Source organism: Amyelois transitella, chromosome 12 (genome assembly GCF_032362555.1).
Source record: "Amyelois transitella isolate CPQ chromosome 12, ilAmyTran1.1, whole genome shotgun sequence".
NCBI classification, from domain to species: Eukaryota; Metazoa; Arthropoda; class Insecta; order Lepidoptera; family Pyralidae; genus Amyelois; species Amyelois transitella.
The window spans coordinates 4,013,502-4,157,680 of NC_083515.1; the positions used below are offsets into that span (position 1 = coordinate 4,013,502).

The 144,179-nt window shown below is 34.4% G+C and overlaps 15 protein-coding genes across 17 annotated transcripts; 9 read left to right on the top strand and 6 right to left on the bottom strand.

Moving 5' to 3' along the window:
- Positions 1 to 18,308: 18,308 nt before the first annotated feature.
- On the top strand, positions 18,309 to 20,385 carry LOC106134944 (uncharacterized). 2 transcript variants are annotated; one of them, XM_060946987.1, is made up of 5 exons: positions 18,309 to 18,848; positions 19,023 to 19,218; positions 19,317 to 19,502; positions 19,580 to 20,019; positions 20,271 to 20,385. In XM_060946987.1, the coding sequence occupies exons 1-5, from the start codon at positions 18,676 to 18,678 to the stop codon at positions 20,305 to 20,307; spliced, it is 1,032 nt and encodes a 343-aa protein (XP_060802970.1). In that variant the 5' UTR covers positions 18,309 to 18,675; the 3' UTR covers positions 20,308 to 20,385. The 2 variants fall into 2 exon arrangements, with proteins under 2 accessions (XP_060802970.1, XP_060802971.1); XM_060946988.1 differs by having other exon boundaries at positions 18,309 to 18,629.
- LOC132902343 (putative nuclease HARBI1) lies at positions 19,880 to 21,889 on the bottom strand. Its single transcript, XM_060946986.1, has 5 exons — positions 21,635 to 21,889; positions 21,331 to 21,527; positions 21,091 to 21,223; positions 20,840 to 20,978; positions 19,880 to 20,700 (listed from the first exon to the last, which is right to left on the bottom strand). The coding sequence occupies exons 1-5, from the start codon at positions 21,887 to 21,889 to the stop codon at positions 20,279 to 20,281; spliced, it is 1,146 nt and encodes a 381-aa protein (XP_060802969.1). The 3' UTR covers positions 19,880 to 20,278.
- Positions 21,890 to 23,133: 1,244 nt separating this feature from the next.
- Positions 23,134 to 59,987, top strand: LOC106142706 (uncharacterized). 2 transcript variants are annotated; one of them, XM_060946989.1, is made up of 5 exons: positions 23,134 to 23,353; positions 49,227 to 49,298; positions 55,620 to 56,030; positions 56,439 to 56,627; positions 56,756 to 59,987. In XM_060946989.1, exons 3-5 carry the CDS (start codon positions 55,629 to 55,631, stop codon positions 57,854 to 57,856), a joined length of 1,692 nt encoding a protein of 563 aa, XP_060802972.1. In that variant the 5' UTR covers positions 23,134 to 23,353; positions 49,227 to 49,298; positions 55,620 to 55,628; the 3' UTR covers positions 57,857 to 59,987. The 2 variants fall into 2 exon arrangements, with proteins under 2 accessions (XP_060802972.1, XP_013200030.2); XM_013344576.2 differs by having other exon boundaries at positions 23,134 to 23,349.
- A 96-nt stretch (positions 59,988 to 60,083) lies between these two features.
- LOC106142405 (glucose-induced degradation protein 4 homolog) lies at positions 60,084 to 63,134 on the bottom strand. The gene is made up of 4 exons (XM_013344153.2): positions 62,859 to 63,134; positions 62,512 to 62,679; positions 61,611 to 61,843; positions 60,084 to 60,788 (listed from the first exon to the last, which is right to left on the bottom strand). Exons 1-4 carry the CDS (start codon positions 63,003 to 63,005, stop codon positions 60,725 to 60,727), a joined length of 612 nt encoding a protein of 203 aa, XP_013199607.1. The 5' UTR covers positions 63,006 to 63,134; the 3' UTR covers positions 60,084 to 60,724.
- A 146-nt stretch (positions 63,135 to 63,280) lies between these two features.
- Positions 63,281 to 68,380, top strand: LOC106142627 (serine/threonine-protein kinase N). The gene is made up of 2 exons (XM_013344460.2): positions 63,281 to 64,858; positions 65,896 to 68,380. The coding sequence occupies exons 1-2, from the start codon at positions 63,552 to 63,554 to the stop codon at positions 67,709 to 67,711; spliced, it is 3,123 nt and encodes a 1,040-aa protein (XP_013199914.1). The 5' UTR covers positions 63,281 to 63,551; the 3' UTR covers positions 67,712 to 68,380.
- Positions 68,381 to 69,559: 1,179 nt separating this feature from the next.
- On the bottom strand, positions 69,560 to 72,527 carry LOC106142050 (BTB/POZ domain-containing protein KCTD5). Its single transcript, XM_013343683.2, has 2 exons — positions 72,270 to 72,527; positions 69,560 to 72,178 (listed from the first exon to the last, which is right to left on the bottom strand). Exons 1-2 carry the CDS (start codon positions 72,468 to 72,470, stop codon positions 71,726 to 71,728), a joined length of 654 nt encoding a protein of 217 aa, XP_013199137.1. The 5' UTR covers positions 72,471 to 72,527; the 3' UTR covers positions 69,560 to 71,725.
- Positions 72,528 to 72,534: 7 nt separating this feature from the next.
- On the top strand, positions 72,535 to 78,851 carry LOC106142154 (translation initiation factor IF-2). Its single transcript, XM_013343809.2, has 12 exons — positions 72,535 to 73,079; positions 73,499 to 73,841; positions 74,040 to 74,201; positions 74,606 to 74,788; positions 75,131 to 75,252; positions 75,533 to 75,653; positions 76,058 to 76,169; positions 76,648 to 76,863; positions 77,175 to 77,254; positions 77,486 to 77,673; positions 77,930 to 78,052; positions 78,508 to 78,851. Exons 1-12 carry the CDS (start codon positions 72,846 to 72,848, stop codon positions 78,658 to 78,660), a joined length of 2,037 nt encoding a protein of 678 aa, XP_013199263.2. The 5' UTR covers positions 72,535 to 72,845; the 3' UTR covers positions 78,661 to 78,851.
- Positions 78,852 to 79,395: 544 nt separating this feature from the next.
- LOC106142403 (small ribosomal subunit protein mS23) lies at positions 79,396 to 82,550 on the top strand. The gene is made up of 3 exons (XM_013344149.2): positions 79,396 to 79,593; positions 81,543 to 81,707; positions 82,201 to 82,550. Exons 1-3 carry the CDS (start codon positions 79,550 to 79,552, stop codon positions 82,475 to 82,477), a joined length of 486 nt encoding a protein of 161 aa, XP_013199603.2. The 5' UTR covers positions 79,396 to 79,549; the 3' UTR covers positions 82,478 to 82,550.
- Positions 79,612 to 81,533, top strand: LOC106142402 (synaptonemal complex protein 3). Its single transcript, XM_013344148.2, has 3 exons — positions 79,612 to 80,182; positions 80,291 to 80,491; positions 80,722 to 81,533. The coding sequence occupies exons 1-3, from the start codon at positions 79,899 to 79,901 to the stop codon at positions 80,885 to 80,887; spliced, it is 651 nt and encodes a 216-aa protein (XP_013199602.2). The 5' UTR covers positions 79,612 to 79,898; the 3' UTR covers positions 80,888 to 81,533.
- A 550-nt stretch (positions 82,551 to 83,100) lies between the features above and the next one.
- Positions 83,101 to 84,524, top strand: LOC106142630 (uncharacterized). Its single transcript, XM_013344466.2, has 3 exons — positions 83,101 to 83,262; positions 83,841 to 83,924; positions 84,096 to 84,524. Exons 1-3 carry the CDS (start codon positions 83,217 to 83,219, stop codon positions 84,254 to 84,256), a joined length of 291 nt encoding a protein of 96 aa, XP_013199920.1. The 5' UTR covers positions 83,101 to 83,216; the 3' UTR covers positions 84,257 to 84,524.
- On the bottom strand, positions 84,517 to 88,813 carry LOC106142629 (splicing factor U2AF 50 kDa subunit). Its single transcript, XM_013344465.2, has 8 exons — positions 88,669 to 88,813; positions 88,007 to 88,579; positions 87,688 to 87,770; positions 86,289 to 86,411; positions 85,929 to 86,016; positions 85,337 to 85,490; positions 84,917 to 85,001; positions 84,517 to 84,783 (listed from the first exon to the last, which is right to left on the bottom strand). Exons 1-8 carry the CDS (start codon positions 88,682 to 88,684, stop codon positions 84,652 to 84,654), a joined length of 1,254 nt encoding a protein of 417 aa, XP_013199919.1. The 5' UTR covers positions 88,685 to 88,813; the 3' UTR covers positions 84,517 to 84,651.
- A 775-nt stretch (positions 88,814 to 89,588) lies between these two features.
- Positions 89,589 to 94,751, top strand: LOC106142377 (major facilitator superfamily domain-containing protein 10). Its single transcript, XM_013344117.2, has 8 exons — positions 89,589 to 89,903; positions 89,981 to 90,409; positions 91,013 to 91,171; positions 92,066 to 92,245; positions 92,419 to 92,665; positions 92,863 to 93,054; positions 93,660 to 93,797; positions 94,189 to 94,751. Exons 1-8 carry the CDS (start codon positions 89,901 to 89,903, stop codon positions 94,278 to 94,280), a joined length of 1,440 nt encoding a protein of 479 aa, XP_013199571.2. The 5' UTR covers positions 89,589 to 89,900; the 3' UTR covers positions 94,281 to 94,751.
- A 312-nt stretch (positions 94,752 to 95,063) lies between these two features.
- On the top strand, positions 95,064 to 105,274 carry LOC106142499 (serine/threonine-protein kinase/endoribonuclease IRE1). Its single transcript, XM_060946860.1, has 14 exons — positions 95,064 to 95,312; positions 95,417 to 95,534; positions 96,267 to 96,518; positions 96,680 to 96,874; positions 98,379 to 98,619; positions 98,811 to 99,378; positions 100,974 to 101,155; positions 102,256 to 102,405; positions 102,521 to 102,660; positions 102,905 to 103,095; positions 103,574 to 103,707; positions 103,932 to 104,079; positions 104,243 to 104,428; positions 104,585 to 105,274. Exons 1-14 carry the CDS (start codon positions 95,229 to 95,231, stop codon positions 105,071 to 105,073), a joined length of 3,078 nt encoding a protein of 1,025 aa, XP_060802843.1. The 5' UTR covers positions 95,064 to 95,228; the 3' UTR covers positions 105,074 to 105,274.
- A 1,659-nt stretch (positions 105,275 to 106,933) lies between these two features.
- Positions 106,934 to 110,523, bottom strand: LOC106142500 (ankyrin repeat domain-containing protein 27). Its single transcript, XM_013344281.2, has 2 exons — positions 110,369 to 110,523; positions 106,934 to 110,286 (listed from the first exon to the last, which is right to left on the bottom strand). Exon 2 carries the CDS (start codon positions 110,282 to 110,284, stop codon positions 107,540 to 107,542), a length of 2,745 nt encoding a protein of 914 aa, XP_013199735.2. The 5' UTR covers positions 110,285 to 110,286; positions 110,369 to 110,523; the 3' UTR covers positions 106,934 to 107,539.
- A 280-nt stretch (positions 110,524 to 110,803) lies between these two features.
- Positions 110,804 to 112,478, bottom strand: LOC106142502 (uncharacterized). The gene is made up of 3 exons (XM_013344282.2): positions 112,378 to 112,478; positions 111,720 to 111,946; positions 110,804 to 111,014 (listed from the first exon to the last, which is right to left on the bottom strand). Exons 2-3 carry the CDS (start codon positions 111,793 to 111,795, stop codon positions 110,812 to 110,814), a joined length of 279 nt encoding a protein of 92 aa, XP_013199736.2. The 5' UTR covers positions 111,796 to 111,946; positions 112,378 to 112,478; the 3' UTR covers positions 110,804 to 110,811.
- Between the last annotated feature and the right edge of the window lie 31,701 nt (positions 112,479 to 144,179).

Sequence of the window (144,179 nt, forward strand, 5' to 3'; positions counted from 1 at the left end):
TGATCCAATGAAGGGTTGTCGTGTCAGCAACAGATTTGATCGTCTGTCTACTCGTATAGTTGAAATCGGTTCATTCGAGAGTAAACATACTGTACTATGTCTATAGATTTAATTATAACAACCCTCAACCTTTTGCATGGATTTAGTGAATATGCTACGCATCCTGCATATCTATTTTCAGTTATTCGTTATGCCTTAGTTAAGTTCTTATTACTTAGACAAGAATAGTTATTTATTAGGTACTTATAACGTTAACCTTGTTCTTATAATTTCAATAACGTACGGTATCTAAGAAATAGGTACGTAAATGTACATCCAACAACAGAAATAAATTTTCCGTTGGGTTTTCCGCGTACTTTCTCTCCGTTTCCATGACGCCAGTCACAATAGTGCGCCCTAAGCTTTACCTGACGAATAAACTTCCAGTCAAACAACTCTAATGAATTCAAATTGTTGTGTTACCCACTCCATTTAGGGTCATTGATTAAATAAATTGATAATAACGTATTGACCCAAATGCATAAACACCTCAATTTTATGGATTTATTGTTTGATAAAACTAAATTTATTTTCGAATTAACTTATTAAATTTCGAAACAATGTCAAAATAAACAAACTTAAATGGACTATTTTAATACATTCACTTTATTATATTCGACTTTTTACCTCAAGGTTAACTACAATTCCTTATTGTATAGCTCATACTCCTATCCTGAAGTAGCCAGTATAACAACATGCGATCCAGAACAGTGAAATGAAACAAAAATTCGGTACATATTCCCAAATGTAACTAAACTAGAAGCGTTCAAAGGCAAAAACCATTAAAGGCAGATATTCGTTGGCAATATAACATCTATATTTATTTGTGCCAAGTAAATATTTTTTTTAACTTTTTAATATACTGACTTAAGTCATTAGTTATCCCCTTACCACCTTGGCTAACATAAGCTACCTCGATTTGATTAAAGAGCAATCAGTTCGTTATAAAGGTACATTACTTGCGGGTCTAATAGGCTATGTTTACCACGTGCGAAGCCGTGTCAGGCCGCTCTGATAGAGTATGTTTTTGGTGTCTCTTTATTGCTCTTATTTATGTGTAAACAGTATTACTTGAAGTATCAATTTGAAGCTATGTCTGGCATTGATGCTCCATATTGGAAACGGATGCCACAAGAAAACAAGGCAATCTCGGTGAGACGCTGTAAACCCAATAAATTACCGAGTTCACTTTGCGAGCGATGGAGCAAATGCAGTGCCGAATGCAATATGCACTTCACTATAGAGACGGCTTCTATTGAATTGTATGAGTGGAAGAGATCATATTATATTTGAGATGTTTATTTATGATGATGTTTCTTACATGTTTATATACATACTAGAGGCCGCCCGCGACTTCGTCCGCATGGAAACCCTATCAATCCCGCGGGAACTCTGGGATAAAAAGTAGCCTATGTGTTATTCTGGGTCTTCAGCTACCTACATACCAAATTTCATGGTAATCGGTTCAGTAATTTTTGCGTGAAAGAGTAACAAATATCCATACATCCATACAAACTTTCGCCTTTATAATAGTAGTACATATATGTATAGAAACATGTAACAAAACCTGCTAAAATAAGTATAATATTTGCACGAGAATAAAAAGAGATATGATTCCTTTTAAGTTTTAATACTTCATCGTTTTATTACTTCTTCTTATTTTAAATTACAATTTATTGTTCATAGAGAGACGGACAAAGGATTTAATAACAGTATTTACTAATATTATGAAGGGATAGAGTTAGTTTATTTGTTTGTACGAGCTAATCTTCAGAAATACTGACATTAAAATGCCTACAGCGTTAAAAAAGTTTGTTATCTGCAGTGATAAAGGCTATACGTATGTAATGTCCCACGGGCGAAGCCGCTAGTAGGTATCTTATACGAATATTTCATGTGATAATTGTAAGTACAACAATAATTTTGGTCTTGCTTAGATCATGTTACATGTGGAAGGATTATCATCACAATGTTTTAAACAAAACTTCTATTACGATTTCCGTGGTACAAATCATAGAAATCTTTATACTCAGATTTTGAAACATGTAACTAAACTAATTACCTACGCTCATTAAAATATGGACTTAATTCAAATCATCACAATGTTTTAAACAAAACTTCTATTACGATTTCCGTGGTACAAATCATAGAAATCTTTATACTCAGATTTTGAAACATGTAACTAAACTAATTACCTACGCTCATTAAAATATGGACTTAATTCAAATAAAATCCGACTCATATCTTTCGGGTATAACAGTAATATTTTCATCAAAATATTTCTCTTTAATTATATGAACTCTATTCCTAGAAATATAAAGTAAGGTTTTTATCTTTTGTTACCGAGATAGCGCGCGGTTGTATTTTCAAAGGCCGAAATATTTATATCAATAATACTCCGGGCTTAAACCTTAAACCATGATATACCGAAACTCTTCATGAAATATTTACAATTTTTATTTGTCAGTACTACAATGTTCATCACCACATATTTTCTCTGTCTGTATGTATGCACTTATCTCAGAAAGTTGTGGATTTTGTTCCTAAAAATGTTGGAAACAGGGTTTTCTAGCGAATGTTTAATTCTTTTAATTCGGGACAGGTCGCTAATACATACATACATGACAGCCGACACATTCCTACAAATGGACCATTTAAGGAGTTTGTCATTAGGCCCACGCCTGAGAACGGAAGCACATGAAGAACAATCAACTATCTAGCTAATGAACTACACGTGACTCACCTTTATTTTACACAATAACAGTCGATATGGTATGATATGAGGTATCATTATGTCTTTGGTGGCACAAAAGCTATGCAAGTGAAAAATTAGGAAGTGATATTAATTACCTACCGTAAATCAGAACGCTACAAGAGGAAGTTCTTGATAAACGTACTTTAGTTAAATTAAAGGCCTTTGGTCTAGAATACCTATTCTAACAGTCTCTGTTTACCTCTCCGGCAGAGAGGCATGGTCATATATTAATTAATACAAACTGAAAACCATTGCAGTATATTCCTATGTCGAAATGAGACGACTAAAGGACGAAAGGCTTCGATGTTCGTAGTGTGCTAAACACTCGTATGCTTCATATATGTCTCGAATGGCTTCCCATTCACCTCGTCGAATACAGCTCTTCGCTCGTCAAATACAAATTATCATTTTGGGGACGTTTATTTATCCCGATTGTGTCCTCTGCAGGAAGACACAGAAAGTCCAATACCACGACACAGAATTTAAAAAAAATTGGATTAGGAACAGCGTGATTAGAAAATGTTGTGATGTGAAAAAGATATAGCGAAAGGACTAAAAAATATTATAGTTAGATGGTTTGGTCATGTAAAGAAGTTGAATTGAGCAGTTGACTAAGCAAATATTTAAGGAGAGTGTGATCAAAAATGTTGGAGTAGCGCAAGCTTGCATAAAGAGAGTTATGAATGTGTATGAAGCGAAATAAGTATGCTGGGATCGTGGTAAGTGGAAAGAAGTAATCTCTGTCTACTCCTCGGTAAAGAAACGTTATTAATGTATGTTTGATTAGAAAAGAGATTAAAATATTTGTCTTCGAAAATAACATAAGAACAATAACCATTGTGATCACAACCGAAACCACTTGCATAATTTTACTGAGAAACAATTAAGCTTCATCATTCATACTTTCTAAATCGTGGTCTCCCCTGGAACAAAAGCCATAATATTTTACGAAATTTTACTTGTCTTCGATACAGCTCTCATAGAGCCACCGATTTTATGAATAATTGTTTATTTCATATTCCTTTTACAGAATCAGTACAGAATCCTTTTGCACCTACAGAAAGCTATTGTCTTTTCTAAAGCCAACGTCAGCTAAATGGCGTCCGGATTTAATTATGATTATAAGGAACGCATACGAGTAGCCCGCCCATGATCTTACGAGCCAAAATCAGGTCAGTCACGGATGACTCCTGGCGCCGAAACTCATGTTGATTGATGGGGTAAAATCCCCTAGGTTTACTAGCTAAAAGTGCTTATTTCCTTAGTCTCCTCCCACTTTTATATTTTAAAATTCATGAGAAAAATATATGTATAGGGGCCTATTATAAAGTCAAACCAAACGTCACAACAAAAAAAAATAACGTAATAGTACATTCTATACAAATCATGAGAAGAATAATATGAGTCAGGGGTATAAAATTAAAAAAGGATTAAATCTTTTCGGTATTAAACAAGTTTACTGCCACACTGCGGTTAGATCGATAGCCATCAGTGACTCAGAATAAAAGAGATCGACTTAAGAAAATGTTAAGAGAAAAAGAGACAGGTAATAAAAAAAGATGAAAAATTCGAATGACATCTGCGTGAGTCAACTTATCTGGAAGTTAACGCATTGGTTGCCATTTAAAAATACATTACCTACTAGCCCTAATAGGCCGTGAGATAGGTGCTTGTGTTCTAACGTCTTATCAAACTAGTGGCGCCAACAGTAGGTGAGTAGACTTTGACCAGTCTTCCAATTAACAGCTCATTACCTGCATGTCACAATAAATGCATGTGATGTACTGACAATGGTTGGTCTTGCAAGCTTTATTTTGACTTGACCTGAGCTTCAAGATAAAACAATTTCGTTCGGGTGAAATGATTTATTAAAATGAAGTAATAAAATCTCGGTTCTATCATTAAGCCAAATAGCTGAACGTGGCCATTCAGTCTTTTCAAGACTGTTGGCTCTGTCTACCCCGCAAGGGATATAGACGTGATCATATGTATGTATGTATGTATGTATGTAGTAATAAATAGGAGAAACATAAAAATCGGTTGAATTCAAGTGTATAAACACTACAACTTTCGCATTATCGAAATAAAGGCACATTGTTCATTTATGAAATACCTAGTTCAATAGTCTGTAATAATTAATTATTAAACATTTTAGCGTAGCATTAGTGCCACTTATTATATTAATGGATATCTGTAGTTAATGTTGGTGTAAACCTGGTTTGTAAGTAAAAGGATGTCATGGCCCTAGAATCTCTGGCCTAATAATTACTGACTAATATCCGTCAGGAGATGACTCTCGCGAAGAACTGCCCAGTAAAACAATGCTGGTGTATTTTTACACACAAACGTATACTGACAATAGGTTAGTAAAATTGGAAGATGCAAAAACATAAAATTATACCGTTCAATAAACTTTCCCGAAAGTGACGTTTGACCATTATTTATATATGGGATGGGATGAGTTGCATACAAAGGGATTTTTTCTACTATTCTTCACTACCTTACGATTTATTACCCACCGGCCAAAGGGATTCTTTTATGGAGTTAATTCCGTATTATTAAATTGCAAAGCTCTGCAAAAAAAAACATTACCATGGAGATTTTGACCTAAGTCACAACTTTTCAAAATAGCCAATAATAATATTGTTTCTCTTATCTATATAATAATACGAAACAATTATATTGACAATTATTACGTAGACCAAAGGAGTCCATAAACTTGACTTTGCTAATACAGATAAAGCATGTTTTACAGAAGCACTTGTAGATACAATAATGCTCTCTGATTGGCGGGCGGTTGTAAACAAAACTCTTGTGAAGATCTGTTTGAATGCTATTGCTCACCCGGTCGGCCCCGCACCGTCTGACAAGACTGAAATCTAAAAATGAATTGGCCCTGATATATTTCACATGTCCGTAGTGATACTTAAAAAAAAAAGAAATAAAGGTAAGACAAAATTAGAGATAAAATAAGGAAATTAACTGGTTAAAATGACGAAAAAAACAAAAATTACGAGATAAAGTTTTCCTATTTATTTCTTCCTTTTTAGACTTCGTATTTATTGAGTGAGCTAGAAGAGACTCAAAGGAAAGAGAAAATGAAAGGTCAAAAAGCTGACATGCTGTCCTTAGACATATGCTCTATATAATAGAAGCTTCTTCATCTTCGCTTAAGTAATTTCCATTGGATATTATATGGCCTTTCAGACCAAAACCAATATTTTAGTTTGAGATTTGAAATCCCTCAAATCAAATGCTCATATTAGCTTTGATGTTACGGACCCAACCACAGACAACCGCAACCACATCCCTCATTGTATAACACTATAAGTTAATCCTTTCGTAACTACGAGTATACCTACTGAAATTGTAGGTACTACACGCCAGAAATTTTGCCAAACAATAAAAACAGTTAGTTAGAAAAGTAATAGAATAATTTTAATAATTGCGAACGCAAATGTTTTATATATGCGATATCAAAATGGATTCCTAATATAAAATACAAAATGAACGTAAATTCAACTCAATCGATCCTGTTAATCAGTCTGACAGACGCACGATTAATACTGTAATGAAACGTTTCTCATTTTAAACATGGAACCCTAAAAATGGATTCTGATCTTAAAGTTATAAGATACCTTGAAGTTGTAGGTGGGTGTTTAAGAATACGTTTATCAAATTCCTGTGAATAAATGTAAGTAATTGTTTTGTCAGCTCTGATCAATTAGACTAAAAGAAGATCACCTTTCTGCGCCACATCGACAAGGACCTTCAGCTATTACGTAGGCGGGAAACCAGACACGTCATTTAATCATTACATTATCTGTGACAAGATTAGAAAGGTTCGTGTAGTCGGTAATCTTTTTCTAAACTGATTAACTATACAGGAAAAAACCAAACCTGCATAATCACATGACTTAGATAAAGAATAAATAAAGACAAATAGCTATGCTCTATGACAGATTACTAAAGATCAAATAATGAAGAATGAAAAAGCTAACTTAGTAAAATGTGACTGACAATACTAGACTAGATTTGTACACCAATAACAAGGGAATTATTGATGAACCTACTTTGTGATTTACAGTGGATTTAATGGTATCATTTCTGCCCACATAAGAAGGGATGAAGTGTCCATATTCTAAATTTCAAAATATTAATAACGTAGGTATGTATTTTGCATTTATTAATAGCATTATATTTGCACTCAATCTTATAACCAAGAGAATGTTTGTTGACTCATACAATTTTCAACATCTCCGGAGACTCATTTAGGAGGATCCCCGGCGAGTATGAATCACAGTATAAGTAGTGTGTTTCGTACCTCTACGCGCACTTTCATTTTCAATCCTCGAAAACACGCGAACACTTCTCATTTCATTTAATGATTTAAAACTTTATGATAACAATACGTTATTCGGGTGTGTCGCTCAAAGAAATTACCAGGAATGAAAGTGCAGTGGTAGCCTTTTTTTACTCCTGAAAGTCATTTTTTTTTTTGAGATATTTCGTCAAAAACCGCTAATATATTCTTTAGTTTATTCATTTAAAAATTCAAAGGTAGAAATGACCTTCCGTCCATGATCATAATCTTATACTCTTGTAAAAAATTGGTCAAAAAGCTAAGATTTTGTTACTGCGTAGCAAAGAAATGAGTCACTCAATATCGGAATTCATAATCCCCTTATCTTCAACAGGTAGCAACCCTGACCCACATCTCCACCTGTTGATTTATTGCCACATTACCTTATTAGTCGCTAATCCAATTACAATGTTGGGTCTGACACCCTCATCTTATTATATTGTAACATTTGACACTTTTCTTACCTATACCTAAGTCACGAGAAAATGTTTACTATTTATGATATATCATCACGTTTAGTTTATGTGCAATAAAATAAAACAATTATAGAAGATTGAGCCGTTTTTATCTTCATTTATTTTAAAAGAAAGCAAGTTTAAGAAGAACAAGAAGGGAAGTTTATAAATTTCTCTTGTCATGTTGTCTTGTCTTGTTCATGGAAATTTATAAATATGTTTAAATACAAAATATTATTTAATTCATTGGAAGAAATATTTTACTCATTGAAAATAAGTTCATAATATTAAATGGTCAACAACAGAAGTATATCTACAAGAGGCAACTGGTATTATTAATCTGCTTTGTAAAGTTCAGGATAACTAATGAATACTCAAAATACCAAGTTCTCATGGAGTAGGGTTGTGTACTATGAACAATGAACCTTCAATTTTTTATGTTTAATTTAGTTTTTAATATCTAATTTCTTCAAAAATAAATATACTTTTCATATCAAGATTTAATTTTCATTATATTAATGCTTTTACAAACCTGTCAATGTCTGAATAATTATAATTTTACAGTTGGTAGAGAACATCATGATGTAGATAATCAAAAACAAATTTGATTATATGATATTAACGGATCGTATTGAATGCAATAGGGATGCTGCTCTATAAGTCAGAGAGATTAGACCAAACAGAGAGAAAAAATGTATGTGCGTAATTTATTTTCCTGATGGATCTAAAAGGTCCGGCTTGTTGCCTAAGTAATAAGATAGATTGATTTCTACCTTTACTGCACGTCTAAGTTCTTAGCCAATAAATGGCAGGCGGAGCATAATGAACCACGTGTTTATAAGTAATCGATAGCAAGGGATTACTATGCAACGAGAGGCTGCATCTGAAAGTGACACGTGACCAATCACGTGGCGGGTACCAGGGAACTAACTGTCCTTAGCATTTAGGCTGCTTGCTATTTTTAGACGTGCTTCCAGACCAATGAGGAGAAAATGCAACATAAAATACCTTGGTTTTTATGTGGAACTTGTTGCAATGTTAATGTTTATTGCAATGTTAATATTTGTTACATTTGAACAAAGGACAGACATAGACACCCAACGAAATTAGTTAATAATGTCACATAACATATAACTCTGGAAGCTTTAGTAACTTCATCTGAAAAGCTATACACAATAGTATAAGAAGCAGCAAAAGTCTCCGTAAACGTCAATAAAACTACTATTAATGACATATTTTTTATTATCACTGCCTTCAAATTGCCCTCCTATATCACGCATATAAATTATCAATTCCATTTCTTCAAGTATATTCTCTCGCTTTAACCACTTAATCGATAAATATAAACACAGTAGGGAAGGTCGCATATATATAAATAAATTCTACATGTAATTGAAAAGACCAGCGCTCCAGGCTCGAAGAAACTTAAGTACTCGTAGCATACTTCAGATTTTTTTTAATGAATTTGGTGGGTTAACACTATTGAATAATATATATATTTATTTATTTATATTATAGCATTTTTCTTGGGAAAGTAGGGTTACTAATAAAAGAGCATTACGACTACGCTAGCGGAGCTCCGGGCTCGATCTAGTAACTTAATAAAAACTCAATTCAAACAACACGATCTGAACCATAACATTTACTACAACCGCACTATTGTTTCACACTGAAAAGAAAACTTATTGATTGAGCTAAAGTAAAACGAAGATGGAAATAGTAAACTTACTACTATACAGTAGAATAAAATAATGTTTTTATATTATTTATAAAAAAAAATTATAGTCGCGTTAATCGAAAGCAGGAAAACCCGCATGATTGTCCTGGCTTTTTTTTGGTAACACGTATTAACTAAAATTATGTACCATTTACGACTCGAAAAAAAAAATCTAATCGATCTCTATTTTCCAACTGCACAAACTGCTTTTTTCGAGTAAACAAAAATAGTAGAACCTGAAATAAACATAGTTTTTTTCGCAGAATGTGTACTATTCAACAAGGTATTCCACACACGGTTGTAAACTCGTAGTACTAGGGAAAACGTGCAAATTAGTTGTCAGAAACACTACATAAAGCCGTAATGTTATGACGAGCCGTAAATAGCTTTCAAACATGTTTACAATTTTAACAGCGCGACTAATAGAGCAATCAGACTAAGGAAAACAGGGAAGGCGATAAAATTCTTAGTTTTACGGCTTTAGGAAAAACTAGCGTAAAAATAGAGAATCGTGTCGTCCCAGTCACGCTCTCGTCACGTTCGCGCACGCCGCTGTTTAGCAAACATTGGTCACGTGATCTTTGAGGCTTCCACCCGATTACTCGGATTCCGTACTCATTAGTGTACCTAAGCGTGTAGCAACATCAAATACATTCATATCGATTACTACGAGTATATATCATTTAATGATTGGAAACGGCGAAATATATTTTTTGAAGAATCGTCGTCAACAAGTAAAATAATACGTCATACCGTTCCAATATTCATCTCTCCACTAATGGGTCTATTCAAACTGATTTATATATACACCTTTGTACTACAATTACTGTATTAAATGGGTCCCGTGTATAATTTTGTGTACATAAATAAATAATACCTACGACATTAGAACTTTCTTAGGTCTTCGAGTAGAATTAAGATTCAGAGATAGCGAAAGCTCGTTTAACGCCTCAAAGTGGAATTCGCTTGATTGAATTTTACATTCAGCACGTGAAAAGAAGCAGCTAGTAGCTTACCATATTTTTACTTATACTGTAACTTAAAAACTGTACTTGTAACTAATATTAATTTGGAAAAATTGATCGATTTGCATATCAGATACTCTGTAACGTAGCGATAAAGCATATTGTGTCAGTGCGCATGTTAGTGCAGCGCGCGGTGGCACGTGACACGCACTTACTCAATGGAGGTTTTTAGGGTTCCGTAGACAACAACAAACCATCTATAGTCTGTGAGCACTTTTCATCAATCTTCATCTAATACATATTATAATCAAATCTATACCCTTGTAGGGAAGACAGAACTAAAAGTCCTGAAAAGACTGAAACGTTCACGAATCAGCTGAGCTGACCACGTTCAGCTCAGCTGATTCGTAGATTAACTTCATTATATCAAACAACTTTAAAGTGTATAGTCACGTCTATATCCTTTGCGGGGTAGACAGAAAGACGAAAATCAGCTGTAGATATGGCTTCATGATGGAATTGAGATTCAAATAGTGATAGCAGTTTGCTAGCCCATCGCCTACAAGAGAATCCCAAGTTTAGCCTTTCCTTAAGTCGCCTTGTGCGACATCCATGGGGAGATATGGAGTGGTCCCATTCTAAAGTGCCGGGAACGGTTCTATTATTTCAAAGTTCTTCTTATTTCTATTATTAGAATACAAATTCACTAATATGGGAAATGATACTTTTATTTTCCTGTGGATTTCGTTTATCTGGAATATGTTTTAATATAATTCGTTTTCATAACTTTCCCAATATTCTAGGCAAACTTTTGCAATAAATAAAATAATGCAAATACACTCGAGAGTTGCATAAGGATGCATCGCACAGCAGACAAGTGGCGCATCCGGAACGGACCATTAAAAGTTTTAACTCGCATCGATTGATAACGGAGATGCTTAAAATATTTCATTCAATATGAGCTGGCCGTGGGATAATATTAACAGAAGTAATAAATGTGCGTAAGAACACGACACTCGCACAAAGTAAACTAATCAGAAAGTAAGTTACACCTCTCGTAGTATTTTAGGCAACGTTACAAGAATTACATTTGTACGACAACTTGACCTGACTAGGAAAAAAACCCGATACTTGTAATTAGATACAATCATAAATAGGATCTCAAAATGATTCAGATTCAATTAAAAATTTTATAAAATGTATTTTTCGAACTAACAGCGGTATATGTAGTTGTTATATGCTTACTACTTAAACGGCGTACGTAGAGAAGCAATTTAAACAATAAAAAAAGAGCAATAAAATGTTTATAACGAATAAAACGAACATACGCGATGATAATGTTAATATGGCTTGTTTTCTTTGAAAATAGTTTCTACAGTTACATAAACATGATATATTTTTATGTACATCTTGAACACCAATGCAGCTACCGACAAATTACACACTACAGACGTGCCGATACAAATAAATTCGTACAAATAAAAGAAAAGGTGCCTGACTTAACAATCATTGCATAGACAAAACCACTGTATTTACGGAATCAGCAAATAGATAGTTTTATTGACTATGAGATGCACTGAGGAAGGATTTTGGGAAATTCTCACGGGAAGGTCCAGCAAAAGCTATTCGCATAATTTTTTTACGGTCATTGTAAGCGAAATTAATTTTGTTAGACCTGGTCGCATTTTGGTTGAAACAAAGAACATGCAGGGGTATGGGAATGTGATGTGGCTAATGAGGGAAGTATAGGCTAAATTAGGACTTCTTCTTAGATAAATTTCTATGCGAGTAAATAATGTCAAGATACAGAAAAAAAAATCAAAGCTTCTTAATCCACATAAATTTCATATACCTAACACGTTCTAGATTCTAACATGTCGTATGTGAATCACCAGTATAAAGATCTCATATGGGTGACAAACCAATTTTACAATTGAGGAAGTCCCAATAACACTTGTGCTTAGTTTCGTATCGGCCGATAATGCTCGCAACTCGTATTGTTTTCAATATAATGAAGTGCCGTTATTTGATAACTGAAACTCTCTAGTTAGTGGAAATGACTCGACAAGTTATGTAGGTTGATAAATAAGTAGGATCATGTTAGCCATCTTTAAAATATGTATACTTCCAATGGATATACAAAAGATTCATAATTTGTTCAAAATTTTCTTGTTAACAAATTGTAGCAGAAAAGTGTTTAAAAGTATATTTTAAGTTTGCGTTCATTAACACAATATTACATTTATTTTGTAAACATGAAATCATATACATATATACTATATTCACAATCTCGAGCACTCGCCATAATTTTTACTTACTCTGAATATAATAGTATTATTATTAAAATATATCAAAAATAGTGGATGTGCATGAAAATACAGTCTTAATTAAAACTAGAAAACCTCAAAACACTATGTGTGGAGTTAAATAACCAAAACTAGAACGAAGCTAACGTGGAGATGATTAAAAGTTGCGATTTTCGCTTAACATAATATTTTGCTTCTGTTTTAGTTTAGTACTGTGGATAAAATGATTACTTACTATCAAAAAATATCCAAACATTTACAGTATTGTGGTCGGTCAGTGTCAAAGATGGTCGATACATCCCGATACCATACCGAAACCGGTACAAGCAAAAGAGAAAAAAAAACAATGTTGCCATTGTACAAAAAACAATATTTTTATTTTACTTCTTAAATATTTTTTGTTCGTGCAAATTATAATATTATACTTTAAAATAAAAGTTGTGCAATTGAAAGGTATACTTTCGTAATCGCTGGTATTGTTATTATCAATATGTTTGATCTATAGATCTTGCCTTTGACATGGAGTAGGTAAAGTACAAAATAGGCAATGTGGTGATACTACAAATCACGTTATATAACGTAAAATACAATAACTATAGATACGCGTAGCTAGTTGAAAATTAAACAATGATAACCTATGTGCTATGAAATAAAAAAGCGGTACATGTATATTTATCTAAACGCACCATCCATCAAACATAAGTAGCAACTGTATATCCCTATCAAGTCATGTAAAATGTTCTTGACATTGTGTCATAAAACCTCCACTCTATAAGCTTTTTATCATAAGGCCTATATATACCATGGATCTGTGTAGAGCGATTTAGGCATCGAGTATAGGAAAGTTTATTTTTACTACCCTATAGGTATTAGTTATTCGTTTCCTCTCTCAATCGCAATCTTCCGAGTCCTAGATCAATTACCTGTATATAACATTGATAACAAGCGAAATACAATATTGTTTGCCTATATGTATTGTATTTATACATGTAGAAAATACAATACATATAGGCAAATTTTATCAATAAAATGAAACGACAATTTACTTATATCTAAGTCTAAACTCACGGGAGATACCACTGAATATAATTCGCTGATATTTGGCCTACATTACAGTATGTGACTTTAAAATTGGCCCGTGAAGGATTTTTTTTTAATTTTCTATGGAAGCGAAGTCTATGTCAAACAATTATGCTACTTAAGCAAATTGACGGACGTTATCATACTCCAAAACATGCATAAACAATATGAACGCGATATGGTAAAGCCTTAATTCCCGTTCATCAAATAGATAAGATTTCTAGAGTGGTTTTGCGAAAAATGATACCGTATCAAAAGCACACTATGAAAACCTCATTTTATCGCTATTCCAGGAGCACACATTTACAAAATCATCATTAATTTTATCTTTTATACTGCAGTACGTGCCTTAACATTGCAACATAACAATTTCAAGGTACTTAAACAGAATTGCATAATATTTTCGCTATTACCAGTACCCAGTTTGTTTACATGTAAAAGAAATGCAAATTAGTTGCAAGTATAACAATCATAAGAGTTATCATAAAAAATAGCGCAGGAAATGTTTTATAATGTATCTAAATTTTGAGAAAATGCAGTAAAACACTTTGAATAGTAAATTCAAAAATGAATATAGGTAAAGTTTAAAATTTCGTTACGTAACCTTTTTCTTCCAAAGAAATTAGTAGCATTTTAAAGTAAAAATGTACCTCCTGGAATAAAATGATCCTGAAAACCGTATTAAAGTACTTTAAAAAGTTTGAATATATCAAAAGAAAGACAGAAAAGATTCAAAGGCATAATAATTGAAGCAATTCGATAAATGTTTCAGAATATGCTCATGCCACTGTCTATCTAAATCGATTTTTGACAACCCCCAAACCGATTGTTCATACGCTTTCATACATCTAGTTGCCTTACGAATACCTGAATATTATGCGTGATGGAAGAAAGTGGAATCGTGACATCTGTCTCCACTCTCGTCGGATTACCGGAGAAACGCTGCTTTCTACAGAACCAAATTATTGTATCAGGCGTAATGCGGTTGTTACGTTATTGAAATTGTAATGCATATTTTTAGCGATCTCTTTTTAGTGTACAGTCGGAGACGTTAGTGTAAACCAGTCAAGATATACTATTCGCTAATACTCTTTCTGATAATGTTAGTATATTGGCTAAAAAGTATCGTGTAGCGGGGATTCCGGCAGAATAGGTCTTTGTAATCATAATAAGGATGAGAGTTGAGTTACTCAACTGCTGCATCTAAAATGCCCAAAGGGTGTTGGGGCACCGTAAATGCTATAATTCAAGTCATTTATTACTTTACCTAATCGCTGTCATTAGTAACAACAGGGTATTCGTAACAATTGGCACACCATGTTTCATATAAAAAATCCACTTAATCTATGTTAATTTATGAATGCGACCTAACAGTCCTATTAGTTCGTACTACTCGTATCGTCGTAACTCGATGTGGCGATTCTACTAACTTCTGCCATCGATACAGTGCAATAAAAATGTGTTACTTTAATGTGTATTGTCAAAGATTTTCCGATTTTTTTTATTCTTTCGTTTCGTTTTGGATTTGTCCATATTACTGTTTTGTAATTGCTTTATTACTAAATTGTTAACGAGTTTTTAATTCTTCTTTAATATGTACTACATCCAAAGGCGGGGAGCACTAGAATACTGTAACCCAAGCCCTGCCTTCATCAGTCTCCAGTCTCTTTCAAACGGTGTTTGTAGCAACAATTTATTATGGGCCTATGCATTTTTCATATACGATTGTTAGAGAAAATGAAAGATTTTTTATTTAACTTTATAAAATTATGAGTCAACTATAGAAAAGCAGCCTAAGCAAAGTTAATAATGATAGAAGAGGCCGATAAGAAAAACCAATGACACATTTTAAGAGAACTCCATCAAGTTTACATTTAAAAAGTTTCTATGTAAATCTTTTTATTAATCAAAAACAACGACAAGGGGAAAAACTACCTGAAGCAATTCTATCTAAACGGCACCAAATACGAGTAATATGCAAGTTAATAGACAGATTTTGATTTGAACAAAGTGGAAAGACAAATGTTGGAAAGTGGACCTCAGGCAAGTAAATAGATTTAAGGATAATTAGGTTAAATGACCTCATTTCAATAAATCCTAGTTCAACTCCCACCATGCAACGATTAAAGGTTGTATAATGGTCTAAATCAAGGTGAACTCGGATAATCCAGCTCGTTACGACTTGCCAGCTGATGCCAATTAAAACATGACCCTAACGACTCTTAGGTACTGATGGAGATTACCGTTTTTGTGTTTCAATGCGTAAGTAAACATTTATTTAAATTAAATTATAATTTAAGAAAGGTTAATTTAAGATCGAGTAAGAGATGAATCGATACTGTTTATAAATACTTTAAACGCGCACGTGACATAAACGTCAAATTACTCTACATTAAAAAACATGAATGAATGAATGTTTACATTAAAAATCATTACTAACTTATTACTAACTTATTATATAAAACAGAACGTAGGTTCATAAAATAAATTTAAATTATTACATTCATAGTTAATGCTTATAGATATTTACGAGTACATTCATGTAAAATTAATTGTAATGTTCAAGTAATTCCATACATTTTCAAAGATACAATATTTTGCGGTTTCGTTGTCTATTATATATTTGTACAACAACATAAATGTAATAAAGCGTAAGTATTTTATGGCGTTTGTCAACAGTCGCACAGACATGGCATGAGAGAAATTTTTTGTCACACTCGACTTTTTTGACAAACGGTATACTTACTGCAAGTCAAATAAAAGGTCTTAGGACAAAAAGCGATCTCTCTCACAGGTAGGAATCGCTCTGCCTTATAATACAACGCTTACAATGTTGGTCAACTGTGTGATGCACCCACCTACTTTAAATCATCAAGATTTGAAAAAAAGTTAAAAACTCTATTCCTCTGGCGCCGTTTTAAATGCATAATGCGAATAAACTTGTGAGAAGCTCGATTTAAAAACAATGAAGAAATAGGACCACTCCGTTTATTTCCTATGGAAGTCGTAAAAAGCGACTAAGGAAATAAATAGGTGAGTAAATTCGACTTAATACAAATATAACCAAGATCCAATGTGGTTATTAAATTCCTCATCAAAGTGTACGGTCATCAGACGAGACTCGCTTCGTGTAGAAATTATTGGAACATGGGTGTGGGGCTTGAACCCAATAAAACCACACGGCCAGAACATAGACGCAGCTTCGAAATAGATCTTGCGTTATCCGCTTAGGGTCCTCGTCGTCATCTATTCTGAGGCCTCCGCAGGGAAGCGAGGTTTTGGTGAGGAGTGTCCGCCCATACTGAAGCAAGCGTTATCGATCTTTGCCCCAATTTCCAAACAATATTTTCATATATTTACTTCTTGACCAATTAATTGGAAGTTTGGAAGTGATCACCAACCAACCTTAATTATTAATACCAAATTCCCAGCGTTTACCATTCTTGCCCGAATTTCCAAATATTTATATTTTCTACTATTTACATTCCCGAATGCCGCTAAGGGACGCGTCACCACCTTGACATGGAACTGATTTCAGGAATATAGTTTCAAATCCTCAAGAGATTTTCCACACGCTCGGGTTATCTTAATTCTGAACCTTGACGGCGCACAGCTGATGCATAGTATGGTGATTGTATGTACGAGTGAGTGTTTATACCATTACTCTGTTATCGCACCGAATAACGTAAACATGGCATGTTATATTTCCCCGGCTTTAACAATATTTTCATTGTGCTAAAATACGAATTCCATACATGTGATTTTAATGATATTATCGTTTAATAGACCGAGAGGTCACAGTGCATTTGCACTCAATTAGTTTATCATATACTAAGTTATAATGTGACAGGCATCAATGAATTCACATGTCACAATTGAGATTAGAGTAACAATTTTCACATCTGAATTAGAAAAAGAGAAAATAAATAAGAATAAACGGATAAAAAAAAGACCAAACAATCAATTACAATTAGGTACACCATATTTTAATTTTTTCAGTTTCTTCAGATATTCGATGTATATAATATGTATGTATGTAACATACCTATTGCTAATAATCACGAGATATACGTAGGTCAATAAGTATTGAGATAAGAAAAAATTATACAAGATATACTTAATGCTAATTAAATTTGCTTTTTAAAATATTTTAATTTACGAGCATCTCAAAACTTATTGAGTTATCTACGTATTAAACTGTCCTAAACCGACGAGCTTTGCATGAAGAGAATGATGAATTTGGATGACGCGAGAGAAGTATGCAGGCAGGGATCACGGCAAGTAGAAAAGTTAAGTCTCTGCCTACATAGCGTAAATATCTCCTGGAAGATGGTGTGATTTAAAGTATAAATTTCATTGAATCACCTAAATTAATTTACTAAATATATTAATGTAAGTATAAACAAAAATAAAGTAGGTATAAAAAAAGAACCAAGTGGATCAAGTATGTAAATAAACGTTGTTTGGCTAATTTATTAGAAAAATCGATACGCTCCCTTGATCCTGTTTACTGTATCGAAGGTCCTATGGTGTCCCATTTAAATGTAGGCCTGAAGTTTGTCGGCCTCGAGTCGAAGGCAACGTAACGTGCCCCATGGGGCCAAACACGTACTTATTTGAGATCTGGGGGCTTACCATAAACTTTAAGAAAACCATGATAGTTTTCGCCCGTTTTGTTTCAAGCTTAAAATAATGTTGTTCCAAATCATACCATGAACTTTTAAAACAAGATTGTTTTATTCCTGCTTAGTGTTGTGAAAGAACGAAGGATTTATCTATTCCCTGGCGATTGTGAAAGCGAGACACAAGATGTGTTTCGTATAGCTGCGTCACTTTTACGCAGTGTTCCAATTGACTCTCATGGAGCTCTCATGACGACAATACGAAATTTTAATTTCATAATCTCATTTATAAAATATGTGTTTTAAAAGTTAATAAGTGTATAAAAGGTGAATAAAGTATTAAAGTATTAAATCTTAATCATTAAAACAAAATATGGCTTTTGAATTACGTTTCCAAGTGAAATTGTGTACCATACTACAGGCATCATTCGGAACATTTTTTGACGTCACAACAAAACAGTCGGCGCGGCCACTCAAAAAGTCTCTGTGCTTATTCGAAGTAAAGAAAATAATTTGTATTTTTATTAAAACTATGTCTAATTCCAAGTAAGTTTACTCAATTATTGGTGTGTATAATACGGACATAACGTGTGTTGTGAAACTGTTTTATTTCTTGCAAATTCATATCATATAAGTATTTTGTTTCGTTAAAAATTTCTCGTAGTAATAACAAGTCAGCTATGTTAAGTGGTATAAGTTTGAAGTGGGTTTTTTTTGCAGCGTTAGGAATCGTCGCGTTTCTATGAGGCAGCTTGAACTTTTGTGGGAATTCTTAAATTCTAATAAAGACATTGCGACTGGTTTTAACCGCTCCTTACAGGCGAAAGAATATTCGGCTAGGAAATGGCAAGAAATCGCCGAAATTCTAAACGCACAAGGAGATGGTGCACTCAAAGATGGAAAAATGTGGTCAAAGGTAACTAAATAAAAATATATAAGTATATCTAAACATATGTGTCAGTCAATGCATTACTTGGAGACTACTTATCATAACTTATTACATATTTCTTCTAGTACTGGGTGGATTACAAGGCAAAATTAAAAAAAAGGAATGCCGCTCTACATTCATCCAGACGGCGAACCGGAGGAGGATCAGCTAATGAGCCACCTTTGTCCCAAATAGAGGATAAATTTTTATCCATACTAGGAGTAGATTTTGGTCAAGGTATGGCTGGAATCAGAGTGGATCCATTAACAGAGGTAAATAATTGAAGTCATGTCAAAAATGAATGTGTATATATAATTTTTATAATTGTTACTATTTTGTGTACTTTTAGGCACATACTGCAGTAACATCTGAACCTACATCACAGTCCATTTTGACAAGGGAAGGTATGGAAGAACCTTCACTTGTACAACTCGAGGTGTTTGATGATGGTGCAGGACCTTCGCATGAAGTGGATAGGCATATGGACACTGAGCAAGCCATATTGGAGGATCCCTTTCCTGCGGTAGTTGAGGGGGAGAGAGCAGAGAGAGAAGAGCCAGAATTATTGGCACCATCTCCCCAGCCTAGTGGACGCCGCAGCCGCAGCCGCAGCCGCAGCCGCCATGTTTTATCTCGGGAGGACGCTAGGCGTCTTCTCGAGCAGTCGGCCCAAGAAAAAACAGAGGCCAGTGTGCGTAGCAGTAATGCCATGGAGGGTGTGCACCGAAGCCTGGCACTTATTGCCAATAGTCTAAAAACGATACAAGATGATATACGGGATATAAAAAGGTAATGACAACATACTTTTCATCAAAAAATACTTTATTTTAAAGGACTAATATACATATTATAAAATTAATATTAGCTATTAGTGTTATTCTGAAATGAAATCTAAATAAAATAAAAATTATAACTTAATTTCCGTAAACTTGATTTTAGTAAGTAAAAATCCAAATACCTATGTATTACTGAGAAAATAAATAAAATAATAAGCACTAAAATTTTGTATGTGATTAAAAGTACTACATTATTATTTTCAGCATAATGTCTAGCGCCTTTCCCAGAGTCGCTGAATGAGAGCGTTCCTCACGGCCACACCCTGCTGGAGTGCTACGTTACCACGCCCTCCTTCCGTCACTGGAATACTACTATGTGCAGAATAAATTGCCACTAATCGCGATTCTTCTTGTCTTTCTTCTGTAGTTAACTCTTGCGAAGGTAGCTTGGCTCCATTGCACATATTATGTAATATAACACATGAATTTACAATAGAACCAGCTACCTCTGGTTGATAGTGCAATCTTCTATGTAGTAGTAAACAACGGAATCGTGCTTTTAAAAGACCAATTGTGCGTTCAATTATATTTCTAGTATGCACATGCAAATTTGTATAATGTGCCTCTGGTGTATTTGGTGCTGCATTTAAAACAGGCGTCATCATGTACCGTCTTAATGGATATCCAGAGTCACCTGTAACACAATTAAATTTTAACTTTTTTTATAATGAAGCTTTTTTTACAAGTTGATGATACTAGCACATCCACCATTATGCCTGCATTATGGCGACAGTTTCATTTATATACTACTTATGAAAATGCAAAATACTTACCAAGAAACCATACATTTTCATTATTACTTAGTTCTTCCATGTAGTCCTTTAAAGGATGACTAGACCAAATGAAAGAGTCATGAGTTGCACCTCCATGACTGGCATCAACACTTATAATTTGCATGTCAGCATCACAAACCTAGAAACAATGTAAATATTTAGTTTTTATATTTATTTACAACCAAATTACTTAGTTATTTAAGATATTCATTTTTGGGCAAAATTATGCCAATTATTAAAAGTTTACTTACCAATTGTACGTTTAGAGAATGGTAATCCTTTCTGCAAAAATATCTGTCTTCATGCTGGTTAGGACGCACAATAGCAACATGAGTGCCATCAATGCATCCTAATACTCCCGGAATATTAAACTTGTTATGAAATCTAAAACAAGGAATATATTATTTTTATTACCATAAGAAAATGCACGGGATACAATAAAACATTAGTATTTATATTATATTTGTCTTGTATTAAGTTATTTTATATACCTTGTTTTTATTTTGTTTTGTTCATCACTATTATTAGGAAAGTGAATATATTTTTCTCTAAAATATGTATTATTTAGGCACTTTGAAATTTCATTTATGACAGTAGACACAGTTTGCTGAGCTACAAAATGCCCTTGAATCTTTCCTGTAGGTCTTTGATAAGACCCTGTGGCAAAAAATGACAAAGCAGTCAAAACCTGAAAAAAGCAAATACGTAAGTGAAGATAACACAAAGAATCCCCCATATAGATGCACTTTATTCTCATTATGATACATATTCTAAATAAAAGTTTTCTAGGTTTACCTTTGTCTCCACCGACAAGTCAGTAGCTTTTTGTGGTGTTTTAAGGAAAGGTCGAATCTCTTCACATAAATCGCGAGCTAGTGTTTTGGTCAATCGGTACTCCTTAACAAATTGAGCATCCGTGTATATTTCAAACGGATCACATTGATCCCGTAATCGTCTATGCCGCTCCTTTGCTGCCTGCTTCCTCCTTACACTATCTTCATGGTCGTCTTCTTCTTCCAAGTATTCAAAGATCTCGTATTCATTAGCCATTACAAACGTTGTTTTATATATATCACGTAAACAAACACCTTCAAACACTAACGTAACGTAACTAACACAGTGAACACTTTATGCTTACTTATTTCAACACTCAAATGTCTCATAAGGTTTTCAAGTGGTTTGTAAGCATTGAAGGAATCACACTCAATATGAAAAAAGTTTTGTTTCCATGGCATCCGACCAACTTTTTTAAGATCGCAAAAATTGACGTAAAAACAATATTACTAGTTGTCAAATAACGGCTTATAGTACGAAATTGAATGAACGTTTCGTTGTGACGTCATCAAAACTGCTAAGAAATGTAAGCTTAAAGTAATATTGTTTTCTAAGTGTCATGGTACAAATTTCAAAAGTAATATTGAAACAATACTGCTACAAGACATTATGGTAAGCCCCCTGAAGAAGCTTACTTTTGTGATTTAAGTTCAGTGCTTATTAAAAAAAATGCCACATAATATTTAGCCTCTGCTGCGCAATTGTCATTATGCTGGCGTTGCTACAAAGTCCCTAGTGCAATTCCTGATCCAGTAAAAATTACCTTCTTCTGATTGGGATGGGTATTCGATATTATTTATTATCGTATCCATCTTGATCGATCTTTTCATCTATTACGCTTACACAATTAAGCTGCTGGACCGTTATTGATGAAATTTCGTATGAAAATTAGTTATCTTGTATTGTTACTAACACTTTTAACAACTTAGCAAGATCCGCTTAGATCTAAAATTTAAGAAATCAATTACTTTAGTTATGCGTTTAATTTGCGTCACCTCTTATGTAACTCAGGTATTCTTCAAATATCTTTAACAAAACCGATGCAAGTGAGTACTTGTTTTATAAGTATAAAAGGGGTGTTTACTGTTGAAAATTGACAAATTATTGATTACAAAGTAAATTGAAAGTGAATCATATTCGATTAAAATAAATAAAGAAAGAATACATACATACTTTTCATATCGTAACTTAATAAAAATTCACGACTCCCTAAACAGGATATGATAACTTAAGCCGTCAGAATTTACAATACTGTCGAAGATTCGTTTCCCCACCGGATACGAGATGATCACTCATATTATATGCATATTAGCTAAACACTGTCAATTTTCCTTTGACTACCATGCCATCAGCCCGGCATCAAACCATACACTTGGGCCCAACTCCCGTCTACACACTTCTCGATACTCGAAGCTCGCCCGACTCCAATTCGAAATTCAAATCATTCCGAGTCGAACTCCCGCGCGGAAAGCACGTCGCCCGAGGAACGCTCTCACTACGAAACTTTACTCGCTCATATCAACGAACTGTGAATGAAGTGGTGTTTTGAACGATTCGTTTTTATTTGAATACTTTCATTTATTGACAGTTTCGATTTGTGTTGTTTATTTTATTATTTTGATTTTGTGCCTGCACATTGGAGGTGTTCCATTTATTTTCACCGAAGGCAGATCGCGGTGAGTACGTGTTGAATTATAATTTATTTACATCGAAGTTTGCAGCTGATTTATGCGGAGAGGAGATCGCGCCATGAACTGCATTTTGCGTACGATCCGAAGGTCGCTCGTGCGTTTTGTTGCAATCCGTTCGTTTTCTATGTCATTTGTCTGTATAGGGTCAGAGGTTTACTTATCAAGTGTCACTGCGCTGGTGCATCGCTAATTGCTACCGGTTAATTGATTTTCTGGTTAATACATTATGATCGATAACAGGCATTGCTGCAGCTATCATTAAATTATTATTTTTTCGTATACCGGTAAATTGTTTTTTAATTAGTTTTGCAACAATAGGACCATCACCAAAAAACAAGGATAGTTAAATATTTTAATACATATTTTTGTTAAGTATACATATAGCATATTATATTTGTTAAGTACATACAAAGTCGTTTTTAAACATAATAGTCCATTAAAGATACTTACCTATAGTTTCTTTGTGAATGAAGTTAAAATTCATTCTTTCATTATTCATTTCTTCATTAATGATTTTCCGCAAAAAGGTACTCCTTTATTTTTATTTAAAAAATATACTAAAATAGATAGATCTATAAAATAATGTCTTTAAAATAATAGGTATAAGGTTAATAAACTTATTCAATTTGACATTATTTCTGATTAACACGTGCGTTGATGTCTTTTATTAGTAACGCTCTAAAAGAAATGTAATTAAATAAATAAAACAAATATTATATTAAAATTCAAATAAATGTTTTTTAAATTACGCTATTCATTGAAAATGACCAAATTTCCTTTATGTGCAATATCATTTTGTTAATTCAAAATAAACAATAATAAACAAACAAGTCATAGGTTTGTCGTTCTGTCACACAATGCGTCGTAATATAAACATGTTGATGTTGAATAATCATAACACACGCTTGATTCAAACAACTACACACGATGTAGATCTTAAGATAAGTGACAACTTCTTTAAATTCATCAATTGATATTTATACGATAAAAAGGTTTGGCAAGAGGCACATAACGTATTTTCTTATCAATCCATTTTCCTAGTCAAAGCCTTTAAAAAAACCAGTTGTTGAATACTATAAAATATGAAAATATGCCACATTAATATTTTATTAAGAATGGCGACTCCTCCGGTTTAACGTAACCTTAGGTAGGTACATATTGCCCAATAGGCTTAATAGCTCGTACTAAAGTTTCATCAGATTCAGAATTTCCGAAGATTAGCCTCAAATTTTTCTATCTTATTTTCCATATACTGGCACACATTTCCTATTCTTTTATTATATGTATCGTATTAGATACTATTCATGTATTATGAACTATAGATAAATTTATCTAAACAAACTACCGGCAAGTGAACAAGTGGTAATAAACTACATCGGCAAATAGCAACGGCATTAAACAAATATTTGTGGCCTCAATATTTCTATACTGCTTCAATTTGTTTATTTGGTGTAACACGTTAACAGATTAATTACATACTAATTATAGCTAAAATAGTTAATATACAGAAATATTATGTTAAATACAGTATGTTAATAAAATATCATCATTTTGTTAAATGTTAAAACTTTTTCGTTAAAATATTTTTTAAGAACCCTTTTTTACAATTGTTTTATATAAACTTATCGCTCCTCTAGTAAACTTTCAAGATAATTGATATTGGAAAAATGAAAATTCTTAACCATTAATACAGTAAACAAACTATAATGAAATCTTTTATACTAGGGAGCAGGTGCATTCAACTCTTAAAACACTTGTGAGAAAATTTTGAATGTATTGTATTTACTTTTTAAATGATAGGTACGTACGATACCATTAGTAAGATAAGATATACTATAATTACTGTATATTATGTAAAAATGATCATTGTTCTCACTTTAATGCAAATTTTCATAAAATCTTGATGGCCTATCTATATCTATGTAGTAATTACTATCATTGTATGTAATTGTTTATTCAAATTCAGCATACATCAATGTAGATTGTAGGTATTGTTTATTACAGCTTGGAATATCTTTATTATGAATCATATATTTAATAATACTTACTACAAAAAAGAAACTGAGCTCCAAAACTTAGCTTCTAAGAATGTACATTCTCACTATACTTTACAGATGAGAGAGAATATCACTATTATTCTAATAATAACGAAAGTTTACTAGCTCCATATAACAAAAATATATTTAAATGAACATGCTATACAATTTGTATGTACTTGAATCTGGTCAAATATTCCCTGCGTGTTTATTTTGAGAATTAACAGCTGTAGAATCTGGCTTATTAATTATCTTCTCGATAAAGTAAAAGCATGACAGAATCATTAGCACTTCGTCGAAAGCTTCACGTAATGCAACGCAGCCCACGAAACAGATTTCCAACGATTACCAATTTCTTTTAAAACTGACAAATAATATGTTTTGATAGCTGCATAATACTGCAATGGAGCGTGGTTGCGTGATATTCCAATGTGATTATATTTTATTTTTGTCCTAGATATTTATATTGTTTTTTGGCCGTTCATAATAGTTTCATGTAAATAAAGTTTCACTGACACCAAATATAAAATTGAACTTGTTCTTTGATCTCTTGGGCAAATCAAAGGGATTTTCGTATCAATTATAAAACTTACATACATACATAAATCACGGCTCTTTCCCTGAGGGGTAGAAAGATACTACATCTTTCCAGTTGCCACGATCCCTGCATAAAACTACAATACTTCATCGTACCGTACTTATCAACTATCAAACTACAATACTTATAACAGTCGTAGAACGTTCGGTATCCACCAACATTGTTTAGCACGATCCCGACACAATGCGAACGGTAATGTAAACTAACGCGCACCGCACGCAGGTATTGGGTTACAAACAGACAGACGAACGGGGTGGATCCGTGCAATGTGACCGTCACATGATCGGTCGCGGTTTTTACTTCTCAACTAGGACAAAACGTTGCACAATTAAAACGGTTTCGATGCGTGTAAATAAAATCTAATTTTACGGTTGTTATCAGTGATCAAATTGTGATTATATTTTTTTGTCCTTTGTATTATGAAATTTTATGTTACTTAAATTAGATTTTAGAAAAAGGTACCTACTTCATGTTAAAACTAAAAAAACAGAATATATATTTGATTGAATCAAAGTCAACGATTTCACCTTTATGCGCTTCGCATTAGCATTTTAAAAAATAAATCAAATGATTGGGATATCTTTACTCAACACGTATTAAATTCTACAAATTCTATCAGCAAATTTATATTATCGAATACATACTGTCCATACCTAACACGCCTTAATTCTTCTTATTATCAGCAATTCATATAATCGAATATCATAAAATCTGGTCGCGCATAAACGTTTTCGGGTAAAAGTGGCACCGCATGGCAACAGATGTATTGACATTGGCACGAGAGCCGCAGGCGGCGGAACTCGTAGCGAAACCTCGCCGCACCTGCCGGCCGAGAAACCTTAACTATGACCACTGGTTCGCACCGCTCCAGTCTTAAGCCGAGTTAGCTGTGTTACTGTGAAGGGAACGTGTACAAAATACAATTTGAGATTTTCTCTATTGGGGAAACAAACGATACACATTTTTTATACGTAACTTGTTATATTGCTAGTGGCATAGTAATATTTTTTTCGATACTTTGTTCAAATAAAAAGAGGAACTGGAAATAATATTGTTTAATGCGTTATGTTACCAAAAAACTTAACTGTTTGTAAATAAATACCTTGACCTCGGACCTCGGTTATAGATATAAAGAACTACAATGAAACTATATTTAAGGCAATGGTTGCTCGATTTGAAAAATAATATAATGAATAAAATGAAAGTAACGCATAAGTATCAGAAATAGCATTTGCCAGTGCAATTTCGTCAAAAATATCCATTGCAGCTTAGTAACATTTGCTAACGGTAAAATTAAATAATAACAAAATGGCCATATTAGACATCGTTAGCCTCTTAAAAATAACACAACACATATACAACCAAAACTTGCTCGGCTACCACAAAAATGAAATTAACGAATGCTTTTTAATAACTTAATTTAAAAGCCCTTGGCGAAGTGGGTTAGCAAATGATTAATATCGTGTTACGTGGTTAAACTAATGAATAGTTTTGTTTCGAACATTTGTTTGTGGCCTTTTAATTAAGTAAAAGTTAAGAATACGTGTTTTATTTAACATCAATTTACATGTTACTTTCACCTTCTGAAGTGGCCGTCCTGTCCTGGATGTTGGTTTTACTCAACAAGCTTTGTCAAGCACTTTGATCGACATATTGTGAAAATTCGACACTGATGTTACTTGAACAGTGCAAAATTATTGTACTCATTTATATACCATACATACGAAAATTTTCTCATTATTCTTGTTTAATCTTCATTATGTAATCGTTGATAGGTATAAAAACATCCAAATTTCCGGTATTTATAATTGGAGCACTTTCGAGAATTGCATGAGCTCTATAAAACTCTGCCGATGATTTTGGATCTTCTCCAATGCAATTAATTATTTCTTCATTCCCAACAATTATTAACGTCGGAAAACCTCGTAAACCGATATAACTTCAAAGCGTTCCCTCGGTAGTCAGCCCCACGTTCGGATTGCTTCGATCCACACATTTCCTTTAATTAATTCCACTGCAATCGGCTTCCAATAGCAATTAAAACAACGAATTAGCACATTGAACGATGCTATAAAACTAACTTAAAATATGAAGTGAACATAAGATTTTAGTTTAGTTAGCAACAACAGTGTCCAAGTAAAAGTTTTATTGGTTCTAATTCCACAAAGTTGATGGCGATAGTGCTGAAACATTCCCCTTAAACATGTGTCGTTTTTCCGAGCCAGTATTCGATGTGAACAAGCACGAAGCGAGATTGTTCCCCGTGGGTCGCTCCCACGGATGGGAGCCTTCCGTCTTTACCTCATGGACATACAATAGCTGCATTACTGATTATTTTTTCTCAATCTTTGTTGTTTATATTAATGGTTCATCAAGAATTCCTGGAAGAGAAACTTGTTTTTTTCTTGATGGTTTATAGAATCAAGACTGCTTCCGCGTACCATTTTTTTGCCGATAATGCCATCGATACCAGTCCTTTGGAACAGGCGCCGACCTGATCCAATTGAGATCTGGGACAATTTGTTAATTTAATGTTACTATGAGTTAAATCGTGCGCTCAAATTGAATATTTCAACGTTTAAATTTTTCCATATAAAAAGCCAATAATTTCTGCAATGCCGACGACGCCATAGCATCCATATAGATAATCGCTTAAACTTTGTTTAAGTATACAAGCCAAACTGTTTTCACTGGGAACTGTGCCATCTGAGTGCACTAAAGGTGACAACCGACCGACTTCGAATTATTTATTAGCCTTTTTAATGCGGCCCTACACGACATCGTTCATGGTACTACTGCATACTAGCATGTAAAACTGCAGCTTTTTTCTTAATGACTACCGGTTTCGGTTTTAAGGTGTCGTTCAATGTAAGTGAGATATAATAACTAAAATGGCTATTTTTTGTAAATATTAACCGCTTTAAAGTACTTATGTTAAATTTTTATAAATGCTTGCTCATTAAAGATTGTATCTGCTGCATGCCGTTTTGTTTGATTTTAATTACAAGCTTATCAGTATTCTCATCTTGAGAATTCGTTAGTGGTATACTGAAGACAGGGTTTCGACCTTACGCCGACAAAGATTACCGTTGGTTGCTGTCATTTTTTCTTTATTTAATTCCGCGAAGTGCCGTAACGGTGTCGCGGCGTCCATTTGTTTTGGTTCGCCACCGGCCGCCGCGAAGGTTGTTGCATCGCACAAATTCGAGTGCGTACGAGCAGATTATATAACTTCGTTACGAGATATTCTTTTGTAATTTAAATACTGAAAATGTTAACGCTTTGTCTTAACGTACTCGTATACATATGCGTCTTCTCATAGGCGTTATAGGGTCATTTAAATACTACACAATAATAACCATTGATTGTTTTAAAAAAGTAGTTATTACTAGTTAGTATAGTATCCTTAGCCGACGAGCTTGCATTAAAACAGTAATGAATGTTGATAAAGCGTAAGAAGTTACAAGGAACATGACAAATGGGAAGATGTAGTCTCTGTCTTCTCCTTCGGAAAAGCGGCGTGATTTTATTTATGAAGGTATGATAAACAATTATGCATGCGGATATAATTATTTAATTTTAGCAAGTACCTTATGTTTGGAATGCGTTTGAGAACCGACTTCTATGCATTAGACCGATGCGTGAGGAATCCGCTGATGCAGGTGACATATGACACGACGATATCACGACGCCAGTCTCCAAGCATCGAAATTATAATCCTTCCGATCGTATGTTGCAATATCATTTCAAATTAAAGAATTACACAAGCTTTACATGTATGTGAATAAAATCGAATAAGTTTAGTCGCCTAACAAGATTAGACTGTCTTCTGCCTCCATCAATCTTGTCAACCCAGCTATCGCAACGCGTTTCGTTTGCCATTTAAACGCATATAATATTTATAACCATTTCGATTTAAATGGCTTGTAAAATATGGTCATATATTTTTACATGTCCTTTTTTTCTTTTGATGTTCATGTAGAATTGAAATTACATGCGAATCAAAGTACGGCCGCAAGGGCAACCTTTCCGAACAAGTGAATTAATGAACGAGTCATGTCAAGTTCAATATTTATCCAAATAATTATAAAGTTATCTATGCTCCTCCCGCTGATTACCGTATTATTCAAGGAATTTGATTGCATTTTAATAAATATGTACATTATGATTTCATTACACAGGATAAGTATTTAAATGTATGCCAAACGGAACTATGAAATTGTTACCAGAGTGCGAAATATATCTTTTAAGGTAGATTTTCAATATTTGTCAGTCCCGTTCGCCTTGTGTTCTACGCTCAAGTAGTTCATGGTAACCAACGGTTGTTTTTCGATGTTTTTAAGATATTTTACAGAAGGTAAACCATTATTTCTTAAACCATAGTAAACATTTAGTTCCTTGACAGCTGTTGTTTTACATTCGGAGTGTTTTTGCTTTTATAAATAAATTATCAGTCAAGATAAATGGCGACCAGTGATACCGTCCGGACGTCGATGCAATTAATCAAAACCTGTTCAATCGCAAAAAGTTTAAATAAATCGCCGAATCATACATGATTACACGAGTAATTCATGTTTTAGAGACAGGACGGGGCGAAGCGAGCAATGAAAGTGACAACCGCGGACGAAAGTGACTTTAGATTTATTTACACTAGTTCGAAATGTTTGAAATAGACACGAACGCTTCTAAAACTGGTGTCCACTTCACATCGGCCGGGCTAACCCGCTATTTATATCGCTGCAGGCGGAGATCAGGTGCCTTGTATGGCAACTAGAATCAGCTCCTACAACCATAGCAATTAACTGCGTGTTTTGAGCATTGAGACATTTTTATTCGCATTCTTTGTTCGAAATGAATTACTTACCACCACTTGTTCCTACATCTTTTTTTTAACCTGAGACACATTGTTGTTGCTCAGCTTCATAGAGTTCGTTGAACTACGCCCCTTTAATAGCCCTTTGTTTGTAAACAATGTGAGATTTGACACTTTAAGTGGTTGTCGAGGAAAAGTCTTGTCCTGTCCTGCATCCTTATCTTTTTCTTCTTGCTAAATGTACACTTATTACAAAGTTCTATTCTCAAATAGGTACTGGCTGTTTGTGAATATCATTTGATTTTACTCATTTCAATACACTTGACCACAAAAGCTTGAACAAATGACAATCCCAATTGCAATAAGGATGCGATAAAAAAATCTTATATCCATTAGCGAAATTACCTATCTTATTGAAGAGCACGCACCGACAACAATAATAGGGCAGGAAATCGTATTTTGCAGTCGAGCGATGTCAGAGTCAACTCAATGAAGGATGTTTGACATTAGGTCAGCCTCAAAACACTATCCTCGTAAATAGGGCAGTTTGTAAACAGTCCAATGATCGTTATGGGCCAAGCCCAATTGAATAATACCGATAATAAAATTTGATATCATGTCACACTTAACAGGCTTATGCTCGGACGGACGAAAGAAATCCATTTGTGCCATGCAGGAACTGTGTGCGAATGTACCGCAATATGAGCTTTGGTACATAATGCTTGCAAATTATGTATGTTTTACAGTTAGTTTCTTCTTGTATCAATTAACTTCCAAACCAGTTGCGAAAAATATATTTAATTACATCATTATGTTTATTTCTTAATGTATTTTTAATTAATAGAATTCATAAATCACGGGTCTAGTTGCATTTGTCTTATTGTAATCGATTTTAACTATTAATGGTTATTGCGATATTACAAACAAGAAACTATTAAAGTGATTATTTTGAGGTAAAACAAAAAACATTTTGTAACCACAAGAACAAATAAAAAGATTACTTATCTGTCTCTTTTCAATAAATCCAGTAACATAGATAACTTCGTTCATAAAAGAATGTGAGCCATGAATGCAACTAACTTGTTAATGAATACAGGAATTTCATCTAACATTTCTAAGAAAAATTTAAAGAATTTCGATTTCAACATTTACCCTACACATTCCTACATCACGTACTCAATAAAAGTAAAAACAAGTGGGGCCAATTATCAAAACTACCGAGAGAGAAATGGAATGCCCCATGTAGTGAGATAATTTCGATTTCCTTTTATAGAAAGTAAGATTATATCGATAGGTGGACAGTGCTTGTCCAGCAAATGCCGCTGCGTTACTCGGGAACCAGTTTGTTAAGTATAGGTAATATGTGTAATCCTGATTCGTGTTCAGTCGCCTCGTTTTTTGACAAAAAATAATGAATTCAAAATGACATGCACATCCAAAATTTTAATTACTTATTGTATGTATAAGTAACTAAGCTTAAACTTTCAGATTAAGTCACTAATAATGAACAAAACTATCGGATCGGAAAAGAAGATAACAGTTTGACAGAACTATAGCACCTGTGATTTTAAATCGTTCTTATTTCAAAAATATAACAAAAGCGTTCAACACTTTGTGTGGGACCTAATAATGATAGATTGAAGTTAATTTCCTTTAATTACACGTGGAACATATAGGTATTCAATACATTTCACAAACAAATAATGAACGAACTTATTTGTTTGTGAAATGTTATGAACATACACATTTAGTTCAGGTAAATAAGAATATGTCAATTCAAAATACTTCACAACTTATACGGATATAGCTACATATATGCAATAAAATAGCACTGATATTTATGACGAGTCACAGTATTAATGCTCGTTCAATACAGAATACTCAACAAAAACCATTGTAATTACAAGTGCATCTTATTTATTTTATTTTCAGACGATATTCTATTTTTATATTCCGTTGTACGGTCAACAAATTGTAAAAATTATTGCCAGTCCGATAGGTTCAGTTCAGCACAAACACGTAAAAGCTATAAAAGTAAATAATTTGACACGTTTCCCGAACCTCTTACCGAGTAGTCATAAACTCCTTTGTCATACATATGTAAATGTCAACCGAAAAACCGCGTTGCAATAAACTTTTTATGAACGTTCGAATTTTAAAAATTCATTCGGGTATACAACCTCATAGTGTATTTTTATCGTGGGGGACGCCAGCTTGCATCGTTTCCCTCTAGCCAGCCAGACAGTTGTAAAATAGGTATGTGTATAGATATACTTTTTCTAGGGTGGTTTGTACACAAACACTTACGTGCAAGTAACGATTTTATGGGAATTTGAACTCTAATAAAAATCTTTAATAGTGTTAGTAAAGAGGAACATTTCTATTTGCTAGTTTGTAAAAGTTACTCTAAAAATAATTTGAACTTGAAATCTTGATTCCTAAAAAAATCCACTAAATAATTATTATAGAAATAGAGTATCTAACCGATTACAGAGTAGTTTTAAAAATGTATGATTTCAATCGTGCTTACGATTAAAATCATACATTTCGAGTCTCACATACATAGTTAACGTTTCATGGAACTATTAAAGTATTTATTTTCAGCCTTCCTTTCCCTGAAATAGTTTGACATCCGTAGGATTTCCTATTTTATGCAAAGCTTTTATTCCAAAAGTTAATTGATAGAATTTACTTTATCAAAATGTTAAGTTTAAACATTAAGTACTCTAGTTACTTATGAATTAGTTAGGAAAATCATGGAAAGTTACGTGTAAGTTCCCATAACAATTTAAGGTCACCTTTAAAAAATCCAATAGGAACAAATAACATGTATTTTTTTTTATTTACATTAATTAATAAGCTATGCACAAGTTTTGATCAATAATTTTTCTTCATTCCTAGCAAATGATTAAGGTTTTTCAAATTTTCGTAGCTATTGCTACGATGTGCTTAACTTATTACAACCTTAAAAAGAACCAATTTCCAATTCATTTTTAATGTCAATGTTGTGACAGAATTTTAATACAAAATTCTACTTGCTGAATTATTTATTTTGAATACTTATTGCCTAAACAAACGCACTTTCTTTCCCAATTTAATATACTCGTAAGTAACTAATTCATTGCTTACAACTAAATTTATCTCATGTGCCAAAGATTTATTGTTATTCGTTCACACCAGCCTTAGCTGTCTCTTTCGATAACTTTGAGTGAGAGCAAAACAGCAGACGGGAGGTACATTTCATAAGGTTTGGGCAAAAGAGGGTGCGTTCTAATAAGATATGTGTTTCCGTGTGCAGTCTCCCTAGGGCGCAACTTTGCAGTTTTCCCCTATTTGTTTTGTTTTACCTTTCCTGTGGTTAATGAGCGAGGCAGACGGAAAACATCTGGTAAGTTGGCGAGGTGAATAAACCGTAATTACCGTTTGAAACGCGAAGAGTAACCCGCCTGTGTCATACGTAGCAATTAACACTGGTTGTAACGTTAATCTGGGTAGGATTGTGTATTGCGAGGGTCAGAATTAATAAATTCAGATTGTGAGTAATACCTTTACTGACTTACTTAAATTCACACCTTTCTTCGGAAGAGTAGACAGAAACTACATCTTTCCACTTGCCACGATCCCTGCATACTTCTTTTGCTTATACCATATTCATAACTCTCTTCGTACAAATGCGTCTGTTAGGGGTACTGTTGACCTGACCTCTTGCCAAAACGTCTGATTGAGACGTTCTTCGTCTGTAAAGGAATATGATCCCCTATCCATATATACCGAAATCATAGGAGGATAAAGTTTATCTGCGGACAACTGTACAATGACTTAGCTGAGTCACATGGTAAGTATTATAGACGTCGCATTTTAATTTACCGCAATAAATAAATATGGTAATTTTACATTGCGTTAAATAACTGTTGCATTGTGTTACTTCATGAATACATAAATACATTGGCAAGTAACAAAAGAAAATCATAATTATTCTACTTAACGAAATCGTAATGCAATCAAGCCTTTGAATCATTTTATGCATACTGATAAATTTCAGCGTGAACTAATATAAATTGGTGAAATTAGATATGCATTGAATTTTCACACGAAAAGCAAATGGACGTTGGTAAACTGATAATCCAATCGAATATTCAGAATAACGAATACCGTTTGTACATAGGGTATCACAATTTTACGTGAATGGTATTCGTTCATTTCGGTACTGGAATCCAATACCTGGCAGTTGGAATGACCTCATTCCATAGCGATACAATGTATGAAACTCTGCCTGACATTCAATTTGAAACAGATTTTAATAATAGTGGAGATTCTTTAACTGAAAAATTCATTCAGTAAATACAATTCAAAAATTATTTATTGATTAGTGGCGTCAAAATGCCATCTTATCATTATTAAGTAAAGTTTCAATAGCTCACTCACATACCATAATGTTACGGTGAATGTATACCAGCTATCTATTAAACAATGGATTGAATTCACACAATATGCGTACCACAGAATAAGAAATCCGTGTACTTACCGAGAAACTGTTAGTACTTACTCGTAGCACTAATAGTTACTCATTACTATTTTTAAAATAAAAAATATTAGTATTTAATGTATATAATAATCGTTTATATGGTCTAGTGTGATGTCATGAGATTGTAATAATTATATCAATTATAAAGACTAAATAAAAATCTAAACATTATTCAGATATCTTTTCTGATACTTCTTTCTCAAAGGAAGCGATCATTCAAACAAAAAAGTAGACGCAACATGTTCAAATCAAAATCAGAATTCAATCACCGATACAAAGCAGGAACCCTTGTCAGTCACGTCGCCGTATGAATATTCTACTCGCTTTTCACACCACCTAATATTACAATGGCCGAGCTGATAGACCAGTACAAAAGAGTAAGTTAACATCATGATAAAGCAATGTTAAGATGTCTATCTTTATTAGACGAATTACACAAATTAAAATATTATTTATATTTTAGTTTCACATTCATTTAATATAACTTATTAAGTTGTTAGTATTAAAGTTTTATTCAACAGAAACTAGTCAAAAACGCACAAAAAAAAATATAATCGAATATAGGTATCTGTGCCAAAGACGTAGCCAAAACATTACAAAAGCTAATACGAACATCAGCTTCATCAATCACCAAGTTTTCAAGAAATATATCACGTGATATAATATTTCTTTCCGCACTATAACGTAGTAAAAACAGCTTTTTCCATAGCTTAAATCATGCTTGCCACTTAACTCGCACGTTCAGTTCGGTAAATGTGAATATCGACGTGTCGGATTTGCCAATTGTCAATGATTGTCAATAAGTATGGGTGCCAGGCCGTCGCCTTGAAAGTCCTTTGTGCTCAGTGTGCGATTCACAAAATGTCGCAGTTTCAAACACGCACGTGAGTGCATTACCTAAAACTGGAGACGGATCATTTCCATATCTAATTAGCTTCATAATAAGTCAATGACAAATCAAAAGTCAATCCGATTCGTTAACATTTTGTTGAACCATATTTCTTATAAGTAGGTACTATATTTTCTTTATGAACTAAATTTCTTGTGCGAAATGAGTTCCACTCCCGTAAATATTTCTGGGAGGAAAAATTTCCTTTTTCTTAACGACAAACTAATACCTACGTGTTCAAAAGATGAAACTACTTAATTATCAACCTTATCTAAATCGTCAACAGACAAATCTTCCATACAATCGGTATTAATCAACCTTTAACCTTTTTGAGCTAATACATTGTTATTAGTCACCAAAGATTAGTGACCTTCGGGTCAATAAGAAGTAATGGTCATCTCTGCGCGTCGACCTAAACCTTTGTTAGAGGGTTAAGTACAATCCTACGTATTTCCATTTATATTAATTTGTGCAGTAATTAAAGTTTTAACGTCTACCTTTATTTAGAGCTACAAACTTTCTTCGTAATAAAGAGTTCATTATGACATGGAAAGCTGTAATTTTATTAAAAGATAGGGGATGTAGGCTGTAATAAGAGAAGATTTCCCACAATATCTTTAGAAATGGAGAAAACGTAAAGAGGTCTAGTGCGTATTACATATAAAATTAAATATTGGGAATTGGAAATAAATATCATTTTTAATAATTAAATATACCTATACGGGAAAAATTACACAGATTGAGTTAACCTCGAAGTAAGTTAGAGACTTGTGTTACGAGATACTAACTCAACGATACTATATTTTATAATAATTAGATACCTACTTATAGATAAACATCCAAATAACATATTTTGTTATAAATAAAATTTTAATCAACGGTTTCTTAACACCAAATGCAACCCTTGATATCACTTCAGTATCTGACTTACAAGGATTCACCTATGTTACATGTTCAAAAGTTCTCGCTTCCACTTTTATCTATCTACCTACGGGTTATCTAAGAAAATGAGGAACAAAACAAATAAAAGCACGGAACAGTAAATATTGCGCTGCGTTATCCAATATCTCGTGACATGCTTCTTACTAATTGTCCATCGAAAAGTGCGAATCCAAACAATCGCGACCATTGTCCAATTGAACAGGCCGCAGATAATAAAGGCGTGCTTCACGCAGTAAGAGCACAGACAAACAATGGAATTGTGCCTATTCGAGTCTGCTTTCCCTTTTTACTGAAACCCAAAGTATTAGACGATCTCTTTGACAATCAGAGGACAACGGATGACATCGCTCTTATTGAGTGTTTATTAACCTTATACATTTTGATCAATAACTAATTTATGGGATTTGAAGTTGGTGCCTGTCACATCGTATTTATAGAAATGATTTTTATCTCAATCAAAGAGTATACTACAGTTAAACAGCAAAAAAATTTAAAATTGATTTGCCTGGATGAACTTATCAAAAAATATTGTTGCCTGAATTATATCTAAAACTGGTTTATAGATAACATTAATTCTGTTCATAAAATACTGCCAAATCTTATCAGGGCATGAAACACTCCATGTTGTCGAAGTCAAAGTTAAGAGATGAGCTTGTCAATGACACTGATTGTTTCCTTTAAAAAGATGTTGTGGTAAAAACCTTTAAAAGTTTTGAGGCTATTGTAATATCTATTAAATAGATTAAACACCACATAACGTCCAAAGCAATTAGGATGTGTGTTTATCACACTGACACGTCGTTAGGAGAAATTGTTTCTTGGAATGCCAAACAACATTACCTGTGATAGGAACAGAGTTACTTGACACTTTAGATTTTAAAGCAGTCTTTTAGTTTATCAGTGTGGTATTGTAGTGTGTACAAACAAACATACTATTTATTGCCCTTCAAAATATAGTAATGAAATGGTCCTATAATATTGGAACATCTTTTGAGAGTACTTTAGTCAAATATATTCTTAAGGCATAGGCACAATAAATACAATATTCATCACAACTACTCAATATGATAATATTTTTATATACGTTCTTTTCCACTATATCCTAGGAAAAGTTGACCAGATTCATAAATATTAAACATTCCTCAAAGTATTATTTCATCTTTCTCCTACAGTATAAAAATTTAATGTTGTAGGACTGGTGAAGACTTTAAATTATACCAAAAAATAGCATCTCTGAATGCGTGTGTATATGTATGATTACCTTTTGTCCTGGTTTTGTTTGTGTAGGAATAAATAACATCTGGTTATTATTCCGTTACAACAGCTTTTTCGGAAATCTTTTTGAGAATTTTATTTTACCAATAGTACCTTTTTTTGGGGAAAAATAATAGAGATTACATTTAGATTTCATCTTCAATATTACATACCGTACTTGTATACTCAGAAGTTTCTTCATGCATAGTTTTACATTTCACCGCTTCGGTAATACGCGTTCCAAGTTTCCAAGATTGTGTCATAGTTACTCAGTTCTTTTGTATTTATTATATTACTTACGGAAGAGAGCCATGACCTCTGCCCAACAACTTTAAAAAGACGATGTACAGACGTGGCGTTTATAAATAAATTTGCAATTATCTCCCCATTCAGTTAATTACATTCGTCAAAAATAAGCAATTCTTTTAATCAGTAATTATATACAAAAAGTACACGTTTATTGGTTACGTGCTTACCGTATGGAATGAACTGATCTGTGTAGGGTTATGAAAAGTAAGCATTATTTGAATAAACGTATGAATCCTGTTTTTAATTCAAATATGATTTGATTCTTCTTTATTTCTATGAAAATGATTTAAGGTGAAGCAAAGTTTTAACATTGCATTCAGTATTTCCAGAATTAGTCCATTTACAAACCATTTCCTCTTTTCATTGTTAGTGTAGATTACTTAGTGTAAACAAGTTGGTAAAGATTCGGTCTAGTAGCTTTGTATCTAGATGTAAATACTAAAGTTCCGGTCTAACTTGTCCGAGGCCTACATTTCCAAAGCAATTTGTCGCTGGATTTGTCGCAAGGTGTTTAATTGCGGACGATAAAAATCTGTTAACTTGTGTTTTTTGTGTTTGTATGTCAGTAATATCTACATTTATTTCATTTGGTTGTTAATTTTTACAGTTAGATGCAAAATTTAAACTGCTTATACTGTTATTTGCCTTTAAATGTCTCTTTTTAAGTAGTTTTAAGTATGCATTTTCGACTAAGATGTTCGAGTAACCAATATTTTTTCTTGATAACCGTTTAAGAAACATTTGAAATACTTTGTTAGAATGATTTACTATACTTATTTAACAAAAATTAAATAACATTAATCAAATCAGTGAAAGCACACAAACAGGACTCTTCGCCTACATTCAATTGAGAACTATAATTTAAAATTCAAATGAGCAAATAGTTAATGTCGGTCATTACCACAAAGAATAAAAAGAAAAAGCGTAGTTCACATTATCGCAACCACCAAGGGACACAGCCGGCCGGTGCGCGGGCGCAGCCGGTAATGCGGAAGCTGTGACGTGACGTCCTGCCGCGGGCGGAATTTATAATCACCTCATTTCTCATTGCTGAGGAAAGTGAAAACTACTACTAAATTCATGGACAATATTAAAATGAACTAGATGCCTAATATTTATTAAAATACCTATTTATTATTTAACTGTATTACTTATGTCATACATTATAAAATTTTAGTTTATAGTTACGCCGATATAAAGATTTTGTTGAGCTTATTTTTACAAAACGAACGCATCAAAATACATAAAATTTTGTTTTCTATTTTAGGTATGTACGTAACGTAGTATTTTTATTTAATGTATTTTAATGGTATTTGTAAAATGTTCCATTTTCGAAAAACAATTAAATTGATATTAATTTAACATAACAAATACATATCTATTAGGAAAGCCGTTTAGCTCAAGGTGAACCATATTACATACCTTCCCTTAACCCCTCAATAAGAATTTCACGATTCGCTACACCTACACTACGCCCCTTTGCCGATATTGCAGGCAATATGAGGTCATATAATAGGATTTAATTATATCATAATGGTATTATTGTGTCGCAATATAGCTCAAGTAAAAGTGAAGCGCCTTATGATGTAACCACGCCTATTGAGGAAGGTGTCATGGAGAATGGCAACGTGATTCAATTCCTGATGCTAATCTGATATATATAACTGTCAATTGATTGAAGGAGTAAATTATTCTTCCTTATAAAAGAAAGTAGATTGCATTGACGTTTATTGCATTTAAACATGTAGATGCTACCGTCTTAATAATTACCGAAATAACTTATATTAATGGTATACATTATCCTAACATTTTTATTGCACAATATTCGATCCGCATAAACATTAATTAAACCACAATGACAAACCATGATCATGCCAAAAAACGTAACGCAAATTTTAAATTATGCCATCAAAATTTATGAGATCCAATGTGGAGTGTGGACCCTCTTAACAACCCACGTAAGTGATGACCCGTTTGATTAGCGCGAATAAAATGCTTAAATTTTGGTTAGATAACATTTATATTGATCTATGTCGATTTATTAAACATTTAAAAAGCCAGACCTATTTCCCAAAACTCATAAATACTTATAATTCCTAATATACCTAAGGTATAATATATTTGACCTTCGTCTCTTGTTTACGTATAACAAAATAGTGTTTATTTCACGAGGATTATTTCTAGCTATCATTATACATCTTTCAGTCAAAGAGAAAGGTTGAGGAGCCGTTTACCTTCACACTTCAGTACATTCGAGTTCCTACAATGCCGCTTACAATACAACTATTTTCATATTCAAACAACTCGTAAGCATAATACCGAAGGCACTCCGTTTACTTTGACACGCTTTATAAATCCGTATTTTGTATTCTTGCCTGGAATATGATGTCATTATCTGCAAGTAGAATGTCAATGCGATGACTTCGATGTTGGTTTGAGACTCAGAAACAAAGCCTCTCATCGTTCTAAATATCGAAAATGCTGGGTCATTCAACTTTACGTTCTGTAACTGTTACATGAAGTTGCATAAACGTCGTTTCCAAAAGAATAATGTGCAATTTCTAAGATAAACCGTAGAATTTTGTGTAAACGCACAGTTGGACTAAATAACAACGAGCAGATGCTGTCACATTGATGCACAAGCCACAGAATCTTAATAATTATATGTAATTAAGATTTTTGTATTGTCAGTTTTTTTTAAATAATAGAGTATTATTATAATTAAGGATCTGTAAGCATACCAATTTCAGTAAATTCCGTGCATGGCCATTGATATTCATGTACCTAAATGTAATATATTCCCTCTTATATAAGTATACTAAATACAGTAGAGACAATACATGGCATACCTGACGGTATGCCATGTATTGTTTTAAGTACAGTTTGTTTTTGTACGTACATTTTAATTCGGAATGTGCAGGTTCTGAGGTAGATTAGGACCACCCCTTTCTTTCTGTGGACTGGCAATGAAAATGAAAATGCAAAAAAGAAACAAAAAATGCTTAATAAGAGATATAAACTAAAGTAATATAACTATTATAGACTAACTTTAGTTACTAATCTGACGATGTTTGCACAATTTTATTGTAAAATAATTGACACATAAGTATAAAAAACAAATAACACATTCAACCGTAGGTGAAACAAATGAACTTCCTGATAATTATGTATTATTGCGGTGTTTGCATGCAGATGTTATCTGGAATAATCAACAAAGACAAGCGTGCACAGAACGGTTATTTTTATTGTATATATCGGTTGCACATCGTGATTTTATACGGATTCTTTTCCATTTCGCGCTCGCAAGTGTAATAACCAACTCGTTTCTATTATTTTTTACATTGTACTGAATATTAAAATATACTAAACACGACCTACTTTGTAAACAGCATATAGATGGTTGGTCTTCTTTATTTTCCTGACTTTTGTCCCAATTGCGTCGTGAAGAGAAGCCTTGCCACTTATGACCACGAGCCAGGAGAGGGATATTTCGCTGTGACCGTTATTACAGGGAACCTAACTTTTTGCCTGCATGTGTAGATCACGATGTTTTCCATTACCATAACATACTCGTAAGAGCATGGTTTTATACAATATGTTTTGTATTTTTGCATAGTTTTTGTTAATACTGGTAATTCTGGTAGTATTATGCCACGGCCAGTAAACTTTCACGGCCGCGTCAGCGTCGGTCAACCGGTCAATTGGTTGTCTATAACATGTTAACACCATTATTGTTCTTATCTATCTTTACAAATATTTTACACACACGTACCTATCACGTCTTTTAACTTTACGGGGTAGACCAAGCCAACAGTTTTGAAAGGAATAAGAATCTCTAGTCTTGTTAATCCTTTACTTTTACTATCTTCACGTTAAGAATAGTACTTACCTGTCACACATTTTTTTTCTTCCCTACTAGACCAGCATTGTAGGTACGATAAGGTTCAACGCAAATTAAATGGCTGAACTAAAGACAATTTCTTGAAGTTGGTTGTACGGTATTTGTTTAAATCTCTTTTAACACAAATTTTCCTTATAGCTTATGTACCTAGACATTAAATTTCTGACGTAACTTCTCGGATTAAACAACTAAAGGACTTTATGTAATACAAATTATGTATATCACGTGTAGCACAAAATCCCCAGAGTACAGAAAGTCACAATCTTAAAATATCGCGAGGACAAATATTTGTTTATAAAATAAGTATCTCTGTAATAAAATAACTATCTGCCGTGTGGTTCCCGGCACCATTGAAAAAAAAAATAGGACCACTCCATCTCTTTCCCATGAATGTCGTAAAAGGCGACTGAGGGATAGGCTTACAGGCTTGGGATTCTTCTTTTAGGCGATGGGCTAGCAACCTGTCACTATTTGAATCTCAATTCTATCATAAGCCAAATAGCTGAACGTGGAAATTCAGTCTTTTCAAGACTGTGGGATCTGTCTACCCCGCAAGGCATAAAGACGTGACCATATTTATGTATGTATAAAATAAGTAGCCACGTGCTACTTATTTTATTTTAAACATATTATGCGATCTTTTGAATATATATTTTTTAGATATTATTTATTACACGTCCTTTTCCCGGCCAGGACCTTAATTGTTGAGGATCCTCAACAATAACGAAAAATGCAAGAAGTGATTCGAAGTGTTATATCTGTTCTCAGTACTTTAGTCTAAGTACATAGGTACTTACCGCGAACGCATGGCGCCGGCTGACATTCTTGCGGCGCGGCGCAGGAGCAACTTTCATGAATAGCCAACTGACTTGTTCTGGTAAGTACTAGGCGAGCTTGCAAAGTAAACACTAAGTTCGATCAACTGTTCAGATTAGCTCGTTTGAAACGAAGTTTATCGCAGCGGAACAATATATATTGAGTAGCTACGCAATATTTCAGTAGATAGATAAAGATTTAAAAATTAATTTGATCGAACCTTCACAAAATTCACATTAAATCAGATAATTGTAACGGTTGTATCTAAGATAAATTACGCAGTGATGCTCTTTACAAAAGATATATAATAGTAATTTGCGGATCCCACGAAAACTTTTAGAAAGCTTCAAAGTCTCTTATTCCTCCTCCGGCGTATTCCTCATTGCTGGCAAGGGTCGTGATCAGTTCATGGTATGAGCTTCTCTTTTAAGGTATTCCGCCATAATCTCGTGGCTTTAACCATCATATTCTTAGAAATAAATGACTTTATTCATCTGTTCCTATTTTCGGCGTCATGTAGTGTTCCGTGCAGTTGAATGTTCAGTGTGGATCGAAATATCAAATTTTCTGATCGAATACGCCGTCGTCCATACTATCTTGTACGGATAAGCTGCTTTTATACCTGTATGTGTTCGCTGAATCGTTCCCAAGAAATCTAAACTATCTCATGAGAAACAATGCAGCTCATGTATATGTTGGAACTAGGCCAAGCGCACGGTATCATGAATGCGTTAGATTTGATAAGAATTTCATACATTTTCTAACCTCTTAAGGGGAAAGAAGGACTTATATCACGTTTACTTTGTCCGATTCGTATTTTTTTGCTTTTATTCTGGCATATAACTGTAACTAGTTAGCAAGTTAGTTCTAGGTCCGAAAAGAAATGACGCAATAACCTAATCATAATAAATTAATATTCTTCAGAACAGAACATATGAATAAAAATGTTTGTGAATAAATACATAAATACAATACACAGTGCATTACACCTAGGCAATAGCTGTAAAGTTCGTCTTGTCCTTAAAATCTCAGTATAACAAGTACATAGTACTTACGAGTATTCTATTTAGAGGATGTGCATTGAGACGATGCAACAACTCGCTTCCTTTTAGGAAAGGACCGGTCCTTAGCTCAGTTGATACACGCAAATAGAGTAAGCACCCAATAAAAACTAACATTCTCTAACAACCTATGACAACTACCGTTTTACTTAATAAAAGGCAGTGACTATGATATATTACTATAATAGGTAAGTTTAAAGTGTTTATCCGATTCAGCAACCTTATACGCATAAACCATTCACAGCCTTATTAAACTGAACATGTCACATCAAACTCAGGAAATGATGGAAGATATTTTTGAAACTTTATGTAAATTACATTATGTCCCGCCTAAACCAAACTTGAGAAGGTCGTACATAGATTAAAAAAATGTGAACTTGTTGGGAAAGCTAACTGTAGTTGTCCGAAAGACGGTGGCTGCTAAACATTTACACTAATAAAGTAAACGAAGTCATTAGAGCAATAAGCACGAGCACCCACACTCCTTTGTAAACAACCTGCGGCCCACAGAATGTACAGGTGCCTTTTAGGAAAGGAGCCTGTCGGCCTACGTTTGCCGCGGCTATTAGAATCTATTGGCCTTCTTCAAGTAACCAGTTCTATACCTATAGATCTATCAATTCATATTTTCTTGATAAGCCAAACGAATGATTGAATCAAACATTTTTTAACGACAATTTATTTAACTGTATGTTTGACGTATATAATAGTTGTTCTGTTAAAATTTTGTCCTGCAAACTGTCCTGCAGCGATCAATTTTTGTCGACTTACTTATATGAGTATTATGCCTGAAAAATCGATTAAAATTTCTGCATTCTCAAAAACCCGGCCAAGCAGATATGTTGTTGATATGAGAAAAAGCGGACTGTTGATTATCAACTTAGCAGCTTGTGCATCAAGATGCACTCGCAAAGGTAAAAGAGAAATAACGATTAAAAGTATATGAAAAATTAAATCTCAAGATAGCTTTAGAAAGACTTTAATAGGTAACAATCATTTCAAAAATGTCAGTTTCCCCTTTACCATACAGATGCATACCGGAGGTCGGGCTACTGACCAAATTATTGTGGTCGTCAATAACTCACCTCAACGTCGTAGGATGAGACAGTAATACCACGTGAAAAATTTTACGAGGCTCCATATCTCAAGTAAAGTGGCAGGCAGCGGGACACCCTCATCTTTTTTAAACAATAACATAAAACTTCATGAAACATTTTTTACGGTTTATCTCATAAAAGCTACTAGGTACATATTATGGAAAACAACTTTCTACATGGATAATTAATGTAATGGGCGAGTTAAAGCGAGTATAATACCTTTGGTTATTTATTAATTGTTAACTTTATTACGACGAACATTAAATGTGTAATGGTATGGAAAATTTCTATTGTCATTATGAATAAAATATTTGGTAACAATATCATGCAAAACAACAATAAGACGCGGGTCAGTGGAAATGTTAGGTCAGTGTGATAAAATTTTGTGCGAAGAAGCCGTACACAATTGGGAGTATCTTTAATTATTAATAAAGACGCTTCATTTTACGTTTCAATTGTATTTGGGCGCATTGCCATTAAACAATAGGTACATTCAATAGTTATTGGGGACGAAGTTATTATAAGTTTATACTTAAGCAGAGAACTCTGTAGATAATGGTCATAGCTCATTAGAGCTTACCAACGCGGCACCTGACCATCAATTCGTCGGTCAGCGTACTGAAACTAGCGTGTACACTAGTCTCCAGGTTGACACTACTTTAGTAAATGGGTTTTGATATGATTTTACATTGACACCAAGTTTTAAAAAATGTTACCACATTGCGTACCACACTGCGTCATCTTCTCACAAACGAGGCACTCAAAACACATGATGGTGAGAGAATCCGTCCATAGTAGGTACTTTATGCAAAGAATACTAACCGATGTGTCGCGGTGGGTCTAATGAGCAATGACCTTAAAATTACAAACCTTGTGTTTTGTTTTGATTTCCACGTAGAATCCAGTGTTATGTTTTTATCGATCACTCTAATTAATGACATCTGTTGCGTTATCGAGTGACCTTTTTGTCGGGCTGGTTATCATTTAATTAATTATCTTCATAACAATGATTACAATATACCATCCACCCATTCCGGACCTCGTGACGTTGCTTTACGTCGTCAAAGTAATGACGTAAATAAGGCCACAATAAGTCCATGGTCATTTGATCGTATTGGGATAATATTTTTAATTGTAAAAAGGATAAGCATTAGCAAACTTATCTAAAAAAGGCTGCACAAACACTAATATCACGGAATAATTACATTTATCAATAGAAATTTGCATACAATATCGTTAGAAACAATCGTCCCGCTTGTTTTACTTTCACGGTCGACGATTGAAAATTACCAGTTCTACTTGTACAAACCTTAATAAATCATTACTTTTAAATCGACATTCGATTTTTTAAAATAATCATTCACAATTTTGTAGTTTCACATCAGGAATTATTAAACGTGTATTCATTCATAACACACATTTCCAAAGCACATTTGTTTTTATTGATCTATTTTTGAGGAAAAATATACGTTTGTATACGAACAAATTTTCATATTTCCTTATAATGACAAACCTTTCCAAATTCTTAATATCTGTAACTAAAAGCTCAGTATAAACCGTACTGAAAAAAATTATATATCGCATTCTTAATGTCATATCATACCTACTCTTGGCGCCACCACAGATCTTTTATCCTACTGCAGTAGCTATCGGTACGTTATTAACATTCATCGAACATTGAACAACCTATCAGTGTCATAGCACATCCCACAGAACTCCTTCGGGTATTTGCATTGTTAACTCTATTGCAAACAAGCAGCAAACCTGATTTGCAGGTTATATAGGCAAGGCATGTAGCATTTAGTCCGCTTTTATCCAAATCTTACCAAATAGTGTTGCCGGCTCTTGTCTATGTCAATATAACCACCTAGTTATATTTAGTTCCATGGGATCAGAAGGAAAAAGCTACCTCCCAACATCCTATTTCTTAAACACATACTAGCATATAAAGTTTTATTTATATTTTCATTTGCAACCATGTAGTTAGTACTTTTCGCAACTGAGGTATGTGAACCAGATGAAATATAAGTATGCAAAGTATGCATTGTAACTTGTAAAGCTGATAGAGCCAGCATCTCTTGGAACGTTAAAAAGAGTCTTTGTTCCTGAAACAATCGAGAGCCTACAGCGGTGTAGAATTGAATATAGCCATATTCCGGGAGTCGGCTCAGCCGTCAATGTTTACCGCCATACAAACCAATATTGACAATCGCTTTGTATACTGATGGCTAATCTCTTTGTAAGAGATCTTCCTTTCTTTTGTAATGTTTGCGCATTCTCGGATTTCTAAGATTTTAATAATATTAAACTTATTACTTTTTTGGCTTGAATGAACGACGGATTTACATGAAGAGAGTTATAAGTAAATGTTGATAAGCAAAAGAGTATGCAAAGATCGTGGTAAGATAATGATAGGCTCTGGCTTTTACTTTGACAGCTAACTTTTACGCGAAGTAAAGAATGTAGCTATTTTGTAAAAGTTTGAATTAAAATGTAGAATAAATGGGTATCTCTTAGATAGGCATGTTACATCTTCGTCTTTATCGTCACTCACCATCAGGTGAGATGGAAGACAAATACCTCATCTATTCTATATATCAATATTGAAAAGAAAATATTTAAAAGGAATATCAATGAAGCTAAATCGTCGCACCAATTCAATGTAAGCTTTCACGTCATCTCAGCGGCTTGAGGTTCGATTTATGACACACTGTCCGAGTTGGTCCACTTAAATACGTTTACTGTACCAGTTTTTATACACATTTTAACTTAAATCACATTTTTAATTAAGGTAGGTAGCTTAAATAATAGGATCTTCATAGAATGCAGTAACCGTAACCTTTGGAATTCACATTATCTATGCATTTTGTATATTTAGTTGCTACAAATAATTGTAACAGCTATAATTAATGTAGGTGCTGTAGTGTTAACATTTCAAGCAATTCATTTTGTTGTCTATACGTTGGCGAATATATAATGCGAGATTGTCATCGACTATAATTTAGTTTAAGCGTGTGAATCTAGTATTGCGGTGCAGTATTGCAACAAATGAGTAGTTATAATAGAACAATAAATTTCGTAATGGGTGTCAACACCAGAACTTGGTCTTGTTCTACTCGATTGTGTTCGGATCCGGCCTGCTGAAGGTCACTATTCACTCCACAACACGCGCTGCCACTTAAATTTCCATGTTTCTGCCTAATTGAGTCTTCTTTTTTATTTTAATTGTAAATTCTAGCATGCAAATACAACTTAGATATAGACCGTATATCGCTTACGTGTTACAAGTACCATTACGACCAAGGTGAGGAAAGACATAGTGGGAAAACCAACACAGGCAACCGGATGTATAACTATTTCGAAGAATAGGGTAGATTCACTGCAAGGTGATGCGATGATCAAACGGGAGTCGCTTTGTATTAAAAAAAACCTGGCTTACCTTCTCTAAGGTTGTAATTTATAAGCGAACCGCGGGCTTTTCAAAGAGACGAAGAGGCAACTGTGACTAACGCCCGGAGGATGATGACTTTTTTGTAACTAGATTTATTATTTACCGCTACGTGTCTTGATAAAAAAGGTACTTATTTTTAAAAATATTAATAATTTTTTTTCTTATTGCAGGGTTAAAACTGGGCAAAAACTCACGCTCGTTATAATGTGACCGGCGCAAGATCCCGCGCGTCTTTCCTCAAGGTAAGCAATTTCTGGATATCTTTTCATCTAATATTTAGACCTAGATAGCGATGGTCTGAATGCTAAACTACCTCAGTGTGAAGGTTTTCTCGGGAGGTATTCTTGGATTCAATGGTATGTAGGTAATCACGATCCAAATTTTCATCTTTAAGGACAATGACAAAATTTAAAATCTGTTCCTCAACATGTAACTTTCTCTGGGTCCTGACTGCTGTTTACTTTCCAAATATACCTACCTTAACAATTTAACCGTACCTTTTAAAATCTTGTAATCCAATCAAATAAGCACTTTAAATATCTACTTTAACTAAATACCACGGCCTACATTAGTTCATTGCTCCTTTATTACAAGGCTATCAATGTACTGCATAGCAAAACAGAAAAAGTCTCAAGGATATAAAGGTGAGTAACATTTTAGCACGTTTAAAAAGAGCCCTAAAAGTAACGTGGGCACGTATACTGTACGACAGTATCCTGAAGCAGGTAACCTTTAAAAGCCGCAAAGGCCGCTCGCATACTCATTGTGCACGGCGCTCCCGTCTCGCCAGACCGACCGTGAAAACGAGCGTGATATATTGCTATCCACAGGCGAAATCTGTCGCCGGCCGCTTCCGTCAAAGTCTGTTTCCCTTCCAAAAATATAAAGACGATACGCGCATCCGTTGCGGAACGATGCATACGATTTCGTATTCGCACGCTTATTTCTAACGTCCGCCCGTTGAGAAACGTATTATAATTATTGGAGCGAGAAATCGTACTCTTGATATCCTGGGCATCGTTTCCTGTTTGACTTTTCACCGCCGCAATCTTATTGAGATAAAATCTATAAATGACGATTAGAACAAGGAAACTGCCTGAACTAGGTACTATTTCACAACAAATAGATGATTCAATTCGTAACCAAACAGATTTTAATTCAAGGCTCAATAATATGATCAATTTGTGATTCATTGAAATTGGAGATCAATATTACTACTTACCTATTAAGAATCTCAGTTCTTAATTGGCTATACAAAATAACATTCTGGAAATATGTTTCGTAATTTAATTGCAATTAGACATTTTAGTTACAAATGATTGATACTAACGCGTGTTTTGAACACTGATTGTTAATGCGCAGTTAAATTGAGTGCTGGAAATTAAAGGAAGATGAATGGGCTCTTTTTATAAATAAACTTTGATCGCCGGGTGTTCCATGCGTGGAGGCCGCAGTCCGTCCGTTCCTTACTACGCAGAGCGACCTGACTGCGTCTGCTTCTTAATTGTTTTTAGACATTGATGTGCCCCATTTGTTACGTCTTCGGAAATGGGACTGACAAAAGATAAACATAGACATTAATTGTCTTAGATATTCAACTCCTACACATGATCGGGATTAAGGACATTTTGTCCTGTCCTGTTTATAAGCATAAATGGAAATTAGGTACAATTATAGAAACTCAACAAAACATAGGTACTTAAATCGATTTGCCGGATGGATAAATGGACAAGATTTCTCAGAATAAAAACCAAATAATAACCGGTTCAATAGGATGAAGGACTATAGCCGAGACAGGATAATCCTAAAGCGACTTAACGGCATAAAATTCGATTATACGGTTAAGTTTTTTCGAAAATTAAAATCTTTCTGAATTTACAAAATTTCAAAGCGAATCCATCGAATAGACTGGTTAGTCAGATCCTAATGCAATATTTGGACGTAAACCAAGAGTTTACCTACCTCAGAACAATTTTTTGAAACATGCTTTTGGGATAAAATTGAGAATATAATACATTAAAAATCTACTTAGAGTAAATAATTTAAGAGGCAACCAAATAGTAATATTAACCAAATAATATATAAAGTAGAAGTATTTTACTTGCATAAGTTAGTTAAGTACATACTGCGTTGACCCAACGATTCAAAGAGGGTTTTACACTACAATCAAGAAGATTTAAAAAAAGGAAGAGAGGCAATTTTTAAATGCCGTCTGGATTTTCTTCTTGACACTTTAAAATAGATTTTAGACAAAAAACTATTTTACAGACCGCATGTTACAAATATGAGTCATATGGTGCGGCGTCTGAATCAGATTAGATGGAGTACAAATGATAGTGAAATGTCGTCGGGGTACATTCTCAGTCAGTAGGTGAACTGACGACCCAACATTCATGTTCTCATAACAAAATGAGCTGCAAAAACTGTAATATTGAACATAGAGGTCACTAGCGACAGCCATGTCACCCACTTGGAACCGCTTGAAGAAGTTAAATGTTTTAAAAAGCGCCTACTTTAAAATGACACCATACTAAAATGGGATGCCCTTCTTCATAACATGGGTTTTATGAGCCAATTAGGCACAACGCTACCGAAGAGAAGTTCTACAGGAGTTACTAAGAATAAAAAGTTTGGTATAACTATAGAGCTTAGTTGAGGTGATAAAAAAAATCAATAGAATAATATTTTAACAGTCAAGTGTTTAACTGAAAACACTACATAACCTTCATATAATTTAAGTTGTCAGTACTTAGTAAGTAATCATTCTCAAAAGATTCTCTACAAATTACTACAAACACAATAAGTAAGAAATTATATCGTTAATTTAATGTGTATTTCTAGTAGGAAATTGCGGTCCGGTAATGCTGCATTGCAACCGACTCTCCACATTGTAAATATGCTGCAGTTACCTAATATGGAAATTTGACCGAAATCGTGTCAGCTCAGTTAGCAGCGAATACGTTCTCGGAAACTCATCGCCATATGATATTGACAAACAAGCACTGCACCTAATAACTATAGTGCTTATACCTACAGATTACCTAAAAAACTTAAGCGTCAAGTAGTTAAAGCTTACTGGTATTTGTAATATCTATAATTTTTGTATAACATCATACATGTTACTGGAAAAAAATCATAAACAATGGGACATAAACTTCATTATTAAAGTGTAGCTGCAAGTGACACAGCACGGATTTCCTTATGATTGTAGTTCGTGAAAATAGACATTTAACTATTTATTTTTATTGTTTTGTAAAAATTTACTCCAATTTTATTGTGTTTGTCTTACTTTTTGTATAGTGTATTTAATCGAGCACCTGCGTCCTTAGGGAGGAAGTGCACTGATGTAGCCAAGCGTGACTGTAGAAAGTTTGGAGCCCCAACATTTGTTCAATGTTTTGTTGATTCACGCATGCGTTAATTAAAGGAGCTTCTGATGTTTTAAAGAGGGCAACACGAGTTCGTGACGATTAGGACTGTAAATATAGGGGTAAGTAGACCGTGGCAAGGAACCGATGTGGCCTATGTTAATGCGCACATTTGTTCACAATGTTCAATAGTAGCGCGACTTTACTTAGTAGGTTAACGTCGACTTAGCCTCAGTAAAGGATATTAATGACTACAGATGTACTATGTCCTTTGTCATCATATGAAACTTACAAACCCTTTTTATGGAAAAAATCGGCATGGGGTATCTTAGCAGCTTAATTAAATCAGTCAACTAATAAGAAGATATTCTTGAAAATGCAAATTATTAAATACTAAGAATTCTCGACCGTCTTGAAAATATACATAAGTACCTACACCAGGTAATTAACGGTGCATTATCTCTAGTGATTCCGAAGTTAGGCTCATACCACCGCGTCTTCTGAGAAGCACTTGACGCAGTCTATTTGCGTACAGCACAGCCCTGCCTGCAGTTCGCGCTGCACCTCGGTTCCGCAACCAATCGGCTCTCTCCCACATACATGTCAAGGTAGGGTTCAACATTCGAGGAGTCGGTACGCACGCACCGATAATAATACAGACGGAACACCCGAACAGCGTCTGTTTTATGTAAACAAAGTGATCTCATTAGGTCAGACGAAGTAACGCAGTCTCCCGACGTGCATTTTAATTTTCTTTTGTTAATTCCCTAAGTGTAAATTCCGATTGAGTTACGACATAGCTTAATCCCACTTTCTAATCCTTTTCACAGTGTGGTTTATATGAAGTAAGCCCCAATCAAGCATCTATTGAAACACGGTCAATTCCCGCGCGATGCTTCCGCGTGCGCGTGCGCTGATGGCGGCGCGGCGCCTGATGCGAGATCATTGCCAGATGCCGGCGATAGATCGCGACGGGGTCAACAGCCACTGCCCTTGTTTTGCGCACTAATTTATTGTACCATACGCATCATAAATACCATACCATTGTTATTATAGTACTTACAACCTGGGGAAGCGCCGCTACTAAAAGAAACCCTGAAAAGATTGAGATCAACGAAGCAGCTATTAAAGTAGATGCAACATTGTCACTACACATGCGCCATTCATATAGGTCATTAGACGCTTACACGTGTGATGTAATTTATTATGCAAATGCGTATACTTACTTTCTTTAATAAAATATACATTTTATTCCACTTTCTAACACGAGTAACTATACCTATGAAATTCTAGAAAGTTCAAAGTTCCTAGCGCAACTCATAATACCTACGCAAACATGAAAGCATGTTTGAATGCTTTGCTTTTGTATTATGAAGGTATTGCATCATATCATAAATATCCTTAATGTACAAACGAATACAAATCTCAAAAATTTATATCCCCTAACGCAGGTACCTACCTACTGGCCATATTACCTATAGCTACCAAAACAATTAATTTAAGTTTATAGATTGTATGGTATATATCAAAGCACTCACCTTTGTGGATCTGCAGTAGGTATACTGAAAAAGGTAGGTTTTAGGAAGTTATCAAAAATCTAAATCTGTGCTTTTTATATATCAAAAAATTTAATGTAATTATTGTGTAGTGCTATATAACAGACAAAATAACACTTCACAGCCCACGATAATTTGTTCCAATTATATATGTTTTTGTTTATTCGACTAATGGATTCACCAGGAACCCTGAACCAAATAATTTATAATAGAATAGCAAAACAGTAGGAAATGTCAACATCCAATAACAGAAGGAAATGATACGAACAAAAGAGGAGAAAATAACTATCGAAAACTTAATAACAAGATAATATCTACGCAAATATTATAAGTATTCAAATCAAAAGTACCTACATTACATAGCATTTTATACACCGCACGTACTTATTAAGCAATTTAAAATACTATTATTTATCAATGTTTTAAAGGGCATCGAAAAATTTACCGTATATATTTAAAATGAACTTGAACTACCTACAACCAATATAGATAGTTTCTTAGAAATTGTCAGTTCCATCAAATGCTTACTACCTATTCGTTTTTAAAAAAAGAGCACTGCACAGATATTTTTCTACATATCTCAGCGCTCTAAGCTTAACGCTGACACTTATAATTTCATCTTTCGCTTTCTCGTATTTACTTAGCGAGACGACATTCCAAATGCCAAACATTTAATAGGGATTTATTAAAATTCCAAGACTGCCACTTTTAGGTCTACTCCGAGTGCCTCGTTTCATCGCATCAGATTCAAAAGAGAAACAAAAATGCTGTCATTTACAACATTCATAATTTGACATCCATTACGGACGAACAACTCAATGATGTGATCGGAATATGTACTTAAGTTTAATTTAAAACACTTTAAAAGTGAAGGCAGAATTTGACTAGGTAGCACTCCATTATTACCAGACTTTCGCTTTCCAAATGATAAAGGGCCTCAAGGTCGAATGTTTCTGGTATTTGGATCAAGTCCATTAATTAACTAAAAGTTGATTTAGCTTTTATTGGCTGAACGAAATGCGCTTAAATCATAGAAGCTGTCGACGCTCTCATAAAGTAACATAATTATCTTGATTATGTAACCATCATCTAAGTATTATTTGTAAATTCGGGATTGATTTCTCATAGTCCAATCTTACTTGTAAAGGTTGGCATAATAGGTAACTATAGGAAGGCATAATGTCCTTACAGAAATTGAATGCCACCAGTCTGATCGGATGGGCAGCGTCTATTGAAGTGGCTTCTCATTGAAACGCGTTCGTGTTCGAGCTATTGAACTAATGTATAAGGCCAGGCCTTGATCCAGTTGACATCACACCAGTTCTGGAAACGTGCACATTCTCCAATCATAGAATATTAATTTCTTTTTCGTTTTAATATGTATACAATTGTTTTGTCGTTAAATATAAACAGTGGAATTCTCAAAAGAATTGTATAGTTATTTGTTTGTTGTTGAGTCGATTTGTAAGATAATATACTGATTTCACTCCAGCTCGATTACATATTGGATCGAGTTAATAAACATCTATATGTTATGAATCATCGATATTTCTTCGGAAAGCTGTCCTATCCAATTTAACAACACCATTAGATAATTATGTAGGAGACTGTAATTAGCTAATGTGCTGTTTGTCTACAGGTGTTTGCGATGTGGTACACGTGGACAACGTTATTGCTGGTGTCGTGTGCACTGGTGACGGCTGACGAGGGGGCTGGAGCGGAGGCATTGCTGTGGACAACTACCACTAGCGCTCCGCCTCAGGCCCACCAGCCTCAAGAAGGACTACTAACTACACCCGCTTCTTTTGGAACTCCGACTACGTTTGGAGACCACACAGAATCGAAGTTGCAACCCGTGCAGGCCACCTCCCGGGCCCCAAGTCTCACTCTTGATCGGAAAGCGAGCGAGCTTGCTTGGAGGTCCTGGCTTCAGAGTCCAGAAAGTGGAAACCAGAATGCACCGCCACGAAGGATCATAACCAAATCTTTGTTCATCACACCACTCGTGTGTCCTAAAGGGCAGCGACTGGATCGGAATGGTTGTGTGCAGGTAAATCACTTAATCTGTTTTATATTGGAAAGGGAGCTTTGATAAGATCGAATACTTGCATGCCAGAGAAACCGGGAATATGAGCTGTAATTTTTGTGCCAGATATAAAAAGATTTATATCCAAAAAGACATGGTATCGGACAATTAGCAGAGTATGAAAGCTTTGACAAATTAAGTCTGTCTTTGTCTTTATTGTTACCTGCATGTACATTTTGGCGTAGGTGCTTTGGGACAGGATTCGATACTTATATCCCGTTATACATAGCCTTATCATTGGTATAGAAACGAATGGTGAGAACACAATCGAAATCACCCACAAAAATGAAGTTATCTATCAATTAAGATAAAGTTATAATGAGAAAGAAAATTATCATTCGTTATTTACAAAATATTGTTATTGATTTTCAGGTGGTGACAGTGAACAAAGATGAACACGAACGCATACTATTGGAGCAACTAAATGCATTATTCCCGACTGCGTCCAGTGGCGGAGACTATGATTACGGAGATGACGAACCAGGACCTCTTCAGCTGTCGCTACCCATTGGCTTGGATCCTCAAGCGGCGCCGTTGCAAGGTCAAGAGCCATCTGCGCAGGTAACTAAGACGTTTTTGACGTTTATTATTTTGAGTTTGTACATAAAGAATGAATATTGTGAAGGTTAATCAGTGCCAGCTTTAGTGATCTATTTATGAATAATATATTTCTTTTTTATAATTTTCAGGCTCAAGGACAACAACAAACGTTCGTTGACAAAAAAGGTAACAAGTTTCCAAGTGACGCCAGCATAGAAGCCGAACTAGAACTATTAAAACTGCAACAAACCCACAACCATACTGAAAACTCTGGCGTATTAAACCACAATGTCATGAATAGTTTGCTACCCGCTGTTGATAAGCCGAAACGCGACAGTCCTATTGACAATTCAGCAAGTACAGAAACACAAAACACAGCAGTAGAAGAAGGGCAAAAAGAATTGGTTTATGGACATGTAAATGTTGATCCTGTAGTGTATGGATCCCAAAACGATAGCCAAGAACAAACAGCTATGAACATAAATTTTGAAACGCAAATGAAAACGGCTAACGAAAATCCAATAAAAAATGTACCAACTATTATAAACAATACAGCAACAAACTTGACAACCAACGTTTCGTCTTCACATCTAAAAAAAGATTCAGATAAGACTAAGCTGAACCCGGAGAACGACTATTCCGATATTGGTGAAGCTATAAAGTTGATAAGTCGGTACGCCGAAGTTACTACCGATGATGATTATGCAAAAAATCAGAAGAAGTTTGCGATAAAAGAAGATAGCACATTAGGCACACGCACAAAACTTCAGTATCGACGAAACAAGCCAAAACCGGAAATGCTGAGGGAACCATTAGAAACAAGCTTGTCAGCTGATTTAACCGATAAAGATAAAATGCCTCTGCGATCTGTGTATCCTAAAAATGAAGCATATTACCGATATCCATGGCAAAGTCAACACTCGCCCACACCGCCTCCCAATTATCCTTTCCGACATCTGCAAGATTACTGGCCTGGTCGCACCCAATTCGGAGGTGTCTATAACACGCATGAGAATCCTAGGCGGCATCATCATTCATACCCACATTACTTCAGACCTCGTGCATACAACGTTGGTAACTCGGAGACCTACACTGAACAGGAACACTTTTCGGATCAGAACCAGATGTACGGTCACAGGGTTGCACAACGTCATGCAAGTCCGTCTCGCTTCCATGCCAAAAACCAGGAGTTATACAACCTGCTCGGGTTAAGGCATTGGTTCAGCAGTGAAGGCACATCAAAAAGATAGCTTGCTTGTTCCTTCTTAGAAAATTCGATGTTACCCGACGACGTATAACGAAAGCTATGGAAAATATACACGAGGGCAAAAGCATGACTAGTTAAGAATTTTATAAATATAATGGTACCTTCTTGAAAAAAATAACATCTATCTAGTTCGATGCGTAATAAGAACTCTTTAACACTTTCCAACGTCATTTCTATCCATAGCTTTCATTATATTAGCCTATTTATTTCAAAGCCAAATATTAGAGTCATAATTAAACTTTATTTTAGGTTCTTGTACATATTACGTCGCCTTATTTTAAGTGTTTTATCTTGCTAAATAGTATTATCGTTGTTTTGTATTATGTTTAATTTAAATTGTTGTATTGAAATGTCTAATTTATGTTTCTACGAACAGTTTTTTATAATCTTATTCGTTGTGAGTAGCTTATACTTAGATGTTCGATGTCAGCATCGGTGCAGAAAATTATACTTAATCGTACAAAATTTGGCACTGGCTTGCCCTTAATTTATATGTATAATAATAATAATAGTGTATTATTTATCAATTTCTACGTATGTGACTAACTCTATGCTTTGTTCAAAATATGTAGATATAGATTTTAGGTAGTTTTTGTATTAGTTCAAGACTATATAACCATCTTCGGACACTTGAAACCCACCTAAATCGTTTACCTACCTACTTGTTTGAGTATTTTGTGACAGAACCTTTTACTAACTAAAAGGCCAAATTATTTGGCCACGGTCCACGTTAAGATTACGGATCCCATGCATGTCGACTATGTGGACTCGAAAATTTATCGATACTCGAAAAATACTCTGCTAAAATGTGACCTTAAGACTTGCCTATACTGTATCATGGTTGAACGCAAAGTTTACAATATTATGACGCATAGTTGTCCCTTATATGGTAACTCGTAATGTATTAAACAGATCTATTTACACATAAATAACGAACCCACCAAAGTTAGATTAAGATTGTAGGAATTATTTATATTATAAACTATTTTGTTTAGACGATATTAATGTAACTTTCTAAGTAAGTATATAAGTATATCTCCAATGAGTATATTTACAAATATGATGATGAATCACTTCGTTTATCATTAGAATTATCCAATTGTGCACAAATCAATGCAAAACTTTTAAATTGCTAAACGAAAAACAAGATTTGTCTAACGGTTTGTGACTTATGCGCAAATTATCTTGTAAGTTTCACTTGTAGCTTCTAATTTTGAAAAAATCTATGCATTGAAAGATAATTTTTGACCTCCGGTGATAAACGAAACTTTTTCATCAGATAACAAACCAGTGCATTAGGTATACTGCAGTTCCTTTAGCATCTGCTAAGTTTCAGGGAGCGCACGGTAGTCAACATTTTAGTTAACATATTAAACAAGTAAATAATAAACACACACACAACATTGAAATGAGAGGAGTAAATTGTATTGTGATGTAATTATGATTAAAACTAAAAAAATAATTTTATTAAACTTCAGTGTTTACTGCCGAGTGGCGCTTAACATTGATTCCAAAATTCTATTCTGCTTATATGTACGTAAGATGGAACGCTTCTCTGACCGCAAAGGTCCATATATAATGTATCAAATAAACTGAAAATTTTAAAATGTTTAATTAAAATCCGTGGTAAAATTAAAGAGAACTCAACAAGCATTTTTATAACATGCAAGGCTAAGTTTACAACACTTCTCGCTTTTAATTACCCATCTAATACATGAAGAGATGGCCTCATCTCTTATTAGTTAGGCTTCAGATCTTGTATTCATCTTACATGTTATTATTAATTATTGTTAATTTATTTCGATTCACCATGAAGTACGAAATATTGTACTTCATGGCAAATCGAAATATATTCAACCCCATGAGATTTCCATATTGAGGCAGTAACGTGGGGAAGCCTGGTATGGTATAATTATCATTTCCCGAGACTATTTGTATATCATAAGGAAACAGGTATTATTCTAAACGCAATATCAAAAAACTATTGTACAAATATTTAAGAATTTATTGAAATAGATTTACTTGAAGAATATTATATCTTGATAAATTTCTCTTCCTAGCAGAAATTTTAAGAATCACAAGATTATAAATTTATGCCAGTATTTTATTGTAAATATGAATGTTATATTAAAATGTAAATCAATTGAAAAATAATTTTTATTTCGACACATATTTTCAGGATACCTAAGTGAAAATAATTAAAATACAGATTATACTGAAAGACATTTTATTGAAAAAAAATATGCAATTTTATCAACATTGCTAGAAGTAATAATAAATCCCTATAAGTTTCGTCAAAAACTAACTTGTTCAAATCAAAATATTCTGTACTTGCACATACTTTATATAGCTCACATGGAATGGGTAACTTTTAAAATAACACATTAAATGATGTTCAACATAACAGAAACAAAACTATACTTATACACAAGTAATTTGTACAAAATATCACAATAATAAGAATACTTACGTAGTATTGAGAAACTTATAAGTAATATAGGTACTCACACTTGGCCAATAGTATTCAGCAGATGAAATACAGAAGGAGTATTAATAGGTTTTCCTAAATGATACATTCTAAAGACACACATTCTAAGAATATGACAGAAAAAAAAGTATATGCAAGGACAGTTGAAGACACAAAACTAATTGTTGACAAAGGATAGCTGCACATTGAATTGGATTGTTTTGATCTGAGTGAAGTCTACTATTAGCCCTAACATCTTTAACTTATTTTAAAGACAGAAACTTAACATCATAATCTTGTCTTTGTATGACTGAAGACTTAATGAACAAGTAAGTACTAACAGACACAAAATACCGATCCAAATTTCGTTTGCGCACAATCAATTCATCTGAATTCATAAATTTGGATGCTGTGTTCTGGAACATGGCTTAAAGTCAATGACTGATACCTGAAAATTAACATAAACAGTTTCTTCATTTCCATAATAATTTATTAATTTACTTTTATTATAGTGTTGCCAATTAATATTCTAATGATAGAAAAAAAATTATATATGCCTTGCGGGGTAGACAGAGCCAACAGTCTTGATAAGACTAAATGGCCACATTCAGCTATGTGGCTCAATGATAGAATTGAGATTCAAATAGTGACAGGTTGCTAACCCATCGCCTAAAAAAGAATCCCAAGTTTGTAAGCCTATTCCTTAGTCGCCTTTTACGACATCCATGGGAAAGAGATGGAGAGGTCCTATTCTTTTTTGTATTGGTGCCAGGAACTACACGGCACATGAGCACAATACAAAATATATCTTGATTGAGGCTATCAACATCAATAGTAGTTGTAATGCATAATTTTAGCATACCTTATTAACAGAGGTATATTGAAAAAAATTATGTAGGATAATATAACTATTTGTATTCTATAAAGTGTTGGGTATGGTGTTTATCATTTTTTCACATTTTTTATCATAAGTAAAACTGTTGATATTTCGGCAACACTACTAAAAGTTATCTTCAAGGCTTCAGGCATAAAAATTAATTGACCTTTGACTGAAGATTAGAAGTTTAACATTAATAATTTAATACTAAAGTTTTCTTAAAAATATAAAATATTAATAAAAAAAGATGTTAAATGGCAACCCTAAAAGAAATTCACAAACAGTTTCATTAGGTAATTTTAATACTATGGCTTCTAATTGCTTGAATTCCAGCATCGAACAAAGTGGTATTAATCTAACTGATACAAACATCAAGTATAGAGAAATGCTTACCATTCAGAACTCCGATGGTAGTAATAGCCTTCAATAGTAGCCGCAGACTTATGGAAGCATATGTAGTAAAACCCAGCAAAAGAAGCACCATTTATATCCTTAATTGTGTGGTCGGGAACTAAAAAATGTTCTTTCCACCTCATAAATACATAATCAGCCTTAGCGAGAGAGTCATAGTCGAATGAGTCCGAGTTGAATGTCTTTAAATATGGTACAAACAAGTCGAACTTACTCTGCAATTGAAACAAAAAGAAATTTCATTATGTTATTATTATGTGCATTATAAATTTCAATGGTATTTTTTTACTACAAGTACTCTTTCTTGAGCATAATATTTCCAACTGCATTATTATCTGTTTATTTGCACAAAATATTTTATTTGCGTATCAGTCTAGCTATATAGGTAGTTTGTAACTTCTTTTACCCACAGGTCACCTGCACAAATTTAGTGCTACATACTTTCACAAGAATACAGGTGGTTTAGGAACAACAGTTTTTAAGAAGATGAATGGTAACTAATGTAGACCCTAGACTATAATTTATGTATATGTGAGATTTCAAGAAGATTGGTTCAGTAAATAGCATGTGGAAGAGAAAACAAACTCACTAATAATATTAATATTAATTACTTATTTGTGGTAAAAATACAAATATAAAACTTCAATTACAATCCAATCAAATAATTTATACAGCAGAACTTTCTGTGTTGATAATTCCTTCCTAATAGGAATGCGTTTAGTAAATTACAATGGGGCAAAACAAATGCAGGTCAGTGTCCACCTTCCATTTCCAAGCTCTTAGTAACATTTTCCTTTTTCTCTACTATAACAATTTGGCATAGAACATATAATTTATATTACAAATAATTCAATGCTGAAGAATTAAGATAAGCGTGTCTTACCCAATGTTTCCTATCAACATCCTCATCAGCGTCCCATTTTCTTGTAAGAAAGGGATATTTGGCCGATATAATTTCTCCGTCAAAAAACGTGGTCAGTGTAGGAAACTCCTCTGTCAAACCTTTTATTTTTAAATAGCCGCATAGGTAAGAATTTTCTTCGTCAACATGCTGTGAAAAATTTTATACGTTAAAACAGCAGTCAAAACTTAAATGTGAGCCCAATTAGATTACAACTCGATGTCCCTTTTTATAGATGTTTAATTGCAATCAAAAAAATTACATACAATCACCTTTACAAATTAGAGCGAAGTTTCATAGAACTGCGTATTTTGTTTTACATTACTAACCTGCAAAACTACTTCAACTTCATACGAATTTCCCTTGCTTTTTTGGTGCCCTTGAAACTTGGATCCGTTGTAGAGTAGGGATTTCGTCACGCCAGGCTGTTTGGAGTTAGCTGGTGGCGGTGGAGTTATATTCACTTTAACTGGCATTATTTATCCATTAAATCGGTGACCTAGCTTTGTATTGTAAAACGTTTGACTGTCAAGAATTCGAACAAAAATTTCTCTTCCTTTTGGCTGTTGACGCTGTTGTGCAGTTCCACTTGACAGTGACAGATGAGGTTCTCATTTCTAGCGTTTTCCATTTCACCACAGATTCCAATCAGTTTTCATGAACCTTGGCAAAAGCCGCAGACATGCGCGACTTGTTGTACAGCAGGGTTGTCCGCAGTCTATTGTGCAAGGCCTTTTAAAAAAATTGTTCATGGTTGACTCATCTTTCTCTATGGTTTAATGGTAGGATTTGGTTTCGTTGACCGAGACCGACCAACTTGTAAATTGTTTTGTTTTGTGATTTAATTTTAATATTTATCTCTTATTTTACGTTTTAACATAATGTTATCCTTCGTCGTATCAAATAGTAATCGTATTACAGATTGCCTTACTCTTTCGAACGTATTGTGATCTCTAAGCAATAGTAGTGATATTTTCCCACATAATTATGGTTAACTGACGTTAGACATTGCATCCTCAATTATGGCAGACCCAGGTTATTATCACAGTGATTATATTCGTCACCCAGTACTGCATGAACTGGGTGTCAAGTATGGAATCAAAACTGAATGTATTCCAGAAATAGCTTTGCCGTCTAAGTTGGAGGAGCTCAAGGATGTCATACGTAGAGAAATACGTAAGGAACTTAAAATAAAAGAGGGTGCGGAGAAGTTGCGCGAAGTCGCCACCGACCGGAGATCACTGTCTGACGTCGCTAACATCGTCAAAAAGGCCAATATTAAGTTAAACGAACTCAAATCAGACTTGCAAGAACTTGAGTCACAATTGCTGCTTTCACGCGGGCAATCCACACCTACGTCGCCCGAAGATCTATCTTACGATGAAGAGATCATCCTGGCTTCGGAGGCGGCACAACAACAGCGCCAACTTGGAGAGGCTACTACTGACCGTAAATTGGCATCCCTGCAAAAACAGTTGAATATTGAACAGAAAGTAAAACAAGGGGCAGAGAACATGATACAGAGTATCAGTAGCAGCAATCAGTCTCGTGATAAAAAGCTTCTAGCTGAGGCACATCAAATGTTGGCTGATTCGAAAGCTAAGATTGAATATCTGAAGCTCCGCATATCTAAATTGTCAAAACAGCAAAAAGGTGACACTGCTGGAGCTAATGGTGATGGAAAAGGGTCTGACTTAAGTGGTGTTGATGCCTTACTAGATGAAAGAATTGCTGAGCTGAGAAACCGTCTGAGGATTGAGGCTGCAGTAGTTGAAGGTTCAAAAAATGCTATCAGACTATTGCAAACTGATAAGAAAGTGACTGACAAAAAAGCCTTACAAGAAGCTCAAATGAGTCTTCTGGAGTCATCCCAGAAATTGGAGCTGTTACGTGTTTCCTTAGATTTAAGAAGGCAAGAATTACCATCAGAAAGTGCTGCATTTATTGAGCTGGGACATGAGATTCGTAGTACTGGATCTAGTCCAGGATATGTAAGCCTGTCTGGCAGCAGTGGCTCTAGGTCTCAGTTGTTGTCCCCAGCGCCTATGATCAGCCAATGTGTGCAAGTGACAGGCACTTTAGAAGTAAGGTTAATGGGATGCCAAGACTTATTAGAAGATGTACCCGGCCGTAGTCGGAGAGATCCTCTGGCCAGTCCTTCAGATTTGAAGTCATTTGTGAAAGGAGTGGCAATTCGTAACTCTATGAAATATACATACAGCATCAAGGAAGATACAAGTAATGAAATCATGGCGGTTATGAAGCTGGATAACCACACTGTTGCGCAGACCAGTTGGAGGCCTTGTTCACAACAAGCTTGGGACCAACGGTGAGATTTACACACTCATTTCATTATTTTATTTTTTTTGTATCCATTGTTACAGTTTAGTCCTTCCCTACTTAAAAGCAAAATGGAACCCTTCATCTTTACACCAGTATCTCTCTGGCAAATGTATATAAATTTTCATGTTGTAAACCTTTTTGACTCAAACCCTTTACTTATCAAATCCAATGCTCCTTGCCTGATGGTGCATGAAATATTAAGGTGGATTTTTTTTCCACTTCACATTCACAGAAGTGGTTTAATACTAACACTTTTCTAAGATTAGACAGATACCTATTTACTTCCAAAACATAAGAGCTTTTTTTTATAACTTTGAAGTTTAAAATTACTTTTGAAGCAATCCGGTACATACGTTATGAAAGACAGAGGAGAGTTTCCTGCACTACTATGCTTTTATTTTCATGTTCACATTTCTATATATTTAAATGAAAAAATGAAAAATAAGAACAATCTTATGTTTACGTTTAAATTATGCCAAAATGGATAAATAGCATCAGGCATCACAAGTTTTTTAGTAAAATTTATAAAAAAAACAAGCATATGCTGAATGGTAAGTATTTATCAAATGAATCTCTACACAACTAAGTTTCTGGGAGCTGCTAATTATGTAACAGGTGCTCCAGTTGTACTAATTGCTCTTATCACTGTATATCAGCGCTTCCTTAATCTATATGATTCTTTTCCTATTACTCACATTATCTTATCGGGTGATCTAGTTTACACATATGTTTAACATGACTAAACTTTGTGATCCATGATAAACTTATAAATTACTAGCTTTTGCACAGGATTTCACTCTGATGGGAATTTCTGAATGTTTTGTCTTTTCCTGTACCTCAAAATAAAATCTTTATCTAATCTACAAAACATGACGAATATAATTTAATTTGCATACGAAGAGTATGAGGTAATATTTGCAGCTCTATATATCTGATAACAATAAATTTGTTCATATTTTTTTATAAACTAGAGTACATATATCCATTACAAACACTAAAATTATATTATGATGTTATTTTCAGGTTTACCATCAAATTGGATAAATCCAGAGAACTGGAAATTGGAGTCCACTGGAAAGACTGGAGAGGACTATGTGCTATAAAGTTTTTGAGATTGGAAGAATTTATTGATGACATAAGACACGGCATGGCCTTAGAGCTTGAGCCGCGAGGTGTATTATTTGCTGAAATTAAATTCTTGAATCCCATTGTATCCAGGAAACCAAAACTCCAGAGACAGAGGAAAATATTCAAGCAACAAGGGAAGAATATTCCCAGACCATCCTATGGTGACATGCATATTCCAGCTGTTGTCTTAGGGAGGTTACTGAAGCGCTCATCACCATCAATACAGAACATACAGACTGCCCACATTCATCAGCACCAGGGCAGCTTTGAATCTACCTCTGTTGACAACAGGGAAATTGAAAACCCAAATGTCACACTTGGAGGAATGGCTGGGGTGAGACCCCTGGGCCTACCTTCAACTCCAACCACCCCCCTTCCCCCTACAGCTCCACCAAAACCCACACTTCCGCTGCAGCCCCCACCAAATGTTTCCACTCTTCGTATGGAGAAGGAATTGCAAGAAGCATTTGCATTTTTGGAAGATTCATATACCAGAGATAATTATGTTGTTAAGGAACCACAAACGCCATGTGACACACCATTGGTGGAGTATCCACCATCCCCATCTCCAAAACTGGTTATTGAATATCCTAGCAATGAGGATCAAATTGTGGATGTCACAAGTAATATGAGAATATCATCATCTCGCTCATCATCCATCATAGATACAATGGGTAAGGATCAGGATTCCCGAAGACAGTCAGGCGACATGTCCATGGGCAGCTTCCGGTTGTTAAGTGTCCTTGGAAGGGGACACTTTGGAAAAGTAATTTTAGCTCAGTACAAACCTACTAATGAATATTTTGCAATCAAAGCTTTAAAAAAAGGTGATATTATAGCAAGAGATGAAGTAGATTCTCTGTTATCAGAAAAGAGAATTTTTGAGGTAGCTAATGCAATTAGACATCCATTTTTGGTTAATCTGTTTGCATGTTTCCAAACTGAACAGCATGTCTGTTTTGTAATGGAGTACGCGGCGGGAGGTGATCTTATGATGCACATACATGCTGACGTCTTCACAGAACCCAGGGCAGTATTTTATGCAGCTTGTGTAGTATTAGGCCTACAGTATTTACATGAGAATAACATTATTTATAGAGATTTAAAGTTAGATAACTTACTTCTAGATACAGATGGTTATGTTAAAATTGCTGATTTCGGTCTGTGTAAAGAAGGGATGGGTTGGGGCGACCGCACCGGAACTTTCTGTGGCACTCCGGAATTTCTTGCTCCCGAAGTATTAACAGAAACTTCTTATACGCGGGCTGTAGATTGGTGGGGATTGGGTGTCTTGATATTTGAGATGTTAGTTGGGGAATCACCATTTCCTGGGGAAGATGAGGGTGAAGTTTTCGATTCTATTGTGAACGACGAAGTTCGTTACCCTAGGACTTTGTCCTTGGAAGCTATCGCCTTAATGCGACGTTTATTGAGAAAAAATCCGGATAGAAGGCTAGGTTCTTCTGAGCGAGACGCTGAAGATGTTAAGAAACAGGCGTTCTTCCGCAATGTAAATTGGGAACAACTTTTGCTCCGTAAAGTAAAGCCACCATTTGTGCCAACAATAAATAATCTAGAAGATGTTAGTAATTTCGATAGCGAATTTACTTCAGAAGCGGCAGTGCTCACTCCGCCGAAGGAACCGCGGCCTCTCTCTGCCACAGACCATAAAATGTTTCAAGATTTCACATACATGGCAGACTGGTGTTAGACACAAAGGTTGTTCAATATTTCAAAAATTGACCATTGACTAAGTTATGGCTATGTGATACACTTGGTTATCACTTGAATAAGTAGAAAAATGTAACTGAAAAAGCAATACATATTTAGGTACGTAATTTAATCTGTACTCTTGTATCTAATGAAGTGTTATGATATTTATGAAGACCATGGGTAATTCACATATCAATTGATGTTGGTTTTTGAGTGTAAGTTGGATTAACAGTCATAATCTTTGAAAATTGAACACAATGTGTTTCTTGACCCAATGATTAAACAATATTAAAAGCAACTAGGTTGTAACTTCAATTACAATAACCCCCATTGCCTTACGAATGATTGAGAAATCTGTATTTTGATAATGTCATTGTTTTCACTAAATCAGAGTGTCTTTAGGATTCTCTTGTTATCTTGTATTTAATGCAGTTAAATGCAATATTTTATAATAAATTGTGTAATTTAATAAGTTTTAAATAGTGCTAATGTTTATTTTTTTAAAAACATCGTGTTATAGATTTATATATATTATGTAGTTATGAATTGATTAACGTAGAGTTATGTAATAATAATAACTAATAATAAATAAGTGAAGGCGTGTCAAATCATATTACGTTTTCAGTCAGTTGTTTACTTATTCAGCGAAATAAAGGTATCAAAACGTTATCTTGTTTTCTTTTAATAATTAGAATTGAAATACATACATATAATGACGTCTCTTTCCCTTGCGGAATAGACTGAGCTAACACAAGACAAGGCTACTTTCAGCTGTTTGGCTTATTAATGACTGAATTGAGATTCAAATAGTGGCAGGTGTTTAGCCCGTGGCCTAAAAGAATTCCAAGTTTATAAGCTTATTCCTTAGTCGCCTTTTATAACATCCATGGGAAAGGAATGGAGGGGCCCTTTTTTATATTGGTACCGGAGACCATAGAAGAAATGTTGCCTTCTTGGAAGACGCTCAACAGGCTGTGAATCCAAATGGGGATTTGTACAAGATTTGCAAAATGTGAGAGTGTGGTGCCCTGGGAACTGTTGTCCTGCCTCATATACTCCTGCACTGCATCCGGGTGGTAACCACAGACTAAATAATAGACTAGATAAAAGGTACATATAATAGCCACCGATTAGGCTTTATGGATGCATGACAGAATATCGAAGGTAAAGGGGATTTTAAATCATTAGAATAACATCGACAGGCCAAGAATTCTTGACAGGCATCTCTACAGTATCCGGCTGCGTGTTCCTATGCTTGTAGTGCTACAGACAGATTGACTGCTTAAAAGGTGGTTAAAAATATGAATAACAAGGTAGGTTACCTACGCGTTTCTCAGTATATTGTAATCCAAAATATTTTTATACATGCATAGTTATGTATTTCCTGTTCACGCAATTTTAGGAAACCCTACTTTTTTAATTATGGCGTTAATCCCGGAGGAGCCCAGGATACGCCTTTACAACCATGATCCTGGATTGGGTGAGTCAGGTTTTTTTTACAAAGCGACCTCCGTAAACTTTGCAGGGTTAAAAACGTAAACTCATAATGGATCATGGTTCCATATTCAATTGGCTGAATGTGCAGGTTACCTCACGATGTTTTCCTCATTGTAAACGCATCGGTTAGCACTCAAACTAATGTACATAACTCAGTCATTGGTACATGGCCGAGGTAGGTTTGTTGGCCACAAGCCGGGCACCTTAACCATGTTACCGACACTGATTTGTTTGCAGTGTCATAGTTACAACTATGTAACTGCTTTCTTCGCTTATGTCTAATTTTTTGTTATCTTTACCTTCTAGGTGCAAAGGAAACTTAAACTAAAGGATAAATTAAAACAACTAATACAGGACTGAAAGATTCTAATAATATATTTTGCAAATGAGCATAATCTGGAATTTATTGCAGAATATGTGTAACAATATGTACAGAAGTGATTTCGGTCTTGGAAATACTAGAATTCATATAAAGTACCTAAATCACTTTATAATCACTCATAACAAAGTAAAATTATGCCATCAATCAGTATTGATCAAAAGAATGACTAGCTCATTGATGTATATAGCTAGGAAAAATACTTAATATTAATACTTAAGCACAAACTAACATGATCCACATGAGATTTTCACAGAATTTGGAATAATATAGGACTATAGAAATAGTAAGTACTAGTAATGTGACGTCGCAACTGATGGTGATCATCCCCACCAGTCCCCATATCGTTTTCATATTTTGAATTTTATTTGACAGCTTTAAAACTGCTCTAAAACTCAGAATACTACGTACATTGCAAGACGACACAAACATATTATCTTTATCAAAAACAATATGACATTTCTATTGTCTCATATTATTTCTATATCTATAGAGTTTCAGATTATCTCAGTGCATTACGCTGTGTGGGTGAGCAAATTTAGTAGTAGATGATATCATACAAACTACACAGTGCCGTGAAATTCCCCGGCACTTAAGAATGAGACCACATTTATCTAATCCAACAAATGGGAGTCCCTTTGTTTAAAAACCTGGCTTAGAAAATTCATAATCATAGTCAAATATACGCTTCTCTCCATCTGACACCAGTAAGAAGCAGAAGGCCGTATTTACTACTACCTTTAGTCCCACAACTTTGCACAAAGATAACTTGAAACATTACAAATTTAAAGTCACAGAATCAAATATCAACATTTACAAAGGAGCTTAATGTGAATTTCAAAAGGTAGCAACTGAAAATACATGTGTTTTTAATACTCAAGAGCAGATTTAAACAAGCTATTTGAAAACTTACCTGTCTTGCATGGAGTTGCAAGTTATGCAGTTCTTCTATGGTGATCATGTTTAGCAAAACAATTATATTTAGGCACACAAACACTGGTTAGTGGTGTGTTTTATATTATTAATGTTGCATAAATATAGTACGAATATTTTAAGTATGGGATTGTAATATACTTTTCCTAATAAACATAATATTGAATTTGACTTTATTTTACGACATTCCCACTCCACTCCTGGATCATGGACAAAGGCAAACCTGAGGTTTCTCCCCAGGGATGTAACAAATATATATATAACAAAAACATTTTCACTAAAAGTCGAATAGATTTTTTCTGAAACATATTAGTAAAAAGAAATCAAACTTTATTGTATCATATTTTATGATATGCTTATTGGGAAAAGTTAGTATTAACAGAATCTTCACTTTAAATATTTGTACTATTTTTTAACCATTTTGTATCATGAATTGCATAAACCATAAGACAAAGTTCCTCATGTATAATAATGTATATAAAAAATTCTGTCATAAAAATATACAGTACTGATTATATTGCTTCTCCACTTGTTTTATCTATACTAAAACCATATAAACAATACACAGTAAGAAAGCTAAAGTAGCCACCAAAATACACTAACTTCTTTTTAATTATATGTCTTTTAGAGAAGCAAAACAATTACATCAATTTACACAAGATATAACCAAATCAATTTTGCACTCAGTAATTTATTAAACATAGGTATCTTTTTACTACACTCTCATTACTCAAAGTAGAAGACATTTCATGAAAATTCCTCCTAGAATCATTATAATCTACACAATCCACTATAATTTATATCAAAACTGAGTATTTGTCTAATTCACATGGGTCCATAACGGATCCCATAAAGTTCAATGGTATAATCTTCTTATCACATAGTTATTTCGCATAACATTTAAAAAAATATAAATGAATGCATAATGATTTTACCAAAATATTACTCAAAAAGATCACTTTTCAATAGACTCCAATGGGATCAGATAAGGACATAATTCACGTAGCTCTTGAAAGTCTGATCACCTATATGATTACAATGGAATTGACTTATTTCAACATTGTCATAAGTATCAAATTATTACTTTTAACTCATTAATAAAAAGGGCAAAGACTGTTTACACTCTACAAATATTTATGTACACATTTTACAGAGCTGACAGTCTCAAAAAAGATTTAGAACATACAACAGTTCTCTTGAAGCTCACATCCGTGAACCTTTTTGTTGCAGCACCTTGGCACGGTCTGTTGGTTCAATATCATTGCTGTTAAGAGAATTGCCACATTCACGGCTTACAACACACAAAAATTCTGCATGCTCATCATTGCCGTAATTATACTGAGAACCAATATTTATTAACTGCTCAAATTTCCAACCATCAGACATTGTTGATACCATTTGTGTAAGTTCTTCCTCATGAAACTGCAATACTCTATAAACATGCTTTTTAGAATCTTTCAAAGGTCTTCTGTCCCTCAAGCATATCCTTTCTTTCACTAATCTTATGAGTTCAGTAATATTATAAAACTCTGCTTCTTCTAAAACACCCTCTTCAGCGATGTCATTATTGATAACCAGTTTACCATGACGAAGATAGTTGAGCACTGGTGAAAAATAAGTAGGATCTCTGTCTATTAAATAAGCGCCAGTTTCGTCCTGCAAAAAGAACAGACCCAGGACAATGTAAAGTACGAAACAATTATGGATAAACACATTAACATACAAAAGAATGAATAAAAATACAAACCCTGTCCGAAATCAAGTCACTGTCCTCTTGAACTAATCGATACAAGAATGAATTAGGATCTCTAGACAAGGTAGTTTTAGTTGTTAGAAAATAAGTTCCGCCTACGTTAAGTTTGACCCATTGCTTAGTACTCCGCCTTTCATTGTTAAATTTTTGTAAATTTTCTTTTGAAAAATCTCCATCACCTACGAAGTCCGCCATAACGTATCATAAACAAAAGTTTTTTTTTAAACAATCAGTCAGTGCCGTGCCCCGAGCAGTGAGTGTGATACTGTTTTTAAATAAAAGTGATTTTACACTGGTTTCTCTACCGATTCGGTATAGGGATGTATTTAGGATTCCAATGGGTTCTCAACTTGGGTCTCACTCAAAGTAGACATAGACAATGCTAGTATTTATTTTCAGTTTGATTGACGTTTCGAATATTTAGCTTCGTTGTTGCATTCTTTTTGGGGTCGTCTTGGATAATTTATTTCTTGTTCTGTTGTGAGAGTTAAATTGTATTGTAAAGTGAAAAATTAAATAACAGCAGATTTGCTCATTGTAGTGATAGTTTCATTATAAACAGTGTCCATTATGAGTAGCAATTTAGAAAACGATAGGTCGGTCACTACTGGCAAAATGTATCCTATCGATTTGGCGCCGCAGAAGATAACTATTGTAAAGAATGTCTCAAGCGAAGTTAAAATGGCTCACGTTATTCCTTGCCAACCGAAGACAACATCGTCGGGGCAAATTATTACCCACGCCGGACCGGTAGGATTGATGCGTCCAGCTGCCCAGATTCTCGCTCCCAATGTCGCATCTCAGGTAAGAAGCGCTCTTATCCACTTGTATCTTTATATTTTAGATGTGAAAGAAGATGAAGCAAATCTTATTATCTAGCGATCATTCATAAATGTGATTTTAAAAGCACTAATCTAGGTTACTGGTATTACAAGTAGGTATGTATTAAATTTAACCTGTCGCAATATCACTTGGTGCACGTTCAATCATGTACTCCGCAATCAACCCAGTATCATATAAATTTTTTTTTAAGAATATTCACTCATGCTTAGTTTCACTTATTATTCTAGATCATGTATGTAAACTGTAAAGTACTTACCTACTTAAATTTAGTTCAGTGGTACTTTGTCAATATGGTATACAATTAAGAAGCAATTACTAAATTGATTTCACATTCATATACCTATTAAAAGAAAGATAAATTTGATTTTGAAATGTTTTAGCCACAAATGATTGTAAGTGGATCACCAATTCTACAAGGCACCCAGATTATGTCGCAAGGACAGAGTACCCAGATCATGTCCCAGTCACAGTTGATAACTCCAAGTGGGCAGTTAATTAGTCCAGGGACACAGATCATAAGTCAAGGAACTCAGTTATCAGCTCCTTTGAATAACACAAGCAATACACAGACAAGTGTGGCGGCTACAGTGAGTGGCACACAGGTGGTGAATATGGGTGCTCAATTGGTAAGCGGACCGGCCAATTTAGTAATGAGCCCTTCTGTACGTACTCTACCACCAGTGAGGGTGCTACCACCATTGCCCCATCATAATACTAGACCAGGTGAGATACAAATTATTTAATTTTTTTAATTTAGCATTTGATTTAACATTTATTGTAAATATTTATTGAAGTCAATAATGTTATGTTATCACATATTGATAAAATACAACCAAAAAAAAAATCATTACACAAACTTTAATCCATAGTCCCAATATCTTATTCAGCCACAACTTAAAGTATACCAAAACTTGTTTGCAGTGATATCAAACATGACAGTGAGTTCAGCAGGCAATGTGTTTGTCGGTAAGAGCGTGGCGGTGACAAGCCACACGCCACATGTGCCGCGCGGACTCGCAGCCGGCGCTTCACTGGCTATAAGGCAAGTGCTGCCAGGAGTTGGATCACAACCGGTCAATTCAGGTCTGTAAAGTTAGACTGTAATGTTTTTCTAGTTTAAGTCTCTTTAAAGTTTTCTTATCTTCTAAACGAACAATTTAACATGTTTTTAGCAAACCTTGAAATTGCATGATTAACCACTGTGGCAAAATACAATTAGGAATATATTTTTCTTAAATAAAAAGAGATAATAGATAGATAATGATACAGTGAAATGAACTTAGTTCAAAATATCTGACCTACTACTATGCATTCTTTTATTTTACAAACTACATATAAAGGTTTGAATATATTAGTGTTTGAATTGATGATGAAATATTTTAGATTTTTTTAAATGTGTACACAAGTGACTGTGAGTGGATAATTTATTAACAAAACAACTATTTCATATTTATAATAATATAATTCATATTCTGCGACACGCACAGGTACAGCGTGGTCGAGCAACAACCGCGGCCCCCGCAACGCGCTCGTGTACGGAGCCCGGGGCCCGCTGCCCCGCGCGGCGCCGCGCCCCGTGACCCCCGCACCCGCCTTCCCCACCACGCCTATATCGACTCCCGCGCAGCATTCTGCGATCGTCACGCTCGCTACTACGTCTGTTTTGACAAGTAAGTTTCATATAAACATTATATTTACAATAGAATATCAACAGAAACTCCTAAAAGTAAAATAAAGAGACTATAGACAGGATAGCATTACATAACAGTGAGTTTAAAAAAAAAGTAATTGAATATTTGTGATTATATTTATACCATCTACCAGTCAACCATTAGAGAACTGCAACTTAAATATAAAAAAAAATATTAACATTTAACTGCCAATATTAAGCTATGTCCCCGAAAGTCGCATACAGACCTACAATGGGTACCTACTTGTTTTGTTTTCAGACCCATTATTTAGTTACCACCACAATTTTAATTTATTTTAAAATCGTATTTTTTTTTTAACAGCTGGTGGAGTGATATCCGGTGCAATAAGAAGCGTAGCTCCAAGAGCCACTACTCTGACGCCAACCACCACCACAGCTGGACCTCGTGCATTGCCCTTGTTGCAGAGGAATTACCCACCTAAGGTAAGTTTCCTATTGTTTGGGTCGCAGACGTAAAACGACGATATCTACGCAAAATTGTTAAATTCTCAATCAGTGTTCTTCAAAATCATTACTGACGTTTTTGACCAAAAAATTTACTAATCTGTTCTAAAACATTGAGCAAATCGTGTTTGTTTAATATTATAATTAATTTTTTTTTTTTATTACGTCACCGCAGTGCCTAGAAAAAGTAAAGTAAAATATGGGAATACCTTAACAAGTACTGGCTCAGTGCTGAAGATGTAATGTTATTTTTGTTCAGGTGTTAGGCGTGGGCAGCGTGCGCGGCGTGGTGGGCAACAGTGCGCCCGCGCAGCTCTACTACGAGGTGCCGCGACCCGCGCCCACGCCGCCCTCGCCGAGACCCGCCGCGCCACATCAAGGTACTTACATGATTTTTTTTTTAAACGCTTTTATTGTAATTTAAAGCCCATCTTAATTTATTCAAATATTCAATCATATTTATTATGCTCTCATTCATGCAACTAATTTGAGCTTACATGTATCGCCTTAGATAATCTTCTTTACAGCAGGCAAATTGAGATCAAATGCACTCAAACACACCCTAGTTTAAAAAAAAATGAGTTGTCATGGTTCACTTAAGAATGGTCGAATCATAGCTGTGAGTGATTTTACTTTGCACATCCTCAAGAATTTTTTGAGGCAACTTCTAGTCACTAAATAGAATAGTCACTATAACGAATTGAGCCAACATTTGGATATAAAAATCCATATAAGTCTGTTGACAATAATACCTTTACTTTTTTCTTTTTTCATTTTTATTCAGTGAGTGTGGTGAATACGGTCCAGTCTCAGCCGTTGCCGGAAAGCCGGCCGCCGGCCACCGTCACCCCGGTCCTGCCAAGACCTTCCATACTCAGGAAACGAGATGTTGACGAGTAAATATGTTAACTATTTATATAGTCATTACTATATTATTAATTTTATAATTTATTTATATAATTAAGTTATGAATAGAATCGTAAAGTAACTCAAATAATAAAGTGACATTGATAACTTTAAGTGGAGAATAGGTTACCTAGGTCTTTAGTGGATTATAGAAAAAAGACGCTCCAATCAAATAACTGTACAGAGAAACTAGGTCTTTTTCAATTAAATTTTTCAGTCAATTTTAATTAGGTACATATTAAGTACGAAGGCTGTACGCCGGGAACTAGCGTTGCCGAACCTCATTGACCTCCAAAATTATATACCCTATCGAAAGGCCCATAGTATCGATAATATCGATACCTCAGTTTGGTATAATAAGCATTGAGGACTACAATACTATCGATAGTTCTAGCGATACATCTGCTTTTACTGTAACTAACATTACCTGGAACAAGAGCCTTATTGACAAAGTGTTTAACCCGTCAGTTCGCCAACAAAAACGGGCGGCGTGGGTCCCCCGGTGTACGGGCGCGCGGACGGCACCGGGTGGGAGGACGTGCCCACGGGCTCGGCGCGCGGCTCCGGCGGCTCCGGGGGCTCCACCACCATCTCCGCCTCGTCCTCGCCCGCGCCCGACGACGAGCCCGACCCGCCGCAACTGGACGGCGGCGTGTCGCCGAGGAAGAAACCCAGGAAGCAGATGTGAGGATATCAATACATATCATAATGAAACAGTAGAAATCGAGAGCCTGTTTCTTTATTTTTTCTAAAAAACTGATATGGTGCAGTTAAAGAAATGTTACAGGAACTAAACTGCAATTTTTGGAATTTATGTCCGTCTGAATAATTTTCAGTTTGACGTAGCAATGTAATATATAATATTGAATAGTATAGAATTGTCACGGAAATAGGAATTAACTATAAGTCTGTTATATAGGTCTGGATAATTGTATTTTCCATAAATTCAGCATAAATCCAAAAAAATAAAGAATTTTTAATTTTGTTTCTTGCAGGTTGACTAATGAAGTAAGACAATGTGAATTCCCTCAAGAAGAGGCGCCTCCGACGCCGCCGCCAATCGTTCCTCCTAAACGTAAGTCTGTTTCACGTTACATTTCACAATTTAAAAAAAGAATGAATTATAAATTGTAATTACAACTAGACAGATAAATCGCCTTAAAGATCAAGCTAACTTTTTTTTATTACACCCTCTAGTATGAATTTGTATACGTCATATCGACCTAACGTACTATTACTGATACCCTATTAATTTTTCGACTACATATTTTGAGTGTTTTTTATAACATCACTCATTCCCCTGCAGGTCCCCAACTCAAGTCAAGCTACGTGTGCAGTTGGCGGGCGACCGCGTTACACTTCACTCGGCCTTCGGACGTCCGCAAGAAAGAGCCTCGAGCTAAGGACATCATAGCGATCGCGAGTCAGAAACATGTTCTGGCCAGCGCTGATGGATGGAAGGTCCACCATTTGACCGCTCAGATGGAGGATTTGGTAAGTATACATAACTCAAAAAAAAAAGGAGAGGTCACTAATCTAGATTACCTATGAAACTGAACTTCACCTGGCTTAACGTCACTAAAGATGACATGCCAATAGTCTGAAAACTGAAGATGTTGCATACCAGGCAAAAAGATAAATGTGGGAAAGCAGACCCAAGGCCCGAAGATACATAATGTGCGGTGAATTATCTATCAGATAATTTCCCGTTTTGAGTAATTCATAAGATAATTTATTCTTACTCTATCAGATATCACTGGAATCAGATGTAAGCAGGCAGCAGGGAGGTTTATTGAAGTCATTGGAGACGGCGTCAGGACGGGTACTTTCGTCCCTCAAACCTCATTCGCACACATTATTAGAATTGCTTAAGGTATGTTCGCAAAACAATATAATTTTCGTGTCTTTTTTATTTTTAAAGCTTTAACAAAGTTCAGTGTGGTTATGCAAATGCTTCCTGGGAACTCATTTGCTCAAAGCTGTAACATATTCTTTGCTAGTTTACAAATGTGTTAAAATTAAATATGGAGTGCGCAATCAAGAGATACAAAGGTCGTTGATCGTATTTGCTCTTCATACCTAATATTGAATACAATAATGAGCACAAAAATACGAGCGTCGACAATGTCTATATTTTCTTCATCTATAAGGGTAGCGTAAAAGATAGGACATAATTAATGATGACCTATCAACGTTCCTGGATCAGACCCCTGTAAGGAACGATTATATTATCAAGTAGAAATTCATAGTCTGCCTACCCCATGGTACGCAGGCTGGTTATTATGTATATGTACTCGAAAGTTTGTAACTTCCATTGTCTGATTTCAGAGTAACATACAAAGAAGCAAAAAAGTTTGCGAAGGTATCGAAGAAGCCCGAGATGACCTCCTCAAGGTGTTCACTCATAGAAATTTTGTCTCCGACATCCTCACTCGCCAGGCTGATAAGCGGTCCTTTAGAAAACATAGATCGCAATCGTAGCATAAATATTAAATTAATGATCTGCAGATAACATAATAATATTGTACATAATAAATAAGTAGCTAAGGTGTACATTTTAAAAATAAATTATAATTAAGTTAAAAGGAAATGCTTGAAGACATGCATTTTGTTTCATGACTTGGATTTATTTTAATAATAAACTTTATTCAATAAATTGTTTTATTGACAAAGTTATTAGTTTAAACCAAAGGTAAAATTCCACAGTACCACGCATTTTGTGTTCAGAATAATAACAAAGTATTAACCAGTTAAAATATTAAAAATATAGCATGGTATAAATTGTTCAATGACGAACTATGTACCAGTATAATTCAGATGGAGTAAAGGTTTAGCGCAGTGAAAAGAATCTCTTCTCTGAACCCTTATTTGATCCCCGGCAAGATCCAAGAACTTTTACTGATTGGCCTGAGTCTTGGAAGTTTACTAATGTATTCATTACATTTATGGTTTCGTTGATAATTAAATATTACATTCCAATAACACAAGCCTATTAGTTCTAGCGGATGCTCACAAGCATGTCACACTTACTGTATTGTTTCCGTGTTGAATGTACCTATAGTCAAGTCTGATGTGGTGGCCTCGTTAAGACATCATTTATGAAAATTAAAGTTTCTAAAACTTAGGTCTTTCCTCGCAGAGGCCTTGCTCTGATTTGCTCAAAGCCCTACAATTTCTTTGAACGTGGCCCTACCTACCTGATTGTAAAAAAATTTAAGTGACATTGACAATGACAAAATTCGGTAAGATACATAACCTCGAAAATACTCGAAATATTTACAAATTTGATTTCTGTTTTCTACTATCGTAACGTAAAATAATAAAATTTAAAGCTTTTGAATTGCAAATATTAAACTATACATAATAAATAATGGCAAGTAGCCGATTAGAGAGAATTGGAACCATTTTGACGAGGTTTGTACAAACGCATTTCTTTTTTAATTTTAAGTAATGAATCTTAATTTGTTCTGAAGTTCCTACACTGTTTTTGTTCTAAATTTAAAATTCCCAATTTGTTTAACTTTTTCATGACATATAAATTCGAAAAAAGAAGACTTTCTTGTGATTTTTGGCGGCAAAATACATATAATTCTAAGCACTACCTAACTAGGTCTTTTCGGTTCATTTAATTGTGATTGTGACTGCCTTTAATTCTACCTCGTCTAAGGACTGCCTTGAAAAACTATAATTTCTTATTCATTTGTTATTACATACTTACAATGTCTCATAAAAAGCCACTTAGGCCTCATAAATTTTCTGAAGAAATAAGCGAAATGATGAATGAATCTCAGTTTTTGAAAGATTCACCTAAAGAAAAGAAAACACTGAAACGTAAAAGTAATACAAAACATGAAACAAATGAAGACGAAGAAATGTCATCATTAATTGGAAAATATCAAGCAAGTGCAAAAAAACGCAAAGCTGATGTAATTGCCAGTGCTGAATCTCCTGAGGAGTCTCGCCAAAAATTGCTTGATGTTATGAGTCGCCAATTACACACTAGGTAAGTGATTTTAAAATTTGGTTTATTTAGAGATTATTATAGCAGAATTAATATTAAATGCTATGTTAAGATTTGTTAAAGTTAAATTTCATGTTATTAATTTTTCAGGAAAGTAGAAAATGATAAGCTTCTTGATGATATATCAGATGTATTGCAACAATTAGAAGCCGATTACAATGCAATGAATGAAAATAAACAAAAATTAGAACACATAACAGGATCTTACATGAAATGTATCCAGCAAGCAACAAATGCATACAAGCAAAAGCTTGAGACTTTGAAAGAAATTCACACATCCTTCAAGCAACAGTAACTTTTACATAATATCTAAGTTATATTAATTTAAATAATTAGCTTATTATATTATAATTAGCCGGCCTGTAAAGTACCTTCACTATGTTCTTCTATGTATTCCACACAAGATGTTTGCAAAGTTTCATAGAGATTCAGTGGTTTTGACTTGAAAGGCAGACAAACAAAGTGTGTCACATTTATGACATAAAGAATTATCAGTTTGTTTAAAGTATTAATATTTTCAGGTCCAAGGAAACTGAAGCAAAACATAAAGCAGAGACTAACCAACTGGCAGATGAATTAGACAAAGATATGATAAAGTTGCAGAAGAAAGTTATTGCTGAAACTAAGCAAACCGGACTGGAAGCTCTTCGCCGTTCTATTTTTCAAGCCATGCAGAATGGCTTTTAATTTAATATTAACCATTTTAACTTTAGTTATTGTTGTCTTATGTTTGTTACACTTAATAAAATATAAACTTTTGTTTTAAAAATTGTTTCAACACTTTCTTTTATATCAATGAATTGAATGAAATAGCACCTTAATTACATGTACAAAAATTACAATGAATTAGTTAATTGCTTAATTCAGTTGTAATTTTGTAACAAAATCATCAATCCATAGTTCTGTAAGCAAAGGTACATTGTACACTAAAATATTATGTATTAAATACCTTATAGTGTCAAAAATTTCAATAAAGCAAATCAACTATTTGCAACTGAAAATCAATTCTTTTTGGGAAATATTACCACTGATCTATGGTATTTATTACTGCAACACTTACATAAAGTATGCAGTGTGTCCCACAGTTATTTTTTAATTATGACTTCTGCCTTTATATACCTACTTACTGTGGTGTTCCAGGGCTTCGCTCCTGTGGGAATTTCAAGATAAAAAGTACTAACTTTGGTTTTTCATGTTATATTCTCCCTGTGTACTAAACATTATCAAATTCCGTTTAGTAGATTAGTAACATACATACACACATCCTTACAAACTGTCGCATTTAGAATATTAGTATATACTTGGGACATATAATCTGATCCCAAATCAATCATCTTTACAGAGTGGAAGGACTTATGAAACATGGAGGGATAAAACCGGATGATAGACCACTTTGGTTCGACGTCTACAGAGCTTTCCCGCCCATCACAGAACCAAAGTTTGCCAGACCCAAACCTGAAATCAAGCCAATCAGACAGATTCTTTACAAAGAAGATATTATTCGAGCGTATGTATGACTAAACTTTATTGGTTTCATTTAAGAAAGATAAAAGAAAAGATCTTCCTTTCTCTTCTTTTCCATGTGGTTCCCGGCACTTTAGAGGATGGCCACTCCGTCTCTTTTCCATTAATGTTGTAAAAAGCTGCTAAGGAAACAGATATATTCATCTAGCCCCTCACAACCTTGTGGATCCAGTTGCTTTAATATGTTTTTTAATGCATTCGAAATAACGAAATCATTTTTTATCGATGTAAATATTTAAAGAAACATGTTTTCCCAGGAATCCACCATTCGTGGTTTACCCCGACTTGCGAAGAGAGATAACTTAGAAAGTATATCTAATGCTAATAAACTAAAAAATGGGATTCTTTTAGGAGATTGGCTAGGAACTTATCACTATTTCAATCTCTAATGGGTTTGCCTACCCCTCTAAAGATAAATATGATTATATTTGTGTACCTATATCTCATCCATCTATTACCATATTTATATTTTACAGGGAATTCCACTCCATGGGTCACGGTACCGGAGCAGTAAACATGCTCATCCCAGGTGGAGAGACACAAACGAAACGGCTATTGCATCAATATGAAAAGCTGAAATCGGAAGGAGTTCCCGAAGAGGAACTGATACAGAAATCTGCCGCCATCGTAGAGTCTGATCGGCAAGAAGCTATCGCGGCAAGGTCGAGCAAAATTGTCGCGAAGAATCCAGAATCTGCTACCGCCAAAGTACTCGCTGAAGCAGACTTGAAAAATATCTTTGAGGAGAAATAAAATGTGCACTTAGTCAGAATGAGATGTTGTAACTAGATTAATTTAAATAATATAGAATGTTATGTAATTTTTATTCAGTTTTTTCTATTTTATTACTTTTCTATAATAGTGGCACATTCTTTGTGTCATGATGTCCTATTTTTCGTCATACATTTTATTTGCTATAGTTTGCCCACGAAAACAATACGAAAGTAACAAGTATAGACAGTGGTGCCACTCAAATGTTTTGTTGTTCATATTTCACTTCACACCAAGAACTGAGTATATCGATGCTACTCATATTTTTTAAAACCGTAGTTGTAAGGTGACTACTCTTTCGACCTTGACCGCATACTTTCAAAATATGCTAAGTAAAAATACTAATTGTGTAATTTTCACCAGTGATAAATAATTGGAAACTGCTGATTAAAACAACTTTTAATCTTAATGATTTCGTTTTAATGTTAATATGATCTTAATATGATAGATTAAAACAACTTTTAATCTTAATATGATTGCGAAGAAACTACTTTGATTCATTGGATATCCTTTTGTGCTACATACTAAAGTCAGGTATGTCATAGCAAAACAGACTGGTAGTACTCTTATCTCCGATTAGTAAGCACGCTATCTTATCAGCAAATGATAAGGGCGCCCTGTCCTAAGGAACACGCCTATGGCTCGCCATTTGCGAAACATTGGATTTGTTGTATGAAATTAGTGCGTGTAATTAGTGTTTTCAAAGTGTTCAGTGTTTAAAATGGCACAAAAACGATCAATATGGTTTTATCTGGCAGTCGTTTTGGGCAAGTTTTAACTTTTGTTATAATTTTATTCTGCTTTGATAATTACAGACAGCTAAGTACCTACCTAGGTAGATCATCTTTCTGTTATAAATATTACCCCGATAAAGGCCATAATTTGGGTCAAACAAAACTAGATATTTTGTTCCTAATGATTAAGAACCTCAATTTATGCGTTTTATCAAGTCTACCTCAGGATGTGATTCTGAGTCACATTCCGGGATAGACAACAAATGACGCATAACTACCAAGCCGTGAAAGGAAATAACAAAGTTTACCCTGCTTCAGAACATGCTTGACATAGATGAAAACAAAATTAAATACTTCTAGTGCCACCACAGGAGCATGATAAGTTTTTTTTTGTCTTCAATCGCCTCACATGTATGTCTAGATACATCACTATGCAAGTTTTTAGTTTCACGCCTAGAAGTCTCTTCTTTTTAAAATACCTACACATAATCACGATTTTATCCTTGACGGGGTAGACAGAGGCAACAATTTCGAGTATAAATAAGTGACAATCAAAACAAAATTTTAAACATAGGAAAGGTCTCTGAATTTATAATATTTTTCGATTTCAGTGATACTGAGCACTCTTGCACAAGAAGCAGAAGCCAGGAGAAAAATCCTAAGAGGAAGGCGTGTGATGACACGCACTTATTACCGTAAGTGAATTGATTATGTATGTAGGTAAGCAAAACACTACTTGTTTACAAATACTAATCTCAAGTTTTTGAAACGAAAATGATAGACGGAGGAGAGATCAAGTGCGGCTGTTGCATTTGCATAGTTCACTCTGAAAAATATGCAATTTAAATATAAAAATATGTTTCCAGGTGGAAATGCAGTACCAGCTTGGGCGATTAGTTTGATGGCAGGCCTCGGAATGTTGGTGGTCGGTGGTATACTTTACGCAATCATGAGAAAAGTCATCATATCAGCCGAGACTGGAACTATGAATACTTATCAACGAGCTATGACGAACGATCAAGTGTAGAGAACTTAATATATTTGTATTTTGTTAAGCTTTTTTTATGGTAATAATTTTCTGTATTTTTAATAATATCCACCGAAATCGTCACATAAAGATAGACTGGGAGCACAGAATTATTTATTTATAGTATGGGAATTGGGATGTAGTGTTACACTTGATATTGGTCTGAATAAACTGATAAACTTGAAAATTACGCACAGACTACAATTAAGTACAACATTACTCCGCCCCAATTTTGTTATTAACAAATAAATAAAACAGTATTATAAATTATACTTGTTTATTTTAGTAGTTAATTTAATCGAGATAGCATAGATAACAGAAATTCATCTATAAAATGTCACACTTTTTTCTGGAGTTTTGAATCAGTTATAAACAAAATTCTAAAATAGCTTAGTTTAGAATTCCCTGCGATGATACTTGTCAGGATCGAAGTATGAGGTGACCACGACTCGGTTGCTGAATTTTCGTCCAGTGAGGGTTTGCTGCGCTTTCTGACAGTCCGCAATACTGTTGAACTCAACAAACACCTATTGAAAAAAGAAAAATTAAATAAGAGTACTAGGAAGGAGGTTATTGCAAATTATTTACGAAATATGTATGTAAAAAAAATAAATTATTTGTGATGCCTATCGAAAAAGGGTATGCTGCTCAAATTCTTACCTTTCCACAGCCAGGTACTTCCACGCCTTCAATGGGCCTCGGAATTTCTATACTCCTCACACAGCCATATTTGTTACATTCCTCTCTGTAAAAGTTTTATTTACAAGTAAGTAAGTTAAAAATAATGTGAACGTCAAACCAATGCGAAGTCTCATCAGTAAATAAACCATGTCTCTATTTCTTATGAGATACGCAGAGCCAATAGTTTAAAAAAAATCAACGATTGAATCAAGATTCAGATAGACAGTTTGCTAACCTAACAGGTTAAGTGTTCTGTGTACTACTACTACTACCATTAAAAGGTGGTATCTTTTGCTTATTCTATGGTTCAATTGAAGCTAATTAGAACTATTGATAACACTTGCAATTTCAATAAAAAAGAGGCTGATTAATATAATGTTCAATAAAAGCTTGACATACTTGATGTCTTCCAAGATATCCTCATACTCCTCCTCGTCGCGCAGCTCGTCTGGGGTCACCATGTTGAGGAGACACAGCACCTCCGTGGCCGGCCCGGCGCCCGCCAGCGTCAGGCCCGCCACTTGTAGCTGAACCGGGGCCGCGCCCGTCATTGCTGTTAAGGGGAATGCATGTTAAAATACATATTTAAACATATATACACACACACATACAAGACAGAGCCAATAAAATATTTATCCATATTATTATTACAATTGCGAAGTTGGTCTGTCTGTTTCGGTATAACAGGTAAACAACAGACCGATTTTGATATTATATGTTAATCATCCAACGCCTACTAGTTTATTAGAGAATTAAAGTTACATGCGGGCAAGGCTGGGGGTCCAAGCTAGTTGTGTATATACACGAGATTCAGATAAAAAATGTGGCATGGTATACCCCATGATAAAATGTCTTCAAAACATTCCTACACAAAAAAAAATTTGTCCAAAGCTGAACATGAGGAATAATAACCTTACAGGATTTTACATATAAGTAAAAAGATGCAAAGTACATGTTATATGCAATTTAATAAAACAAGTCAATGATTTACCTAATGTTGAGTTCTTTGCGCCAATACTGGCTCTCTGGACAATCAGTTTTTTGTCTCCCAGCTGCATTCCATTCAAACCAGCAATAGCCTAAAACATAAGGTATAAATAGTTTAGTTAATCGTGCATAGAATATACTGATTATTTAGGTAGATTAGGTAGGTACTTATAGTTTTATGAGACAGTTATGTTATGATACAAAAACAAAATACGGTCAAATTAAAACCGCCACCTTTTATTAAGTCCGTTAAAAATTAATTTTAATTTGTTGATTACCCAAAATATTTTAATTAAGTAATGAATAGTGTACATGATATTGAATAGTATTTTCTATTCAAAGATTAAAATAATGTTACAATTACCTGGTCAGTCATTGAGATGTCAACATATTCAGCAAAGGCATAACCTTTGCTGAGCCCAGTCGAAGAGTCCTTCACCAAATTGAAAGCTCGGAGTTGACCAAATGACATCAGCAGTTCTTTTACCTGTTTCGCATTACAAAGCATTAGACAAAGCCGGGGTCGCGAAATTGACCAATTAACAATTTAGATACACAATTAAATTATTCACTAATTCAAGTTCATCAGATAATCAAAGTGTTCCCATAGATTTGCTCAGTAAAATGCAGCAAAAAATGAATGTTATCTGACCTGTGTCTAGCCGCAAGTTAGAATCAGATATGAATGGAGGAGACTTGCCTTGTATTGCCGACGTCTCGTTCAAGTACAAGACGTATAGGTGAGAATGAGAGACAACAGTGACACGCGGGCCGCGAATGTGCCAAATCTAAGCTAGGGAGGGGCAAAAAGCAAACTATATCAGTGAGTTGTTTCAGTTTGTATTGAGCGTGAAGCGCCACGCTCATCCCGCCAAGGGGGGGTACCTGAAATACCTGAAACGGAAAATAACGCGGCTCACTGCTGGCGCCACCGTACCCCTGTCAACTGTTGAATCTCGCCCTGAAATGGTTGCGGCACATAGTGCTACCTAATGGGAACGGCCTACTCTGTATGGGAATGTCCTAATCAATTGTTATGATATGTATGCAATAAGTCTCACTTTTGTACTGAATTGATGACATGATTGAAAGCTATTATTAAAAGCATTAAAGCTTTATGATTTTTATATATTTTGCAGCTGAATGGTATATTGTGTATTTCAGGTGGTGTTGCATGACATTTTGTTCATTAGTATCCACATAACAAATAATTTTAAGGAATTTGTTTATGGTTCTGAAACCACTTCCTTTGACAACCCATTTATTTTATTTAATCAAAATGATCTGGGTACAAAAGTGAACTTACTTCCAACCAAACAATATAGGTATTATGAGTAGAGATAGTGAGAAATAAATGAATTTGTACTCAAAGATAATGTGGAGTCTGGGAAATGACCTGTAAAATATAATTCTGTAATATAAACATTCAGAAATTTATATTCCCTAAAAATACAAAATGAGCAAATTGTGTCATTCAACATTCCAATGCTTACATTTTACTATAAGTGACTGTCAGGTTTGATGTATTTATAGAAAATTAGACCAAATTTAATGTGAATGTTACCAGAAAACTAATAAAGATACACATTACATGTGTATTAGCTTATGGTAACACAATTTTTATGGGCAACATGAATTTATTGATTAAATAAATTAGTTTTGTGTTTGTAAATTATAAATTATGGTGAATTTTCAGAAAGTAAACACCATTTGCATTTATGATTTACAAGATTTGAGACATTGTACAGTATAAAACAACTTACTTGATCCTCGTTGAGGTAGTTGGGAAGACCACCTATAAATATTTTATGTGGGGAGTCTGGTACAACAGTGCTTATGACCCCAGCTGTGAAAAAAAATAAAAATTAAGAAACAAATATCCATGGTACTAGACAAATAAGACAAGGTCAATGGAATCACAAATTTATCCATAAACATAAGTAGATAAATATACTTGGTATTGATCTATGGAGAAGCAGACTAGATTAATATAATTCACATCAAAATATGCTATTATAATGTTATTCTAAAAACATTGTAGGTAGTACCTACATAAAATTTATTAAACATCAGATTCTTTACCTGGCACATTAATAGATGGATTCTCAGTACCAGGCATGGGCTGATAATCATGAGGTCGACGAATTTTTAAACTTTGTCCTTTAAAGTTAATTCCATCAAAAGCCATAGCCTGTGTTGTTTCATCAATAGATCTGAACTCAAGAAAAGCAAAGTTTTTGTCAAGATTAATCTGGCAAGCTAACACAGGATTGCCTGCAGCTTGTGCCAAACCAGAAAGATGCATCTGTTGATTGAAAAATTCCATAGTTTCCTCTTCAGTTACACCAAATGGTATGTTACCAACATACAATCTTCTTGCTTGTCGCGTTATCGTGGACCCAACAACAGGCACTGCGGCCTGAGGTGTGTCGGCTACAATATTTGCCGGTATTTGTCCCGCAGCTTGCATAGCTTTATACTGTAATGGAGTAATGTGTTCGAAGCCTGGTGGTGGGACATCCCAGTATAGAGAAGGCTTGCGCCTGCGAGAACGCTTGGAAGGCGACCTCGATCGGCTTTTTCTCTTTTCCCTGCGCTCTCGTGAGCGTGACCTGGAACGTCGCCTTTCTCTTGATCGGGATCTGCGACGGCGATCTACAAGAATAGGAATGCATATTATCTGCTAATTGTTATATCATGCACCACTTATTTTACATTTCCATAATATAATCAAATGGATTTACCTTTATCTTCTCCCATCGTGCGCGTTTTCTAAAGAATAAAATCAATCGATATGTACGTGCACCAAAGCAAGCAAAATACCACACGCAAAATGGCGACGGTGCACTGGTCTTCTTTTTCTAGGCTTGTCTGTGGGTTGATGTTGTTGTTTTATTATAGTCATAATTTTTCATTTTACCGGTAAAAACCGGAAAAACATCGTTACTATTTACGCACAGATTAAAATAGAACATTCGATGAATAGAACATCTCAATTAAGTTCAATGGATACATATGGAAACATTATTATACGTCATCAAAGTAACTTACACAAAAATATACCTAACCAACCGAATAGCTAATTGCTATTCGGTTGGTTAGGTATATTAGAATAGGTTGGTTAGAAAAGCTTCTTAAATTAAGAACCTGGCATTTAAGTTGACCATAGAATTAAACACTTCCGAAATGCACATATACCGTAGATAATTTTCTTTTACGCAGCGTCGGTAGAGTATAATTTTGGTTTGAACATTGTTTGTAAAACAGACTTTATGATTTTATCAGGACTTTTAAAATGGCGTTATGTACATAGAATAAACTCTATTTGAAATGGTATTATGTACTGAGCTTGCATGAAGAGAGTTATGTTATGAATGTGCATGAAGCGAAAGAAGTACGCAGGGATCGTGGCAAATGGAAAGATGTAGTCTCTGCCTACCCCTGAGGGAAAGAGGCGTGATTACACATCCGCATGACATTTCTACTTACTACTACTACTGTTTAAAATTTGTATGTATTTTAGTCCTCAAACTTCTATCTATCGCCGAAAATAATCATACTAGCCCTAGCTAATAAAAAAATAAACTGACAGTTCTTTCTGTCACCATAAAAAAATAATCACCCAAATGTCAATAGTGTCATAATGTCATTGTCATCCACACAGCTTTGTTTCCGGTGGTTGTGCTTGTTGTCAAATTTGTTCCATTATTTAAGATGTCTTTTTAATAAAATTCTCAATTTCGTTGTTATAAATGAAATATCAGTTGAATATTTCATGCAATTAGAGAAGACTTCTGAATAATTACGTTTTAGTATGAAATGGAACGTTAAATGAAGTCGTTTTAAATAAAAGTGAAAGTTTAATGAAGATTATCCATTTCTGTGCTAAAAGTATTCCTATTTGTTTTCTCAGAATAAATGGATCTTATATACAATATTGCCTACTTTTTTTACAATCCCGGCCACAAATAAAAAAATGGTGCGTAATACAAAATATTAAGTTTTTGTTGTTATTCACTCTTTTTTATTTACCTAGCGATTATTAATTTACTGCAGGAGCACCGAAAGGGCAACGGAGATTTAATTCAGAGGAAAAATGCTCATGATGTACAAAGCAACGAAGAGCATCCTAAAAAACTTTTGGCTGAAACATGTTCCAAGTCCTCACAGAATTCCAAAGTTATTGGGTTAATTTTTCTATCATTACTTTTGGATCTGTTAGCATTCACAATGATTCTGCCCCTTCTGCCTACTCTCCTTGATTATTACAACCGTGAGGAAGGAAAAGGAAATAATTTGTATGCTTCATTACTTGCTGCAGTCCAGAGGTTTCAACAATTTACAGGAGCACCAGATTGTTTTGCATCTGTCCTTTTTGGAGGAGCCCTAGGATCTATGTATAGTTTTTTGCAATTTTTAACCAGCCCAATTGTTGGTAGTCTTTCTGATGCATATGGGAGGAAACCTATGCTATTAATATGTTTGGTAAGTGTTGGAGTAAACTGTTATTCTTATTTCTTTTATTTTAACATATATTGATTTTCATTTCAGAAAATTGATTATTGGCTGATAATGAATTAGTGATTAGATATTTTTCTTTTTCAAGCTGTGGAATTTGGGATTGGATATTCGTGTATCTATAAGTACTTGTTGTGGGTTATCAGATGAAAGATAAAATTCAACAAATGCCTATACATATACTTGAGTAACATCTATATCTGATCCTATATCAGTATGTTCATCATATTAAATTTACCTACAAAACTATTTAAGAAATACATTTAGCCTTAAAGGCTGATTAACAAAACATAAGTTAAACTAGACTTACATACAACATGTGCTAATTTCTTTATAAGTAAAAACTTAAAATATCCTGTTTTAGAAAAAAAAAAACCAGTATGATGTAGTTTTATTCAAACATTGTTATTATAAATTCAAAAACACACAAATAGCTTATAAAACAAATGCATGTAGTTTTGCTATTTTAGACTTAGTAGTCTAAAATAGCAAAACTACATGCATTTGTTACTTCTACTAGAATAGTGTTGAAACTCTTAACAAAAACCTAAAATGTAAACTTTTTTTAAGATTGGGATAGCACTGTCCCATGCATTATGGGGATGCGCGAGTACATTCAGCGTATTTGTGTTGGCGCGATTCGTAGGTGGCCTCAGCAAGGCTAACGTTAGCCTCAGCATGGCGGTTGTCACTGACGCCTCTAACGAGAAGACCAGGGCTAAAGGAATGGTGAGATTGCATTTTTGTGATGTTTCTGGATAGCAGTGTCTTGTACACTATGGGTATGCACGAGTACATTGAGCGTGTTTGTGTTGTGTTGGTGCGACTCATATGGACCCTGGGCAAGGTTAACATTAGCTTTAGTAAGGCTGTTGTTACATTGTGAGATTGCACAGGAAAAAGCGTGCAATGCAAGATGTTGCAATTTCTTTTGTTTCAATCAAGTACAATATGGCTATTGTTCTTATTTTTCCTTTGATATAGTATTGTGAAATGTTAAAAGTCCCTTAGAAATGTTTTGGCTGAACTGAATGAAATAGAAAACGTGACAAAGTCCTCATTATTTAAAACCTTGATAATCCATTATTGATGCAAAATAGATTTCCACTGCAATTTTGATAGGCATTTGTAATAGCAGTAACTGTAGGATGTAACGACCTACTAACAATTTATTCATGCATTTTCCTTCCAAGTATAAACGTAATTACCTATAACATTACGTCATTAATAAAGAAAAACAATATGTTGATTATTAAAGGAAAAATAATGTAAACAAAATGGTTGGTGCTTCAAATATTTCTAAGGTTGGTGGTTTTGGACAGTCAGCGACAAGCTGAGAATGAAAAATTCATTAAATGCTGAAAAAATATAATAATGATATAGACCAGACTTTTTGCTAGAACTACTACTTTTACCAGAGTACCCGAAACCGAAAATCTTGCATGAAGAGAGTAATGAACGAAAAAAAGCGAAAGAACTGTGCAGGGATAGTGGCAAGTGGAAAGATGTGGTTTCTGCCTACCCCTCCGGGAAAGAGGTGTGATTTATGTATGTATTTATTATAGAAATCAACTAAACAATTTAAATCCAAATTTATAATGAAAAAATAATGTATTGTTCCAGGCTTTAATCGGTTTAGCATTCTCAGTGGGATTCATAGTTGGCCCGTTAGCCGGCGCTTGGTTCGCCGCGTCCAATCGCGCGTCGGGCTCGTGGGGCGAGCGACCGGCTTTCTACGCCCTGTGCCTATCTCTTGCCAATGTCTTCCTGGTTGCCTTCTGCGTGCCGGAGACGCTTACTAAGGTCATTATGTCCTTTTAAAAAGAAGTGCTTTTTGTTTATCTTATTTTCATGGTGTTTATCACGGTTTTTTACTGAAGTTCAACATGAATACATGGCATACAACATGTGTTGCAGACGAATGCTAATGAATTAATAATAATTCAAGGCTAAAGTATTTCTTCTTTATTTTTCAGGATAAAAGAGCGCCACTTTCATTTACCCTATCGAAATCTGTGGACTTCGTATCTCCATGGCATTTATTGAAATTCAATGCTGTGAAGGATCTATCGCAGCATCAGAACAAAGTACTTACAAAATTAGGACTGATCTACTTCCTGTACCTGTTCATATACTCGGGTCTAGAATTTACTCTTACATTCCTTACACATCATACCTTCCAGTATTCAGCAATGCAACAAGGGAAAATGTTTCTAGTGATGGGTAGGTGTTGCGTTTTTAAGTATTTGTGTCAATAGGTATTGTTTAAAAAAATAATCACAAACAACGCAAAAAGCGATTTTATTTTTTTGGAATATTGACAGATCTTTTTGTCTTCTAAAAACATGATATGTTACAAACAAAAAACAAAACTTTCCTCCTAACATGTAATATGAGTATATGAATAAATCGGTTTTCAGGCGTTATAATGGCGGTGCTGCAAGGCGGCGCGGCGCGGCGTTTGAACGCGGCGAGCGCGCAGAGAGCGGCGCGCGCGGCGCTCGCCTTGACGCCGACTTCGTTCGCGTGCGTAGCGTTCGCCGCGATGACGAATTCTCCGATACTCTCGCCGATCGTTTGGCTCTGGTTGGGTCTCGTGTTGTTTGCGTTGTGTGAGTGTTAACTTTTTTAACATTTTAACACTACTAGATAGGTACGTTATATGTATTCTTTGCACGGAATTAGATAACGGCGTTTGCTGCATTGCAGAATTCTCCGCTTCTCTCTCTACGGTAGCTTATTGGCTCTTGCTGTTCATATCGTGTAAATATACTCAGTGTAATAACAAATATCATGTATTAATTATTAAACACTTATAATATTTTTCTCATTGAGTAAATTTATAGTTTGTGTATGGTGCTTGCTTCACTGTCAACCTCTCTTCTGCAAGCTACAAGACTCGAAGGCCAATGTTCACAAAAATAGCATGATATTCACTTTATTTTATAAGCTTTAACCTGCAGCTTCGCCTGCGTGAATTTGACGAATTTAACGCCACCTTAAAAAAGCGACAAATTTAGGCCCTACCTAACCTACAAAAGAATACAGGTTTTTTGCTAATCCTATGGGAACTCTAGTTTTCACTGGGATAGGATTCATAAGTATAAACGTAATATTTCAAGAATATTTTTTGAGAAGATAACTCGGGAACAGATAAAAAATAAACGAATAAACTTTTTTTCACTTTTATAATACTAATATAAATTGGGATTTACAGCAACCGCTTTCGCTGTGTCATGCATGACGTCAATGGCGGCGGGGCAGGCGCCGAGCCAGGCTCGCGGCGCCGTGCTCGGCGTGCTGCGCTCTCTCGGAGCCCTGGCCAGAGCTGCGGGGCCTTTGGTGGCTTCCTCTGGTATGTACACATACATACATATTATCATGCACCTTTTCTCATGGGGTAAGAAGATACTACCTATACTTTCCATATGTCATGATCCCTGCACATTTATTTCGCTTCATCTTCATTAAGTCTTCATGCAAGCGTTGGTTTCGAGTACTCTTGACCTTCATAAATATATCACGTCTTATTCTCTTAAGGGGTAGATAGAGTGCTAACAAGCTCAAAAGGGTCGAAGTCCATGTTCAGCTGGATGGCTCAATGATTACTTAACTGATGACGGCTTGCTTATATATTTGCGTGAAAATACAGTAAGGTTGTTTCTTGATTTATAAAAAAACGTTTATGAATATTCTAAATATTTTCGAATGTTTCAAAATTATGATATGATTTTATTTCCTTTCAGTATATTGGTGTTCAGGGGCTGCGGTCACCTACATGGTCGGATCCGTTATTCTAATCATTCCAGCTGTGATGATATACAAATTGAAGATGTGAATGCAGCCTTTACACTGCCCATACTTAACTGCCGTCTTTTCACGAACTAAGTAGCTATGCGCATTTAGAGATGTGAGGTTACTTGTTTTAATAATGACCGTACAGATTTTCTAATAATAATTCCAGAATAATTACACTTTCATGTTATGTTGGTGAATGTTACATGGATAAAAACGTTGCTATTCGTGTTTGTCCAACCCCTATCCCATTATTTAGGGTCTCCTCACTTATTTGCGGCAGGTTGATCTGTCCTGGATGTGTTACGTAGCCGCTTAGTTCGTGTAAAACCATTTCAAAAGCAATAAGTAGGTATAAAAACATTGTGTAATATTAAGCTATTTATTTCCATTTTTTATTTATTACTCTTATACATTATACAAGTGTATGAACAAGTTAGTAATATTTAACTTATTCTTTATAATACAAATACACTGTTTTCAAAGTTTTATCTCGAATAAAGACAGTATTAAAATTTTATTAAATGAATCGGTTTCATTTTTCATTTAATACCATAACCCTGAAATCGTAGTCATTGGTGAAGTGAACATCACGTTTCTCCCAGGCATATATCACAGTACTTGATGGTCTGAAGCAGGTGCATCCTGCCTCGGGTTAATACGTGTGGATCGAGCCTAAAAAACGTACATAAATTGAACCGACGACGGATGATTTTCGATCATTTTATAAAGAAAACGAGGATGGGACTAGTCGTCAAAGTCAAAGATCAGTTTATCTGTCACTGTCATTTTAGTCATGTCGTCGCAATTCTAGTCACAATTTGACACCGACACGAACGAAGAAAACATCATTTCCATTCTAAACCAAATGATTTTGCGATTGAAAGTGGTCTATTTCGTCAGTGTTTATTATTTGAGATTAATTAATACGCTATGAATAATGCTTATATTATTAGTCATTTATTTATATTTTATCTGAAGATTAAATGAAATGTGCATTATGAAGAAGTTACAAATAACATTGTTTATTTTGGGATCATGCGGCTTTGTCTCATTGTTGGGGAAAGGCGGAGAGGTAGGCGATGTGAGAGAAGCACGCACTTACATTCAATTAAATAATCTATTATTTTCAGTGTTGTTCTAAAATATTGTGCTATAAAGTGTCAATGGTGCTTGCAGGGAAGTACGGAGTTGTCCCGCACTTTGGATGAGCGCCCGTTGTTGTTTGCTACCCTGGGGGGTGGTATGGTTGCCGTTGAACCTGTGGCTGGAAATATAATATGGAAACTTAAAGACGGTATGCATAAATGTGCCTTCAAATGCAAACTTGGATAATAGTTCTTTGTGTATTAAAGTGTAGGCAAGAATGCACTGATTCTTGTGTGTGGAAAAACAAATATTTCCCATGCCACCTTGCAAACAATGTAAACAAATGATAAACACTAAACCACTATGTATTATAGCACATTTACACATGAAACATACCCCTGTAATAATAAAAGTCATTGCAAATTTTTTATTCCAAAACATTTTGGTTAATTTATTATATTTTTTTTTTGGATTAGTATTTTTGAAATGTGAATATTACTTTAGTAAATCTATCATATAACTTGTGATAGAGTTTACTATAGATATAAAGTATTCAGAGTTGTAATGCATTACCACCATAGATACCACTGAATGCATTTAATAAAAAGTATATCATTTGAAGACATTGAACATCTTTAAGTGCTTTACTTTAAGATTCTATCAGAGAAAAAAAAATTCTGAGTGTCACAAACTGTGTATGAATTTCTGTAATTATGAGATTAAATCACCTAGAAATTATGAACATTGAGTGCTTTCATAAATTCTTATCAGTTGCATAATAATATACATGTTGAAATGGCTGTAGTATATCATTATCTGTCTACTCTAATGGCATTTTATTTTTAAATTTATTGGGAACAGACTGTTGTATGATTGTACTGTAAATTAAATGTCTTCTCTTGATACTAAGATAAAAAAAAAGTTTTTTTTTTGTTTTTAGAACCAGTAGTAAAAGTACCAAATCAGCATGCAAACTTAATGCCCCAATTTCTCCCGGATCCAAGACATGGTTTTCTCTATATGTATGGTCCCCGAGGAGATCAGCAGATGCTCAAGAAGCTTCCATTCACGATACCAGAATTGGTAGCTAATGCACCCTGTCGTTCCACTGAGGGCATCTTGTATACAGGAAAGAAAAGTGACACTTGGTTCAGGTTGGATCCTTTGACTGGTTCAAGGGAGCATGTATCAGGTATGTAATAAGGTACTTTACCGAATTCATGTTATCTTTTCTTATGAAGTACTTAACATTTTTTACTATGATTTAAAAAAAGTACAGTATTGACAAAATTATTTAACTTGTAACGAGAAGAATTTAGTAGTAAAATTATATTTTGTTTCAAATTTACATAGGTTTTGATAAATCCAAAATATTTAAAAGCGACGACGAAAATACATGTGATCCTGAAAAAAAGAGAGGTGTTTACGTCGCTCGAACTGAATACAACATTCTGATGCATGATTCCAAGAACTCCAATCACAAGTGGAATGTCACATTTTTCGATTATACGTCGCATGCTATGGGCAAAGAAATGTTAAATGATTATGGTGAGTTTATTTATTATGTACACAAAATTATATACAAATAAATAAATAAGTAAATATATACGGGACAAATTACACTGATTGAGTTAGCCTCGAAGTAAGTTCGAGAGTTGTGTTACGAGATACTAACTCAACAATACTATATTTTATAATAAATACTTATATAGTTAAACATCCAAGACCCAGGCCAATCAGAGAAAGTTCTTTTCTCCTCATGCCCTGGCCGGAATTCGAACCCGGGACCTCCGGTGTCACAGACAGTGCGTACTACCGCTGCGCAACAGAGGCCGTCAGGAGCATTTATTACAGTACCTAATTCTAGTACAAAGGTGCTACTTATTTCAAAAGAAATCTCTTCCAGAGTTTATTGGTAGTTCTGTAGCTTACAGGTACTTACGGGGGTAAAATGGCGTTGGATTCAACTGGGATTACGCCAAGAGGAGTTTACAGGGAACCTTTACATGTCTAACTTCCCTTCTGCTCTTCAGTCATTTGTTCAGTTAGAGAGTCATTACTACTTGTAGGAGACACATACACAGAGATAATAGAGCTTGAAACTAAACTAGCGGACCCCTGGCTTCGAAACATAGAGGTGGAGGATGCCACGGGAACATGCAAAGATAAGAGAGGAGAGAGAAACTCAGTCACAAGAACACTAAATCGAGACCAAGAAAGAAGGATAAGTCATGTCAACAAAGCGACAGTTATTCTTTTTTTCGTTGTGTTGAAGTCATTTAACTTGGCTTTTTTATTTACCTGAAAAAATATTTCTTTATCTGTGCAAGTTAATTATAAACTGACTAATCAATGATTTTTGTATTTATTTAACGCTATACGGCTTCTACCGCATCAAAAACGATAACGTTGTATCATTCATGCTTTCCATATTTCTCAACGAAGAAGGAAGAAGGTCATGGTCTCCATAGCGTCTAGCATTTACTAGGTAGAAAATTCGAGATTATGCGACGTTGATTAGATGAATCACGCACTTTCGCCTCAATGTTGTGGGCGTCATCGGTAGGCGTATTGACTTGAACTTACCTACGATGTTTGAGTACTTATTGTTAGTTACTAATAAAACAAGACGTCGATGAATATATTTTTCTAAACAAGCGTTATAGTGTGGCGGGAATGAAGCAATGTTACGAATTAGTAGAATAAAAAGAACATAATTTGTAAGACTTGTTCAATTTAATATGACATTTTATGTGCTATCAATTTGATTATTCATAGTGGCTGAAATATTTTTAATAATTATACGATAATTACGCGACTTAAACGCTAATAAAACTTAAGCCGGGATGAATATGTGTTAATTTTTAACACATATTTGAGTAAATGAAGTTGAAGTATTATTAAAAGTTTTCCCAAGTAGCAAATATCACCCAGTACTGTCGTAATTTTTTTTATTATTGTGTAAGGATTGTAGATCATCGCCACCTTCTTGTTAGTAGTGCTTGCACTACTACTTTTGCACTAGTTAATTTTCATTACAATTTGTTTTTAGGAATCATACATTTCACCTCAACGTCCAGTGGCCGAGTGATGTCGTTTGATAGAAAAACCGGCGACCTAGTGTGGTCTCATAACTTCGAAACGCCAGTAGTAGCCGCCTATTTGTTAGACAGAGAGGGTCTTATCTCCGTACCCTTTAATTCTATAGGGGATGACACCCTCGATCATATTATGGAAGATGCCACAACTTTGAGCAATGGACAGGGCATCAAGAACTCTAATATTGAATTGTAGTAAGTATTTTTTGAGTTAACATCCCAGAAGACCCATGATCTTTATACCAAATGTCGAAATTATTGTAGTTAAAAATCACCTATTTAGGTTATTACAATCTATTTAATTCACGGGTATTCCGGATTAGCAGATAAATTTATCGTGTTATCAGAGCCACGCCGGTCAGATATACAATAATTGTTATTTTCAGCCCAACATTGTATGTTGGCGAGCATAACCACGGCTTGTACGCCCTATCATCACTCGTCGACAAGAATACCAATACGATATCGACAGGTTTCACGCAACCGTTACTACTGGAAGGCCCGACCACAGACAATGTCGCCAACACAGAAAATTCAAAATACGAACCCTTCACGAACATACATTACAAATTAAACAACATAAATCTTCATGTATCAGCTCCATATTTACTCTTAGGACACTATAAAGTACCAGAACTTACGACGTCATGGATGCCCCAGCTTCCAAATATGAATTTGAATACACGCGAGCCGAAAAGTGTTTCAATAAAATTGATCGATGGAAAAGTACACTCTGATACGGATAAGGATGTCGAGAATGAGACGAATCTTAAGTCTTCTGTTAGCGTGTCTGTACAAACAGATGAATTTTTCGAAGGATTTAGATTTAGACCCGACATGTGGTACAAACAGGCTTATATCTGGCTTCATCAACAAGAAAACAAGGCGTTGAAAGTGGCGCTAATAATTTTGGTCGGATTAGTCATAACTATGTTCTGGTACCTCCGTTATCAGGTAAATAGTTGTTGTATTTTATCTATACTAATATAATCTCAGGAACTACTGGTTCGAATTGAAAAATTATTTTTGTGTTGAATAGACCATTTATCGAGGAAGGTTTTAGGCTATACAATACACGCTGCTACTTATAGGAGCGAATAAATAATGGAAATGTGAAAAAAAAGGGGAAAATTATTCATCCTTGAGGGCTTCAATGATGCCCAAAATAACTATTCCACGCGGACGAAGTCGCGGGCACAGCTAGTTTCTAATAACTTGTATCAGTATTGGAGATTAATTTTCACATTCTACTCGTACATATGCATCTGGCATTGATGGAACATCCCATTTGTAATATGATCCATGTTACAGATGTTATGGCCATTAATGACGGACATGTGGTCATTGTTTCTTGTGAAATAGTGAAATACACCATAACAACTAGTCAATATGGTTAACTTTAAAATATCTGTGGCAGATTATGATTATTTTTTCATGATTACTGTGTTATCTACTGATAAAATCAGTCACGTTATGTATTTTCATTTACTCTAACATTGATCCACAACAATAGGCAGAGAAGAGGACCAATGATATTTTAATACTAATGACCGTCAGAAATTACCAATTTTAATATAGATTAAAATCTGTAGCTGCATTTTGTACAATTTTTGTTCGGTTGTTTTTATTTTTTAAGTCCCAAAGCGCATAGCGTTTATTTTGTGTTTTCAATATAAACGATGTATATGCGACAGAAAAAAGATAATAAAATACTTTATCTTTGTCACACAAATTTATTAAATTAACATTGCGATTACGATTTTCTGATCTCAAGAATTTTGTGAATGATTGTTATTTACGCAGCTGCAATACAATGACGCTAAGGCAATTGGAATTTTTGTTTAAGTAAATAAAACATTTAATAAGACTGCAATTGTCTCGCATTCGGGAATCTTCAGATAACTTCTCTTCGAGTCATTATGATATCTTTTGATGTGACGTGACCTTCTAAATGTATACCTAAATAAAATAAAACACTGACTGACTTATAGATTAACTGTGATATCAGCCCGAACCGCTGGGTTTACAGATTTCAAATATGGCATGTTAGTTTCTAATTGTGGTCTTGGAGACAGAAATTAACGGACAAAAGTTTTACGATATTACGGCGAAAATATTCTTAAAATGCATTTTATTTTCATTCTAAGTAGTGTACATTGTACAATCAGCATTCTCGGAATATCTTCGATCACGTTCCTGTACACATTGCACTCCTAGCGACCTCTAGAAAGAAGTAAATTGTTATCGGTCGAATACCTACGCCATGAAACTGCAATCAAATGCACGGATAGTAAAAATTAGCTAACGCAAGCAGAGAATTTTCAATTAGCTAGATTTAACTAATTTATCTACTGACCTACTTTCTGCTTCAAGCCTTTTAAAAATAAAATAGAAACCGTTATTTATTGTAACAATCGACAGCTCAATGTTTTCTTATATTTAATGTGTGATTATTTTAATTTTTATTAGATTTTTTTTTAGTTATGTTATTAAAGTTTTTTTAGCGGTGGTTAAAAACTGAGCAGTAGAATATTTTTATATTTTTTCAGGCTCGAGAATTCCAGCAACTGTCTCAAGGCGGATCCCGTACCTCCAACACGTCAACCGCCTCAAATGGGGAGGTGACTGGCCAGTTAGTGGAAGTCGGAGATGGGGAGGTCAAGATTGGGAGGATTAGCTTTCACACAGACCAAGTGCTAGGGAAGGGCTGCGAGGGAACATTTGTTTATAGGTATTTTGTCATTAACATTTGTGATTATTATAGATAAGATGAGATCTCATCTCCTTTTATGTAGGCATTTATAACAAAAGTTGCTGTTAATAAACACTAGCTATCTAGTCCTTAGGGATGTGATATTGCTGATAAAAAATCGATTTTTATGTAATCGATTTATTTTTTAAGTATGAAAAATCGATTACTGAATAATCGATTTTTCTTAAAAAAATAATCGATTTTATTATATTGATAGATTTTTTCCTAATTTTTCAATTAATGTCAAAATAAACGCCATATACATTATATCAATAGATATATTCATTAAAAATAAACAACAGAAACAGTAAGTTCTTATATAATCAAATTAATCAACACCAATTAAAGTTTATAACAATCAAGTTTAACAAAAGGAACTTTCAGCAACGAATAATGAATAACATATTAACCGAATGTCGGTAAAATACTGTTCATCGACTTACTCCATCTAGAGAATGATTGATTAAATGAATCATCTAAACTGTTTTAAAAGCACGGAAAGAATGCACAGATGGCGTTAATGTAATATTATGGAGCTATGATAGTATTCTTTGGCAATTTGCGTTCCGGGCTCCAAGCCAGAAGACAAAAACGTAATGTCCGAGTGCATTTATTGCATAATTATAAAAATCGATTTTTAATCGATTATTAATTTAAAAAAAATCGCGTATAAAAATCGATTTTTATTTTAAAAAAATCGATTTTTAATCGATTTTTTCCATAATCGATTTTTTTTCACATTCCTACTAGTCCTGCATGTGAGGTTGTGGGTGTACAATGTTATGTTATTAAAAATTCATTGATTGAAATTATGGAATACTCTAAGTAAGTGTATAGAGTAAAAAATATGCGCTATTTATTACTGCGCAATTCGTTGATTTTTTTTTAAAAACACTGCATAAAGAAAAACTGCGGCTTCATTCTGAGTTTCCCTTTTATTAACTTTAAATTAACAGGAATATTTAAGAGTTTCATAAAAGTTATTTCATTATGCCGTTCATTTATTATTAATCAAAATTATGTTCTTGGAATGCGAATTATTCTTATGTCTCTGTTTTTAATTTCGATTGTTTTTTCAGAGGAACATTCGACAAACGCGCTGTAGCTGTGAAGCGGTTGCTACCAGAATGTTTTACGTTCGCCGACCGCGAGGTGGCGCTACTGCGCGAGTCAGATGCGCATGCGCACGTCGTCCGGTACTATTGTACAGAGAGGGATAAGCAGTTTCGGTAAGATTGAAATAAAATAAGTAAATTCTTTCTTCATAATGAATAAGAACTATACGTTGGCGTCACTATTTTTTAAACAGGTTTACTATAATTGTTTGTTTCATAATGGTTCCAGGTACATAGCATTAGAGCTGTGTTCAGCTACATTGCAGGACTATGTTGAGAAGAAGCTAAACTTCGAGTGTCGTATAGATGGCGTGGAGGTGTTGCGTCAGGCCGCTTTGGGACTTTCACATTTGCATTCCATGGATATAGGTATGTTTAAATCTGAAAAGTCAATAACAATACACTGAAAAAATATAATTCTCATAGAAATTTAAACTATAAAAGCGGTTAGTACTGGTATATTCCGAGACTTGACAGCTTTATAACTGAGCAGAAAACTCAATGCGATGCAAGACGAAGACACATAATTTCTACAGTTTATTTTGTCATTTCTATTGCTCAAAATTATTATGATTTTTATGGTTTAAATATTCAATTGTATTTATGTTCTCAGTGCACAGAGATATAAAACCCCACAACGTTCTTCTGTCAATGCCGACGGGAACCGGCGAGGTGCGCGCCATGATATCAGACTTCGGTCTTTCGAAGAAACTTAACATCGGCCGCGTCAGTTTCTCCAGAAGGTCGGGCGTTACCGGTACTGAGGGCTGGATTGCGCCAGAGATGATCAATGGGGAGAGAACTGTGAGTAAATGTTAAACAAAAATTTATATGAATCTCTATTCATTCATATAGTCACGTTTTTATCCCTTTCAGGGTAGACAGAGCCAACAATCTTGAAGTGACTGATTGGCCACGTTCAGCTGTTTGGCTTTATGATAGAATTGAGATTCAAAGTGACAGGTTGCAAGCTCATCGCTGTGTGGTTCCCGGCACCAATATAAAAAATAATAGGACCATTCCATCTCATTACCCATGGATGTCGTAAGAGGAGACAGGCTTATAATGAATCTCTAGTTTAGATTTATTGAAAATTAATGCAATAGAAAGTGAATTTAATGTTCTAAACGTCCTATAATAAACAACCATAAATAATAACATGTCCCTTGATTTCCTACCTTTTTGAAAAGTTAATATAACTAAAAAAATTACGCCGTAACTCTAATGAGAGAGTTTCATCATCTTTTATCATTTAAACACAGAACATTGTGTTTCTTTACAGACTACATCCGTTGATATATTTTCTTTGGGCTGCGTGTTTTACTATGTATTATCAAAGGGGCAACATCCATTCGGTGACATGCTCCGACGACAAGCGAATATACTTACCGGAGAATACAACTTGGACCATCTTGAGTGAGTTTTTTTCTTTATTTCTATTTTATAAAGACAAATGATTACATTTGTGTTTGCAACATTTAATTCAAAATCTATCAGAGTTTCACGAAATTTGGTGTTAAAATAGAAGAGATCTTCTGGAGTAACATTTAGCTTTTAAAATTATAAAATTTATAAATTTTTTTAAATGGTGTCTATTTACTCATATATTTTTCATTGTCAATTTATTTTATACTTTTCAGTCGTGTGTTGCCGGAAGAGGAAGTGGTTCTGACCAAGATCCTGATCCGTGCTATGATATCCCCTCGTCCCCATGCGAGGCCGCCATGTGAGACCGTACTCAAGTACCCCATGTTCTGGGGAAAGCAGAGCATACTCAACTTTTTACAGGTATCTAACCTTTTCATGTAGAAAATTATCTTTTTCAAGTTTTTTTGTCAGGGTCGCCCTGTAGTGTGTTAATAAATTCGACCGGTTAAAAGGTACCTACTAGTGTAAAAATGACTTCCTAATTTGTTTTTCAAATTGAAAGATCCCAATGAATTTTGAACAGGACGTGAGCGACCAAGTGGAGAGCTGCACAACAACGACGCAACACCCGCTGGAGACGGGCGCTCGGGCGGTGCTGCGCGGGGACTGGCGCGCGCGCGTGTGCGGCGTCGTGGCCGGCGACCTGCGCGCGCGCCGCTCCTACCGCGGGGACCGCGCCGCGCACCTGCTGCGCGCCATACGGAACAAGGTAGCTTCAGTGGCAGTGTGACGGCTGCACAACAACGACACGACCGGATCAAAACGCGTTCCTATGTTTCCGCAATAATTTTTTGAGTTATTTTCTACAAAAACTTTCATAATTGTAATTTTTTCATGTGAAGTGACCAAAGCTGTTTAATTTCAGAAACATCATTACCGAGAGTTGGACCCCGAAGTGAAGGACACGCTCGGTAAATTGCCCGATGGTTTTGTCACCTATTGGCTTCGAAGATTCCCATTGCTGCTACCCCACGTGTGGCTCCAAATGCAGCAATATCGTAATGAAGACATTCTCCAAGCGTACTATCCACACTCTTTTACTTTTGACAGAGAAGACGTACAAGAATTTGATGACAGTAATTTTGACGAAGAATTCCCTTCCGAATTAGCCAATACTGAGATAAACGATTTGTTCGTTAAAAGCAAAATTTATTACGATGAAAACAACCCAGATCGATCTCCGAAACATTACAAGAAAGAGGGGTCTCTATATAAACGCTTGGACTGGCGAAACGAAGCGAGACACTTCCAGTCGAGAAAAGATGACGTCAGATTGAGAGACCGCCATCACTATAAGAAGAAAGAGAAGAAACGAGAAGACATGCCAATTTGGACTTTACCGCCCCAGACGTAAGCACAAAATTATTTAGGTACAGAATTACGTTTTGTGATAATTTGTGGTGATGTTTTGTATGTAAATAGTGATCGTTTTGATCGGTATGCCGTGCCACAACTAGGCCTAAGGAATAATATTATTGTTTTTGTTCTGTTCATATGGAAAATAATGGTAGTTAAAAAAGGGATATAAAAAATTACAGCGCTATGAATTTACTATCCTACTACTATTATAAAGGCGAAAGTTTGTATGGATGTTTGTTACTCTTTCACGCAAAAACTACTGAACCGATTACCATGAAATTTGGTATGTAGGTAGCTGAAGACCCAGAATAACACATAGGCTACTTTTTATCCCAGAGTTCCCGCGGGATTGATAGGGTTTCCATGCGGACGAAGTCGCGGGCGGCCTCTAGTAAAAGATATTTTTTTCAATGAAATTTATGTGTTGTGAGTCATAGCTTGTGACATGGTTTTGTAACACGATGCAATAGCATTTTTGCAACTGTAGTTGTGTTTAGTTGTGCTATTGTGAAACACATAACTGGGATGGCACAACTAGTTGTGCATATCAGTTGGTCCACGAGGAAAAAGTGTTCGAATTGTACATGAAAATAATAAAATAAAAATCATCAGTCCTTAAGTCTATGATTCGGGAATAATGCACTATTTGAAATGGGACCAATAAGTATAAAAAGTAAAATAACTTACTTTCTTATGAGTTACACAAAAACAATTGCTCTCTTATATAAAAACGAAATAAACGCATTTTCATGTTGCTGAGGAAGCGTTGTTATCTTTTTTTACAATTATATATCACAAGTTTCTTTGCAAGTTTATAGATGTTAAGTATTTTATGGAAAAGACAATGCACAATTGCAGCACTCAATGTTTGGTAGTGTTAGGCTCTAATGAAAGATTCTAATCATGTAACCAAACAATCTATCAAAATTTATTTATTATTAGATAAATATGTGACATTCCTAATTGTAAGTAAAATTTAATATATAATTTTGGTATGAATGGTGCTATGTTTGTTTTCAGTAAAGTGCAAATTAGGAGTTTAATAATACAAACCGATCAATATCAATATAATTTTATTACAATTAATAAAGAACCTAATTATTACTCGCGAAAAAGTTAACATATATATTTTGCGATTTACAGTTTTTTTAAAATGATATCTGTATGTATACTTTAACATCTAGAATTATTAATTGTTAAAACCCGTAAAGGATGGTGGTGACCCCGCTGGTTGAAACGATAACTTTCTTAGATGTTAATTTACTTTTTATTTGAATATATGTCACGATTTAGTTTTAAGTGAAGTTCCTGTGTTGTTACGAAGGCGAAAAAATGTTTGTGTAATGTATGTACATACGTAAGTCGAATGAAGATGTTTGGAAAATGTGTACATACCAAAAAAAAATTAAAAATTATTACCCTGCAACAGCATCACAAATGGCATTGCTGTGAGAATAACCCACAAGTATGTGACGTAAATTAAAATAGTATGCAGTTTTTACGGTATTATGTGAAATATTTTATTTTATTAAGATTCGAATTGAATGCAAAATGAAGTGTAAATCTACTTAGTGATTTTATAGCAAGTTAAATCTTCTGGATTTGCTATAAAATTGTGCACTGAAATGAATTTCTCGTATCGCACTAAATGATAATACCTACACAAACAAAATATTTTAAAGATTTTCTATGTAATTTTCAGGTTTTATGTATATATGCTCAAATGTTTGTACATTCATATTTATTAAAAACAACATTATTATATATTGAAACTCTTTTATTTCCTTGCTAGAAATACCACATTTGCAACAGTTGGATCTGATAGCTTTGTTTAAGGAACCTTTTCAAGTTTTCAGGCAAAAGGTTCTTTAAGAAAAGATATTTATGTCAAAAAGGTTTATTGTCCTTCAATATTCATATTACAAAAATGTTGGCTACATGATTTATAACTACCCAGTTTATCAAAACAACACACAATAAATTTAAAATAATCAGTCTTACAGTAAATTAAAACAAAAGTTAAGTGGGTTCAGTTCATTATGGCACGAACATAGTTATAAGTAGAGAAAAGAATAATTAATATAAAGGAAATTGAGACAGTGAATAATTTTATTATTTTTACGTCAACTTTTAGAGAAATGCAATATTTGAAGTATAAAAATTAAACAATTATTTGTGCACTGTTCATTGACATTAAATTGAAAAAGCATATTTCAAACATCTACTTGAATATAAAATTAAGAAAAGTTAAATCTAAATTTAATATTTTAAGTAGTAACTGCATTTAATAAGAATTGCAAAACGCAAGGGCAGTTTTAATATTAAAATAAAAATATTGTTTACTTTGGCAGTTCTAAATTGACTGTATGTTACCTACATAAATATCTATTTTGGTTACCTGTATATCTTGATTAAAGCTTAAAATAAATAATATATATATATATTATTATATATTTTTAAATTACATTTTATTCCCACATTTTTCTATCATATCAATAATAGTCAAATGCACTTTTTCCTTAGCAACTGCTAAAGCAGATTTCTCAAAACCATTCAATAAAGTTATATCCGGTTTGTAACTTATTAATATTTTTGCAGCTCCAATGTTACCCATTTCACTGGCATCATGCAGTGGTGTATTCCCTATTACATCCATGGCGTTTATGTTTGCACCGTTATCTAAAAGAGTCCGTAAAACTAGAGGTTTATTATTCAAGGCTGCTAAATGCAATGGTGTTTGACCTCTTTTATTAATGCAATTCACATTGGCTTTGTTCACGATAAGTATATTGCACAAATGAACATAGCCATAACGAGCAGCAAAATGTAATGGCGTGAACCCATTGGAATCTGATAAGTTTACATCAAATTGTGTACAGTTTTCTAACTTCTTCTTACATTGGTGACATTCACATAGAGGGTGACAGAGTGAACCGTCTTGGATGTCACTGTTTATAAACGCTTCATAGTTAATATTCATGTAAAAGCAAGCAAGTTTAACATCCCCGTAAGAAATTGCTTTTAATATTCTTTCAATTAATTTTAAATTTTCAACTGCCATGGAAGGATTAACATTATCATATTTTAAATTAATTTTCTGCAACTTCATAGTAAGATCATTCTTTGGTTTGCAATTCAATGATTTTATATCTGTAGAAGTTATATGAATGTACTCATACAAGTTAGGAGTACATGATTTTAGTACATTTAATATTTTGAAATTGTGAGCATAATCAAAAGCAGTTTTCAGACACTTATTTTGAAGGGAAGGTTCAGCACCATTCTCTATTAACAGCCTGGCTATGCCTTCGTAGCCCCATTTAGAAGCTAGATGCAATGGAGTATTACCATTTTCATTTATACTATTTATATTAACTTTTTTTCGGCTATGTTCAGCATAATATATGAGTGCTTTGACACAATTCATGTGACCATTATTAACTGATAAATGAAGTGGAGTATTCTTATCAATATTTGCTTGATTGATGTTTGCTCCTGAATGCAATAACAACAGTAATGCATTCTGGTGTCCTCTAGCAGCAGCATAGTGCAAAGGAGTACATTCATTTAGATCTCTTGCATTTACATCAGCACCCATATCAATTAGTACTTCAACTATTGTAGCTTTTCCATGAATGCAGGCTACATGTAATGGTGTAAGTCCATGACTATCTCTAGATGTCACTGTAGGAGATGTTTTTAAGAGATTCTTAGAAATTTTAAAGCAACAGTTTTTACAGCTGCACAGAGGATGACATAGTTTGTGATATATTTCTTTATCACTCTCCCCATCTTCTTCATTGGACAGATCATCTACAGTGATTTGAAAAGTATTACTATCATTGTCTTCTATACTTTCCAGATGTTTTTGGTTTCTAACCAATATAGATTGGACCTGTTCACAATGATTGGCTTTGATCAGATCAAATATGTATTCTAGTGTTTCATCTCTGCCATTAGTATCTGAGGTAGAAATGGACTCAGTCAAACTACTTTTTCTCTGTTTTCCATCAACATTATCATGAGTAAGGTTGCTTTCATAGTAATAAGCTTCTGGATCTGGGGGCCCAGCAAGTGCTCCTGATTGTATATGCTCTATCACAGCTTCAAGGGTTGTTATGAGGAAAGCACTTTCATCTCCATCACCTTTCCCTACACTGCTAAATCTGAATTCCTTCATATAAATGAGCTGGCTATACCAATTTGGCAAACCTGATTTAATTACTAAAAACACAAAAACAGGCAGCAAATCATCTGCAGTTAATAGGACAACATTGTTACCACCATCTATTTTGTTGATTGCATTTAGGGCTTGTTTCAGACACAACACTTTTTCTAAGACTGTGTTGTATGTATCTATTTTTGAGAGTATTTGTTTTGCTTTTGGTACTGCATGGTACAATTCTTTTTTTATATCCAAATCTCTTAACTGAATATCACCCATGTTTCTTATCTTTTTGTTGAGATGAGAATCTTCATAAGCGCAACATGTACAAATGGGCTTGAACAATGATTCAAATAAGAGTTGCTGCATATAACATTCAACTGCCAGCTTAATATTTTCCAGGACTTGTTTGCAAGTTTTAGATTTTTCTCTAAGCCTACGGTTTTGTAATGCAGTTTGAAGGCACTGAGTATATAAATCACTTACAGTATCTTTCAATGATGCTAATGCCATTGGCATTGTAGAATTTTTCTTCAGAAATACTTTGACATTTTGTTCAATTTGATCAAGAACTTGACGACCAGCGGCTTGTGTCCAGAGTAAATCTATACAGTCATTTAAAGATGTAAGGTACTCTTTAGAAATTGAATTTTCACCTGTGAGAGAGGTCGGCTCAAGAGGAGCCTCTATACACCATACCTTATATTTATTAAAGTCTTCAGTGTAGAATGTCTCTTCAAATAGTATGTGGCTTTGTAGTGGCAGACCTTTGGTTACCTCCAATGTTATCACTTTGTTGGTGACGGTGACTTGTTTTTCTGTGAGAGTGCTGTAGTGAGTTTCGGGCAGTTCATCACTGGGGACTAGAATGTGGGCGCAGAAGTCTTCCACGGTGAAGGTCCGAGTTGTCAGGCTCCCGATTCGTGGCACACATATTACCCAACATTGCGATAAACAGTGTTGAAATAGCTCCGAGTATTCATTTTTAAATTCAACAAAAAATGGGTTTTCTGAAATTATCTCGTCATAACCTCCGTCCATTTCTGTAAGTAATACGAAAATAATAAAGAAATACAATAATTAGTTATTACAACACTCAAAGAAATAAAAAAAAATGTTACTTACTTTTGTTAATGAAATGCACTAATCGCACTAATTAATAATCACAAAAACATGTTCCACTCCAAGCTGTAACAACTTTTGTTTTTTATTATGTACTTAATTTGACATGAAACAGGTGTGATTGACAGTTAAAATCTTTTTGACATTGACACAATACTGCTGTTGGCCACAAAAGACGCAAACACCATTGAATTATACTTTAACGAGAGAAAATTAATGCAAAATTGCAATGAAAAATAATCAACCCATGATATGTAAGTAAATAAGTAAATAATAAAAAAGTATTTATTATGTAGGTAAGTAGGTACCTATATTTCTTCACAAACATTTTACAAAAATAATTTGTATGTTGATTCCTAGGTTGTTATAAATTACAGTGATCGTCGTTGTGGATGGCAAAAGTTCGGTAGGTACCTAGGTTCGTTCAGTTATGTATAACTAACTAGCTAGCCTCTGCCTCCGCCTCCTCCACGACCACCACCGAATCCGCCAATGCCGCCTCTTCCGCCAATGCCCCTGCCACCGATGCCTCTCCCACCAAAGCCTCTCCCTCCGAAACCTCTGCCGCCATAACCATATCCTCTACCACCATAACCGAAACCTAGTCCTCCGAAGCCTATGCCGCCGAATATTACAGGCGGATATGGACCTGAAACAGAAAAAATCTATATGTAGGTATAGGAGTGCAAAGACGTGCCCGACTCTGGCACGCCTTTCAATCCTATGGACTGTTCATAGAGTTGGGAGGACTCCTTGAGAGAACCATTCGGAAGATAATCTTCATCCTCCATTTTAAACCTCATCAAACCTACCTATTTTTTCACTTCCAATAATTTACGTCTCATATTTCTGTAACATCATCCATTAGGTATACTTTAGTCCTGGGTGCCGTGCCAGCGTGCCTATAGGCATAGTTATATTTATAAATAAATAAGTACGAGCTCGAGGTCGGCATTTAGGTAGGTACATGTGATTCTGGAGTGGGTAAGGCTTTGGAGTAACTTCCGTCTTACCTATACTATACTAACAGGGAAGCCTAACCCAGATTAGATCATTGGTTCATGGTAACACATTATAATACATACATTAATTTTCTCCTCACCGTAAAAGCATCCGTTAAGATTTCAACTAACTAACGTAACCCACAAAAGAGTTATTGGTATTCCTACTGGACTGAACCTTGGAACTGGCACGTTTTTGTGTCACATACTCGCATCCATAAAACTACATCGCATTCAAAATTGAGTCTACGTTTTAGGCGTGAAAGTTTACAGTGAGTTGTAGCTTAGACAGTACAAATTGGGATTATTTAGTAAAAAATAATAATAATTTTACATTAAATTATAATACTTACGCCGTCTGCCATAGTAATACCTATGGGTCGTATCCGTAGCCTCCGTATTGTCGCTTAACCCGTATGCTGCCTTCATGTGCGCTAGTTTGGTAATATTTAGTATCTTCAGCAGAAGTTTTCAATATAGGCACACTTTCAACAGGCCGCATTTCACCATCATTCGCCTTAATTTTGGCTACGATTGTAATAGCAACTATTGCTAAAATAAAGATCGAGCGTTTGTTGTCCTGAAAATAATAGTACACAACCTTGAGTGTTTTAGGGAAATATCATTGGTGGGAACTAAGATTTAAAAGGACTACTTATTACTAGGTAGGTTATGATAATATCAACATAGTACATAAATGATATTAATCGTATATGCCTTGTGATGCATTACAAAGTATTATGAAATAGCGTTATAATAAACTTCAATTAGGAGACAATTTCTAAAAACTGTGATTGTGCTCTATAAATGAATGTTAAACGTCATAAGTTAGGAACTCGTATAATAATAATGTAGGTAAATATAAATAAGTGAGTATTTAAATTAATTGGTAAAAAACATATCAATAAGTAACAAACTTAATTTAAAGATGTTTTGAATATAGAAAACATTTGAACTAAGTACACGCACATCTCCTTTTAGATTTAAATAGAAGGCTAAATAAAAACTTACAAGAAAATCCATATTTAGGAAAATAATAAATGTCAAGTCTATGATTTGTAACGTACTGATCTAAAAATAATGTTATTCTAGATATATATCGGACGTCGTGGGGATGCTAATTGATAGGTACCTATAACGACGCAAATGATTCATTCTCACTAACCATAACTTAACACGCCTGGGATTTGTTTTCGTATGATATTTCCATGAATCGTCGTAGGTATGTTTTGTTTTGAACAGATTTGAACAAATCATTGTTTACAGTTTATATTTATTTTTACTGGGGAGCAATGTTGTGCAATTAATGAGGGCCTACAACAAGTAGGTTAAGTAAGATTGAAGAATGTTAAACAGGTGTGCGATCTTCCTATATAATAATAATAAAGCAGAATTATTACTTTGCAAGTTCTTGATAACTAAAAACATGGATACTTATGTGTAATTTTCAGGCACCAGGCAAGTTATATCTTGATGTTTTCAGGCAACCTTTAGGACTTACCTACACATGTTCCTTTGTATAGTAATTTGTAACAAATTTGTAAATGTAGGTACTGCTGTAGGTAATAGAAAGAAAGAAAAATCTTTATTTGGCGCAAGATATAACATTACTTTTTCATTCATAAACATAGAAATAAAAAAAAAATACATGATGCGACCAAAAGGGTTTCCACTCAGCATGTGCATATGTATAATGAGGTTACACAATGCGCTGATTTTCAGTGGAACCTAGTACGGAGGCTTTGCCATTCAATATGAAGGATACATATTAAAAATTAATAAGTTTCATAAAATATTAAATAGTTACCTTTACAAAAAGTTGAAATGATGGTTTACCGGAAAGTACCTAATTTTAAATATGGAAATATGTATATCTCTGTACTCCATATAATATGTACTTAACTAAGAAATATTTTGGGTTTGACGTGAAAGACGGACATACAAACACACTTTCACATTTATAATAATTAGTAGGATTGGATATACCTTACCAAACGTTGCTTACGAGTATCAGGAAAACAGATTAGGATATCTCTCGCAACAGAGCATGTAGAGTGACCAAAATTAAGATTCTGCATTAAACTACGAAATTTTTTAATTTTCAAGGTTGTTAAAGTTATCGGATTAAATAATTAAAAATTCGACGGCGGTATTTTACGGGGCGAAGATTTTCTAATAAGATGATGCAAGTCCTGTTTAACCTAGTTACATTTTCCGACACTCTGGGGTCTAGCCGAGACGAATAGAATTATGTGCAACGTAAAAGGGTTCGGGGTGATTGACCGGTCGACCGGCGGGAAAATCATAGGGAAAATTCTCAGCTTATCAAGTTAAACGAAGAAGTTGATGGAAGTATAATATACTTTAAAATGTGATGGAAGTAAGTACATATAATGTTTTTAAATGCAAAAGTACCTACTTATATGGGTGCGGGGCATTGTAGTCTTGAGCCGTGTGAGATGACACTTTAAATTAGAACGATATCTCTTTAAAGACGATAAACAGGATGTTTATTTATAACTAGTTAAGAAGCTATGAGGGAACAGATGAGGAAACATACCCACATACATACATGTACACAGGTCAAAATCATAACCTCCTCTTTGCTTCGCCGTAGTCGGGTAAAAACTTAATTTAGTGCTGCTTCTAAAGTGGTAACAAATTGGGTGCAGCTTTTTCTTCAATAACGTCAACTTTACAATAATTCAATCTTAGAATCCGATAAAGAAACACATTGTTATAATAAAAACCTTCGCAATACGGGCCGATAAATTACCTTTGATTATGCCACATCATTTATTTACAAGGGGTAGATAATTGCTGCATTTTGCCACGATATCTGTACACTTCTTTCGCTTCAACTTTAAAAACTCTCTTCATGCAAGCTCGTCGTTTTAGGACTCCTGAACTGACCTTTTCGTCGTTTCCTTCTCGTCGTTGAAATCGGTAGGTACGTATCTCTATTTATTCCAACATCTTAATTTCCATGTGTGTCATTAAAACGGGTTTCCTGGCCTGTCATTAAACGGGTTACAATAATCGCTTTGTAGTTTGACTTGCGAACTTTCATGCCCGCATGAACCCTCTAGTTTCATTTCGGCTTAGTACGAAACTTTCTAATGGGTTCAATTCATGGTTTCGGGGTCTATCGTCTGATCTGCAATTGTAATTTGAACAAACAGGATTAAATATTAATTCCTTTTTGGATACATATCATAGGAGCCAATTAAAATAGTATTAGGTAATCTTTCTATCAAATCATACTTATAGGTACTTAGTGGTCGGAACCTGACCTACCTAATCCAGAATCTGGCTCCTTTACACACACACAGGTTAGGTTAGAACTAAGAAGAAGATCATCTTCCTCTTCTTGTTCTTGTCGGAACCCGTTTACCTTAATTGTAATTATTTCTATTATTAGGGTGTCAACGTGAACGTCTGATGTATTACAGTTAAAAGGCATGACAAAAATATTTTTATGATAGTTTAGTACTTTACTTTTAATACAAATATTTAGGACTTTACCTAAATATTTGTCGATATTCTGAAACATGTAGGTAACATACACTTTTACGAGTCATAAGTGGCTAGGAAAACATTTGTACAACAACACATTAATTTTTATTGCTTACCTTCATAATTTAAGGAGCAAGAATATGGGGATTTCCAAGTGGACTTTTTAAATTCATACATTACATCTATTCAAGCATCATATAGTCATATACCCTGGGTCTTCCTAAGACGATTAGCAACCAGATTATAGTATATATCGCAAATATGATGAACCGTATGATAATAAAGATGATAAAATGTGCCGTATGGTTCCCGGCACCAATAAAAAAAGTATCACACTGACTCATTCCCTTGGATGTCGTAAAATGCGACTAAAGGATAGGCTCATAAACTTGGGATTCTTCTTTTAGGCGATGTGCTAGTAACATGTCATTTTTTGAATCTCAATTCTATCATTTAGCCAAACAGCTGAACGTGGCCAGTCTGTTCTGTTGGCTCTGTCTACCGCAAGTGATATAGACGTGATTGTATGAACAATTATATGAACGATGTGGAATAAATGAATATCTTTAGAAAAGTATATATAGCTATTAGGCTTAAGTAACATTTAGAATATAATTTATTTCGGTAATTAGAACACTTGATGGTAGTACCATGATAAGTACTTCAACGAATACCTAAATATTGTATCAAAAGTGTAAAAGAGAATATTTACATTTTTGAATTTTGTTTAAGAAACATCATCTGGACCTTAAAACCCCTATAGATAGAAGTGAAATTCATTTTCAAGATAATCTTTTCGAAATAGTAAAATTCTTTAGTATTGTTAATGGTTTAACAAAATTCCCTGCAAAGCTAGCGTCCCTGACTGACTGTAGCAACCGTTGGGAGTGCACTAATGATTGCATTCATTAACAATTCCCTAGGGAATTCCGTAACTACTTACTCTGCATCTTCGCAAGGAACTATGTCCGCAATTACATTTCCACGAGTTTACAGTTAGCGTAAGAGTTTTTTTAGCATTTATTTTGCTCGAAATTAAATTCTTAAATTCTTGCTCGAAAAGAAGTTCCTATATTCTTCAAGAGTTTCATCGCTGAAGGTAGTTTATAAATAACTGTTCGGCCGGTGGCTTTACTCACATGCATACTTTTTGGGCTGTTGAATGTGTAAACTACAGAGCTATTATTATCATAATTATTTTAGTAAATTTGAAAACACTCATAAGTAGGTTCATTCATATAAATTTTCGCATTTATACGGTTAGGTTGATATTCATTAATATACCTAAACGTAGTAACTACATATTCGTAGATGCGAAAATTTACTGGAATGTCACAAAAAGGAAGCGCCTGCAACATCTGTCTACTTTGCATGAAACTTCATTAATATTTAAATCATTTTGTATATTTTCGAGTTCGTTTCGGTAGCGGGCGTCAAAAGGGTTACCCTGTTAAAAAGTTTAGTCAGTGGGACGAAAAACGGGGCACCCATCATGCATGCACCCGTCGCCTAATAAACCAGGAAATTTGTATACGGTTCCTCGTTATTAGTGGGGGGATGGGTGCCTCGCGGAGGGTACCCTTCTGCGGTCATATAAATATTTCATTCGCGCGCCGAGTATGAAGTGGTTAATTTAAATTCTGACTGTTCGAGCACGCCGCCCAACTCACAGTTACACCATTTTTGTTATTTCCCTTTCCACGATTCTCCTTTGAACATACGAAACCCTTTCATTGCTTTATTTTTTAACCTTGGATATAATTTGCGTGGACTTATTGATTTCTGGAACAGAAACTAATGAATACATAAAAGCAAATAACACAGATTGAAATAGATCTTTTTCTGCACACTAAACATATAAAATAAAATAATTATGATTGACATAGAAGGTTAATAGAGTTGAGTACGAAATCATATTCTTTATTTGAATTTAGAGCGTACTCGTAGCGATTATATTAGTACGTACTTCTTTGATTGAATTATTTTATCATTAACGGTGATCATCGTTCTCTTATAAATGTAAAGCCATGATTATATTTATAAATTTTCTCATAACTTTAATATCGATTAGTTAGACGAAATTATTTAATTTTTCTATGTAAATACAAATGCCTGGCACATAAATAAATACTAGGATGAAAAGCGAATGGCATTTTTACAACATTCACAGCGCGCACGCGGCTGTTCATGATTGTGTAAATTACATCCAAAAATATAAACGAAAACCACCTCATCGGCTTACCTATGTTATTAAGGGTAACCATTTGGATTTCCGGGAGGCCTCAATGGGGAAAAATATATTTAAAATGGGTGGCTGCCATTTGAGATAAGAGAAATTTGTAAAATAATAAGTATATATCAAATATCAGAAGTATTATAATTTTATGGACAACGACAGCATTAAATCTAGGGGTTAATCAAAAGACTAGCTGTACAATTGAACACATATTTGAACCATTTGGCAGTTACTTAGTATACTATCACCGTGGTTTTTCATGAAACCAGCAATTTTTCCTTCAAGTATAGCAACACATCCTTCCAGCGCATGACTGGTACATTCATATTGTGGTGTAAATATGATCGTTCACATTGTGCAGTTCCCTCGAGTGTCATCGCTCCGTGCCGGGGCGTCGCGCGCTGAATGGAGGCCATTAGGGCGGCCGCAGAGCATCGCTCCGATTTCCGCTAGGAGTAAATCGCAAGGAAAATGGTTACCACTCTATGTGGAAAATGCTTCTGAGTATCCTAGCAGTAGCACTTACCGCGACTAGCTCTTTTTTTATGTGTAACATATTTTCTTGGGCTCTCTTCATTTTTGCTATCTGTCGAACGGACCGGCAATATTTGTAACAGATTTGATCTGGTCTCATGCACGGTGATAGTAATTAAGTTACAATAAATCTTTGGGATACTAAATAATATTGTTACTTGTTTAGTTAAGTAAACAAATAACATACTTAACATGTGATTTGTGTGTGATGTTTCTGTGTAAGAAATTAAGCACCGCGAAATATTGAATAAATTATATGGGTACTTTCATTTAATTTATAAGTATTTTCAATAGGTTCCTGTTATTTTAAAATTCTTCAAGGCTTTTTTATACACTGATTGAATGGGTAAATTTGATTGAATTCCCATTCATCGTTAAAAAAGATTGGAATATTTAGGCGTCTCTTTGTGAGGGACAAAGAAACCAGGAAAGGTTTTTGGCTGTTTATTTATATAAGAGCAATTTGTTAAAAAATCTTCAGTTTGATAAAATAATTTATGAAGAATATATTTTAATTTTTCTTTAATGATTGGTATCGTAGGTCCGGTGGCCACAAATAAGCAAGCAACTCATAAAATCACGTCTATATACCTTGCGGGGTAGACAGAGCAAGCAACCTTGAAGGTCTGACAGGCCACGTTCAACTGTTTGGCCTAATGATAGAATTGAGATTCAAATAGTGTCAGGTGGCCAGCCCACTGCCTAAAATAATAATCCCAAGCTCATCAGCCTATCCTTTAGTCGCATTTCACGACATCCATGGGGAAGAGATGGAGAGGTCCTATTCTTTTTTTTCATTGGTGTCAGGAAGCACACGGCACATCATCTAAGTTATCAGAATTAAGAAAGTATTTAGCAGACTTTAAAAATTCGTCTTAAATCTTATGATGTGAATCAATACACTTTCACGTTTACAATATTGGTATATAAGGATAGGAATTGCGGAACAATTAGATATGATTATTGATGTGTGTACAGTCAGCACTGTGCGCTGACCTGAATATTAATATGATTATTTAAACGATCGCAATCAGCTAATGTGATCAACACAATGACGGGGATGGCCTACGGAATTACTGCACGCTCAATATTGGTATTTATTGTGAGATTGTCAATAAAAAGGATATTAATATGTACATATACATACATACATATAATCACGCCTCTTTCCAGGAGGGAATAATCCTGAGTATTTCGCAGAGACTATCTCTTTCCACTTGCCACGATCTCTGCATACTTTCTTCGCTTTATCCACATTCATAACTCTCTTCATGCAAGCTCGGCGGTTTCGGGTACTCTTGACCTGACCCTTTACCAGGATTACCTTTATGTTAATACGTATTATAAATAATTTTGTCGAGTAAAAAGCATGTGCCCCTTTTCATCGTGTCTCCTGTCTGTCGGATGGATGAGATTTCTTTAGAAATAATCAAAACTTATGCACTTACTACTATACTAGTTTCTTGTGTTTATCATTTTCTGTGTTTACCAATTGGTAAATCAATAAATAACTAACAATATTGCTTTCATTGTAAGAAATGTTGTTTGAAAATACAATTATCTTTAAAAATATATTAAGTTTGGATCTTATTCCTTTAATCTTTCATTCCTGAGTGACAAGATATTAAGGCAACAGCTATAGATCTGCCAAAATGATTTCGAAGGTAACATTGTAATTGCTATTATTTTCTAACTACAGGATCGTGGTTTATATAAAAGATTAAGAAGACAAATAAATTCAAAATTTTGTATGATGATAAATTCAAATAGTTTGTTTACTTTTTGAATTTATCATCATACAAAATATATTATGTCTTATTCAAACTAATTCCAAAATAGAACAGAATAATCGAGAAGGCAGTATCGGTCACGTTAAGTAAAACCTTTCTGCGGAGCGTGGGAAAGTTTAGCGCTGACATGAATACGCTTTTAGGGGGCTGCAGTGCATGAGCTGTGTGGCAATGAGAATATACGTCCGGCTTGCATCGTACAATGGAGCTCTTGGTCATTGATAGAGGTGGCAGTGATAAACTAGGGCTGGATTTGGGTCACGCGAAAACTATTTTTTTTCTGGTGGAATAAAAATTGGACCAACATACATACTTCATGGCCACGTGTGTAAAAAATATTCTTTCTATATGCTGTCTAGAAAAAACAGTTTCTACAGAACGAACTCATGTTGCTACGATCGATGTTATTTTTCCCCCTGACCGTTCGGAAGGGATTAAGCATCTTTTAATAAAGATTTTTTTTTAATTGAGTATTAAGAATTTAAATAAATTGAGTATATAATTATGTGCGTGACAATTCAAGTTTTTACAAGTCAGTTTTTAATTCTGTCATTAAATATCCTATATTCCATCTTTTATATTTATTATTATTCCTAATCACAGGAGTAGGTACCTCAAATATTTCAATATTTCCACCAAAATAAAATTATCCAATACGTAAATACGTGTCGTGTACAAAGCCGGTGTTTGTCGCCTTTCCCGCGGCGAGCAATTCCTCAAGTGTCACTCTACCCTTTTGCTTTGTTGTGAACACTTGCGAACACAAAGTCAAACATTTCCTTGTTTCAAAATATTTTGGGACATTTTATCGCCATTTCCTGAATTTTCAACTTATCTACTGTTTTGTTGTTACAGAAATAGGAATGGACTTGAATGCTAACTGATTTTGGTGTTTTGTACAGACTAGGAATAGTTGAAATAAGACAGATATGGCCCCAATTTTGGTATGACTTATCGAAGGTTTTGGTTTCTTCAGGAATTAAATTTACTTACTCTGACAAAAACAAAACACTAGTTTTTGAGATCTGTAAGAAATAAAATTTATTTATATAAATAAAATAAAAAATACTTTGTGATACAACGCAATTTATCGGTGGTGTGCAGATAACGCCGGAACCTACCGGAAGGGAAGCTCGCACCGGAACCGCGCTATCGTGCTGAATTGTGGCCGGTTATATCATAGTTCTGGTCCGGGACATAGTACATGACTATGTCATAGTTCTTGTTCAGGATATGGAACATTACTTCAGCTCTGTAGACTTCCTATTCGATTTAAGCAGACTCTTGTATTTGTAATGCATCTTAATGTTCTTGAAAACCATTTTAGTTTCGGTTTCTGACTAGGTAACTAAAATCAGAATATTTAAAATGAATCGATTAAAATGATGAATGAAAAAAATAATAAAAAAATATTCATTGAACTATTTTTCGCAGTTATACGTTATAGTACTAAGTAAATCTATATATCGATCAGGAAGATTTTATTTTGTATTAAATTCGTATTTAAACAATTTCTTGCTAGAGTTTTGCTCACATATGAGTTTCAATTATTAAATTTTATAATCCCTATCAATGAAAACAATCAGCGAACTGTACAAATCTATCGAAACAATAAGTATAAAGAACTATATTTTAATAGATCTTAGTCACACAAAGCCTACCTTTTATTTTAAAAATTATTATGTTAGTCTACATGGGATTAAAAAATAATACCTACCTATTTATTATTTATTAAACAAGTGTTCAGAGTTACAAACTGCATTATAAATCATAGCGGGTATAAAGTCCATCATGTGACACTGCCCAGACCGCAGCTTCGCAGTACACGTTTCAACAATAAACAGTGAATAATTTTCATGAATTGTCTTTTCAATTATTAAAACATTGGAAAGTTCAACTGATTTTAAGAATTCCATAGTTAAATATAAGTTGTTGGGAATTATGTAAGAATAGCTTTTCTTATTCACAATTAGGTACCGACACGTTATTTCTCTTTTAATTGACCTAAAATTTACAGTTTGAGATTTATAAAAAAAATAATAAGCTGCTACATATTATGTGCTAAATTCAAGTAAAACATTCCAGTTCGTGCTCAATTCAATGCTGGAAAAATTGTGTTTATTTCTGTAGTTACACAACTTAAACGCTTATACGCGACAAATCGGTTTAACGGCCCATTATACGGCAAGTTCAGCGTGCAGTAGTGTGCATTGTTGACCGCAACTGACGCAGTTGCACATCGCTGCATCGGCGCGGAGAGAATGTCGTGACGTACCTATGTACCTACAGTACATAGCAGTTCGTTATCCATACATAGTAAATAAAATTTTATCGTTTTTTTTCTTTTTTTAACTAAAAAAAAAACTTTTTGGCAGTAACGGATTCTCGCTTTAATATCTTACATATTTATTTTTCTATTTTTTGTTCGCGGTTTTGCTAGTAAATAAAGACGTCAAGGTGCATTCATACTTACATATATTAACGCTAATATCCCATGCGCGGTAGACAAAGGCCACGATCAGCTGTATGTCATAATTATGGAATTGAGGTTCAAATAATGACAGATTTATTATTATAGGCACCAAATTATTGTTCATTCCTATCCACAATAGATGTGAATATATAATAATCACAATAGATTGATATCCTATTACTTTCAACATATTTGTGTCAAATTTCAAATAGAATAGTTTTAATAAGTTAAATAAAGGCACTGAAAATTGTAAAACCAAAAAATCGGCTTAAGGGTAACGGCTCATATTATATGCGGCTTTGCCTACAGTTCACAACTTTTAATATGCTAACGATTTTTTTAACGGATTCGAACCTTTATACACAAATCCGAGTTCCGATGCTGCAAAAGTTTCTAACTGGTTTACAAAAAGATACGTTTTCAAACTTCAACGACAAAAATGAATTTCTACATGAACTAGGTATACAAAACATGTGCGGATAACGTCCCGGAACGCGTCCGAATCTGTGCGGACTTTCCGGCGCAAGCGGCGGTGGTGGTCGATAACTAAATATGATACTTCAGTCGTACGAGTATCTGTATGTTATCCTATTTTATTTAATATAAAAATTAACTTGCGTGAACTTTCTACAAAGTTCGAGTTCTGATGCTAGAAAAGTTGTTAGCTGATTTACAAAAAGATTAAATTCAAACCTCAACGACAAAAAAGGAATTTCTACATGCACTAGGTACAAAACACGAATAGATGCGAAACGTGGGTATGTACGGAAGTGCCGCGCGGATAACGTCCCGGAACGCGTCCGAGTCCGCGCGGACTTTCCGGCGCAAGCGGCGGAAGGTGCTTGATAACTAATGATGATTTATTTACTGCTGTCGTATGTGTTTGTATATCCTATTTTATTTATTGACTTTTAAAGTTTTACAACGTGTTATGCAATAATACTTCTTTAGGCTAAGATGTTAGGATGATAAAGATAATATGTTAGTCATAGTCCTTTAAGACTTACCAAATTTTAACAAATGAATTATTTACATACGTACATGCATAAAATCACGCCTTTTTCCCGCAGGGGTAAACAGAGACTACATCTTTCCATTTGCCACTGACTCTTGAATTAATTCTTCATGAATTATTTCTTAATTGCAATTTAATGTTAAGTTAAAACATATTAAATATATAAAAAAACAGATAATAACAAGACTAAAACACAAAAGGTGGTTTATCGCATCATTAAATCGGGCGTGATGATCGTTTCTTACCATTTATTAAGGGAAACTTTAAATAAAAGAATCATAGAAAATGTATTTTTTCTCTTACTTTCCATGTTTCAATTTAGTTAAAAAAACCCTAAGAACAGGTACTTATTTACAACGCGCTGTAAAAAGGCAAAAATGCTTAGGTATGTTTTATTTTTCTTGTCTTCAATTTTTCCCTATCTTTATGCAGGAAAATAACATTGCAAATGTAAACGCGAGATACTGGCTCATTAGTGAGCACCATTTTTGCGTATAAAAAATACCCTTTTGTAAAATAAGAATGCCTGGAGTTTGTAGTATACTAGAATTTTAGAGTGAACACATAATTTCTGTGAGGTAGCAGCGTAGTTCAGACTGTCAAGTTGACATGCCGAGTCGACTTAAGAGGTGGCGGGTAAAAGTTTACATTGGCAAAGTGTTAGTCAAATAAAATCGTGTATTATTATGAATTTAACTAAACTCTTTGAAAATAAAATCTGTCCGTTGATTGACTTCTGTCTGTCTGTCTGTCTGTAGAACATAATCATTCTGTATGTTATCGACTTTGCCCTTGCTGGACCTTAGACATTTTATTGACCCTGGCAAAAGTTATTGACAAATTATTTATAAATGGAGCTAAGATTACCTAGTTAGTTTCAATAATTCATGGCTCCATGAATGCCAGCAACAATAATGAATGAATAACAACCATATAAAATAAAAATGATTTTTCTATTTCTACAGTTCTTTTAGTATAACATCTACTTAGTAAGATCAGATCAGCAAGTAATCGTAAAACTTTAAAACGTTTCCGCCCGTTTGCCTAATGTGAACATTATCTCACCGAGGCGTCAAGTTTGACTGGAGTGTTCGCACAAAAGGCGGGGTCAGAGGAACGGCAATCAGCTAAAACGGGGGGCTATTATTGAAACAGCTCCTTAGCTCTATTTTTCTTTTGAGAGGCGCGCTTTTGTTGTTTACAACCCAAAATTGCAGGGCTTGCAAAATTGTTTGCAGCGCAGATTTATAACATAGAAATTATAAAAGAAGAGAGTGATTGACTGGCATATCAATGCCTAGTTTAAAGCGCCTGGATCTAGTGATTTGAAGTCTACCAAAGTTATACTAAGATTTACAGAAATATATATGTATGTAACACCTAAACCCAAATACCTAATTCGATATAGTGATTTACCTTACGAATCTGTAAGACTATAATTTATCCGTGACAAATGAAAAGAATCGCAACGAAGTGCAAACTCGAGATTTCCACCCACTCAACGTTCCACAATGCAATATTCAGACTTCGATGTTCCATTTCACGGAACTATCCGCTTTTTTCTTTTTCGAATGAAGCGCTTCCGGCGGCTTTAAATGTGCTAAATAATTTTGTTCGGTGACACATTTTTTTTATTTTCACGATTCTATAAGAATTTAAGATATTAAACTGTACTTTTCAGGTAAATTTTATGAATGTTTCCAAACAAAATAAAACTAGACGATCTATGTATTTAGAGGCAACAAAAAATATAAAACGCTTCACTATCTTATTTACTGCTCACTTTATTTTATTTAATATTGTCATTCAGACAATTATTGATAAAATTATTTCTACGTCTAAAAAAAATAATAATTTTAATACTTCCCTTTTTATTAAAAGGTTTAAATCTTGTTTTGTTGTAATAAGGTTATTTTTTGGTTTCTTAAAAAAGATTTGCCTTTGTGGCTCTAAACATATGCAACAAGATTACTATATCTACGTGTGGCTTATGTTAATTTTACTATGCACTAAACTAACCGTATCAGGGTCCGCTGCTGAATAACATTTCTCAGCTAAATGTGTTTATTACAATAGTCTCACTAAGAATGTACATATATGCACACGTTGAAATACCAGCAAAACATTGTAATTTGATACATAGATATATCACATCTTTATTTTCAAAAGGCTTGATGTAATTTTTAAGTTTTTTAAAGAAGATTTTATTTAATGATCTATATTTAAGAAATTTAAGTGAAACGTGTTTTCAGAACCTGTGTATGCAAAAGGTTTCACTCCTAATTCTAAATCAAATAATTAAAAGTAATATTAAAAAAAACAACGCTTTTATTTAAATGCACTAAAATGAAATGTATGTTGTAGCATTTTATAACAATTGAATATGATACAAAAGCTTGTTGCGAAAATAAAAACTAGATATTACTGTTAAACTTTCGCGTTGATAATTAAACAATTTTTTAACATCTATTACTTTTCCAGTAGCCAAACTTGGTACCCTTTTGGGACGCAGCGCTAGCCCTAAATTTTATTAAAATTTCTAGCGAATGCAGTCTTGCTGATGCTAAGCAGGTTAGATGAAAACTTTCGGCTTCCATATTTGCTCCATAAAATAAAAGTGAAAAAGAAAATTGTACGTACCTTTTAATGGGATAATGTTATTTAGCATATTAGTAACACGTTATTGGATTAAATTTTTCAGTAGTAAAATTGCAGAAATAAAAGGTTATAAAAAGTCACTTTTTATATACAGCAACATAAAGTGGGTGTTCATTTGGACAACTTAAGCCTCCATTATCTTAGTTGAGAGTTGAGGACAATATTGTGCACATCAGGACCATATCGTATCAACTAGGCTAGCAACCTGTCACTATTTGAATCTCAATTCTATCATTAAGCCAAACAGCTGAACGTGGCCTATCAGTCTTTTCAAGGCTGTTGGCTCTGTTTACCCCGTAAGGGACATAGACGTGATTAAATCTATGTATGTGTAATATCGTTTCACCATTAATTAAATTTGAGTTTTAATTTAAAAATACGTAGCTTTATTGCTATAAATTCTGCAAACCATTAATGTTTGTTACAAAAACACAACGTATGACAAACAAACCAGTACTTAAGGAAGGTAAAATATTGTACATTGTTCATTTTGTGAAGATCGATAGGACATGCGACAAATAAGGGCGTCGATGGAGATAGGGCACGCGGCGTGCACAAGGGCTTGATCAATCAGTGGGAGTATAAATAATGAGGGTACAGGAATACGAGAACGTGTAAAAGTGATTTTCTACACGTGTTCTTGAGTGGCTTTGGGAAAGAGAATGACTTTGACGTTGGGTAGCATTTTTTAAGTTATGATACTGTTGTTTGTATTTTTGTCTTAAATTGAGTGATTTTTTCTATTTTTATGTTTAATTAGCTTTTTATAATGTCTTATAAAATAAAATAAAAAAAATCATTCATTCATATATTCATATCTATAAACCTTGCGGGGTAGACAGAGTCAATAGTCTTGAAAAGACTGATAGGTCACGTTCAGCTGTTTGCTATATAAAAAAGTTCCTATTCAATAAACTGGAAACCTTTCGATTTTTAAATAAAATTGTATTCACTCAGATAGATAGTTATATCAATATGGGAAAACATTATTGCTTTTAAATTAAAGCAGATACTTTTGCACTGGAAATTTTGAAGGAAATAATAGTTGTACTCACTGCCACAAATGAGAGTAATCTGCTTAATATATCACTACAAATTAAAAAGTCCCCAATATTTGCTCTGTCTGTATGTATGCGCTAATCTTGGAAAGACCAGGGCTAGATACAGATAAATGGACGACAATGCAAAATAGGACTCTCTTAGAAATCGGAATAATTATGGCAATAGAACCACCGTAGAAATATATACCACCATAGAAATGCCATATTGTACTTCAATAGTTTTCGGTCTATTTGTAATGGTGTGAAATAGAACTCTGATTTGAGATAAATGAATTGCAATATGAAAATATGAAAATCAGTTTTGTTGCGACGTCACATACACCAATACATACCACTTACATTTACATATAGACACGCCTTGCGGGGTGGATAGAGTTAATAGTCTTGAAAAGACTGAAATGCCATTGCAGCTGTATAGCTTGAATGATTATATAATTGAGATTTATATAGTGACAGGTTGCTAGCCCAAGGCCTACAAGAAGTTAACTACTTACCACTTCTATAATCTTATGTTTTCTGAATTCTATGGTAGCACTCGATATTTCAATTGATGAATTGTACTCTCAATTGCTATATTCCTGATTTCGAGATCCAATCAGAGAGGATATTGTTTCCCTACTATTGTCAGAAATGGTTTGTTAACAGTATGAGTTGAGTACTTTTTATTCCGTGCAAAATACGGGTGTATTTTTATTTGGACTTTAATTTTAAATTGGATTTTTTTCTTTAATTGTTTGCTTGTTTGATTTCAATCTGTAATGTTATTGTATTCTAAATGATGAAAAATTTAGTTTTTTTTTTAAAGCACGAGGATTTAATATAATGTTAAGCAAAAGTATAATTAATTCTTGAATTTTCCGATACATATACAAATTAATAGTTTTAATCAGTATAAATTATTAAAATAAGGATGGATTAACAGATTGATGATTATTGAATATTTGCATCATATCGCTTTCATTAAGAACTACGTAGTCTTCAACTATTTATCAAAAGAGGCCTAGCAGTAGAACATTCAAATAATTTTGAAGATTTTTTATGAAATAATGTCTTAAATTTCTACATTATGTTTAAATATGTATTCAGTTGGTTACGTACTCGTATCGTGTTTTTCAGAAGACGAAGACTATGATTGTACTCTTGGAAATACTTGAAAGTCGTTTTTAGGAAGTAAAGTGTCAAATAAGTCTGCAGAGTATGTCGTTGCTCGCTCAAGAGCGCCAGGGCTCCAACAAGGACCATAAGAGGAGCTAAGGGCTTGTCGTATCACCTTTTAACTTAATGTACTATTATTTACGTATACAACTATTTACGTATGTTGGTTAAGACCACCATATCTATGGTCCTCCTAGAAATGTAATGAAAGTAGTATTTAAGACTGTGTGTTGTCTGTAACTCATCATCACCTACTAATTGAAAAGTAGGTATTTATACTTAAAAGTAAGAGAATTAGATGTGAGAAAGTGAATTCGACTAACCGTTACTTTTCACTAAGAAATTATGAGCACAATCATCTGCAAAATTCAAACATATTTTACTGTTGGCTATTGTGTAAATTGGACGAATACACTTTAAATTGTAATAATTATTAAGATCATTATTTAATTGTAAATGGGAATAATTGCAGTGATAAACACGCGTCAGCGTTAAGCTACTAAACTATTCATAATAAATAATAATTAAATATAGTTTAGTTGGGCATTCATTTTAAAAATTAGTTTTTTGTCTCTTCTGAACGGTTCTACTCTTTAAATGTGTGAAGGCTATACGATAATAATAATAATGACATATTATCCATAATGAGATATTATCTTTAACCTCTATGCGCATATAAATCGTTGTTCAGATCGTTTGAGCTGGCTGGAAGGTGTCCATGCGTGTGTGTAATGGCGTTGCGTTGTTTACAAACGCGTCTACCGATTAATCGATTCAATCGGATGAATAATTCGATGCAACGCTCTGGTGTATGCAGAACGTGTGTGGAAAGAGCAAATATGTAAGTAGTATTGGTATTAGCGCCCGTTGTTCATTTTCAATACTACCACAATCACTCTCATTATCTCTGAACACAATTTCCATCATTAAGCTATACAGCATAAGGTCTTGGAACTATTGGCTCTTTGTATGGGGGTATTTGTTTGTCTCTTCACATATGTAAACGTATTAACTTTCGAGCTGTTTGTTTCTTGGTTCCCGGCACATGAGGAGAATTCCCGGTAAAGGCGTCTTAAGGTAAAGGTTAAGTTATGTTTTACGGGAGGACAAATAACAACCTTGATTTTTTGTAAGCATACGTTTTTGTTTTATGATAGGTAATGAATCGATATTGCCACGGAAAGCTGGAGCTTGGCACAGGAACCTCGTAAAGAATTGTAGTTTGATTTGAGCCTAAATCACAATTCAGTACACTCTGTATATAAATCTATTTGAAATCGCCAATCCATAAAAAATATATTTATTTTTTATTATTAAAATCTCATATAAATCCATTAATCTGAAAAATGTATTCTCTCGTCCACATTTCTATTCAAATTTTGGGTAGTTGTGAAGTTGACGATATTGAAGAAAATGCTGTAGTGTAGTTTGTTACCGCTTCTTCTATACCTACTGACGCCTTTGAAGCGGCAGTAAACTTAGTTTTAAGTAATTTATCTGACGTCAACCAATGTTGAGAAACCAAAAGATATTACAATTATTAAGTGATATGAAGTGTCCTATAATAATGAATACCTAATATTTAAATTTGAATTTGAAAAAGCTTCGCACGCGTGTTTGACACACATTATCGCTTTCTTCTCGATTGGGTTATTCATTTTGATAGGCAGAATGGTATAGCTTTATACATAGAAAACGGAATACATATTCGGATTTCTATATTTTTAAGCCCCTTGTTCGAATAGCCCAGCTGGTTCGAAGGTGTCCATGCGTTTAGTATGACGTTGTATGTGAACGCCCCTGTCGATTAATCGATTCAATCGGCTGAATAATTTGATGCATCGCTGTGTTGCAGTACGTGTGTGGGATAAAGTTAATATAGGGTGGATGTGATAAACATTCATTAAAGAATGCGAGCAATACATATTCGATAGAAATACGCTAAAGGGGAGAAAGAGAGAGAGAGAGAGAGAGAGTGTGCAATACTAGAGCATTTTCAGATAAAGACTAAGAGAAGGGCTTTTCAAATTCCTACTATAGAGTAGGTTTAACTTGTAGGTATAATTTAATGGTTTTAAAATTGAAACGGGCCTTCTAATATTCGGTTTAGGTATAGGTTAGGTTAGGTTAGGTGTACTCAGTCAGTCATATGAAAATAAAATAAAAAAAACAACAAAACAAAAATTTGCCATCATACCTATGCCTAATTGCACTCTCACCGTTGGCATCAAAGTTTGCTTGTGTCTGAAAGAAATCTAGCATTAACTCGCACTTTTTAAATTATTCTGTTCTTTGACATGAATTAGTCCTACTTAACTATGTCAGAAACCACACGGGCTCAAAAGAAGGCCTTAGTTAGAGAAGAGAATAGAAGGCAATACAGTGTTCACAGTTTGCAGCTCACTTTCGTGAACCGCAATTTAGGGGCATCGATATAATTAGACTTATTATGAGCCCCGCTTTTCATTTTAATGGAATTTGGTAATTAAAATCGTCCTCCATTCAATTTGCGATACTGCTTGCTATAATTTAACACGATATGAACGTATTTCAACGAGCTTTTCGTTTTATTAAATGTGTAAATTATAAAGTGGAATAATATAGAGCTATTTTCAAAACAAAATGTACGTATCGGAATTTATTTACATAAATGACAAGACACAAGGAACTGGCCGGATAGTATCATTCTCGTAAATATCGATTAAAGATCTATAGTGATAGATCGTGAGAAAGTAAAATAGTACTTGATTGATATTTAATACGCGATAATTATTACAAAATTATACTGATACAGGTTTGACTTTTACGTGTATGAATATTGAATTATATGTATCTTCCAATCGCCAAATTTCTAAATATGTTAGTTTCATTATTTGGTAAAAACAAATGAAAAAGGCATTTCAAAATGTTGAATATGCGTCCGTTAATCTCATACTGGCATTGCCAGCGATGTTAATTTATAAGGAATGCATGAATAGCTGAGCATGTGATTCTCGCTATGAGAGCTTGCAGTTGGCTCAAGAGGCTCATTTGAAATTCATATAGTCGGCTCCGCGGATATAGAGCAAGTGAAGGGATCATTAAATTCCTACAATAGAGTTCATTTTATTTTCTTTTATGTTTAGAAATAAACCGTTATTGAATAAATACGGAAATCTAAAAATATTTTCCGGTTTATTTGGCTTTTATTTTGATTTGCTAAGCAATGTGAAAATTTGAAGAAGAACTAAAATGAACTATTCTGGTCAGATTCCCCAAGTCTGATAGCCTAAGGGATCCGCTTTATTTAAATTATTTTTTATTCTTGTTCTTACTGTTTTCCTCTTGACTGTACCAATATGAAGATCCGAGCGGAATAATAAATTTTAGATGAAATGAGACCGATAATAGTAACAAAACTATTTATGTAATTAAAAAGTATACACATAATCTAATGTTTCAATATCAAAACCAAAACTCATTACATTACTCAGAAAAAATAAGTCGGTCGCAGAAAAATAACACTTTATTATTGTTACATTATTTGGGTTTCCTCTTGGAAAAGGTCAAAGCAAAGTTACTTGTTTTTTGTACTAAACTAGATTTTGATTTTATTTCGCAGCTGGTTTAGCCGTATGTTATGGAGGTAAGAATACTTGGAGCGCTTTGTTAAATGTATGTATTTTGCGACGATTAAGGGACAAAAACACCGATAGACAAACTGCGAATTTTTCGCAGCATACTTGTAAATTGTTAATTATTCTATATTCAGGTGATCTCTAGCTATAAAGTCAAAAGCTGATAAAAGAAAATTGGGAAAGAAATTGCTATTGGCTATTAGGAAAAGGATGACATTTGATCCATCCATATTAATATTTATGTATAAATGCGAGAGAGTATCTTCTGTCTGTTACACATTCAGCTGGATCGATGTTGATGAAACTTTGAAGGAATTGAGTTCAAACAAAGACTAAATATTTTTCTTCCATAAATTTCCACGGTCGAGAAGCTATTATCTTAGGTATATTGGGATAGCTCTTCCCGTCAGCTAATTCCTGTAAGCTGCCGTCCGCTGGGCTTAGCGGATTTTACCATTGAGCGCGCCGTAAATAAATGGTGCTAACGTATAAATACTGTGAGAACTTTCATAGTATAAATAATAATAATGACAGCTTATTACAAATACTCCCCACAGACTGTACTAAATAATGCGCAATATAAAATGTACTGGAACAAATAGTCATTACCGACAAGACCATTCACCACAATAGACCCGATATTACCTTTTTTGATAAAAATAGCAAAACAGTTTACCTTATCGACATAGCCGTTCCAAATACCCATAACCTCACATCCATATCATACCATTAAAAATTCCTTTCTCTTGACTAAAATTTTGATCCTATCTCCACTTATTTCTATTCAATATCTATGCTTGGCCCAAGCCCGCAAAAATATCTAATTCCCCTGAAAAGGGTGTAAAAAATTGTAGCAAAACATAATAATAGTAATAAATAGTCGAATACAGAACCTTCTTCCATTTTCAAGTCACCAGTATAAGTCGGACGTATTGTTATCAATGATGTCGCCAAGAAATTTTTAATATTAATTTTGATATCACCATTTAGTGAAATACTTTTTGGGCGAAGAACTTCCGTACATATTTTGTAACATTTTGCTGAGGCTTGCTATCTCAGTATACGCAACCAAAAACCGTATGTTTCGAAGAATCGATGACACTCTTTATATAAATTGAAAAATTGTTATAAGAATTCTTCCAGAGCGCTCCCTCCCGATCTCCTTTTGTGAGTGGAATGGCTCCATTTTTCAGCACCGGTTTACTCTTCCATTAGCCGGAGATATCCGCAAATCGTTCCGAGTAAATAAAGTGTTTGGATTCTTTCGCAACTTTAATTAGTTAGAACCAGTTGCTAGGAAAAAAATTTATAAGCCGTTTATAAGTTTTAGGAGGTGCAATGGCAAAAGTAATGTTAGATCTATAAAGTTATAAAACGTATAATGGTATGACTCTTCGTAGCATTAGGCCACATTTTCGTAGCTTTTTCCATTATGTGTAGCCAGAAAGAACGGTAAGCCTAACTGTACAAAGAAATCCTAGGGGTCAAATAATAAGGGGAATTTACTTTTAAAATATTTAATAAACTCATTAACCTATCGTTTATTGTTGTTCTTTGTAGCTGGAGACCCATTCAAGACGTTTTTATAAGATAATTAACTAAATATTAAATGAATTCTTTAATACTACGTCAGGTTACCACATTGCCACGAAACTCTTCTTGCAATTAACATAAAAAAATCAGATAAGTGTCGCAGTCGGCAATCCCAACTGTTCGTAGAAAGATTCCCGATCCGCAGAGGCGTTATAAATTTAGATAATCCTCGTCGCAACCGTTACAATTTGCCGAAACGACGTCGCATTACCGGGAGTAAGGGTAGCTAAAAGCACATTTTAAAAGGGCGTCTGAATAATTCCTGCCACTGGCGGCCAGCTAAGAGCGAGCTGGATTAACGACGTCACTACAGCGAACACACTTACATTTTGCTATAAATTATTTGTTACACCGGATAAAAATGGGCTGAAAAACACAGATAAGCAATGCACGCGAAAATAACGCGAATGCTCGTAAAATGAAATGCTGTCGCCGCGCTGTGCGGATGTGTCGAATAGCTTTTTCTGTGCTGGCTACAATGTTGGTTACGTTATCATTTTCATAAGTTGTTGCTTTGTTATGTAATATTTATGTTATGTAACTGTAGTTGATTAAAAATCCAAGGAAAGATTTCTTATTGTTTCTCTTTTCTTTTCTCTCTCCTTATGATTTTTGCATATAAATCGGTTTATAGTAGATAACTTGATATGATTTAATTAAAGTTCAGTTCACAATTAACTATTAAATAAGTATCTTCTACTATCTTTTTGTTCTTGAATAATTATTGCCTAGTTTCTTAAAACTTTAATTTCGTAGGCAAAACGATATATCTATCTTATATGTATCTTAAACTATTGATTTTCGTATCGTGAACAAAGCTTGTAAAAAACACATTTGATATTTCAGCAACATGTTGTTACCAAAAATTTTAGTTAAACTACATTGTTGCTACACCTGATATTTTATTACTAAGAAAAAATTTCATTCGGAGTTTTCATAGAGACACACCTAAGTAAATAAGAACTATGATGAGTGCGCCTGACTCAGAGCCACATTATTTGCTTTGATGGTGATAATGCTTGGAACTCTTTACACGCGATTATTTTTATTATGAAGTTCGTCAAAGGACGTTTCATTACTACGATGTGACGCGTCATCAAATCATACGGATATTCGTACCAGCTCAGAGTCTGTCATGCTACCATCATAAAAAAGGATAACATAGAACTTGCTGCATAGAATTGGACAATGTATTTTATAATGTGGACCTTTATCTTCTACTAATTATGTGAGTTATTTAATTTGGCATGGCAATTTACTGAAGTTTAAGTAAGAAATTAAGACGAAGCTTTTGGTGCATCGAAAACTGCTCAAGGTAGCTAAGATAGGAACAGACAGTATTTAATAGAGTTTCGCCTAAAATGAGGAATTTATTAATAAGTATATAGTATTAAAAAAGATGGAAACTGGAATGAAAAGGCCGTTAAATACACAAAAATAAATATGAGTTCCTTCAAAGCAAATATAATTCGTACGTAACAAAGTAGAAACAGATATTTTTCTTTATTTCCTTATTTCTAAAATGACGGTGTATCGTCAGTATCATCAAAACGTTATAGTATAGTAGGCTACAATAAGTAAATACGAACGTAAGTAAGTACGTAAATACAATATGCCGTGTGGTTCCCGGCACAAATACAAAAAAGACCACTTCATCTTTTCCCCATGGTTGTCGTATAAGGTGACTAAGGGATAGGTTTACAAACTTGGGATATTTTTTAGGCGATGGGCTAGCAATCTGTTACTATTTGAATCTCAGTTCTATCATTAAGCCGATAAATAAATTAAAAATAGCTGAACGTGGCCATTCAGTCTTTTCAAGACTGTTGGCTCTGTCTACCCCGCAAGGGATATGGACGTGACCATATGTATGTATGTATGTCTACAATATGTTTCGTGAAAGAAATATAAAAATCAATCCATGTAATTGAACGTGGCCATTCAGTATTTTTGAAGCTCTTGTCTATCCCTTAAGATCTAAAGACGTGACATGTACGTAGTATAAACTCTGTAAGTTCTTTATTCTGGCACCCCACCGCAGCTGTTACGCGACAATGCATCGTAATGCGAACTCTCATTATGTACTTCAAAGAGCGCGAACTGCGGCGACTACAAAAGCCACAGCAACGCTGTGCTGTCCGCAATTATATAAATGCTGTCTGAGGTGTCGGCTGAATAGAGCCGTTTTTATATTTAAATTCTTTTGATGTAGCAATGTTTACTTTTGAATTTATATTTTAAAAAAAGAAGTTATTATCATCGTACAATTTGGAACAGCATGAGGCTCTAGAAGCACTTACGGCGACATTTTTACCAATAAAAGTGATGGTACTGGATGAATCACCACTATCGGTGACCATAACGTTTCCATATTGTATTCCAATTTGAGTTTCTACAACGCAACATTCCTTTAGTTTCCAATAAAACATGACCATTTCTTTTGTTTTATAATATTTCGATTTCTGTGACGTTTCGGCAGTAACTACATGCATGCAAATACAAAGAAACAATAATAGTGGATTGACTTATTTCGATTAGATATGCAAAATTAAATCGGTTATTCTCAGTCTCAGTTACCCACAATATAACGGAAAGGTTATACGCTCTATAGGAATTTATAAGATAATCCCTTCATAACTGTTATTCGGAGAAGCGGCAGGACTGTAAGTGAGGTGTGTACAGGTGGATTACATGATCAAAACAATCAAAGAGAAACATGATGTTGTATCATGTTCCTTTACGATTATTAGGCGAATTTCATTATGTGTTTCTGAATAATATATTTTCTCTATGAAGGCTTTCTATAGTATTTTCAGCTGGTTTCTCTATCTGTTCTTAACATGATATTTTAATACATGTCACTGCACTGCACAAGATTTAAAAACGTTTTTAGGTTGGCTAGACACTTAATTTCCTTGCTTTGGAAGCCATGATGTATCTAACACGAATTGAATACAATAAAAGGATAAGCGTTTTACTTACTAATTAAAAAGTGTGTGTTAATTCCTCAATTCGGTGCGTCTTGGTAGATGACATAATTCCCAAGAAATTACTTAATGTCTGTAGAAATTGAGTACAAATATATTAAGTTTTCTAAATAGTCGTCTTCATCTCGTTGAACTTGTCATTTATCCTGATTGCGGCTACCCTGGGAAGTTCCTTTGTGATGTGATCAAGGAATTAAAAAGGATGTGTTCTTCAACTTTAAAAAACATTATATCGAAGATAAAGACAAAGCTTTCAGTCTTCTCATAACACATTATTTTGCACAATAAAAATAGTTACACCACAAAAAATACTAACTTAATTTGCTTTAATTTTAAGACATTTACAAAGTATGCAACTGAATTTTTACGGAACCCTGCGAATAATTCTAGCTGTCAACATGTACAAACGTATAATTGCGTTTTTATTTCATTCGGGACAAACAGAGCCAACAGTGACGAAACATTAAAAAAAAAGAAATCAAAATATTTGTACTTTATTTATGCGGACCTTGTCTAGCTGAGTGATTCCTATAACTTGAATTCCCAGGAGACTCCCGGATTCAGAACGTCGAATGGCTCAGGCGGATTATGCAGGAATCCGGCGGATTAAGCCTTCATTACTGTTGTTCAGTAAGTTGCCGGGAATGCACCGGTGAGATTTACGCCGCTCCAGTTTCGTTCTTCAGTCAAAACATGGCTGGAATTTCTCGTCATATTTAATGTTTTGTGAAGATACTAACAAATATTTTAAACTTTAGCGCCAATTATTATTGAGTAGGTTTGAGTGAAGTTAAAGTAATTTTTAATTTGTGCTGTGTAGTTCCCGGCACTAAGAATCACTCCATGTCTTTCCCACGGCAGTCGTAAGAGGCGAATAAGTGATAGGGTAATAACTTGGGATTCTTCTTGTAAGCGATGGGCAAGCAACATGTCACTATTTGAATCTCAATTCCAAAATAATGCTAAACAGGTGTACGTGGCCTTTAGGTCTTACCAAGACGGTTGGCTTATGTATGTATATTTCTTGTGTTCATAGGACTTAAGGATTTCAAGCCAAACAGTTTTTATTGCAATACGAATACTTTTTAGTGAAAAAACCTTTTTAAATGCCTCCCTTTTTTCATTAATTACCCATATGATTTTAATTGAAAACCAACAAAAAATTAAAACACGATGTAAAATTGAGTACTTACACATACCTACATTTACACCAAAACGGCATTAGTTGAAACAACGTTAATGCAAGCAGAAATTGTAGTTTCATACAAGTTTATTCACTGTGAAATTAATGGCAAGTTAAAACAGAATTCAGCACGATAATTTAGGCCTCGATTCAATATAAAACAACGCACTAAAGCCAGTCAAATATAAAGTTGGCACGAAATAATGACCTCATAAATTGTCAGCGTTATACCGAATGGGATGCGGAGGCACAGAGTGCGAAACTGCACACAACGAGCATTTGCATGTGTAAATGGAACAATACAGGGTGTTCCGAGCCATTGGCCGTATCAAATCGATGAGTGGACACTGAACTGATTTCCCTACCATTGAGCTCGATTCAATACGCTCCCGTATAAAGGATATGTAAAAGTGTATCGGGTTTGAGGTTTAAGTGCCCAGTGAACAGGCGGGAGATGTAAATACGCTGTACATGGCATAGGGGCTCGTAGTCGAGGGAAATGAAGCGAATTTCAGTACTAGTAAGCTCGTAGTAATAAAACTTGGTATTGATTGTATTTGTAATTTTTTACTTTTGAAAAATTAAAATTAATAGGATTTCCGACAGAGCATCCGAAAATATTCTCTTTTTATTTTTTTGGTGGTAACTTAGGTAGAAAAGCATAACATTTTTACGTCTATATTCTCAATGTGACTGATTTATTAAACAGGTTTTCACTTATAATCCGTTTAGAATACAATTGAGATGCGATGATAAAAACAATAAATGTTCTCTACTTAACACAATGGTAGACTGATAGATGATTAGCATTAACTTGTAAAGACTGATAGGCCACGTTCAGCTGCGTTTTTATTTTTATTATGCATCTAATTTAAATGGTCTGACAAAGCAAAAATATATCGTCCTGCTCTACCGACAAATTAACTTCATTTCTTGCTTTCCTTCTAGTCTTTTTGATTAAGGCTAGATAACAAGCAACATGATCCCATTGACCAATAGTTATCAGAATATCCAGTTCTGATAGTTCGGTGCCTGGTCGTTTGTTTGATAATAATTGGAAAACGGATTACGCGCCTCGTCAGCGTGTTTACTTTCATCAGTCGCTGCAGCCTATTCTGTTATAGTAACATTTTTTATTGTGCACCTATATAGATATTCATTAAGGCGATAAAGGACACAATAAAGAATTTTTTTGGTTCTTCTAAATTGTTGTTGGTAACAACTGTTCATTACTGACCAAAAATAATAATAATATACATAATAAAACCCAAGAAAGGGATGGCACAAGCAAGAGTGCATGTGACGGGGATAAAAAATGTGCGAAGTTTCGCAAAGTGACCGCGTCAGGAATTTATTTATTTATTTAAACTTTATGTACGTAAAATGTACAACAGGTGGACTTAATGCCACAAGGCATTCTCTGCCAGTCGAATACTTTCACGATGCAGAATTAGTCAATATTTGTTTGAATACGACGCCTGGAGTTAAATTCATTCATTTCAGTGAGCTCTCCCAGGAGCAACTAAAACATACAAAGATGAGGAAAAAAGAGACTAATACAAGAGATAAGTATACCTTATTGCGGCTGTAGTAAATTGTTATTCTAAACAAGAGGCATATAATAGTTGCGCCGTGTACAAAGTCCTTTATTCCATTACCATCGTGAAACATTCAGATCTACAACAATTACGGTTGATGCAATTCCGGTAATGGCTCAGCACAGTTGACACGGCGACTGTTAACAATTCATTAAAATGAGTGCTTGCTGCCACGCGTCAACTTATATGTTTATATTGTTGGTTGTAGATTTACACTTGTGAACATAATCAGCGGTAATATTTTTCATTTTCATCTCTTTTGACATTGCAAAAAGCTAAAAAGCATGAGGTCCTTCAAAGACTATTTGCAAGTGTCACTTTACGGGCTGTGAAAAGATTTTTATTAATAGAATGTACGTACTTCATATTCTATTGATTAGCATCTTTGGAAGTCACCAAAGAAAATATTTGAATATGAAAACGTGAATTAAATCCCATAGCTTCGAGCCTAAGAAGTAAAATCTTATTTATTTTTAAAACAAAACGTAACTTTATAAAGCTGTGAAAAATTTAGTGGTCTCAAGACGTACATCGTTATAGGTTAAAGCCATTAGAGGATTCGTTGAAAAACTTGGCTAAAACCTTTTATCTTCGTTGGGTGTGAGATGCCCAAAACAAAGTTAAGAAGCCCCAGTGGTTTGAATTGTGGATTCATGGAGAAACTTAATACTCGTTTTCTAACGGATTAAACGTGCTACAACAAAAATTCGATATGGTAAATCGAATTTCTGTTCTTCTAACATACACATTATAAAGAGAAAAAGTCTATAATGCCTGGCCTTCTGGAAAATTGTACCTATACGTTATTACGCGTTACGATAATGAAGAGAATCATTAACGTTGCACTCTGGCACTATATCGATAATCAATTCGGTTTGCTTTGACGGGACTGCTTTGCAAGTTAACAACCTGTTTAGCTCGGTCTAAAGGCTCCATTCTCACAAAATGGGGCAGGCGTCCATCACAATCGGATTGGGGGTCATTGTACGGCTCACCAGTAATGGAAAACGGATTATAGGGAAACTAACCGGCGATATACGCTCGCTCGTATGAACTTTGGTGCAATCTTTTATAGATTTAGTAGCTTTTGACAGTGAAAGTTTTACGGAGTTGATGCTAATGTTAATCTTCTATGAATAACTTCGTTCTATAAAGTAGGTATCGGTTGTTTAATGGTATTGCGACAGTCATGGTAAAGCCGGGGTTGAATCTAGCTTACCGAGAAGAGTAACATTGATTAAAAAAAATATAATTTCAAGATAATCAATTCAATTCCATAAATATTGGTCTCATAAATTAAGAGTTTATTATTCAAAGGTTTATCGTTCGTTCGTACAGATATTATTTCACTTAAAAAAGGTTTTTAAAGACTTAGAAGGAAGACTTCTTTGCATACCATTTCGTTTGTAGTCCATAAGAATACCAAAAGCTTTTTGTCAATTAATTTGATTAGAGCCTCCGGGGATAAAAAGCGGCGTGGTTAGCGAAAAACTGTTAGATTGCTTTGTCATTTGTCTTACTGCGGCGGTTTTTGTGGAGACTCAATTTGTCTCTCTCGTTTCAATATTAGAGGTTGGAGAAGGCCGGTGAATGATAACGTCCATTTATCAAGCGACAGTGGTTTTTGTTGATTTTTAATTAGCGCTTACTAATCAAGTGGCTAATTTGTAGATAGGTTTTTCATTAGTTTTTTTTTAATTGGCTTTATGCTGGTCTGGTATTGCTTCTCTTCTCATGCAAATTGTAAAAATCAATTAAGGGAAATGCTAATATTGTTCTTTAGGGGGATAGGCTAGCAATCTGCAATTTTCAGTCTTTTTGAGACTGTAGATTCTGTCTTCCGCATAGGGAATAAAAACATGATCATATGTATATACATATGTTTATATTGAATAACATTGAATGAGATAAGGTATAAATCCGCAATTTACCAAACCAGACAGAAAGAAGAAACAAAAACATATACTTTAAACTAAGAGCATGACGTAAACGTAACTAAAGTCAAATAAAATCAGGAATGAAGTGAATGTGCATTGTCGAAGTGTTGACAACGCAAAGAAACGATCGGTTCAAACGCCGCGTCGGTTATTGTGTTTCCAGCTATTCGTAATTGAAAGCGCCCATTTTCTTATTTCGACGCGGGATTCTTCCCTTTGACTGCAAAACTATTGAAATTTTTACTTTGTCTTTAAGTGCTGTTCGCAGTCGCTTGTATTTCATCGTTTTTGTTATTAAAATTATATTCGTTTAACTTGGTAATTAATAGATGTGCATAGAAATAGGATATTCAAAATGATGAAGCTTTAAATATTATGTTGTTCTAACACAGAGTGAAGAATGGTGATCACTTTAAGGACGAACAAGCCATAAGACAGTTTTTTTTTATTGTGATTTTAGTATAGCTATAAATCTTTTGGTACAATATATGTACTAGATTAATGTAATTAATATTCCTCTCATTCATATTCTACTCAAATTCCCAACGAAAACTGAAAGTTTTTACAGTTCCCTTAACTGTGACAATCCAAAAATAAACAATAATTGAATACCAATTAGCATAATAAGGGAAGCATGGATTATTAAATCCATTCATTAATGGAATTGTAATTCCACTGATTTATTGAAATGGCGTAGGCATAAAATGCTAGCGTCGGTTGTTGCATATTGTATGTAAATGTCAGCTCGACCTACACCTTTCCTCTTCTAATCCTTTAGTACTTGAGACCGGACGGTGAGTGTGGGTGTATTATCAAAGTGGGAAACTTTTGTTAGATGTTGTTTAGGTGTGAAGTTTATAGCATTATCCAAACTTGGCCAAATTGAGCTTAAATATATTATTTCCCACTTGGATAGTAATGGTAATATTGCAATCCTTCAATCGTTCTATTATTTATACTCCTACCTGGTTGGTCCCGATCGCAGCCTACTAAATTCGCGTGTGTAGGGGTCATTTAATTCGCGCGGGCGAAGCTGCGGGTAAAAGCTAGTATCACTATGACAACAGTATTTGTTTTGTACCTATGTTACCCGAGATATGCTTTTAGCCGAATACAAGGATTATGTATCGGTATATTCGTATGCGTGGTTTGTTCGCTGTAGGCCGCATAACATAAAATCCGGACGTTGATGTATGCATTTATTATAAATCATCGACTCGTATGACGCATGAGATAAAAGTTAGTTTTGTTCCATATTTTTATTTATTTTGTGGTTATTGACGTTGTTATAGTTTGCGTATATCAAATAACGATGTTTATTCTTGATATGGTAACGAACTGTTATTATTTGGTGCCAGTTATAGGACAATTTCCAAATATTATTGCTCGATACAAAACAGTTTATTACGAGCTCCAGCTAGTTAAAGGACAAATACATACGGAACAAATTTTACATATAGCCAGCCTAGGTCACGACTTTCTGACCTCGACGATTAAGCTTTTCTCTATCTAAGAAATTATTGTTTAATACCAACCCAACCTTCGCTTTTGTATGAAACTATCATTATCAAATTATTTCAATGAGATATATAAAAGTAAAACACTTATTTTGTGCCCAGCTGCATCCAATTACCTAAATCTAGAGCTTGCTTTTCACAGAGCAGAAAGAGAGTACTATAATGTACTTCGTTTTTTTATTTTACATAGCGTTGAAATAGGGCAGTGGCATAAAGTCGGAGATAAAACACTAAGTAAGCAGGTCACGGGCCCGTGGTCGGCTCACATGTGCCAGTAATGAACCAACACAGAGCACGGTAGTTGTCCTGTCCTGTCTGTCCAGCGGGCTGTGCTCTGGGTGAATTACCTATTTGATTAAAATCAATATTTGTATAGATTGAAAGGGGTACTATCGTGTCTGCAATTTAGTTCTTACTTAGGCTTTTTATTTTTATATTAAAAATAGTTAGTCTACTCATAAAAATCCGAATAATAAATAACTTATTCGGATTTCTATGTTATGTCTAAGTTTTTACATTACATATAATGTTAATTAATGCATCCCATGTGAACTGAAAGTCTTTCCGTGTGCATTTCTTTCTTTTTTATAAACTTACGTTTAACAAAAAAGTTTCAATGGTTCTTCATTTTCAACAATACACAATCCTCTACTCGTAACATCACCACCATGCAGGGATCGTGGCAAGTGGAAAGATGTGGTCTCTGTCTACTCCTCCGGGAAGTGATTTATGTATGTGTGTATGTATAACATCCCCACGAACACGGATATAAACGTATTATTCGTTTCTACGTAAGCCTACTCTGTGATACATGTAAACGGCCTTCTCCGTACATGCGAGCAGTACATAAATCCTCTAATGGGTAGCAAGCAAGTTGCCAAATAATTCACACCCAAAGTGCTGTAATGGCCCTGAGAGAGAATAAACAATAAAAAGCGATAAAACTTTACTAGAGAGGTGATTACGTGGCACGCACAAGCCCTTTTCACTGTATTAAAATTTCATTCAATTTAAATGAGATCTTGGACGAAAGAAAATCATTGCCAACAAGTAGACTATTTTCATTCAAGTAGGATTTTATGCTCTCATCTCAATCGCTTTTAACGAAAATATATTTTTAAGAGCGCCTTTTTATGTAAAGAACAATGAGGGTAAACAAGAAAATACAACAAACCCTAGACATTTATAACAATTAATTGCGCAAACAATATAAATACCAATAGAGACGAAAAAATCGTGGAGAATTACAAATCCCTACTGAACTTCGATGTGGAGTTTAGGAGAAAAATTTCAGTACAAACACTGGATGGCTTTGTGTTTGCACTGAGAGTTGACGGCTCGGGATTACGGGATTTTCTGCTCCTAACAAATGCTTTGTACTTTATAAATAATAGAAATTCTTCAACGTAATTGTACCTACCTTTTTGCCCTACAAAAGCTTTAGAAGTACCTTGCCTTATATATTATAATATGTAACATAAAATGATAATTTTCTTATCCTTTAATGTTACTCGTACTACAAAATTAAGTAATTGTTTTTTTTTTTACAACAGTGCTTTGTATTGTTAGTACAATATTACATACGAACCTTAATAAAATCTGAGTTTTATTTAGAATTTTAATATTCTAGTGGCATAGAGTAGAATTATTCTCATTAGCCTATCTCGGCGGGGAAATTCGGAATTTTCGCTTATCTCAAATGGCTGGGCTAAACACGGTGCTACGAGGCGCTACGAGGCACTACGACCCGCTTTGCTACGGCGTAGCTATTCGGCTACGGAGGAAGGTTAAAGAGGTACGTGCTTTGTTAAGCTCGCGCTAGAAATTTTCGAGGTGCGCCCAGTTGTAAATTCAGCAAAATTATACATGGGATTTAGAATATACTCGCAATCTGTACGTGGAAGTGATACTGATTATTTGGCACTATAGCTTAAAGTTAAAAG

Coding starts and splice junctions, on each gene's coding strand:
- LOC106142405 (XM_013344153.2), bottom strand. CDS start 63,005: ATGCCAGTTAAAGTGAATATAACTCCACCGCCACCAGCTAACTCCAAA. Junction 62,680..62,858: donor AAGTTGAAGTAGTTTTGCAG/GTTAGTAATGTA, acceptor AATTTTTCACAG/CATGTTGACGAAGAAAATTC. Junction 61,844..62,511: donor ATGTTGATAGGAAACATTGG/GTAAGACACGCT, acceptor TTTCAATTGCAG/AGTAAGTTCGACTTGTTTGT.
- LOC106142377 (XM_013344117.2), top strand. Junction 90,410..91,012: donor CTATGCTATTAATATGTTTG/GTAAGTGTTGGA, acceptor ACTTTTTTTAAG/ATTGGGATAGCACTGTCCCA. Junction 92,666..92,862: donor GAAAATGTTTCTAGTGATGG/GTAGGTGTTGCG, acceptor ATCGGTTTTCAG/GCGTTATAATGGCGGTGCTG.
- LOC106142627 (XM_013344460.2), top strand. CDS start 63,552: ATGGCAGACCCAGGTTATTATCACAGTGATTATATTCGTCACCCAGTA. Junction 64,859..65,895: donor CAACAAGCTTGGGACCAACG/GTGAGATTTACA, acceptor TGTTATTTTCAG/GTTTACCATCAAATTGGATA.
- LOC106142500 (XM_013344281.2), bottom strand. CDS start 110,284: ATGGACGGAGGTTATGACGAGATAATTTCAGAAAACCCATTTTTTGTT.
- LOC106142502 (XM_013344282.2), bottom strand. CDS start 111,795: ATGAAGGCAGCATACGGGTTAAGCGACAATACGGAGGCTACGGATACG. Junction 111,015..111,719: donor GTATTACTATGGCAGACGGC/GTAAGTATTATA, acceptor TTTCTGTTTCAG/GTCCATATCCGCCTGTAATA.
- LOC106142050 (XM_013343683.2), bottom strand. CDS start 72,470: ATGGCGGACTTCGTAGGTGATGGAGATTTTTCAAAAGAAAATTTACAA. Junction 72,179..72,269: donor GTGACTTGATTTCGGACAGG/GTTTGTATTTTT, acceptor TTCTTTTTGCAG/GACGAAACTGGCGCTTATTT.
- LOC106142499 (XM_060946860.1), top strand. CDS start 95,229: ATGTGCATTATGAAGAAGTTACAAATAACATTGTTTATTTTGGGATCA. Junction 102,661..102,904: donor TTTGCATTCCATGGATATAG/GTATGTTTAAAT, acceptor TTATGTTCTCAG/TGCACAGAGATATAAAACCC. Junction 104,429..104,584: donor TGCGCGCCATACGGAACAAG/GTAGCTTCAGTG, acceptor GTTTAATTTCAG/AAACATCATTACCGAGAGTT.
- LOC106142402 (XM_013344148.2), top strand. CDS start 79,899: ATGTCTCATAAAAAGCCACTTAGGCCTCATAAATTTTCTGAAGAAATA. Junction 80,183..80,290: donor AGTCGCCAATTACACACTAG/GTAAGTGATTTT, acceptor TTAATTTTTCAG/GAAAGTAGAAAATGATAAGC. Junction 80,492..80,721: donor CACACATCCTTCAAGCAACA/GTAACTTTTACA, acceptor TAATATTTTCAG/GTCCAAGGAAACTGAAGCAA.
- LOC132902343 (XM_060946986.1), bottom strand. CDS start 21,889: ATGGCTAATGAATACGAGATCTTTGAATACTTGGAAGAAGAAGACGAC. Junction 21,528..21,634: donor ACTTGTCGGTGGAGACAAAG/GTAAACCTAGAA, acceptor TGCTTTTTTCAG/GTTTTGACTGCTTTGTCATT. Junction 20,979..21,090: donor ATTCTCTAAACGTACAATTG/GTAAGTAAACTT, acceptor CATTGTTTCTAG/GTTTGTGATGCTGACATGCA.
- LOC106142630 (XM_013344466.2), top strand. CDS start 83,217: ATGGCACAAAAACGATCAATATGGTTTTATCTGGCAGTCGTTTTGG. Junction 83,263..83,840: donor TTATCTGGCAGTCGTTTTGG/GCAAGTTTTAAC, acceptor TTTCGATTTCAG/TGATACTGAGCACTCTTGCA. Junction 83,925..84,095: donor GATGACACGCACTTATTACC/GTAAGTGAATTG, acceptor ATATGTTTCCAG/GTGGAAATGCAGTACCAGCT.
- LOC106134944 (XM_060946987.1), top strand. CDS start 18,676: ATGGCTTTTGAATTACGTTTCCAAGTGAAATTGTGTACCATACTACAG. Junction 18,849..19,022: donor AAAACTATGTCTAATTCCAA/GTAAGTTTACTC, acceptor TTTTTTTTGCAG/CGTTAGGAATCGTCGCGTTT. Junction 19,503..19,579: donor GAGTGGATCCATTAACAGAG/GTAAATAATTGA, acceptor GTGTACTTTTAG/GCACATACTGCAGTAACATC.
- LOC106142403 (XM_013344149.2), top strand. CDS start 79,550: ATGGCAAGTAGCCGATTAGAGAGAATTGGAACCATTTTGACGAG. Junction 79,594..81,542: donor ATTGGAACCATTTTGACGAG/GTTTGTACAAAC, acceptor TCATCTTTACAG/AGTGGAAGGACTTATGAAAC. Junction 81,708..82,200: donor AAAGAAGATATTATTCGAGC/GTATGTATGACT, acceptor TATATTTTACAG/GGAATTCCACTCCATGGGTC.
- LOC106142706 (XM_060946989.1), top strand. CDS start 55,629: ATGTGGTACACGTGGACAACGTTATTGCTGGTGTCGTGTGCACTGGTG. Junction 56,031..56,438: donor ATCGGAATGGTTGTGTGCAG/GTAAATCACTTA, acceptor ATTGATTTTCAG/GTGGTGACAGTGAACAAAGA. Junction 56,628..56,755: donor GTCAAGAGCCATCTGCGCAG/GTAACTAAGACG, acceptor TATAATTTTCAG/GCTCAAGGACAACAACAAAC.
- LOC106142154 (XM_013343809.2), top strand. CDS start 72,846: ATGAGTAGCAATTTAGAAAACGATAGGTCGGTCACTACTGGCAAAATG. Junction 74,789..75,130: donor TACTACGTCTGTTTTGACAA/GTAAGTTTCATA, acceptor TTTTTTTAACAG/CTGGTGGAGTGATATCCGGT. Junction 77,255..77,485: donor GCCAATCGTTCCTCCTAAAC/GTAAGTCTGTTT, acceptor ATTCCCCTGCAG/GTCCCCAACTCAAGTCAAGC.
- LOC106142629 (XM_013344465.2), bottom strand. Junction 86,412..87,687: donor ACTACCTCAACGAGGATCAA/GTAAGTTGTTTT, acceptor AATGCGAAACAG/GTAAAAGAACTGCTGATGTC. Junction 84,784..84,916: donor AAGTACCTGGCTGTGGAAAG/GTAAGAATTTGA, acceptor TTTTTTCAATAG/GTGTTTGTTGAGTTCAACAG.